The sequence below is a fragment of a genome, unplaced genomic scaffold (genome assembly GCF_019419815.1).
Source record: "Pyrus x bretschneideri cultivar Hongxiangsu unplaced genomic scaffold, Pyrus_bretschneideri_v1 Contig14, whole genome shotgun sequence".
NCBI lineage: Eukaryota > Viridiplantae > Streptophyta > Magnoliopsida > Rosales > Rosaceae > Pyrus > Pyrus x bretschneideri.
Genome location: NW_025999435.1, coordinates 4,786,141 through 4,915,215, shown reverse-complemented (window position 1 = coordinate 4,915,215; position 129,075 = coordinate 4,786,141). Strand labels below are relative to the sequence as shown.

At 36.4% G+C, this 129,075-nt stretch overlaps 9 protein-coding genes and 1 long non-coding RNA gene across 18 annotated transcripts; 6 read left to right on the top strand and 4 right to left on the bottom strand.

Moving 5' to 3' along the window:
* The first annotated feature begins 5,406 nt into the window (after nt 1–5,406).
* LOC103953416 (pentatricopeptide repeat-containing protein At1g71490-like) lies at nt 5,407–11,677 on the top strand. The gene is given in 8 exon segments (XM_009365151.3): nt 5,407–5,623; nt 7,860–8,901; nt 8,903–8,957; nt 8,960–9,646; nt 9,649–10,358; nt 10,890–10,947; nt 11,361–11,419; nt 11,641–11,677. Coding segments are annotated over 4 exon segments (2,178 nt in total). The 5' UTR covers nt 5,407–5,623; nt 7,860–8,028; the 3' UTR covers nt 10,212–10,358; nt 10,890–10,947; nt 11,361–11,419; nt 11,641–11,677.
* An 8,447-nt stretch (nt 11,678–20,124) lies between these two features.
* Nucleotides 20,125–23,378, top strand: LOC103953417. Of its 2 annotated transcripts, none has more exons than XR_007256672.1 (3): nt 20,125–20,289; nt 22,149–22,334; nt 23,017–23,378. It is a non-coding gene; the product is annotated as an uncharacterized LOC103953417 (long non-coding RNA). The 2 variants fall into 2 exon arrangements; XR_007256671.1 differs by having other exon boundaries at nt 20,128–20,289; nt 22,149–22,357.
* A 12,074-nt stretch (nt 23,379–35,452) lies between these two features.
* LOC125475262 (beta-amylase 3, chloroplastic) lies at nt 35,453–38,385 on the top strand. The gene is given in 6 exon segments (XM_048579904.1): nt 35,453–35,723; nt 35,725–36,074; nt 36,543–36,753; nt 37,026–37,136; nt 37,268–37,382; nt 37,385–38,385. Coding segments are annotated over 6 exon segments (1,638 nt in total). The 5' UTR covers nt 35,453–35,546; the 3' UTR covers nt 38,059–38,385.
* A 476-nt stretch (nt 38,386–38,861) lies between these two features.
* LOC125475263 lies at nt 38,862–40,431 on the bottom strand. Its single transcript, XM_048579905.1, has 2 exons — nt 40,014–40,431; nt 38,862–39,128 (listed from the first exon to the last, which is right to left on the bottom strand). The coding sequence occupies exon 1, from the start codon at nt 40,217–40,219 to the stop codon at nt 40,031–40,033; it is 189 nt and encodes a 62-aa protein (XP_048435862.1). The 5' UTR covers nt 40,220–40,431; the 3' UTR covers nt 38,862–39,128; nt 40,014–40,030.
* A 1,518-nt stretch (nt 40,432–41,949) lies between these two features.
* On the bottom strand, nt 41,950–45,470 carry LOC125475326 (putative nucleobase-ascorbate transporter 10). The gene is made up of 14 exons (XM_048580051.1): nt 45,248–45,470; nt 45,022–45,119; nt 44,750–44,926; nt 44,521–44,621; nt 44,312–44,387; nt 44,008–44,067; nt 43,684–43,868; nt 43,483–43,579; nt 43,206–43,292; nt 43,042–43,100; nt 42,861–42,952; nt 42,691–42,768; nt 42,312–42,460; nt 41,950–42,215 (listed from the first exon to the last, which is right to left on the bottom strand). The coding sequence occupies exons 1-14, from the start codon at nt 45,459–45,461 to the stop codon at nt 41,997–41,999; spliced, it is 1,692 nt and encodes a 563-aa protein (XP_048436008.1). The 5' UTR covers nt 45,462–45,470; the 3' UTR covers nt 41,950–41,996.
* Nucleotides 45,471–57,502: 12,032 nt separating this feature from the next.
* Nucleotides 57,503–59,515, top strand: LOC125475261 (light-harvesting complex-like protein 3 isotype 2, chloroplastic). Its single transcript, XM_048579903.1, has 3 exons — nt 57,503–58,015; nt 58,911–59,048; nt 59,146–59,515. The coding sequence occupies exons 1-3, from the start codon at nt 57,625–57,627 to the stop codon at nt 59,397–59,399; spliced, it is 783 nt and encodes a 260-aa protein (XP_048435860.1). The 5' UTR covers nt 57,503–57,624; the 3' UTR covers nt 59,400–59,515.
* A 6,173-nt stretch (nt 59,516–65,688) lies between these two features.
* LOC125475260 lies at nt 65,689–68,362 on the top strand. Of its 2 annotated transcripts, none has more exons than XM_048579902.1 (2): nt 65,689–66,235; nt 66,781–68,362. In XM_048579902.1, the coding sequence occupies exon 2, from the start codon at nt 66,904–66,906 to the stop codon at nt 67,951–67,953; it is 1,050 nt and encodes a 349-aa protein (XP_048435859.1). In that variant the 5' UTR covers nt 65,689–66,235; nt 66,781–66,903; the 3' UTR covers nt 67,954–68,362. The 2 variants fall into 2 exon arrangements, with proteins under 2 accessions (XP_048435859.1, XP_048435858.1); XM_048579901.1 differs by having other exon boundaries at nt 66,366–68,362.
* A 617-nt stretch (nt 68,363–68,979) lies between these two features.
* On the bottom strand, nt 68,980–72,952 carry LOC125475259 (glutamate dehydrogenase 2-like). Its single transcript, XM_048579900.1, has 9 exons — nt 72,778–72,952; nt 72,556–72,669; nt 70,554–70,775; nt 70,364–70,438; nt 70,137–70,253; nt 69,790–70,040; nt 69,580–69,655; nt 69,405–69,491; nt 68,980–69,320 (listed from the first exon to the last, which is right to left on the bottom strand). Exons 1-9 carry the CDS (start codon nt 72,883–72,885, stop codon nt 69,135–69,137), a joined length of 1,236 nt encoding a protein of 411 aa, XP_048435857.1. The 5' UTR covers nt 72,886–72,952; the 3' UTR covers nt 68,980–69,134.
* A 12,206-nt stretch (nt 72,953–85,158) lies between these two features.
* On the bottom strand, nt 85,159–105,014 carry LOC125475258. Of its 7 annotated transcripts, none has more exons than XM_048579893.1 (31): nt 104,723–105,010; nt 104,307–104,636; nt 103,952–104,114; nt 103,681–103,818; nt 103,213–103,294; nt 100,843–101,117; nt 100,610–100,723; nt 99,853–100,112; nt 99,396–99,644; nt 99,133–99,294; nt 98,364–98,501; nt 98,001–98,240; nt 97,384–97,511; nt 96,827–96,950; nt 94,845–95,006; nt 93,688–93,835; nt 93,493–93,593; nt 92,810–92,971; nt 92,453–92,500; nt 92,008–92,115; nt 91,805–91,879; nt 91,204–91,254; nt 89,815–89,958; nt 89,585–89,715; nt 88,982–89,069; nt 87,938–87,997; nt 87,605–87,857; nt 87,155–87,306; nt 86,979–87,049; nt 85,927–86,083; nt 85,159–85,815 (listed from the first exon to the last, which is right to left on the bottom strand). In XM_048579893.1, exons 1-31 carry the CDS (start codon nt 104,792–104,794, stop codon nt 85,648–85,650), a joined length of 4,554 nt encoding a protein of 1,517 aa, XP_048435850.1. In that variant the 5' UTR covers nt 104,795–105,010; the 3' UTR covers nt 85,159–85,647. The 7 variants fall into 7 exon arrangements, with proteins under 7 accessions (XP_048435850.1, XP_048435851.1, XP_048435852.1 ...); XM_048579894.1 differs by having other exon boundaries at nt 98,001–98,237; XM_048579895.1 differs by lacking the exons at nt 103,952–104,114; nt 104,307–104,636; nt 104,723–105,010 and adding an exon at nt 102,356–102,480 and having other exon boundaries at nt 103,681–103,740.
* Nucleotides 105,015–108,611: 3,597 nt separating this feature from the next.
* On the top strand, nt 108,612–113,372 carry LOC103937908 ((S)-ureidoglycine aminohydrolase). The gene is made up of 13 exons (XM_048579892.1): nt 108,612–108,800; nt 109,046–109,174; nt 109,620–109,707; nt 109,781–109,857; nt 109,944–109,983; nt 110,116–110,182; nt 110,791–110,876; nt 111,147–111,228; nt 111,460–111,516; nt 111,600–111,638; nt 112,346–112,416; nt 112,941–112,994; nt 113,121–113,372. The coding sequence occupies exons 1-13, from the start codon at nt 108,764–108,766 to the stop codon at nt 113,188–113,190; spliced, it is 897 nt and encodes a 298-aa protein (XP_048435849.1). The 5' UTR covers nt 108,612–108,763; the 3' UTR covers nt 113,191–113,372.
* The last annotated feature ends 15,703 nt before the right edge of the window (nt 113,373–129,075 follow it).

Here is a 129,075-nt window from a genome sequence, read left to right as displayed (position 1 = left end):
GAGATATGCACAGAATCTAAATATGCAAGACACTCATATAAATCAGTGGAAAAATCCAACGAAATACTTGGTTTAATCCATAGTGATCTTTGTGATTTCAAATCCACACCAACTCGTGGAGGAAAGAACTATTATATTTCCTTCATTGATGATTGCAGCAAGTATTGTTATGTCTATTTGATTCATAGTAAAGATGAAGCTTTAAACATGTTTAAGACATTTAAAGCCGAAGTCGAAAATCAACTAGACAAAAGAATAAAGGTCTTAAGATCGGATAGAGGTGGTGAATACGAATCTAATGACTTTGCAGAATTTTGTTCAACACATGGAATAATACATCAAACAACAGCACCATATACTCCTCAACAAAATGGAGTGGCAGAACGGAAAAATCGTACATTGAAGGATATGATTAATTCCATGTTGAACAGTTCTGGTGCACCACATAATTTATGGGGTGAGGCACTCCTTGCTGCAAATACGATTTTGAACCGAATTCCACATAAGAAGACTAATCAATCTCCTTATGAAATCTGGAAAGGTAGGTTACCTACATATAAAACCTTGAAAGTGTGGGGTTGTCTTGCAAAAGTTCAAGTGCCTCTTCCGAAGAGACAAAAACTTGGACCAAAAACAGTGGATTGTATTTTTATTGGTCATGCCTATAATAGTTCAGCATATAGATTTTTGGTTCATAAATCTGAAATTGCAGACATTCATATAAACACTATACTTGAATCTGCAGAAGTTGAGTTCTTTAAGGAAATTTTTCCTTACAAAGATAGGTCATATGTTTTGAACAAAAGAGTACATGAGGTTACTACAAGAAATGATGACAATAATCATGCCTCAACTTCGAGAGTTCAAATCCAAGATTTGGAACCACGAAAGAGTAAAAGAGCAAAAATTGCAAAGGATTTTGGTCCTGATTTCCTCACTTTTGTGACTGAAGAAGAGCCTCAAACTTATAAGGCTGCATTAGAATCATCTGAAGCACCTTATTGGAAAGAAGCTATTCAAAGTGAAATAGAATCCATCATGCAAAATAATACATGGGAATTGGTTAATTTGCCTCCTGGAAATAAACCAATAGGACACAAATGGATTTTCAAGAGGAAATTGAGACCGGATGGTACCATAGACAAGTATAAGGCTCGTTTAGTTGCCAAAGGGTATCGTCAAAAAGAAGGACTTGACTATTTTGACACTTATTCACCAGTAGCTAGAATAACATCTATAAGGTTATTAATGGCTATAGCGTCTGTGTACAATCTTGAGATACATCAAATGGATGTCAAGACTGCATTTCTAAATGGTGAATTAGACGAAGAAATATATATGGATCAACCTGAAGGTTTCATTGTCAAAGGTCAAGAAAAGAAAGTTTGCAAGTTGATTAAGTCATTATATGGACTCAAACAAGCGCCTAAGCAATGGCATGAAAAATTCGATCATAATATGATTACAAATGGATTTGTAATCAATGAAAGTGATAAATGCATTTATGTTAAGAAAACGAAAAATGCTTGTGTTATTGTATGTCTATATGTTGATGACATGCTTATAATGGGAACAAAAAGATGTGATTAACTCCACAAAGAAAATGCTAAATTCTAGTTTTGACATGAAAGATATGGGATTAGCTGATGTGATTCTTGGAGTTCGAATTCTAAGGAATTCAGATGGATATGTCCTAACTCAATCACATTATGTGGAAAAGGTTCTAAAAAGGTTTGGACATTATGATTGTAAACCTGCAGTAACTCCTTTTGATCCCATTCATAAACTTACTAAAAACGAAGAAGAGAGCGTATCTCAATTGGAGTATACCCAAGTTATAGGTTGCTTGATGTACATTATGAATTGTACAAGACCTGATCTTGCTTATTCAATAAGCCGACTAAGTAGGTATTCAAGTAATCCTGGAAGAGATCATTGGAATGCTTTAATAAGGGTATTAAGATATTTAAAGCATACACTAAACTATGGTTTGCATTACACTCAATATCCCCCAGTATTAGAAGGATATAGTGATGCAAATTGGATTTCAGGGAGCACAGACAGTAAATCCACAAGTGGATATGTATTTACACTTGGTGGAGCAGCTGTGTCATGGAAATCATCCAAGCAAACATGTATAGCACGTTCGACAATGGAATCAGAGTTTATAGCCTTAGATACAGCTGCTGATGAAGCTGAATGGCTTAAACATTTTCTGGAAGATATTCCATTCTGGCCCAAGCCTGTGACTGCAATATGTACACATTGTGACAGCATGGCTGCACAAGGTCGAGCCAAAAATGCTGAATATAATAGGAAGTCGAGACATATAAGGCGACGACATAAAACCATTAGACAACTACTCAAGAATGGAACTATTTCCATTGATTATATTAAATCTAAAGAGAATATTGCCGATCCTTTGACAAAAGGCCTATCCAAGGATCAAGTGGCATTTACATCGAAGGGAATGGGTTTAAAGCCAACTCAATGAGTTATAACTTGACGGAAACCTAACCTAGCTAATTGGAGATCCCATGGTCTAGGTTCAATAGGCAAACTAGTTGAGGAAAACTCAAAGGAAACAACACAATCTTTACTCATTCTTATGATGGAACATAGTGTGTTGCCTGTTAGACGGAAAGGGTGAATAACTATTCTTAATAATGCTAATATCTTATGATTAAGATGAATAGAACAGGATATTCCTTATTAGCATTACCTATATGAGATTGATGTGGGGTCGCATCTTTGAGAATTGGTATGGCTACAATTCTCTAAAGGTCTCATGAAACCAGGATATGTTCAGGACCAAAATGAACACAACCGTATGAATTGACGTGTGTCAAGATGTGATATGTGTGATACTTATTGTTTCGATTTTACTACAAGAATGATCAGTTCAAGATAGTAAATTCACTGCTTCATTAGGTAAAACCGGTAAGTACTCACTAGAGAAGGTTCAAGTCCAAAAGACACCTATCCCGATGCGTATCATATCTAAGTTCTCTGGAAGTACATTACTAAGGTAGCTAGTATCTTATTTTCAATTCAAATGTGGGGTATTGCTAAAGTTTGAATAGAAAATGTGGGGTATTGTTGGAACTTGTATTTTCTGTGGGATTTGGAGTCCCACATCGCCCAAACATCATTCTTGTTAAGTCTTTATAAGTGAGTTCACTCACTTATAGTTTGAAAAGAATTGGGCCAAAGCCATGGACCTTGGGCCTTAGAATTAGAGAGTTTGGGTGTATATATTAAATGTCAAAGATGGGCCTTGGGCCTTGGGGCTCTTGGGCTCGGATGGACGAAAAACACAAGTTACGTTTTTGATTTTTTGGACTCAGTTTTTTAACAGTTACGATCAGTTTTATTGAAAAGTTGCATTCGGTTTTCTTTTTACAAAAACTGATAAGGATGAACGGTTGGAGAAGTTCAACTGATGCCATTATATATATGGCAATAAAAATCAGAAACGGAAGTCAAGTTTTTCCAGATTCATTCCTTCATATTTCGCTGAGAACCACACAACCAATTCGCCAAGAATCCAAGTTCGAGTGCAAGAACTTGGATTAGATAGTTGTATCCTGCAAGATAGACGTCCATACGAACTACTGCACTGGTGTAGAGGCGTATTTCTGTCTTAGGAGATTGCTACTGCAAGCCTCTATCTTCCTAATCAAGTCAGTGTTTTGTGATTCATTAATTCAGTTTTGTAATTGTTTATATTGTGAGATATATAGATATATATATATATATATATATTGTTTCCTTATGAAATTACTATTCGAAATAAACTGTGCAATTGTTGTATAATATATAATACTTAACGTTTGATTGATTATAACAGGATTTTAGTGTGTATATATATATGTAAATAATAGTATGTGATATGTGAGAAGGAAAATTTAATTCAAACGAGAATCAAAATCTCAATTCTCGATAGAAATCCATTTTAGCAAATTTAAACATGACAAGTCCTAAATTGTAGGAATTTAAAACTCTAATTATGGGATCAGTTTGATAATAATACTACTACTAAAGATATTGAGAGAAAAGCAAAGATCAAATGCTAGAAAGCAAATATATCAACATTACTACAGATCTATAATTCGAAAATAAGCAAAGTTATAATACAAAGCTATATTAAAACTTCTCCCTCAATCTCTCTTAACCACAAGTCCATTCATTCGTCCATATATGCTTATCCTTGTATTCCTCCTTATTAGTTGTTGCATTTTGGTACAGCTGGTACTTAGAAACCGTGCAATAGACAACTACGTCGAATTCGAAGCTTGATCTTGAAATCCCGGATTTGTATAGATGAAAACGCAAAAATAATTCATGTTCAAGAGAGAACAAAAGACATTTGTCATTCATCTTGTGTCTTCCTAGAAAATGTGACCACTAATCTGCAAATTGTCTGCAAACAATGAATATTTCTTGGAAATATTGAAATATCGAAAATATCGAGAAAATTGACTCATTTTCGAAAATATCACGGATATGAGGTGAAGTTTAGACTTCACCCCCTTTCCATATCGTTCCTTGAATTTTTGAATATTTCAGTGGAAATATCGAGCATATCCATGATATTTCAAACACTGTGTTGGATGAGAAATTTAAGATTAGTAAAGAATTTCTATTTTTAAATTTTGTTTTAATTTTCTTATTTGGTTAACTTAAAATAACAATAAAATTTGAATACGAAATTTAATATGTGTATATATATAGTCATTAATATATACTAGCATATGAGCACACACAAAGTGTGAGAAAATTTTTTATTTTTGTTTTTGAAATATAAGGAGAAACGAAGAGAGTGATAGAGAGTGTGAGAGTGAGAAGTTTTTTTTTTTTTTTTTTTTTCAATTAGAAATATGTTAGGATTACATGTAGGTGATACTTTCAAAAAAAAAAAGCAAAATTTGGTTGTGTGAAATTACATTTATGCCCCATATTTCTTATTCATGTTCTGTTTTAATTAGAGGGTTAAACTGGTAATTTCATATAGTTTTGGTTGACAATGAGTGTTTTATTAAGCCGTAGAGATGAGAGATACTAGTTAGAAAATGTAACAGTAGTGGTGGTAGTGACGATGGTGATGATAGTGTGTAGTGGTTGCGGGTTGTGATATCAGTGGTGGCTATAACAGGGGCCACAACCGTATATAGTGGTGCCGGCAACCATGATGGTGATGATGATTGTGAGTGGTGGTGGTAGATGACGGTGACATGTGACGGTCAAAATGACACTTATTTATATAGAATTTAAATTTAAAAATTAGAGATTTCAAATTCTAAATTTTCTTTTTCCACTAAAAATTTTAAATTACTAGGTTTATGAATCTTTGGAAGTAGTGGACGTCAATTTATAAATTTTTTTTTCTAATTAAAATTATTTTCTTCTTCCAAAAGTTAATTTCCAGAAGCGATACGTGTTTATCCATTTGCGTGGCACGTCATGGTTAATGGGGTACTGGTACATAGTATCTAAGAGACGAACGGCGGGGTAAGCGAAGGAGAGATCGGAATGGACGGCCCTCCAGGCGGCGATCTGTGTTCGGTTTGCCATGGCAACTTCGACACTCCTTGTCCAGCCAATTGCTCTCACTGGTTTTGCGGTACCTTTCTTCCTCCCTCACGCTCATTCCTATTTCCTCGCTTACATTTCAGTCAGTCAACCAATGTTGTTATTGGTTTTGTGCAATCTAAAAGAACCCTAAACCCAATTTGTCTTCGATTTCTCCGTTCAACTGTATTTTATGCATTTTCGAGAAATCGCTGTAGATATCCGTTAATAGTCATTATCATTTGATATCATGGAAACCGGTCATATTCATTATGGACTGTTAGTCTCTTGATCTTATTGAAGTCAAAACAGGATGTCATTTTGTACATGTAATTATACTCTGCAGAGTTCTGTAAGGAAGAACACGTTTGTGTAGGTTTCCAAGACTTGCATCTTAAAAATGTTGAAAAGGAAACGCGTATATGTAAAAAAATATTCCCCTCTCCGCTCCCAATGTCTGTTATTCCAAGTAGAATGGACTTGATATTCTTGGTCCGCCTATCATTTAACGTCTGATATAGCCAGTTTTTCCAAGCACAATTCCAAGTCTGGTTATAAATCCCGCGGATGCCCGTGGTGCCTATATATATATATATATATAATGATCATTTGAACTTGATGATACAGCTCCTTAACTCATTCATCATTCATAGAGGCCCAATGCTGTTTTGAGCTTGACTCTAGTTATAGAACATCTCTCGCTTAGGCTTTAACCTTATGTTTGGATGAGAGATTTTCGAGTACCAAGGAAATTTAAGCTCTATTGTTAAAATGCATCACAAGAACACTACCAGTGAACTACTCAAGCACTGTTAAGCTACTACTAAAACAACTTTAAATGACACCTTCAAGGAGTTATTTGAAGTTGATTTCAAGTCCCTTTATCAATTTTTTGTAGTGCATTCTTAACAAATTTATCATACGTTACATGGAACTTAAAAATACCCTCTCCAAGCGCACCATAAGGACTTTTGATGTTTGACAAGTTTACTGCTTCTAATGGGTAGTCTTAGTTTCTGGTTCCTTACTGGAATACGTGATGCAGGACATTAGGAATAAATACGAACAGGGTAGATATCTGGACTCACCCCGGCCTTTGGTATCACACCAAAAGAGTATTTAGATAAATTCCAGCATCACACCGACCTTCTGCATCACAACTGATTTTAAATACAGATTGAAGGGAAACAATGCAAAATTTCCTTCTTGAAAAGAAGGAAAACTTAAATAGGACCACAATTGCCAATTTTATTAGTTCAATTCAATGAATTACTTTCTCTCTCAGAGACCTTTTTTTGTTACAAGAGATTAGTACAGATTCTAGATTCCTAGTTAAGAGCTAAGCCCTATACCCTAAGCTTTTAAACGGTGACTGCATCCTAAAGTAATCAACCATAAATTCTACTCCCTAAGCCTGTAAAAGATTAAAGAAAAAAGAAAACTAATGAAAGGGCTTGAAAACTTTGAGTTTTAACGATAAGGACAAAATAAAGGTAAAGTGAATAGTACCAGTATTAATTTTTAGTGTAAAAATGTGATTTTTCGTTAAAGTGAACAATACTGGGAGCTTTTCGTTAAAGTTCCCTACAGAAAATGGTCGTTGTGCCAATGGGTGTGGAAAAGTAGAAAAGCAGCTGGGCGCTGTGAAGGAATAGGACTCTACTTGTGTGTTCCCAAAAATTCAGAATTTGTTACTGTGCCAGTGGCCACATCAGAAACTGTGTAACTTGCCATGGTACTTTTTGTTTTCGCAAAGTACTTAACCAAAACCTGTTATGTGTTGTCTTGTCATTTAGCAGTTTGAGGCACTCCCTCATGCACACACACAAGCACACGCATAAATTTAAACACACCCTACTTTCAAGTTATTGTATATGAACCATTTAAGATTTAAACATATGGTGACTGGTCTCACATTTCATGACTGTATAAACGCCTTTAGCCAAAATGATTCTTGAAATTTGCATAACTCCTTACTTTGATGACAGAAGTGGTCTCTGAGATTGTCCATTGTCAATCATTTTGGTCCTTTCGTGAAAATCTCCATTAAATTGAGGGTATTTTTGTCATATCAACCCCTCCACTTGAACTTGTGGTTTCTTAAATTTAACGAAGATTTTTCACAGAAGAACCAAAATGATTTATGGTGGACAATTTCATGGAGCACTTCTATCAATTTTAAATCTTAAGGACTAAAATGAGTAGTTATGACAATCTCAGGACCATTTTGGCTAAAAAGCCTTGTATAAAATATGCCCTTTCTAACACTTTCTCTAATTATTTTTCAGGAGAGATATGGTTTTCTTTTTAATCTGATCAGTTGTCCTTGATCTTAATAATCAAAAGTGGATCTCCTATTAGCCAGTTTTCTCGAGACCCCTGCTGCAAATTCGGGCAAAGTCATGCAATCAGTTCTTGCTTACCATGTTATTATGTGCAGAAGATACTTTATAGTGTATGCCACCATCTTATTCTCGTTTCATCCCAAGAGGCCTTTCTATATCTCAAATCCAAAGATTCATACCTAAAAGCTGGAAGGAAGGAACGAAACAGTTTGGGAAATCATCTGCTTTATGTATTTTGGAAACAGATTCAGCTGTTGATTATTCTATGATAGATTCTCTTCTTACATCCATCAAGCATTATGCAAGCCAAGGAAATTTATCAAAAGCATTCAAAACTATCTCCCTTGTCCAGCTCCATGCCGCTTCTCCTACTTGTGACCTTATCTTACATTCCATCTCTTCTGTTATCTTATCTTGTGCCAACCATAAAGCATTACCACAGGGTGAACAACTTCATGCACATATTGTTAGATTGGGGTTTGAACAACACCCCATTTTGGTTCCCAAGCTGGTTACATTTTACTCAAGCTTTAATCTCCATGCTGAGGCTCGTATCATTCTTGAGAATTCAAATATATTGCATCCTCTACCTTGGAATGTGCTCATCTCTTCATATGTTAAAAATGAACTTTTGGATGAGGCTCTCTCTACGTATAAACAAATGGTCGACAAGGGGATTAGGCCAGATTGTTTCACTTACCCATCTGTTCTCAAGGCTTGTGGTGAAAAATTGGATATAAGTTTTGGCAGGGAGGTGCATAAGTCCATTGATGCTCATTGTCAGGAGTGGAATTTATTTGTGCATAATTCATTGGTCTCCATGTATGGGAAATTTGGGCTTCTCGACATTGCTCGTCACTTATTCGACAAAATGCCCACAAGGGATGCAATTTCTTGGAATGCAATGATCTCTGGTTATGCCTCCAAGGGCATGTGGACGGATGCATTCGAGCTGTTTGGAAACATGCAGATGGAGGGTATTGGTGATTAATATCTTACTTTGGAATACCATTGCTGGTGGGTGCTTGAGGACAGGTAATTTCAGGGTGCTCTTGAGTTGCTTTCTCAAATGATAAGTTATGGTATTTTATTGGACTCAGTAGCATTGACAATTGGTTTGAGTGCTTGTTCCCACAATGGAGCCATTAAATTAGGGAAGGAAATTCATGGTTTTGCGATTCGTAGTGGTTGTGATGGTTATGATAATGTTAATAATGCATTGATTACATTGTATTCTAGGTGCAAAGACCTTAGGAAAGCCTATACTTTGTTTAAATTGATAGAAGATAGGAGTATAATTACTTGGAACTCCATGCTTTCTGGTTATTCTCACATGGATCGAGCTGAGGAAGCTTCATTCTTATTTAGGGAGATGTTGTGTTCAGGAATTGAACCTAACTATGTTACTATTGCCAGCATCCTCCCTCTCTGTGCTCGGGTAGCAAACCTTCAACATGGGAAGGAGTTCCACTGCTACATTACAAAGCGTGTAGTGTTTGATGATTGTTTATTGCTACGGAATGCGCTTGTGGACATGTATGCCAGATCGGGCAAGGTTTTACAGGCGAAAAGAGTATTTGATTCAATGTCGAAGAGGGATGAAGTAACTTATACTTGCATGATTGCGGGATATGGAGTCCAGGGTGAAGGAAAAGCTGCACTGAAGTTATTCGAAGAGATGAACTTGTTACACATAAAACCAGATCATGTAACTATGGTTTCAATTTTATCAGCTGTAGCCATTCTGGTCTAGTAATCCAAGGCCAAATGATATTTGAAAAGATGCTGAGTGTTTACGGTATAACTCCTGATTTGGAGCACTATGCCTGCATGGTTGATCTCTTTGGGAGGGCCGGTCTACTAAACAAAGCAAAGGAGATTATCACAAGGATGCCTTACAAGCCAACTTCTGCTATGTGGGCTACACTTATTGGAGCATGTCAGATCCATGGAAATATGGAGATAGGGGAATGGGCAGCCGGGAAGCTGTTAGAAATGAGACCAGAAAATTCTGGTTACTATGTGTTAATTGCTAACATGTATGCTGCTGCTGGTTGTTGGAACAACCTAGCGAGAGTGAGGACTTTCATGAGGGACTTGGGTGTGAGGAAGGATCCTGGCTGTGCTTGGGTTGATGTGGGCAATGGATTTTCACCCTTTTTGGTGGGGGACACAACAAATCGGCTGAGAGATGAAATTTACCTTTTGTTGGATGGCTTAACGGAGTTGATGAAAGATACTGATTCCGTTGTCAATGGGGATATAAGTTCAGGTTATGATGTTTTTGAGGATTAGAATAGAAGGAAGCTGATTATACAAAAAGGATTGCTAACACAATGCCATGTAAATTGATTTCAATTCTGTAATCTTGAGACACTTGCAGATCCATGGGTTTACCAATTTTGAAGTGGAAATTACTCTCTTCTAAAACCCCGTGGATAGGTACTGTTCATTAACAGTGCCCACCTGGTTTTACCCCTTTCTCTTCATGTTTTTTCGGCTTTAGTGGGTTTGTATGGTGATTTGGCCATTTTGCCCCTCTAATTTTTTCGTGTTGTGCTTTCTAGGGAAGAAGCATCTTTCACTATTCACTTTCCTTTTCAATTCTTCCGTCTTTCTGTTTTTTTCTATTTCTCTGTCTGTCTTTCTGTTTCGATTCCGATCGGATCGTGTGGAAGGGTGTTTAGCCTGTTTTTCTCGCTGTTTTCCGCGGTTTAGGTGTGTTTGTTCATGGATTGCTTTATATTCTGTTTGGTTAGCAAGAAAATTTTTGAATTGATTGCTGTAAAAATTTGACTTTACACCTTTTTGGCTAAGCGTTTTCTTTATTTTTCTGTGCTTTGTGTGCCGTTGTGTCGTCTGTTTTCGTTTTTTTCGTGTAGGAAACATTCATCTTCCAATTTTAGGGTTTTATTGTGCGAGCTTGCAAGCCCTTTCTGGGTCATATATGATTTGGTTCTTTTTTATTTCCAGGAAGAAGTGGTCATCATTTTTTTTGCCACTTTTGTGTGTAGGGTTCGAGGTGCTTGAGGTATTTACTTCCAAGTTGTTTAATTTTTTTTTTTTGCCCTTGAGTTTTTACTGAAATTTGTGACTTTTTTGTGCATAGGTTAATTTGTGAATTTCAAGGGGATTAAATTACCCAGATTACCCAAACATACATATATATATTCTTTGAGAATGCAATTGAGAATTCACTGATTTCTGGAATTCAAACAATTTATAGGTTACTGCATTCACATCTTCATAAGGAGATATTGACATAGATAAATGCAGTAGAGTAATATCACCATCTAAAAATCTGCACTGCATTCTATTACCACTCATTTTAATAACATTTATAATCTCATCTGTCTTGCTAAAATGATGGGCCTGTTTCTTTTAAATTTTTCTGCTGATAACGTTAATAATGTTGTTGATAATGTTTTTGTTTACAATCCACAGTCAATGGACTGAACCTAGGGAAAGAGTGAAAGAGTATGCAGGTATTTCCTTTGTTTTGGGTGAGTCACAATTGCCCAGTGCATATAGTCTGCTTCAATTTTCATCTTCTTCCGGATTTCTGTGCAATTTTTTTGAATCCCAATTGATTCAAATTCAAATTTGTATAAGTTGACAAGTGTGGTTGTCGACACCCAATCAGTTACAAGCTTTCAGCTTCTTAAAAAGCTAAAACGTCTTTCTTTTTTACTATCTAATTTGCCTATTTTCACCAAATTTACAGATCTTCTCTCTCTGTCTCCCCTCAGCTGGATCGATGACAAAAAAAGTACATAGGGATGCATTTGACTCCCACTTTTGAAGTTCCTTCCATGAGCAGGCACCTAAGAACTAGCGATTGGTGAGTTCCAAAAAGTTGATTCTTCTTGTTATTCAAGCAGTGGTGTTATGACGTCGAGCGGAATGGAGAACCATCGAACTAGTAGTTTTAAATTTATGTTTTTAAGACTAATTAAATTTAAGGTTTTTTATAAGTTATGTATTTGGACTTAATTAAACTTTAATTCCTGTTTGGTTTTTTAAATAATTGAATGAAATATAATATTAATTTATTTAAGGTTTTAATTATTTTTAGAATAAATATTATAACTGAAAATTTGTTTGTAATTATGAAGTTTACATAATATAGACATCTATGTATACATAAACTTCATAATTACAATCAATCACGTTTGTCACTAGAATGTTTGCGTGACAAAGCTTGTCACTGTGCAAATCCTTGCATGACAAAGGTTGTTGTTGTGCAAAACCTTGCATGACAAAGCCTTCGTCGTGCAAATTATATTTAGTGCATCTGAATCAAAGAAATCAATATTATATTTAATGCAGATGTTTGCGCGACAGAGTCTTCGTCGTGCAAAGTTCCTAACCTTCCTATAAATTTGCACTTCTGCTCTCTTTATTCTTCACAATTCATTTTGAAAATGCTTACCAAGTTTGCAAATTATAATTAGTTCGTTATTTGATTGTTGGTACGATGGGTGATAGTGGTGCGTGTTCGTTAAAGACAACGGATAGCGAAGGTTCCGGACAAGGTTTGCGTTGTAAATTTTGCATTTTGTATAAAAAATTTACTTAGCTTCAGTATTATGAAAATATATTTTGTGGATAGACAAGAAGAAATTTGTTGTGGGTACGGGTTCGACACAATTATGATCGCAATCGTTACCAAATCACTGCTAACCAAGTAATAGGGGTTGTGAAGTCAGAACAACATGCCAGCTTATGGTCCTACGTTGGAGCATTGTTGCGTACCAAATGTGATGCGGATTGGGAGTCTTAGAGAGCCATCCATGAGGAGCTAAAGATGCACATGATTGATGAGTTAGTTGTATGTGTTAATTTTATTAGTTAAATAATAATGTTTGTTAAATATAATATAATAGTGAGCTTTTAATTTATTAATTTTGCATGATAGCCCAATTAGGACATTGACAAAAGTGACCCAAATCTGAAGAAGGCTATTGACAACATGTTCAAGTTGCGTTTCCGGGAGTGGAAGTTTGATAATCAACGCGGGATAAAACTACAACAAGAATCAGAACTACCAGCAGATGAGTAGAATAGGGTTTTTTATTTTTATTTTATTGCTTATTTAATAATTAGATCTGAATTTTAAGTTTTTTTAGTATGAAGAGTTTAATTAAATATGTACTTAATGTTTATTATAAATAAAATTAATGCATTTTAATAAATATGTATATTAATTAATTATGCACAAATGGTATAATGAAATAAATTCTTGATTTATTAAGTATGTATGTGGCTTGAAAAAATTTGAAGAGTGAATGGAAAAATAATTTTTTTTTTCTTTCGAAAAACGAATGCTAAAAAATAAAAAAAATAAAAAAAATAAAGTAATGCGCAATGAATTATGGTTCGTCGCGCAATGTGTTATAAAAACGCAACAAAGCATAGTTGGATGGCTAGTTCGTCGCGCAATGTGTTATAAAATCGCAGCAAAGTGTAGTTGGATGGCGGCAAAAAGTTGAAGAACAAGGTTTTGCACGACGATGCTTTCATCGTGGAAAGTCTTTCACTTTGTTGAACTTAACCAGAGTGCAGGAAGGCAAAAGCTGCAAAACAATTGCAACAGCTGTCTTTTCCTGCTGGAGTTTCCAATAGTTGGAGGTATAAATTTTTCTTAACTACCTTATTTAATTTTCATTTATTTAAATTATGTTGTATGTAGTTTATAAGTGTTGTGAGTTTATGTATTTGTATGCAAACATTTTTGTATGGATGTACAAAAAATGGTTTGCAATGTTCATATGAGCTTAGTTTCTCGTTTAAGAATTAGTTGGATTTCGCGAATGGATGCGAAAGTATGATTGGAATCCAATTAATTCTTGAATTGTCCCAAAATTTTGGACAGTTTGAGAATGCATAGTTACATATTGTATTTTGTGGTTCATGCATTAGAGTTTGAACTTGGGAAATGTGGTACCATCTCTTTGTGTTCTTCGGGTGCATCGTAGTTTTTTGTATCTACATCGTGCACTTCAAGAATTGCAAGGAGAAGCTGCCGAAATTTTCCCACAATCGAGCTCTAATGTGTTGGAACCGTAAATTACAACACGTTACTGTGCATTCTCCAAGAAGATAGGATCCATACCAGAGGCATAAGGTAGCATGTCATAGTTGAAGTTGTTGTAACCCTTGGAATTTTTTTTTTTTTTTTTTTTTTTTTGCAGGTGAAATGGACAAACAGTGGATACATAGTCCTAACAGATGTGCTGATGATTATTTGGATGGAATAAATGAGTTCATTGATTTTGCAATTGCAAAAAACCGTTGTTCAACTTAAATTCGGTGTCCTTGTAGAAAGTATAACAACTTGATGATTGAATATTTTGAAACTGTTCGATACCATTTAGTCATAAATGGGATGATGGAAACCTATACTACGTGGAATCATCATGGAGAACAAATATAATATGCTTATCCTCCCACATTACCCGAGCAGTGGTTACAGTTGGATTTGTTGTGGAGCCAAATGATCAAATTACGAACACTATCAATTGTAATACCCTAAAAATTTAAATATATGAAAATGCAGAGAAAAATCGAAAATAAATCGATTTATGGGTATGAAAAATAAACGGAGTTATAATGAATGAAATAGAAAGGAACGAAGATAGAGGCAAAATAGTCATTTTGTTATGAATTCTAGAAGGCTCCATAATTATGGGAGCCTTGTCTTGAGAAAAAACAAAAAAAGAAAGAAAGAAATGAGGGAAGCCATAGGAGTGGCTAAGAGAAGGGGAGGAACAATGAGAGAGGAAGGAAGAAAATGGGTGACCAATGGGGGAAAGAGAGAAGAAGAGTGAATCAATGGGGATGAGAAACAAGGAGAGGAAAAGGGGGAGGTGAGATGAAGGGGAAACTAGTCCCTTCCCTTCCACCCGTTTGTCCTTCGTGACCTGGTTAGGACCCGGCGTCCCCATGTGATTTTTTGACGATGTTGCGTCATTTCTCCGACGAATTAGTACACCCCATCGCCTACATCCATCATCATGACTCTTCTTCTTCGTTGTCCACCCATGGAGCGAAGGAAATTGGCCTTGAAACTACAAAAACCCGCATAGTGGGTGCAACGGGTTCATGGTGGTAATACACCAAATTTGAAGGTAACTCCGACCACTACCACTACCAATGGACTTCTAGTGGACCCAGGAACATGTCCCAAGCCTTGGTTGGAGCGGCGGAGCACCGATGGCGACGGATTGAACCACCCAAATTCTATGGTTTTCGACAGGTTTTTTGTGAAATTGGGGCTTTTCTTGGCCAAGTTGGACTTCGACTCAGGTATAAAAGTTGTCCCCTTAACTTGCTCTACATTTCTATAAAATTTGGAAATTTTTAGAAATTGTGAAATTTTCTAGTGAGTCGGGGCGGCTGACTGCCACCTACGACGGCGCATGGTTAGTGAGCTAACATTGCATTTTTATGCGAATTTTGTTATTCCAATTATGTTTTTGATATCTATTTGATGCGTTTTGATTATTAACACAAATGTTGGATATTTTGTTTAATTGAATATTTTTCAGTATTGGTTTGGTTATTGAATTGTGAACTACGAAAGGCTTGATCCCACTCAAGGGTACCTAGGCAGTCTAACAGAGTTAGATGCAGCCTTAAATACTCGAAAATTAATCTTTTGTTGAGAAGTGGTTTTAATAGAAGAAATTGAGGATAAAATTGATAATTGAATTGTATGTTTTAGAAGTTTTAAAATATGGTTATAGAAATGTGAGGAATTAAGGAATTTAGATAAAGAATCATGATTAATGGTAGCTAAAGATAAAAGTTTAATTTGGCCTATCACCGAAATTATTTACCAAAAAGGTAAATTTTCAAGGAGAGACGTTACAAATGGTATCAGAGCAAATGATCCAACTTTACAAAGTGTTGTCAGAATAAAATATGATATTTGATACTTTTTATTTTTTTTTGTTTTCCCACAAGTCTCAATTTGTATTTAAAACAATATGTAATAAACTTACCAGGTCTTCATTGCTATCATACTTTTACAGGTTTTGTTTTAAGGTTCTGATTGATAAAGCAAAAGCTCCTTCAAATTTAGCGGAGTGGACTAAGAATTCGGGGCTTTTATTAATGATATATCATAGGCCACTTTCAAGGTAAATTCAGATGTCAATTGCTATGCAATTTAGTTTTTACTTTTAGTATGTTCCGAGTGACCTTTGAATTTACATGATTAGTTGTTTTCGTTGTGCGTATAACTATTCTATTTATCCCCATCCTCTGATGGTGTTTGCTGCATTGTAGCTACACAATCTCGTATGGTTCCATTGCTGGGCATAAAAGAAATTTCGACTTTTTTATTTTTTATTTATAAATTTATTTATCTGCATATTATTTTGGTTTGTTGAAATTTCGACTATTGTTTGCTTTGTGCTGGACGTAAAAGGTTTTTCTTCAATGATTATATATATGTTTAGTGGTGGGTTTCTTTGGTTCATGTGTTACATGGTGGTTAACCATGTTTTTCACGGTGGATCACCTTCTCACTAGCTTTACCTTCTTAATATGTGTTTGTGTGTGTGTGTGTGTGTGTGTGTGTGTATGTATGTATGTATGTATTTATGTCTATATATGTATGTATGTATGTATGTGTATATATATGTATGTATGTATGTGTGTGGGTATATATATGTATGTATGTATGTATGGGTTACACAGATGCTTAGACATGCCACCCAAGCCTAAGCATTAGGAAAAGTTTGTTCTCCTCGGTGATAGAATTTGGTATCTTTCAGTACGCGATGGAGGTATATTGTCAGTAACAAAGTTGGGATTGTTTTTTTTTTTTTTTTTTTTTTAAACAAACGATTTTATCTATACTAAAGAAACGGGAAGTAGCCTAAACATTAAAAGTTAGAAAAAGTTTGTCTGCTTTAATTGGTGAAAGAGTTTATATGAGTTTATATTCTTTCGGTCTACAATGGATGTACATTCCATTAGCAAGTCCCGTTCTTACTACTTAATTTCCATGTAATTTTGTTTTTTTCGATTTAATTGGGTTCGCAAAATTTGGAATTTTTGTGTTGATTTTGGTGTTTATGCCAATCTGGGTTTGAAATTTGAGTTCTTGGCAATCGGAATTTTAGCAAATTTTGTAGAATCTGTAAAATTGAACCTTGAGCTAGATTTATTAATAATTAATGAAATCCCAACATAATTTCGATTTGGGAAATCAGAATTTTGCTAGAAGTTGTGGATTCAGTCACAAATTTGTAATTTGGCTCCTTTTTTCATATGATTTTCCCTCTGTTTGCAGCTTTGTTTTGATTTTCTTGGATTGCCCTTTTGATTGTTTGGTAGGCAAGACTATGATGCGGAAGACGGCGAATGAAGTGAAACTGATGAGTTTTGGCAAGATTTTGGAGAAAAAGAAGACAGTGGATCACTGTAAATTACCTTTGGTTGATATTGGTGGGGGAATTATCATGATGCGTGTTGTTGGACAGCCAGCTATGGAAAAAGCTAAAACAGGTAATGTTTCAGTTAGGAACTTAATCTCAGATTTTGTATAAGAATCTGCTGGGGTTGGGTGGCCAAAGGCAGGACATATTAAATTTGGCCTTTAGTGTGCTTAAACTGGCAGGGATGATCAGAATTGATGTTTTTAGTTATTAAAACGTGCCATTTATGCTGTAAACTACACCAAGAGGACGGGGGATGGTTAGAACTTTGAACCCGGGATGCAGTGGGGCTAAGAGAATTATCCTCCCCACCGGGCCAATCAACCACTTGTAGAATTGTTGTTAAAATACCTCTGCTGAAAATATGAGCTTTACTTTCTGCACTTTATTTTTACTGTAATGTGGAAATAGTCTTTACAATGGCTTATTTGTGATAATTGATAAAGAGGTTTGTGTTTAAGACGAGAGTAGTGCGGTACCTTTCTTGCAGTGGAATATGTATTTGTGAATGTCGTTTTGTGCGATTTTTTTGAGCATCAATTTATTGCCAGTTGCTGTTATCCAGATTGTATCTTTTTTTTTTTGGTGGAAATGATTTATAGCTCATCCGGCTTATGGTTTGAAAATCTGCAGCGGAGTGCGGGCACTTTTGCTGGTTTGATCTAAATTAATAGGTGAATATTTTTGTCCCGCAACTTTTCCTTGCAGTTCGATTGAACAATTAGTTCGCAACATGCTGTTGTGCTTTGTCTATCCTTTGGTATGAAGCTGAAAATTGTAGTGTCTTTGAGCTTGTTTGGATGTGCTTTTAAAATGACTAAAAGTATATTTAGAGAAAAGGTTTTTTTGGTTCCAAATGCACTTAAAATGCTTTCTGCAAGAAGCACCAGTTATGAGCTTCTTCCAAGAAGCATTGTAAGTGCTTTTCCAGAATTTACTTGCATTTTTACTAAGAATTGGTTCCAAAAACATTTTCATCAAAAACGCTTTCAATCGTTTTAAAAGCACATCCAAACGAGCTCTTTATCCCTTTGATTCACCCACTGTAAGTCTACTTAGCTCCAGGTGAAGCCATTCAAGTCAAACTGTCTGTAGCTTGAAGTTTACTTATATTTTTAGAAATGTTTATTAATTTTTTAAAATTTCAGCAGAAATCAATTGAAATGAAGTACAATTTGATGATTGAATGCAGGGAAGATGCAGTTGAGATCCTTTTCTCGCTCTCAAATCCAGCGAATCGAGCTGGACCACCAGTCCATCCGCACCACCAACGTTTCTCCACTTTACTAAAGGTAAGCGATCCATCCTACTCTAAATTTAAAAAATTTGGGGGGTTTTGTTTCCTTTTCAATACCAATCAGGTAATCGGTCTGCATGAACGGATTTGATAGATTAAAGCCCCGTGGACCTGATTGGAGTGGTCTATGCCAGCATGGAGATTGCTTCTTTGCTCATTAGAGGCTGGCCATTATTGACCCTGCTTCTAGTGATCAATCTCTGGAGATTGTTTCTTTGCTCATTAGAGGCTAGCCATTATTGATCCTGCTTCTGGTGATCAACCTTTATACAATGAAGATAAATCAATTGTTGTCGCGGTAGGGTCACGTCATATATTTTTAAATTTTGTGTGGTTTAATTTATTGAGTATTTGAAAAAATAGATAAATTTTCAATTTTCGATTACTGATACGATGCGTATCTTGATTGGTGATTTTGTTGGATTCACTCTACTCAAGTATATGATATCTGAATTGCTACATTTGAAAATGTGATTCTGTTCCTACCACCATCTTCCCCACCTTCTGGGGAAATTATTCATGCTCACAATAGATGCATTCAACCCCACATTTTCTAGTGAAAACTAAAGCTCAATCAAGATTGAACACAATATTTGGGTCGAACAAAAATAAAAAGTAGTTTGATTAGTGATCAGGTATGCTTTACAACAGAAAAACAACAAAACTAAGAATCATAATTTGCGAAGATCAATCCCAGCTTTCTTCACAACAACATCGATAGTAGGGTAAGGTTGAGAATAGATTGGACAAGAGGGAAAGGTTGCCCAATCAATCATTGACAGGAAAATTTAGTATCGAGTTACACAAACCTACTTTGTATTAAGATTAAATGAATTGCAGAACATTTATGGATGAAATGACATTGGAGAGAGAGACTACAATATGTGAGTGATGAATTAGTCAAATAAGCAGATGAGCCAGTTACCCCGTTTGAATGATCACTCACATACTGTTGTAAACCTCATTGACTTGATTGCTAAGCCTTGAATGAATTGCAATACATGATCTTAGGTTTTTATTTTCTAAATGAGTAAAAAAAGATAAATTTACATATTAAATTGGATTTGTGAGGGTAGTTTAGGTAATAAATTTGGATTTAAAGAGATATTAATAGTTTAATTGAAAAAAAATATGGCTCTAGAAAGTAAGTTAGATATAAAAAGAAATTATACGGGTTTAAATAAAATTTTCCTAGATCAATTTTCCGTTGCTACCCCTAAACGATAGCCCTTGTCCATGCGACGGAAAACACACCTCTCACTCATCAGGTCACCATGGACAGTGCATTGGCCAAAAATACTTAACCAAAAATATTTTCATCATTTTAAAAACATTTTGAAATGATCCATCAATTTCTATTATTAACCGGAAAAGCCTTTTTTTTTTCCTTGAAATTCAATTTTATGGTGAAATTGGAAATATTTGGTGAAGTGGGAAGAATAGTTGGGAGGTGGGTACAGGAAATTGCGGGGCAAAATAGAATTTTACCACGATACAAATCCCAGGATCTAGAGACTAGAGCGAGCCTACATACACACTCCCTCTCGCCATCTCTAGTCATCTGCCCTCCGCACCCCTCCTCTCAATCACCACCGCCACCACGGTTTCATCTTCTCCTTCTTACTTGGTAATCATATACTCTATTTTTCACTACTATTGTATTTATAAATTTCGTTAATAATTAAACTTTGTTTCTCTGGAAAGGGGAAAGAATAAATTGAAAAAACATTTCAAATGAATTTTGAAATCGAGCAAAGCATTTTTTTTTTTTGTCAGTATTAGTATTAACTGAATTTAACATGCTTTAAAATTCAGATCGAGCTCGAGCGTTAAAATTTACTAGTATTATTTGGGTTCAAAATGATTTTGTATCTGGTTTATTTGCTTTTTTGTTCTTGTTTTCGGTTTCGGTTTCGGTTTGTATGCTTTTGTTTAATTGTTTGATTGGTTTCTTACTTCGAATTTATGGATTCATTTTTAAGGTGTTTAGGTTGATGATTAGTGTAAATTTCTAATTGTTTGTTTGTAGCCTAAATTGTTTGAAGATTTAAGAACATATATAAAACAGTGGGCTCAGGCCTCAACCGATCAAACCAGCCAAGTAAAGCTGATCACTTTGCCAATGGGATTGGTTCGGTTAGTTTGTAAAGAACAGAACATAACCTACTTAATTGGGAGTACCAAAACTGTTTCAGTTGGCAGCAGTGAGAAACAAACAAACGAACGATCATCGTTGTGATGATTGCATTACCAGTTTAGTTCTATTCTAGTGCTCAATTATAGTCTCGTATTGAAATTTACATTTTCAAGGTTTATCTGCTTATGAAAAAAGTGCAATGTGCCTTAAGAGGTCCTGGACAGAAGGCATTATTCATAGACATCACCCTTATGTCCTCTCCCAAATAACATTGGCACTGTGACTGTATTTCTAAGTCCTCGAGTTTTTATGTGCAAACTAATGTCCCACAGAAATGATATCTGATTCGTATCGTGAGACTCGGGTATCAGCTATTCTTCAATTAAAAAAAGCATTTGGTGTGCATTTAATTATTAAGGTTGCTCAGTTTACCTATCATTGCCATTGTAGCAGCAAAATGTTCTGGATACCTAGCTACATAGAAATCAACCTTCTTTCCATTTCGTAAACTGGTGAGATGATCCTTTCCGGCAGAGAGTAACATACAGTTTGAGATTGGATTGCAAGTTTCACCATTAATTACATAAAAGTGACAAAAAGGAAAGAATGCTTGAAGTTAGTAAGTTATGATGTTAGATTATACATGTATTCACACTATATTCTCGTTTTAGAAGGTTGAAACTTTTTTAAGATTTAATGGGATTCTGTAGCTGCCCCCTTATTGTTTGGTCCGTTACTGGATATGGTTTTGATTTTAAACTTCTTTTTGGTGGTGGTCTGCTGTTGGGTCAAGATTACCAACTTATGTTATGTGTAGGACCTATTTACCATGTATTTGAAATGAATATTGTGGTTCAATGTATCCTTCTGTTCAACATGGGTGTTCCAAGATATTTCAATGAGAACTCAGTGTCCTCTTCTGTTCTAAGATGGCACTAGAACTGGATTAAAAGAATTGATATTACATTTTATGATATGGTAGGCTATTACATAGGATTATTGTTTGAGTTTGTATACACTTTCACATGATTGACTTCAGATATGAACACTGAAATTACCCCCCTGGAACTCCAAATGGATTGCTGATTTTTCAATGTTTGCAATCACATGTTGTTACTCTTGTTTATTCATTTTATTAGTGTAATATTGGTGTTTTGGTTCACATATTATGCATTTAGTTTTTGAGAAAATAAAACCAGAAAGAAATTTTTACTTCTGGTGTTGCCTAAAGGTTTCTAGAAAGTGGGAATTTTTAGGTTCCAGAAAATATTATGTTTTACCTTTGTTTTATATTTAGTTTTATTGTGTGTCTTTGGAAATTGAGTTTAAGTGCATGCATTTGGTTGAAGGAAGTGTTACAGACTCTGATCTAAGCAGAGGAATGGTATTGATGAGGGGAGAGCCACTAGTGACGAAACTGGCAGCCTTGGCCAAGTACGTGGTTTTTCCTGGAGCCATGGCCGCAGCTGTTATCTATTCCCCTCCTGATTACACTTCCAAGAACGATCCTAAATCCACCAAATAAGACTAGCTCGGTCGGTACTTTTTCTCTGCAAGGGTGTTTTTCATTTCTCTTGTTATGTCAGATTTTTTACCTCTATGATGATTTGGATGATTTGCAAGTTCCGCTTACCACTTTTTGGCTTTACCTTTCACAACCTTCAATCATTATTCTTATAAGATTGTATAGATATTACCCACATATATGCTCTGCTGTATATCTGTAAAGGGCTCCGGACGTGCTGAAGGTATTATAGGTTACATAAAGGAGAACAAAGAAAATAGTAAGTGACTGCTGTGCTTGATCATTTGGGAAAATGACTGTGTCACTGGCAGAGCAAGTGAATAACTTGCAAATTGCAGATTGAATAGAAATAATGCAAAAAAATTTCTTCTCGGAAGGAGAACCTAAATAGGAGGGCCAAATGTCAGTTCTATTGCTTCAATTCACAGTTGAATTATATTATCTTTCAAACCTTTTTTGTTGCAAAGGATTAGTACCGATCCTAGATTCCTGACTAACAAAACAGCCACTCACTAGAAAAATAACTATGCCTTGTGTCACAGAATTCATTGAAACAACCAAGAACAATACCACTACATCTGCCGACGTTAGTGGCACTTGTCCTTTCACTTTCTCTTTATTGCTTGTGGACATTGATGAAGTTTAGAAACTCATGCTATACTGTAATTAATTGTGAATTTCCTTTTGTACAGGGGCATGCTGCATAGAAGTCGATGTTAGAAGAACGATTACTAAATGCGTCTCTCCCTTTGTTCAAATTTGGTATGTAATAATCTGGGCTAAGTAGTTGCTCAATTTCAGGGGTGTTTCCTGCTTTCTTTGAAGAACTTAGACCATGAAGTCTTTGGATGTACTTTCTCAATGTAGTTTCCCCATTTGGAATGTACTTCCAATGAAAAACGCTTTGGAGTACAATAATTGTTGGATAACGGGCGGAGTGTAGTGCTACAAGTAATGATATATGTTGTATTCACAACTCTGCATATGGCTTTATGTTGCTTGTCATGAATGTTACCCTTTAAATAAAATGCAAATGGTTACAATTTTCTTTTAATCTTTTTATTAGTGGGAGAAGGGGATTTGAAATCGGGATAATTTCAACGTTGGAAGAGAAATACTACTGAACCAATATCTAGTTGGCAGTCCATGGGGAATATTGTATTTTGATTCCGAATGCATGGCGTGTGTTTGTGTGTGCTGAATATGGAGGTTGAATTGGACCATTTTGTGGGATAAAAATTGAGAGGGGAGTTTAAGAAGGCTGGTGCAATAGAATTAACTCTGGAATATTAGGTTCGTTTGAAAGTACTTATAAAATAATTGAAAGTGTTTTTGATAAAAATATTTTTAAATCAATTCTTCATAAAAAAAATTAAGTGAATTCTTAAAAAACATATAAAGTACAAGATATGCATTTCTTGCATGAAACCCTTAAAATAATTTGGAAATTCAAAATCAACAAATAACCAGTGTATGAGACTACCAGAGATGCCAAATAGATTTTCTCAAAGTGGGATTCTTCATAAACTTTCTCTCACCTCATGCTTTTAACACAATATTTTATAATGTTGACACAAAAATTATGTAAAAAATAAGAAGTGATAGAAAATTCCTAAAGAATCTCGCTTTAAGAGAATCTCCTCAGCATCTCTGCTAGGACAGTAACTTTAGGCTATCTTCCGGAAGTACAATGTTACCTTTAAGCTATCTTTTGCTGTAAGGGGAAAAGTGCTTAGAAATGAGAGTGTTGTCCTTCTCATGTTTGAAAACCCCAGCCTTTGAGAAATGATTTCCTGCGTTATGGAAAATAGCGGAAAAATACCTGAATCACAAAAGGCAGCAAAAAGCTAACCTAAATCCCACTTAAGCTCAAACACCCAGATGACCAAATCTCCCCAATGTCATCAACTAATGATTCGAATGTTGTGAGACGAGAGAGAAGCAGTGGTTGGTGCAACTGGTCTTTCTGTCTTAGTGGGCGTCTCTAATTATCAGACAGAGAGCGAAGATGAAGAGAGAAAAGAGCTGGCGAGAGAAGAAAACAGGGAGAAGAGAGCCGGCGAGAGAAGGAGACGGGGAGAATGGCGAATGAAGGCGAGAGAGAGGCCAGCTCGCGCGAGAGAGAGCAAAAAGAACCCGACTAATAATCTAGGCCTTTTGGACGGTTTTATTACGCGGGTGTACGGCGTATTAAACAAGCGTATTAAATTAATCTAGTCCAATTTAATACGGGATGACGTCAAACGATTAAGTTCGTATTATTAGTCTTATCGGCTCACTTATATGACCAGCCAAATGAGGCACAAGGTTATGATTAGTATTTTAAAACATTGTTTCTATGTTTTTAGGCTGGACTTTAGTTGTTTTTATGTTTTGATCTCTTCTTGACATGTTTAAAAACTAGTGGAGTTCTTTGAAATATAATGAAACTTGTCACACACTCGCACTTCAGTTTTAGATTGTGCGGTGCAGGGATCTAAATGAGACATATTGGGTATCATCCACGATAATTCGCGTTGTTTTTCAGAAATGTTGATGTTTTTATCTTCCCTTAATGATGAGAAGACTGTCTCATCAAAGTGACAATCCGCGTAATGAGCGGAAAGAGATCCCCTGTCAAAGGTTCTAAGTAACGAATGATTGAAAAAGAATCATAACCGACATAGATTCTCATCCTTCTCTAAGGACCCATTTTTGTACGTAAGGGCGGTGCAATCGGCACATAGATTAAACTACCAATGAAGTATAGATGCAAGATGTCGGGCTCGTATCCAGTTATCAACTGAAACGTAGAATAAGGTTGGGTCACGATGGGCCTTCGATGGACCAACATGATTGCATGACTTTATATGCTGACTAATGATTTAAGCTTATGGGAAAAGAATCACTAGAGTAATAGATAATCTAAAACGAAATTTATCTAGGATTTACACAATCAAAATTCAAAAAATATTTATAACAGATACATGACTTTATATGTTGACTAATGATTAAAAAAAAAAAAAAGATTTTATGAGAAATACTGATGCATGTATATTCATATCTACCAAATTTCTTGCCAATTATCATGGTATTACCTACCTTTTTATTCAATGCTATAATAATTTGGTGTCGAAATCGTCATCGACAAAGATTTACATTAGTTGAATGCTAGTCATAGAACCATTATGTGCAAAATTTCATACCAAGTGTTAAAATATAAAAGCTTTAAGCTTGGTTTATCCAAACACAAAATTTAGTATTAGAGCTTTTCTCACCGATGTGTGAGTGTCCCCAATTTCGTTCCTTTCTCAACGGCCGACCCTAGCTATGGCCAGGGTCGGTGACAATCATTCTCTTCTCCTTTTTTTTTTTTTCCTTCTCCTTCAGTTTCCATTTTCCTCAACTCAGTGGCCTGTTTACCACTTTCCTCCAACCCCTGTGCATCAGCTTTCTTTGATTTTTTTTTTTTTTCCCTTTTTCTGATTCCCCCTTCCTTCCACTTTTTCCCATATTTCCTTCCTTCCACCTTTCCTATGTTTCCTTCCTTCCATCTTTTTCCCTTTCCCGTTTACCATGGAGGTCTATTTTTTTGTTTGTGTGTTTACTGTGTTTGGGCATCTTCTTATATTAATTATGTTATGTTGGTAATAAAGTAACATTTGACAGAAAAAAATAAAAAAAAAAACATAGAAGTTATTGACTTTTGGTGAAAACCCCATGCAGAAATTTAGGTAAAAATTTGGACCTCAGTGTACATTGGATTTTCAATAATTCAATTCATCTCATATTATACAAACTTGTTTATGAACTTTTATATTACGTTAAGTGATGGAAGAATCCTGTTAGTGATAGATTTCAACCATGACAAATATATTCTTATTTTGCTTTAATTTTCTTTCAAAATCTATTATTATGCATTTACTTTATTTACAATTTTGCGGATTATACAAATGAGGATAATGAGATTGACTTTCAAGGTTTATAAGGTATAGCGTTTGATATAAAATTTGGTGGATATGTACAAACATACATATTTAGAAATTAAACATGTCATTAGGAATAAGTATATTAGGTATGAATTAGGTGTTTTCAACATATTAAGGTAGTCACTAAACATGCATAGATATTTCTTTAAATTGATTTACTCGGCACGTAAGCTTTTAGTCATCATATATTAACATGTATCTACCAATATTAAAATAATAATTGACCTTCTATAAATTCGTAGATTGTGATTAAATTTCAAATCTATCCCCCATTGGTTAACTTTAAATAGAGAGCCTTTTGGACCACTATATATACTAGGTTATTGTTGCAAACATTTCAGATGTTCTATGAATATTGTTTTCTTTGGGTTTGATATAGTTGGAGGTAAACTCTAGTCGGTCGATGATTTACCAAGAAGCTAATCAGAGAGTTTGCATCTCCACTTAGCTTCCTGGTAAATCATGGATTCGATTAGAGCTTGATTCCATGTAATAGTTACTTAGTAATGAAGACGAATTCTAGTTGGTTAGTGATTTACCAAAAAATCATTGGAATAATATGCCATAAGTTTTTTGGGTAAATCGTTATTCAACTAGAGCTTGGTTTTTCAAGAAGATGTAACATGCTATCACAAGGTTTCCGCAAATATGTCACCCTTTTTCCCTACGTTTTGTTTGTTTGTTAATATTCCATTTGGTTTTTAATTGACTATCAATTTGCCCTTCTTGTTAGATTGTTGCCTCTTTATCTTCAATGGTTGGGAAAACTTTGCATATGAAGGCCGGTGACGTTGAAATAGACACATTTCATAGGTGTATAATATATGACCGACCATTTCAACATGAACAAACCGGGCAAGTAATTCCACACGCGCCTTGCCAAACAGTTCACAAATTCTCCAAATTGATAAACAATCAAAGATGGAATCGCTCCCAACAAAAGCTCAACCTATCACCAAAAAGACCATATTTGGTTACAAGGTTCTAAATGTGCTAGTCGGGTAGCATGCAAAGACTTAGCGTTTAGAAGCTTAGGCGGTTTTTCTTTTAACTAAATTTATTACCTAATGATAATAACATATATTTAAATGTTTCATTATAATTTAAAAAAAAAAGATTTTCTATTTGAAAACAAAATGTAAAATGAAGGATATATCAATTATATAGAACTAGATGAAGCTCACACACTATGTGTATATGAAATATATAACAATATATATATATATATATATGTATGTGTGTGTGCGCACGCGTGTGCGTGTGTGTATTAATTAATGAAACTCTTTTTGTCAACCAAAAGATGGTGAAAAGACTACTTAGTCTTCTATTACACAAAAAAAAAATGATGGGCAATAATGTAATTTCACAAGTTCAAATTTTACTTTTTTTTATTGAAGCCTTACCTACATGTGATGTTAATATACTTCCAATATTTATAAATAAAAAATAAAAAATAAAAAATAAAAAAAAATAAAAAAAGAAAAACCAAAAACAAAAGGGAGTTTTAACGAAAAACCCCCACTCCTTCCACGTTCTCTCTCTCTCTCTCTCTCTCTTTCTCATTTTTAAAAAAAATATGTTCATACACACAAAGTGTGCGGGCAAATGCTAGTATATATGAAAGAAAGAGAAATGTGAATAAGAAAGGGAGAGGTTTTTATTTCTTATTTTTTAAATTAGAGACATGATTAATGATTTGATGATATGTGGTTAAGGGAAGAAAAAACAACAAGTGCATAACAATTCAGATTACTTTGCAATCGAAAAACAAGAAAATTTAAAGATTGCTGTTGTTATTTCACATCAAGACCTGAAGCAGTATCCTATTGAAAATGGTCGTCTGCAATGTCTTGGTTCGAAATAAAGCATTGTTGACCTCCTCTCCATTATGGTTCGGCCATTTTTATTTTCATTTGTAAAAACAAATCACTTTTATTTTCTTAACCATTCGGTTGTTTCAGTGACCGATACTTAAAAAAATAAGGGGCCTATAAGCAACGAGCTTACATATATAAAAAAGAAAAAATTATAAACCGAGCATTAAATTTGGCATGTATTAAATATTAATCGACATTAAATTTGACTTGTACTGAATTCGGCCCCTATTAAAGCTGAACATTAAATTCGGTCTGCATTTAATTCGGCATGCTTTGAGCAACGCTCCAAAGGTCTAGGATTCATCGCATTTCAGTTTCAGATTGTGCGGTGCGAGAATTTAAATAATGCATAGTGGGAGTCATTCACGATAATTCGTGTTGTTATTCAGGAACGTTAACATTCTTATATCCACCTAACTATGAAAAAACTATCTCATAAAAGTAACAATTTACGTAACGAGTGGTAAAGAGATGACATGTCAAAGGTTCTAAGTAACGAAGGATCGGAGGAGAATCATAACTAACATAGATTCTCATCCTTCTCTGAGGACCCAATTTTGTACGTAAGGGTGGTGCAATCGGTACATAGACCGCACAACAAAAACATGTAAATGCAAGATGTCAGGCTTGTATCCAGTTATCAACTAAAACGCAAAATAAGGTTGGGTTGCGACAGGCCTCAGGCTGTCCAACATGGCTGCATGAAGTATTGCATGGCCCTAGGTAGAGGTCGGGAGCTTAGTACGTATGTACAACGATCGAGCAATCAATTGAAGGTGCTTAATGAACGCTTTTGCCAAGCCATTTTGGGTATGAACATGAGGTATACAATGTTCAACTTCAATCCCAACGAACATGCAATAGTTATCGAAGGTGTAAAAAAAAAAAAAAAACCAAGAGTAGAGGATTAATTTTTCCTTCAAGTAAGTACAATCCTATGGGACAAAAATCACTAGAATAATAGATAATCTAGAAACCAAATCTATCTAAGATTTACATAATAATAATAATTGTATAATGTTGATATTAGATACGTGACTTTATATGCTGACTAATTTTATGAGAAAATACCGATGCATATATGTCCATATCTGCCAAATTCCTTGCCAAATATCATAGGTATTAACTACCTTTTTATTCAATGCTATAAAAACTTGGTATCGAATTCGTCATCAACAAAGATTGACATTAGTTGAATGCTAGTTTTAGAATCATCATGTGCAAAATTTAATACCAAGTGTTAAAAATATAAAAGCTTTAAGCTTGGTTTATCCAAACACAAAATTTATCGTTAGAGCTTTTCCCATCAATGTGTGAGTGTTCCTCGTTTCATTCCTCTCGCAACGGCCAAGCCTAGCTAGGGTTGGTGGCAGTCCTTCTCTTCTCCTTTCTTTTTTTTTTTTTCCTTTTCTTTTCTTCTCCTCTAGTTTCCGTTTACCACCTTCCTCCAACCCCCTATGCATCTGCTTTCTTTGACTTTTTCACTTTTTTCTGATTTCCCCTTCCTTCAACTTTTTCCCCTATTTCTTTCCTTCCACCTTTCCCCCTGTTTCCTTCCTTCCACCTTTCCTCCTTTCCCTCTTCTTTCCACCTTCACATTCCTCAATTCGGATCAGCTTCATCCTTCATCGACTCCACAATCTGGATCGGCTCCCACTTATCTTCACCACGATTTATCGTGCTTCTCTTGGAAGGTGTGTAGAGCTTTGACTTGAGTGTTCAATCAACCCTTTCTTTTGGCTTGCCTTTGTTGGCACTGTTGCTAGTGGGTTGTTTTTTCCCACTAGCTTCCATCGGTTTGTGGCGGCTACCTCTATGATGTTTGGTGGAGGAGTTTAGGGCTCTGTTTTGGGGCTTTGTGTGCTTAGGATGTTTGAGGCAAGCGGGTTTTCCTTTGCGGCGGTAGGAAGTTGCTAGGGTTTGTTTTGGTGTTTTTCTGTTTTGGGCTATTGAGTTAAGATGGAGGTCTGTTTTTTTGTTTGTGTGTTTATTGTGGTTGGACCTCTTCTACAGGTGAAAAAAAAACACACATAATTTACTGATTTTTGGGTAATTCATATCATATTAATTATACAAAATTTTTATGAACTTTTTTATTACGTTAAGTGATGGAAGAATCCTACTAGTGTTAGATTTCTACCATGACAAATATATTCTTATTTTGCTTTAATTTTTTATTTTAAAAATTACTATTATTATGCATTTACATTATTTACAATTTTGCAGATTGTATAAATGAGGATAATGAGATTGACTTTCAAGGTTTATAAGGTATAGCTTTTGAAATAAAATTTGGTGGATATGTACAAACATACATATTTAGAAATTAAACTTGTCATTAGGAATAACTATATTAGTTATGAATTAGGTGTTTTCAACATTTTAAGGTAGTCACTAAACATGCATAGATATCTCTTTTAAATGATTTACTCGGCACATAAGCTTTTAGTCAGCATATATTAACACGTATCTATCCATATTAAATTAATTATTGATCTTCTATAAATTCATAGATTGTGATTAAATTTCAAATCTATCCCCCATTGGTCAACTTTACATAGAGAGCCTTTGGACTACTATATATACTTGGTTATTGGTTCAAAACATTTCAGATGTTCTATGAAAATAAAATTGTTTTCTTTGGTTTGATATAGTTGGAGGTAAACTCTAATCGGTCGGTGATTTACCAACAAGCTGATTAGAGAGTTTGCATCTTGACTTAGCTTTTTGGTAGATCATGGATTTGATTAGAGCTTGATTCCATGTAAAAGTTGCTTAGTATTGAAGATGAATTCTAGTTGGTTAACGATTTACCAAAAACATTGTTGGAATAATATGCCATAAGTGTTTTGGTAAATTGTTGTTCAACTAGAGCTCAATTTTTCATGAAGATGGAACATGACTATCACAAGGTTTCCACCAAATATGTCACCCTTTTTCCCTACCTTTTGTTTGTTTGTTAATATTCCATCTTGTTTTTATTTTTTGGTTTTCTTTTACTATCAATTTGCCCTTCTTGTTAGATTGTTGCCTCTTATGTTGAATGGTGAGAAAAATTGAGCTCCATATGAAGGTTGCCCAATAACGTTGAAATAGACACATTTTCATAGGTGTATAATACATGACCGATCATTTCAACATGAACAAACCGGGCAAGTAATTCCACACATGCACTTGCCAAATAGTTCACAAATTCTCCTAATTGGTGAACGGTCAAAGGTGGAATCGCTTCCAACAAAAGCTCAATCTATCAACAAAATGACTATATTCGTCATTCTTTAAACTAGATTCTAAAATGTGCTAGTCAGGTAGATGTTAAGAGTCTAGTGTTTAGGAGGCCTAAGCGGTTTGTTTCTAATTAAATTTATTATATAATAATAATAAAATATAAATAGGGAATTGTAATTAACACTCCAACAACCTCATTTGGTATTCCAAACTTTCTATAATTAGAAAGAAAAATACACGTGTGAGGAGTATAGAATGAGATTTTTGGAGTACTAATAACCGTTACTATAAATAAATGTCTAATATAATTTGAAAAAACTAGTATTTGCTATTTGAAGACATAAAATGTAGAAGGAAGGATATATCTAAATGAGGCCCACACACAATGTTTATGTAAATATAAAACAAAAAAAACAAAATTTTTATTTGTGGAAAATTATTTTAATGCCCATAATTTTTATTTTCTAATACTTTCTTTCAATTATGCATGGAAGGGTATTATAGTATTTTTATTAGTTTTTCTTTTTGTTGACATATATCCAAAATAAAGTAAAAAAGTTGAGGTTTTAGAAACAAAATAAAACTAAAAGAATAATGTTTTAAAAACAAAATAAAATATAAAAATTGTGGCTCACCACCTTCACCTTAATCTCTCGCCATCTCGCTTTCTCCAACCTTTCCTCTCTGCACTTTCTCCTTCGCCACCATGGCTCACCACCACTATCCATTAATCTAGCTTTTAAACAGTGATTTGTACCAATTTCTGAAAATCAAACACAATCTCAACCAAAAATTTCAATTTTCAACCTAGCACAACGATTTGTTTTACAATTGCACACCTAAACCGCCTAGACATATAGAATTATTACAATATGAGTATGAAAATTTTGGTGTTCACATTATCATATTAAGTCAGTAGAATATTTTGTCATACCGAAATTTGGTATGATAATACTAATAAATTTTGTCATACCAAAAATTTAATACAAAAATGTTGATACGATAACCGTCCCACGTCCCACCCTAATCATCATATCACATTGTCCCATTTCGGAAAGCAATAACTGGATACATAATCTGCGACTTTAATTATTCGACTATTTTGTTTCTTCCTTGTTTTATTTTGTTTGGATGTGAGTTGTTTTGGTTCACGTCTTGAAGAAAGTGGCAATATTTTTGCCACGTCGGCTACACGTCTGCAACACAAGGTTTTCTTGGCACCAGATTTTCCTTTTATAATAATTATTGTTAATTTTAAAAGGAAAAAGAAGAGAACTTTAATAAAAAGTTACCACTACTGTTCACTTTAACAAAAAATCATATTTTTTTATTAAAAAGTCAATCCTAGTACTATTCATTTTACCCTTTATTTTGTCCTTATCGTTAAAATTCAAAATTTTTAAATCATTTTCATTAATTTTTCTAAAGAATAATTACAAAAGAAGATGACTCAGATATGAGAGTGACCGATTAAGTTGAAGAGATAAGGCTTTCGTAACCTCCTCAAGAAAACTTATGGTCCACCTATTAACTACACGCCCGCTCCAAATCATCACTTGCAGGACCACAAAAATCAACATCAAGATCTAAGAGGTTCATTGAATGCTTTTTGTTATTTTAATGAATATCGTACTCTTTTTTTTTTTTTTTTTTTTTGTAACGTACGATCTAATGAATATCTTAATTAGCATTTGTCAATCAGAGTCTATGTAAATTAATATCGCTTTTATACGTACGTTCGAGAGCAATTATTCGTGAAGACGAAGGTTGGATTTTATATACAAGTTATTAAGCATGAAGAAAGCAAGGTGGTGCTCAAAATGTTCGGAGCACTGCAGATTTATTATCAATAGGATGTCGAATTTTTCTCAGCAAAACTTAGGTCGATATATTAAAAAACATGCAACATTTATAGATTAATTTGGTTAATTTCAAACATATCTCCCCCTCACGTTTTCTATTACGGGGTTGCTGGTGGTGCGACTAGGATGGGAATGGCCTTACACCCCTCCTCACATCTACTCATTGCGTGATTAGTACAGACGATGCGATCAAGGTCGAGCTTTATAATTTGGTAGTCCTATGCGAGCCTTAGAAGTGGGGGTCTAGAGTTCTCTGACCTGTGACCCTTTGTACATGGCCGGCTCTAGATGCGATTGTGAGAGGAATGCGTACATGGACTGCCAAAACTATCTCACAAACAATTAAAAAAAAAAGGGAAAAAATGCCAATCTATGGAGAATCAGTCAATTAAACGAATATATAAAAACGAAGAAAACAAATGCCGAGTCATTGAAGCAGTTAGGTTTGAATAGTTCATACTTGGGGGCTTAAAGACTTTGTTAGAACCACATGCTAAATTGGTAATGATATTCCAGCACTACTACCTTCTCTCTTATCCTAAATCAACCAAAGCCAAGAAAATTTGTAATTCTTGAGATATTTTCTGATTCACAAAAATGCAGTGTCGTCTGTGTGCGTGCGTGTGTGTGTGTGTGTGTGTGTGTGTGTGTGTGTGTGTGTGAGTGAGAGAGAGAGAGAGAGAGAGAGAGAGAGAGAGAGAGAGAGAGAGAGAGAGAGAGAGAGCATCCATAGACCAAAGACAACCCCAGCTAGCTTGTTTGTGCACTGTTCAAAACAAAACCACCCAATGCTTATCACAACAAACTACAGATATAGGTCCTACGTTTCGTTTCGTTTCGTTTCGTTTTTCACAGAGAAATTTTTATGGCCTCAGTCAATTGATAAACTACTCCAAGCAAATAAACCAACATTCGAAAATAAAAGGAAGAATAACGTACCTGAAGATATTCTCGTATGCTAGCAATTACAATCTAGATATTTTGCAGAGTGGTACCTAGCTACATTTCATTATTAACGAACATTAAAAGCGTTAAAACATGCACAACCAATGATATACAGCAGTTCATAAACAGTTTGACATGCCCAAGCAACTTTCTTAAACATTTTTGGGATCCCTAATAGCGTCGCCCGATAACTGATCCCTAAGGCCAAGGTTATGGTGAATCGAAAGATAAACCTACTATTGCACTGTACTGGCTAGATACGATGGACTATAACCAAAATAAAGTAAAACTCAAATCACCTGCAAAATTCCTAAAACAAAGATCAAGAGACGATCGAGTGAATCAATTTAAAAACTGAATATAATTCCTCTAGCTAGACCAAGTTTAAATTACAGTAAGTATATACTATCTGGTCACCATTTTATCTGAGCTAAGTAGCCACCGAAACAAAAGCCTCAATTCAGTCACTTCACGCGGGTTTAAGGATAAATGGACAAACTTGGATAAAAACATGGAAAATGACAGGTTAATATGGTATTTGGTCTAAAATATCACAAGGCATGAATCATCAGTTGAAGATATTTTCATCTTTAGAGAAGAGCTCAAGATATTCCAATTTTTCACAAGAGCTAGCTCAAGATATTTTAATCATATAAGAATATCCAACCAAGATGCATGCATGCATGCATGGTTGCTGCTTCAAGTGTGTTGATTGCAGCTTCAAGTCTGTTAAGCATTCTAAATAAACTATCCAAATCTTATGACTAATATACCCCTGAAAATCATTCCTAAGTCCTAAGTCAAGGCAGTCCCAAAAACAATTAATTGGTTTTTTTAATTAATTTTAAAATTTTCACCTGTACTATAATTAAATCCAGAAGTCCTTGTCGTCAATTGCTAGTTGCAGATATAGCTAGAGCCTCGTGACCTCATGATATTCTTATGTAATCTTTCTTTTTCTTTCGGGTTTATGCCTCATTGTCAACCAAAATACAAATTCAAAAGCTCCTTGTAATAAAATAAAAATTCACATTTTCCTGGAAATTGCAAGAATGGAAGAGGTGTAAACACGCAGAGAGAGAAAACGACTTTGAAACAGTGAGCTGAGTCAGACCAACAAAATAAAATAAAAATAAAATATCAGCTGACCTATTTTGATCTTTTGCACTTTTTCCCCTTTCAACTGGAGCCCGCCAAACTGGCCAAAGAAAAAACCTTAAGAGGGAAGTCATTTTTATAAATAAGGAAGCAACCCCTTCATCCATTCTCATCACTTTTTTCTCCTCTCCCTACCCTTCCCTTCCCTTCCCTTCAAAACACAAAACACATTTTCAGTAATTAAATGACGTTAACTCTCCGTTCTTCAACTTCGTTCGTCAATCTTAAAGACCACAAGGGCCTGAAAACCTCCGATGACTCCCCCGGCACGATATACTTTGCGCAAATCAAGCCATCATGCCGTCTCCGGGTAAAGAGTTCAATGCAAGAAACACAGCTCTTGCATGAGAAGAACTTAATGACTATCTCCGATGGAAGGAGAGAGTTGCTCCACGCACTCCCAAACTACTGCTCACGGCAGCACTGACAACAAGGTGCCTGTGTATGTGATGCTCCCGCTCGACACGGTGAGTCACGGAGGGCACTTGAATAAGCCGAGAGCAATGAATGCGAGTTTGATGGCCCTGAAGCAAGCAGGGGTTGAAGGAGTTATGGTGGATGCGTGGTGGGGATTGGTGGAGAAGGACGGACCTTCCCAGTACAATTGGGAAGGGTATGCTGAGCTTGTGCAGATGGTGCAAAAGCATGGCATGAAGATCCAAGTCGTCATGTCTTTTCATCAGTGTGGAGGAAATGTTGGAGACTCATGCAGGTATGTTTGCTGGTTCTAACTGCTGTCTGTTACGTTTAATGCTCCCTAGAGCTTTATACAAGTTACAACACATGCTATAAGATTTAGTAAAAGGTGAAACATGTTTGAAAGTGCATTTAGGATGGCTAATAGAATGACCAAAAGCACTTTCTAGTGCTTTCTAGATAAGTACCTTTCTTTGGAAAAGCACTTCCAATCGCTTTTTCAAGAAGCAATTGGATTTTTAATAGAACCTTTGACATGCTCAAAAAAAGTTGCTTATGGGCAACTTCTTTTTTCTACATTAGAACTCCAAAACATGGTAGTCTTAACCTGCATAATTTTTTTAGATTTAGATCTCCATAATTAGTCATTAATTACTTAGGACTCGAGAAATTCTGTGGATTTATTAGTCATGTTTTTAATCTATCTCCACCTGGTGTGGATTTATGCACTGATCCACTAAACCACAATTATATGAATTTTCAGCATTCCTCTACCTCCATGGGTGCTTGAAGAAATCAGCAAGAATCCTGACCTTGTTTACACAGACAAATCAGGCAGGAGGAATCCTGAGTACATATCCTTGGGATGCGATTCATTGCCTGTTCTCAGAGGACGAACTCCCATTCAGGTCTACACCGATTACATGAGGAGCTTCCGCGACAGATTCATTGACTACTTGGGCGATGTTATTGTGGTAATTATCTGCAACAAAGATGTTATGACTTTAATTTATGCTATTATTCTTGCAGTAGGAATTCAAAAGTTCAAAAAAAAAAAAAAAAAAAAAAAAAAAACTAGACATAAAAGATCTTTGCCAGTGTTTCGCAAGAACAATAAAAAAGATTATCAAACAGAACAAAACTAATTTGGTCTAGGGCAACAAATGTTAACGTAACTTAAGGTCATTTTGAAGTTTACAAGGGGCTTGTTGAAAGGTCAGAAACTCAATTTCAATTACTTCTATAGGAAATTCAAGTAGGCATGGGTCCTTGTGGGGAGCTCAGATATCCAGCTTATCCAGAAAGCAACGGAACTTGGAGGTTTCCTGGAATTGGAGAATTCCAATGCTATGACAAGGTAATTACAGTGAACATAAGCATTTTTCCTTACTTTTGACCAATTAAAATGACCTTAAACGGAACGACATAATAACTCGATACAATTTCTGCCATATTCATTATTCCTAAACATGCTTTTATGACATGCAGTACATGAGAGCTTCCCTGGAAGCATCAGCAGAGGCACTGGGGAAGAGAGATTGGGGAAGAAGTGGACCACATGATTCCGGCCACTACAATCAATTTCCTGAAGACACAGGATTTTTCAAAAGGATGGAACGTGGAACACTGAGTATGGACAGTTCTTCCTTGAATGGTACTCCGGAAAGCTACTAAGACACGGAGATAGAATACTGTCAGCTGCAACAGGGGTATTCCAAGGATCTGGAGCTAAATTATCTGGAAAGATTGCTGGGATTCACTGGCACTACGGATCAAGATCACATGCGGCTGAATTAACTGCGGGCTACTACAACACTAGACACAGAGATGGTTACCTACCAACTGCCAAAATGTTCAGCAAAAACATGGTTGTATTAAACTTCACCTGCATGGAAATGAAAGATAGAGAACAGCCAGAGCATGCAAATTGCTCACCAGAAGGTCTAGTGAGGCAGGTAAAGATGGCAACCAAGAGAGCTGGAATTGACCTAGCAGGAGAGAATGCACTGGAGAGGTATGACACTGGTGCGTTTGCACAAGTTTTAGCAACAAGCAGATCAGATTCCGGTAATGCCTTAAGTGCATTTACATATCTCCGAATGAACAAGAGATTGTTCGAGGGGGATAACTGGAGGAACATGGTTGAATTTGTGAGGAGCATGGCAGAAGGTGGCCGGAACAGACGGCTGGCAGAGTGTGACTCCACCGCAAGCGACCTCTTTGTTCATTTTATCAAAGAGAAGAAAGTTGAGAAAACAAAAGAAACTCTTCTCGTGTAGAGATGTTAGAAATTCTTTATGTGCAGCTTCTAGTACAAACAGAGTATAGTTTAATTACTTTAATATAAAAAGAGAAAACAAAAGTATAATTATATGCAAACACCATAATTTGCATCACTGAGATGTAAGATGGTTAAAGAAAAATTAATTGTATATGTATCTGCTACATGAGTGGCCAGTTGATGTTCATTCAATCCTATGCAGGTATTCATAAGTTTAGTTTAGAGGATGTTTGGCTGACTCTTTTGAAAAGGTTGCAAGTCCGGTATGTTAAATAATAGTATGCAACATCCAAGAACTTCGACATAATGTTCATCAATTTCTCTATTTTTTCTTTGCTTAATGCCTCATATATCTGTATTTCTCCATTCAAATGATTCATTGTACTCTTCTTTTGTTATTTACATATTAGCTGAAAACTATTGATAACACAACCAAACCAAGAGTAACAGGGATGAGAAACATATTACATACCCCAATCACTTAGCCACTCGGTTTGACTGCCAGAACAATATGTGGAAGCCAATTTGTCAGCTAGAGAGGTCGTTGGGAAAACTTGATTTTAGCTTTTGATGAAACTAAAGAAAACACTGCATCAAAAACACAAAGAACAACGTTCATAAGTAAATCATGACGATGGTTAGCCAAAGTCTGATCAAAACCAAGTAACACTGCCTTGTTAATCCAGAGAATGCTTTTCATTAATTCGAATTCGAGGACAAATAGCATGAACCATAACAATTTCTTGCTTTTGACAAGAAAAACAAATTTCATTAATGATAAAGGTAAAAGAAACGGCTTCGAAAACAGAACAATCCAAATTCATTCGTACTTCAACAACTATCTCACAACATACAAAAGGATCAAATGTTATTTGAACTCTACAAAACAGCACATTCCACCATCAAGGATAATGTTAGAAGACTTCAAAACATGGTCAAATATCCCCCCTACAGAAGTGCGTTTTGTGAAAGCCCTGAAGACATATTTCTTTTCTCAGTCCCAAGCCATATGGATGAAAGTGGTTTTTCTCACTGCCCACTTGATGCCATAAACCTTGATCCAAGCACCTGAACATGTCACAACCTAAATTAAGTTCTATAATTGATACATTATTCAATAATTAAACTTGCGTATCGGAAAAAAATCGCAGCTATTCAAGTATTCAACCATATTTATTATATAGATGAACACTGAGAAAACAATATAAGAACCATAAAAGACCAATTAACACATATGACAAGAACAGTTTAGGTTTCAACAGCAATTCTAATAAGGAGTAAGAAGACTATTAAAGCAAGATGTGATTGTCAAAGAAAAGGCACAGAACAGATAAATCATTCCCTTAATAATTTCCAATACTGAAATAAGAACATATGGTTCCGATTTATGTTCATCCTCCAAGATACCATCAGAAACCTTTAACAATGAAGCATATTGATGAGTAACTCTATTGCAATCATACTCCAGTGCTTTGTTCTTGGCATTTTATCAGCATTACTATAAACAAAACTGTTGGAAAATGTACTTTGACAGGAATATCACAAGCATCCTATCCTTTTTTTTCGGTTCAGTCACCACAACGTTAGGTACGTAAAAAGAACGCCATAGTTCAAGGAAAACAGTGAATCATTGCCTGCTGGTCAGAGGATTTTTCATAGTCATATATTAGCTTCTTCTTCTTTTTGATTAAGATATTGTGCAACTGTTAAATTTTGAATTCCAGTACCTTCCTCACGCCAAAATCAATTACAATCTTTAGAAACGAAACGGAAACACAAATTCATGGCATTTTGCAGAATCAGTAACCCACAATTACTTGCAAACAAATACAGATATCCATTCATTGTTAATTAACAGAGCTTGGACTCACTTGCAAGTTGCAACAACAGTTAATTAATCCCAATTAAAAATTGAATACAAGATAAATTTGGAGAGTGGGAGAGTAGAATTACCCCAAATCAATTCAACTTCAAGCATGTGGAGGCGGAGGTGCATGTGGCGGATCGGAGTTGGGATTCTGGCGGCGAAGGTCTTCGATCAAGCTTCCGAGTTCTTTGCGAGCAGATTCTCTTCCGAACATGAATCCGTACCATCCGGAAACAGCAGAGAAGACAGTTGCAGTGACAATTGTATGAAGGAGTGTGAAGGTTTTCTCCATTTTCTTGGAATTGCGGTTTGGGGCGTTTCAAGGGTTTATGAAGGATCTTACACGGGAAATTTGGACAAAAGAGTATTTTGGATCTAAATAGAGTTATATAGCCGGCTTAATATTACGATTTAGTGTTATTACTAGTCTAACGAATTTTCCAACAAAGTTTTCATTGCATTGTCGAGCCAAACGATGGATTCAGATTAGGTGATTAATCATCTTTTCTAGGTAACCGATTTATCTCATGTTTTATCACTTAAAATATTGTTTGCGAAGAGCAACACCACCAGTGGGCAATTGTCCTTGATGGGCAATGAAATCTATTGCCTATCCCCAACCCCAAAATACTTCAGCCCAGTTGGGCAATTAGGCTCAAGGCAAACCCAAGGAAGAAGTCAAGTGAAAGTTTATAGCCCGAACGCTTGAGTGGATGTGACGCAAGGCTAATGTCAGTATGACGTTAACTATGTTATAAAAATATTTTGCGTTGTCTACATGCATGTGGGGGCGCATCTCCAACAATGTTTCAAAAGGTAGGGCTCACATGGCAGCCCTCTTAGTTACCATTGCCCTGGAGCAATGTGGCAAACAGCCGGTTACTATTCATTTAAAGGGATTGAGTTGCCTATTTTCCAGAGAGGCCTTAGGATTGATTTGGGATTGTGTTACTTTAAAAATTTTAAAAAAAAAAAAACATTTTTTTTTTTTCAAACGGTTGTCAATTGATAGTAGAAGAGTATAGAAAAACAGAAGCAGGATTTACCATATTTATGAAAAAAGAGCTTATTTTTTCAAAACATAATAATCATTGATTTAATGAAATGTTTAAATAGCAAATATACCGCCACATATTTTGCAAATTACAATATTTACCCCTCCACGGTACACCTTATCCACCCATGGGAAAGAAGAAGTTAGAGGACCTGGAACCGTCTTATGGATCCCGACTACCATTGGAGAGCTTATCAAAGCAGCAGGGGAGCAACTATAATTTTTACCGTGTGGTTCCGGTATAATCTTAACAGAAGATGCAGATAAAATTGTTGATGCGGACTGGATAAATAATGTTGGGAAGCTGTATTTGGTCAGTGAGACAAATTTTACAAACTCTTGGAGCAGGAACTCATGCACAAACGGATAATAAGGTTGCACTACTTCAAGTTCTAGCTCAATGCCAACAACTGAAGGCGGACACGGAATTCCGACACAGGTTTATGTGAGTACCCCAGGCTGGTGTACTACATGCTACACTTTTCATGGCAATACGATGCCTCAAATCTCTCTCGTCTCTGCGATTCACCATGTTGATGCATTGGATGCTTGTAATCTGTGATTGGTGAGATTAAAGCATCGGTTTCAATATGGAAGGAGGAGGTATACGCCTATACGGTAATGGAGAGGTTGGGAAGGAGAATTCAGAATTCCTGGAGCAGAGGTCGGCTCTCGGGGAAATGTCTAGTTCTGAGAAACAAGTCACGGTTGATTCCGGGAGGAAGAGATGTTGTGGAGGCTAAGATGAGGAAGGAGAATCCAGGATCTGCAGCGGCAAGCTATGCTGCTTTTTTATTTTTCATCCATGTAATGAATTTGTTACTCATCATAGCCTTTGTTCGCGCTGTGTATTTTTTTTAAACAAGGGGATGGAAAATCACTCAATGGATTCTAGCATAAACACAGTGGCCAAAAAAGGGGTGTGTGAATCACAACACGCGTGAAGCGTCCTGTGTCCCTCTTTTCAACCACTTAACCACATAGCACACCACTCGGACAAATTTTATACATGAATTCAAAGGGCCGGGAAAAACTTGTTCAATCTGCATGGTAATGCATAGAACTCGTCATTCCTAATATCTGAACCATACAAGCTAAACTTCTCCCACCAGTACAAACCACTGTCTTTTCGAGATGCATCGTCTTCCCGGGCCAGTGAACAATCCAAGACCATTGCTACCATTGCAGCTACCGTCGTGTGAGACATGAAGATCACAGTAACTACATCGTCGAACTGAAAGTAATTGAACAAGATTTGATAAGGCCAACAGTAACATTCTAATGGAAGCAAGACACAAACATTAATAGACTAGTCGATAAATATTCTCACCCATCCAGAACTGCTTTCGGCGCCTTTGTGATAGTATTCTCTGAAGTATTGTGGGATAGAAATCCCCAAGAAGAAAGAGAACCCCAGAATAAATTTTGTTCTAAAACTGTTCAGGTTACAAAACTGAAGAAAGCCAAGCCCTGCAGCAGCTGCAAAAGGACATTGTAGGCGACGGTTAAATACGAGTCATTGCTAGCGTCTTCTGGTTTTGTTGCAGTTTGTCCAGCAACTATCGCACATAGTTATCTTTTATTCTAGCGATATTTTAATCTTTACTCAGGCCGTGGATTCAAGATCATCATAATGCATGTTCTGTGAAATTATCATGTTGCAAATGTCAATATAAGGAGCAGATGTCTGAGGAAACAGAGATACATACCGACATAGCCATATAAGACGCAGTAAATAGCTGCTATGATTGGTGTTGGAATAGAAGCAAAAAGGGCTCCAAATTTTCCTGGTTAAGAACACCATCTTGGCAACATGAGATACCATTTCAAGTACAATAATCAACACAAAACTACGTTGTAAGTAAAATCGTCTGCATACCGAATACTGAGAAGAAAATCATGAAGCCAGCTGAAATTTGGATGACTCTACGGCTTCCAACTTTTGTCAATGCTAATAGGCCAGCATTCTCACTACACCGAAAGCAGAAGGATGTAATAAGAAGAAAGCGTCTGAAACAAGACATTTTTTTGGCAAACAGAGATTAGTCTGAGTTCATTACACTGATGCTGCAGAACCAGTTAGGGAACCAAACATCCCGTCAAATAGAACTCCTATACCCTGAAAGGCAGAAAAATCATATCAAAGTCGGATACTAAACAACGCATCTATAGTGAAAAGATTCACAATTCTGAAGGAAGAAGGCAACAGGCAACGATGTCTTACCAACCAGCCAACACCCCGGCTAACAACAGAAGGTGGTACAGGTGTGGCACTCCCGTATCTTGCTGTAGTGAAAAACGTACCAGTCGACTGTAAACAATGCAGGTACACAATCAATATAAATATAACTTGTATTGACATGTTCTCTAAACAAACCCTATGCTAATTATGAAATGAAGTTAACGCAACGGTACGAGTGTAGAAGTTTTAACATGAATCTAGTTTGAATTATTACTGCACTACACGCATTTCTAAATGACTTGAGGGAAAAGGAATGGACCTCAAAGGTTGAAACGAAAGAAGCAGCAATCATTGCAAGAGCTTCTCCTACATTAAAAGTAGGGCTCCCCCATTGAAATGGATATGGAATGTATATCCTGCATATTTACATAGAAAAAGGACAAGAAGTTCACTGTTGTCAATGAACTTGAGAGTCAACAGGAATTAATACAGAATTACAGATTTGCACATCGAGACCGACCAGGGAGCTGCACCAACAATGCCAGAACGATCAGTGCGGCAACTCAGTTGAGTTGTTGTAGGTTTGTTATTATATGCACCGCTTGAGGTTAGAAGTTGTGCAAACAACCATACAATTGGGATGGAGAACAACACCGCAAATCTGTCGCATATTTTCTTCTTTGTATTTAAAATATGAGGAAGATACTGCAAAACATTTAATCATGTATAACATTACCTATTGCGATGAGAAAACTAACGGAAACAACTCTCATTCAATATCATACACTGTTCGTTATCTGGGGTAGACAGAGGTAATAACTAATTATAATTGATCAATATTTACCTGTGCAACAAAAACCATGACGATCAACTCTGGAAGCCCGAGTTCAACACATCTGGCCAACTAGAAGAAAAGGAAACGAGAGGTGGATAGTGAATGCACTGCCTATCAAATTTAATGGTGAAGAGTAACCGAAACACGATTGTCATAATACAAAACACCAGATTAGGATGATGAAGCTATTCATGAATCAATGTTTACTTCATGAATTTCCATACTTAAATGTAGTTTTAAGTGGATTGGGAGCAAGGAAGTGGGGAAGCAAAAGTATGAGAAAAGAATGAGGGATCGATCAAGAACTCTTTACCGTAGGGAAACCGAGATGATAAACTCCAAGTCCAGTAAAAGTTATGTATGGGACAACAGAAAGAGGGCTAAGGCACCTGAATCAAGTAAAATAAGAAGTCTTGGCCACAACTCACAAAGTATCAACTATCTCTAGTACTAATAATCTGAGAATTTTAAACAATTTCTTGCCATCCAAGAAACCAGACCTTCAGTTCAAAGTAACTTTACCTTATAGCATTTCTCCACAAGCCTAGGAAGCCGATGATCATCTGGAAACTGGCGGTAATGATTAAGGCACCCTGTATACCTCTCATAGTGTTGAAAAACTTCTGAAAGATTCATTCATAAGGCCAAATAAAAAAAAAAAATTAGATTCGTACAGAAAAAAGAAAAGTGAAATCCCTAGCTAGTAGAAATTATTCTTCAACCAAAAAGAAGAAAATAAATTAAGCCTGACCTCATGAGGATCTGAGTAATCCTTGTATCTACTGGCTAGGAGTATGGATGTTGTGGGGATTACATATGTATATGAAGCCGTTACCACAGTAGGAAGTCGGGTTCCGAATAGAGACTGGAAGAGCGTGTTGAACCCCGAAACAAAGAGCATGGTTTGTATCACCCTAGCCTTCTCAATCTGTGACAAAAGGGGAGTGAAGTTAATCAAAAGAATGCAAGCACAAAAAATAAAAGAGAGTCATAAAAGTTGGCAAGCAAGTATTAAATCCTTACATCTCCTCCACCCATTTTGGGGACAAGCATACTTGGAATTAGGACAGTAATCCCAAGAGTCAATAGGTAGTGCTGGAAACCCAGCATGATTGCTTCAGCTGCACAACGACGGAAGATATATTATACGTTTAGTAATGGTGAACATGGAGTATAACGGAATCAAAAAAATGAACATGAAACATTTGGTAATTTATATTTGAGAAAAAGGGTAAGGGGGAATGCATACGCCATGGTGGCGGGCTGTTAACACAATACTGAACGCCTGGTAATTGCTCTTTCAGTGGGTGTGGTTGTAACTCCTCGGTTTTGTTGTTGTTGTTGTTGCCACCACCATTTCCACCATTGCCACCACCACTCCCACCATGCCCACTACCATTTCCACCACCACCATTGCTACCTCCGTTGTTATTGTTACCACCGCCACAACAGCCTTGAGCCATGTCCTGCTAGTTTAAGCACGTTTACGGAGGAAGGAGAACCCAAGAGTTAAGAGCAAGCAAGAGCTAAATGGGAGTAGAATTCAACCTTAAAACCTGTCACGTAGTAGACCGTTACGAATTCAAATGACCAACATTTACTGAATTGAATGATATGTTTGGCTGTCAATTAATATTTGTAATTTTTCATTGAATAGTGAACATTGTCTAATGTCTACGGTTTTTCATATATAATTAACCACTAATTATTTCTGCTTTTAATCGAATTAAATGGCAGACAATTATAGCTTGCTTACAATTCAAAATCAAACTCATTACATTTTAATTGCATAAATAATAAAGAAAAATAATGTTAGGTAGATTAAATTTGCAAACTAAATTTTATTTTATTTTTTTCAAATTTGGCCTGAAGTCCATTCCACTCCATAATTGCTATCATAGGAAGTGATTTTCAAAACCTCTTTCAGCAAAACCTATAACAATGGACACCGGGGTGATCAAAACCATAATTGGCCAAACAATCAGCAACTTGGTTACCTTCTCTAAAAATATGAGAAATTTGAAACTGTATGGAGGATAAGTAAAACTCGATAGTTATGCCAACAGACTGTGACAACCCGTCCCTAATTTTACGATTTTATAAATTTTAAATATCCGCAGCGCATACGAGTTGGAGTTGCCTATGGTAACCTGTACGAGTCGTTATACCTACGGTCAGTAGAAGTCCCTGAAGTAGTAAGTATTTTTCCCTAGAATCATCTGAAACCGTGGCGCAGCGGACGCTTGGTGGGCCCATAACCCATAGGTCCAGGATAGAAATTTGGCTCTGATACCAAACTGACACACCCTAACCCGAAATGTCCACCTGGACACCGAATCGAGCTGTGTTGGCCGACATCCTGAAGGTGACGAAGCCATAAAGTGTGGTGATGTGGAAAATGTGAATAAATTTAAACCTAAAAGTGCCTAAATACAAGAGTGCGCTGGTGAGCGGGAATGAACCAATTTCACACGTGATGTCAGAGCATAAGTAAAGTACAGTAAAGTAGGATGAGAATTATATCATTGAAGGTGATCTCCAATACCAATATTTGCCAATAATCCTCGTCGATACGAAAGCTCAACCATTAAAACCTGGAGGGGCAAAAAACAAGGGTGAGTGGGCCTAAAAATAAAATTTTGTAAAAATCTTTTCCAAAATATACATTCTACATATAGTAAGAAAATACTTACTGTAACCTGCAATACCTCAAGAATTCATTATGGCACAATATCTCGTAAATAAGCACATGACGACCATAATCACAAAATCTCGCATAAGCAAACATATTATATTGAGTGCTCATCAACATATGCTGATACACGAGTTCATGCAAAGGTATTCTGACATGAACATGACTGGGTGTAACAATGATATACGCTCTAGTACTATAATCATGTGAAGACTGGCGCTATGCACAGCACATACGAGTTAAAGTTGCCTATGGCAACCTGTACGACGGGATTGGCACCTACAATGGATCCAAAGTGAGTGTACGGTGTGATGTGCACATACACGTGAAAGACTGGCCTTGGTCCGGGCGAGTACCAACACTGGTGTAGCAAACGATGAGCAAATAACATCAATATAGTCATGTCATAGTAATTCGATAATTCTAGTCAACATAAGAGTAATAAATAAGATATTACTCATGACCGTAATTAAAACCCCATAACAATACACATACATGTGCATCCCGTAGGATTTCTGATAATTTCGTAACTTTTCGTTATTTTGCAAATTCTTATAAGCATTAGTCTAATCTAGGCATGCGTAGGAAATTCTTTTTTAAATGTATAAATGGAAACTAAATAAATATATATAATATGTAGAAGCAAAGACCCACTCATAGATCATGTCGTTGAGTCGAACCCATTCAAACTAGAATAGCCGAAGTCACCAACAATAATCGCACCTAAGCATAATATTAGGACCCATTAGTAAAACTCACTAAAATGATTAAATTTGAGAAAACGGAGTGCGAATTTGGAATCAGGGCATTGAAATAAGCTAAGGTGGGTCCCTGGCATATTTTGCAAAAAGTCAAAGTTAACCCTAAAAGTCAACCGAGACGCCTCGGTGGTCAACTACGTTAAAACTTTGGAATTTCACTAAATGGATATCAAAAGCAGACTCAAGACGTCAAAATTAGTATAAGAGGGTTTCCGAGACATTTTTGAAAAGCCAACATAAGGAATATCCCAAGAATATTCCAAAGAATAATCTAAGAATATTTCAGAGAATATTCTTAGACTATTCTGAGCCCAATTAGGTAAATGGGCCAACTAGACCATGGGTTAAAGGGTCATGGGTCAATGGCCCAAAAGTTTGCAACAAAGATTTTGGGTCGGGTTTTGGGCTTAAGTAATCGCACCATTGGGTTCCTTGACCATGGCCAAAGTTGGCCAAAAAAGGGCTCGAAAGTTGCCGAAAAATCTGGAAAGTCTTCCCTGCAGCGGTTCCTTGTAGGAAGTTTGCGAACTCCGACGAAAAACATGGCGGTGTTCCTCGTTACGTTTCTGTGCAATATGCATGAAGTCCAGAGAGTGAAAAATCCAAATGAGAGAATGGAGTGAGTTATTTTGTGGTTGAAACTCATTCAAACGACGATGGTGGTGGCTCGATGTTTGCCACTGCACCATCTCAGTGCATCCTAAAGAGACAGGAGAGTAAGAGAGTTTGACGGGGACGAGAGAAAGACTGAGGGAAGAGGGAAGAGAAAGAAAACCTAAGTGGTGGTTTGGTGGAGCTCGCCAAAAAAGATGGCGAGTTGATGGACCCTGGTGTCACCATTGTTGTTGTAGGGTGAGACACGGAGAGAAGGTGAGGGAGAAGTGAGAGTAACAAGAGAGAAGATAGAGAGAAGAAAAAGAGCGTCTAAGAGTGGTGGAAAAGATGAAACGTGACAAAAAGATAGTGGAGAGTTTGTGTGGTTGTGGGCCCCACAGGCCAGAAAAATTATAAATATTTAAAATATCCACTGAGAAAATATTAAAATAATAAAATACCTAATATTCAAATTTCATGGAACACCCTTAAATTTTGTAGTTATGTAAAATCTTTATCGTAGCTCCAAATTCGATTATGTGCCTACACGTTTGTATCGTTGAGTAATTCGAGGTTACGGTAAAATAATAGCTCATATGTGTTCCGAAATGACGGTCAACAAAAGTCAACAATCTCGCCTCTAGGGGCATTTTCGTCCATTCACTCCTTTAAAATTAATAAAATCGTAAAATTAGGGATGGGTTGTCACATGTAAGAAATTGGGCTGACAAAATTTTAGGTCAAAATCTCAAATTTCAGCCCAAAAGCCAAAATTCAATCCCGATCCTTCCTGAAATATCGAAAACATTTCGGGAATTCCAAAATTCGGCAATATCGAAATTTCAATTCAGAATCGGTATTCGGATTCCTATTTTGAAAAGTGTTAGTTCGGGCTTCAAGATCCCACTTTTGGTTTAGGATCCCATACTGAACCAACCCTAATAGAATCTTGTGATCCGATGAATAAGTTTTCATTTGATGTTGAATTGTGTCCATTAGATTAAGATTATTTTTTGTTTGGTTACTCTTCATCACAACTAAAATTAATTTTATGTACATAGTGAATTCTTTTTTCTTTTATACAAGAGATATTGTATCCATAGGCAATTTTGTAATCTAGCTTTAGACGAGTAAAATTTTTTTTATAGGTGAATTGGCCGTTGTGTGGTCTATTTGGTAGTTCACTAGAGGGTTGAAGGTGAGCTGGTTGACTTTGTTGGATCTACTATTAAATGGTGATTTTGGGATCATAAGATGATTCAGAGCTAAGATGTCATTCCATGCAAAGTCCAGATAGAAGCATAATATATTCTTTCATATTAATGTGTAGCACTGTATGCAAATGATTTTTATAGAGTTTCTTGTAGTTTCTTACTGCTTGTGGGATTATTATTTTGCAGTTTTGGATTTTTATTTGCAAGAACCCCGTCGTTGGAATTATGTTCTTCTTTTTTTTTCGTTTTTGATAAACTGAAGTATTATAACTAGGGGAGCCAAGAAAGCCAAAGAAACGGCAAACAGAGCAAAAGATATATGAGGTCAGGGCATACATAGACGCCACCAAACATGGCACAAATGTTGACCCTACCCCATGATGCCAAAAAACTACGGAGGACATGTTAACCCGTCCTTGTTCAAAATTCTTACAAACAAAGATGGGGGTTTTTCAACCCTAGACAGAGTAACACATCTCTGTAGACTAGAACAACACCATGAAGTCCGCCACTTCATTCCCTGATCTTGGGACCCAAGACCAGGTACATGTGGGTAATGAATTACTAGCATCCATTGCCCGAGACAATATGGGGTACACCTCCCAGTGTGCATTGTCCATACTATCCAATAAACAAGAAATTATATGTTTGCAATCATATTCCACAACAACCTGGGATAAATTTTCCTGTTGGGCAAGCAAGCATGCCTCCAGAATCGCAATTGCCTCGGCTGCATGAGCACTTCATGTAACTATCTCCTTTCTTCAAACCGCTAGGCACCTACCCAAATAATCCCTCATCACCACCCCCAATAGCACCACGAAAATTACCTGCCTTCCAGCTAGCATCGATGCACCTGAGGACAAGAGCTAGGGACCGGATAGATATTGACCAAAGCTTTGTTCTTCAAGAACAACTCCACATCACAAACTATGGCATTAATTGTCCAGATAGAGGACAGAGGTTTTCGGTTGAAAATTGTCTTACACTGATTTTTCCAGATATTCCAGCATGTAAATGCCACAACTGTAAGGAGAAACTTCTTGTCATCCAAGTTTCCAGAGCACTCCTTAGAAACCATGAGGATCCAGGCATCAAGAGTTGCCATTGCCATCCGATCCACCCTGTAGTTTAGCGATCTTCCAAACCAAACCCGAATAGTCCACGAGCAAAGAAGAAGAATATGCTCAACTGATTCCTCATGTTCGTTGCATAAATAATAGATGAGGGAGGGGGAACATCTTCTCTTGAATAGATTCAATTGTGTCGCCAATATACCCTTCAAGCCTCTCCACAAGAAATTTCTAATTTTAGGGCGAGCGTTAATGCCCCATATGCACTTCCACACCGAGGGTCAGTTGCTCTAGAGGAATAGGACCACCGAGATCTACGTTGTTGGGCTTTAACATGTAACCACCAGTACCCGAACTTAACGGAGTACACACCTCATTTATCAATCGACCAAATCAACCTATTCATGTGCCTGGGATTTCCCGCCTAAGTCAAGGAGATGGCCGCACACTTCACCTACAAGATAATGCCGCCAATGGAATCCCATTTCCAGCCATAGGAATCCGGCTGAATAATGGAGGAAACCCGTTGATTTGCATCCACAGAAACTTCAGGAATATGAGTGGGATGACCAATAGGGATACTCGGGATCCATCTATCAATGCAGAGTCGTGTTTGATCCCTACTCATAATCTGCCAGTGGGTTACTTTCAATAGCAAATCTTTGCCCTCTAATAAACTGGACCAAGCCTACGAGGCTCTACCGCAATTTTTTGCTTCTAAAAACAATACATTGGAGAAGTAGCAGTCCTTTAAAACCCTAGCCCAAAGAGAGTTGGGATCGTGGATTAGTCTCCAGCATTGTTTCGCAAGAAGGGCGATGTCAAATTCCAAAAACCCAATCCCTCTCAACTTTAGTAGATCCTAACATATCCCAACTGACCTAGTGAATGCGTCGTTCCTTTTCTTTTTGGCCCTACCAGAACCTGGCAATAGCTGCATCAATATCTATGCACAAATTTTCTAAAAGTTTGAACACATTCATAGGGTAAGTTAGCACAGCTTGTGTGACTGCCTGAATCAAGGTATCCTTTCCAGATTATGATAAAAATTATTGCTTCCACCTGACGATTTTCGTCATAATTTGATCCTTTACATATGCAAGAGCATTCCTTTTTTATCTTCCCCATATAGTTGGGATGCCAAGATAACTCTCGGGATCCTCCACCTTCAACATATAAAGGATGTCACAAAGCTCTCATAGATCGTCGATGGAGTATTTGTATTGAAGTAGACATTGGACTTGTGAAGGCTCCTTCTTGCCACGAAGCATGGCAGTAGGCATTTAGAAGCTTAACAATATTGGTGCAGTTTGTCTTTGTAGCCTTTAAAAATATTGGAGTAGTCATCATCAAAAAGAAGGTGGGATAAACATGGTCCATTTCCACTAACATGTATTCCTTCAATAAAGCCCATTTCCGAAGCATTCTGAATGAGCAACGATAAGACCTCGCTAACAATCAAAAATAGATAGGGTGACAATGGGTCTCCCTGCCTGAGTCCTCTAGTCGGCTTGAACTTCTTCCCAGGCCTCCCATTAATTAGCACAGCAAAGTTAACAGTTGTAACACAATTCATCATTACCTGGATCCATATCCCATTGAAACCTATCTTCCCCATAACAGCTTGGAGGAAATCCCACTCCACTTGGCCATAGATTTTGTTCATGTCGAGTTTGATACTCAACTTGAATATCGTCTTGGTTTTTCTCAATTTCAAGAAATGGAGGGCTTCATGAACTATATTGATGTTATCTTGAATTTTTCTTCCTTCCATAAATGCATTTTGGCTTGGAGAAATAATAGTTGGAAGGAATTGCTTCAACCGGTTTGCCAAAATCTTCAAAAGGACCTTGTATGAGTAATTACAAAGGCTTATGATAGTGAAATTGATTGATTGATTCGGGATAAGGAGTTTTCAATATTAATACAATGTGAGTCGAATTAAGATCTCTTGTTCTGTTTCACCAAGAATAAGCCTAGCTGCTAGACCCCGAACTTCTGGCGAAATGATCTCCCAAAAAGATTGGAAAAAAAAACACCCCGAAACCCATCAGGTCTAAGCTCCTTCAGGCTTCCCATCTGAAAAACGACATTCTTTATCTCCTCATCATCATTTGGCATTGTCAGATTTTCGTTCATTTCCATCGTAACAACTAGTTTCACATAGTCCAAGAGGGACCCCCAATCACGGTGACTATTAGTAGTGAATAAGTTCCTGAAATGATCATCCACCGTACATCTGATACCCCGTTCATCCTTCATCCACTGACCATTGGCATTCCTAATTTTTGCAATCATATTTTATCTCCTTCTTTGAACAATAGATTGATGAAAAAAGGAAGTATTGGAGTCATCAGCTTGCAACCACCTGATTCGAGATCTTTGTTGCCAATACAGTTCCTCTTGCACCTCCAGCCTGTCAACATGCGCCAATGTATCCTTTATTTGCTTCATACTTTCCTCCCAATCCATTTGGAGATCCCCGAGTTTTGTTGTGAGATTCGCAATTTCCAACCTTCTAGCCTTAAACTTGTCTCTACTCCACTCCACTAGATTTTTTTACAAGTTTCTAGTTTTCTTCTCCATTTGTATCCCCAGCACCCATCAACTAGAGTCTCCCAACTTATTTCCACCACTTCCTACAGCCCTCTTCTTTAACCCAGAAAGCTTCAAAGCGAAATGAGGGTTTCTCACGTGGCCTAGCATGATTAGTTAAAACAATCAGGGGGCAATGACCAGACCCCTGGACTGTCTCATAGATGAAATTCGTGTGAGGCCAGAGCTCCTGCTAATGGCCATGAACCAAGCCTTTATCCAATGTTTCTTAAACCAATTGGTTATTCTGAATGCCCCTCCACGTGAATCTCAGATTGCTAAATCCTAAATCAATTAGAACCAAATTTGACATGAAGTCCTGCAGATATCGAGGCCTCAAGTGTGATCCCTCACATCCTCCCAATTTCTCAAAATCCCAGAGGTATTCATTTAAGTCTCCCTCACAAAACCAAGGTTGGTCTGAATGTTGTAACACAACCATAACCCACTTCCAAAAGTCCTCATTCTCAGCCCTATAAGGGTTTCCATACATCCACGAAGCCTAAATCCAATCACAAACCCCTATACTTCTTATCTCTGTGTGGATCAAATTTTTTGAAGGGAGTTTCACATTCACCTCCACATGATCATTCTAACCAAAGGCTTAGTCCCCATGCGGCACCATTAGGCGGAACATCAAAGCCCTTATTAAAGCCCATTCGTCGTCTGACTCTTTCTATTCTATGGTTTTTCTTTTTATTTTTAATAGAAAAACCATAAAGGGTTTATGTTTCCTTATGAGCCCATGTAGAACTTGAACCATCGTGTCCGACCTAAGACCACAACAGCTCTACATGAGCTATATCATGGCGATTGTGCAGCTATCATAGGTCAGCCGCCACTTGTCTTGGGGTGCTTTCCCTTTCTTCCTAGTTATAATAGGGTCAGACTCATCTCTTTCATTTCCTTCGGCTGATGTCCACACTTCCTCCTATCAAACAAGTACCTCTTAGAGGTCTTTTTCATCAAATGGCTTACGCTGCCCACCCATTCCGCTAGTCTGATTTCCTGCACTGCTTTTACGCTCTCTCCCGCAACCCTTGGAAATCCTTACCACTCATTCTGTTGTTTTTTTGTTAGTGATTGACATGCATTAGTGATCAGGCCTTCACCTATTCTCTTCAATCCCAACCCCTCGTAGAGTTTCTCGATTTGTTTTTTACCTACAGTGTCCTAGGTGCTTTGTGCCTCAATGGTAAAGGTTGAGCTCTGTTGGGGCAATGGATCACTTTAATTCCTTCCAATCATAAGTGTGTTTTGTCGTCCTACCTAGGTGCCCCTAAATTTCCTGTTATGTCGTATTGGCATGTCTAATGTTTCACCTCCGAACTCTTGGATTACAACCTCATTAGATTGGGCCACATTATCCATTCTGAATATGTGCCATACAGGCCTTTACCTCGACCCATTTCCTTCAATTATTTGTTTAAGCCCATGTGGGGTTGTTTCCCCAACGGGCATGTGGTAGGCTCCACTCTGAGATGTAAACCTACTATTTTCATCTATGGAAGTATGAAGAGCATACCTCGTGCTTTGAACTTGCACATGCATCTGGTGAAGATCGTAAGACCCACTAGGCACTAGGGTACTTTGCCTAGGCCCTTCCTCACGCGTGTGATTTCCTATCTCTTGAGCACTGGTTCTTTGCGTGGGTTTAAACATTCCTAGATGTCGACGTTCGATGGGCTATGTCCTTCTCGGTTATGGTTCCTCTTGTTCCTCCATGATCATTTTTGCTTTAGTCCATTCCCTATACACCAAACCACATCCCTCGCCTTACTCAGAGGAGCATTCCCTGTCCGAGTGACCGATTTTCCCACGTTTATAGCAGAAGTTTTGTAGGCGTTCATAGCTAAATTATATTCATGTGTCTCTATCTCTATCCCTAAGGAGCCAACACTCAGCCACCAACAGGTTTTTAGTATATTTTGACTCGCAAGAATCTTCTTGCTTTAGCCAGATCCTCCATTACAATGAAATCTCCCACCTCCCCAGCAAGTCTCATGGCGTTCTCCTCCGTACTTAAGAACAAAGGTACCTCTTTCATTTGTACCCAAAATGGGACCATCTGTGCTGGAACTTCCTCTACAGCCAAATCATTAGGCCATCTCTTAATCGAGAAGTTTTGTTTCATCATAGCCCATGGAACCTGGTTAAAAATCCGAGAGGCTGTCTCTTCATGTTTGACGATGATGATGAACATGTTATCCTTCACCCAGTTAATCGTGACCTCTCCTAAATCTTTCCGCACACTTCAGAGTAAACCTGTAAACGGGTCGGGTTTATTGGGTTTGGGTCAGGTTCAACCCGACCCGTTAATTTAACGGGTCACCTGAACCCAACCTGTTAAGCTAACGGATCATCCGTTTCAACCATTAACCTTTTTTTTTTTTTTTTTTTTTTTTTTTAACATTTCATCCAAATCAATTATAGCCCCATTTGTCAATATCCTCGAAGATTTCCTTGAGCTTGAAGCGCTCATTGGTCTGTGCATTTGACATAACCGCGGCGGAAACGATGGGGAGCAAACCCGGCATTTTGTTTTGCTTCGATAGGATTGAGGGCTTCGAGAGCCTCAAGGTGGAGAGCGATGAGCATCTTAACTCTTAAACCTGTGAATTGTTAAGCTAGAGACGCCATGGTTGTCTCTCTCTCTCTCTCTCTCTCTCTTTGTTCTTTTGTGTTGCTTTGCTTGCAGTGTGGCTTTTGAGGAAGTCGAAAGCATAATTTGGACAGAGAAAGAATAATTTGCACAACAAAAGTAAAAAATGAAATAAAAGGCGGAATGGAATCAGAGCTTACCAGAGAGAGTGGTGGAGTTCAGTAAAAAAAATTAGGGAATAAGATGAGGGAGATAACCAGAGTTAGAAGGAAAGGAGCACACCTATCTCTTAGAGAGCAACGACGTACGCAAGAGAGAATGGAGAGGGACTGAAGGCTTTCTATTAGGACCATTGAAATTACACATAACGGGTGAAACAGATGGTTAACGAGTTTCACGGGTTCGCCCAAAATGAACCGTTATTTAACGGATAATTAACGAGTTGATCCATTAATCACCCAACCCGTTTATCACTCACCCGGAAACTAATTTTAACGGGTCGAGTTGAGTCGGGTTGAAAATGCCAGGTCTACTTCAGATATATTTCTTACTCCCCATTTGTTGAGCTTTTGGTCCGCCAGTACCGCACCGACCATCTTCACTCCTTGTTCCATGGTCGTTAACTCAAGAGATCCTTCCAACTGTGCCACTAATTCATCCACCGTCGTTTGTGCCATCACTGTAGATTCTCTTCTGATTTTTGCTTCCCACCAACCCAAATCTTCCAAAAGAATTAACTTTTTGTACCCCCAACAACCCAGCTGCAAAGTCTGGATTTTTATCAGATGGTTAAAATTCTTGAATCCTAGACACAAGCATAGCCAGAGAACAGATCTGAAGGCCAGGAACACCAGTAATTTTGGAATATTGGCCCGCTTGTTTTGGGTTCCTTTGTTGTAACCAGATCTGGAATTAAATGCTTCTCTTCCGGTAGTTAGCTATCTTGTCGAAGGGGTTGTGTTTCCTGGTAGTTTTAACTGTCTTTCCCCCAACAAATTCGCCATTAAAGCACTTCTATCCAGACAATAACTCAGTTCGTAGTGATTGAGGTATGTACTAGGTAATCAATTTTCAGATTGGGACGGTGGGTAGGAGCATTCAATGCTCAGATTGGAAATTGATTAGGAAAGTATCTGGTAGAGAGAAAGCTCTCACAGCGGAGAGAATTGATCAACTGGGGTTTTGAATACATGTTGTTTTTGTATTGAAATCTTATATTTGCCCTTCTCATAAATGAAATATGTCGATCTCTTGGTTAAAAAACAAAAACACAGACAACAATCAAGCAAATTCATTTGAAAAGTAAAAAATTTGACCTACCAAATGGAGATATTTTAAGATTGAAAGCGATTTTCTTGTTTGTATATATCATATAAATTCATTTGCAAAATAACAAGAGGAGCTTGGCTCCTTAAGGTTGAGTAGTAGCTGCTCCTCTTCAATTTATTTATTTAGTGTTTGATTTGATTCACAAAAGTTTGTATTTATAATCGTAATCATTTATATTATAAATCATTTAAAAAAATAATTTTTACAAAAAATAATTAAAATCATAGTCGTTTAGCCAACCAACAATAACAAATAGGTAAACAATTTATAATTGTTTTAGCGAATTCGTCCATTTGTTTTTGTATAGTTTAATAGTTAAACGATCTTTTATATATATATATATATATATATATATATATTTTTTTTAAATAATTTTAATAAAATAATTTATAACATTAACGGTCCACCTATAAAGCTAAAGTTTCATAAATCGGTCACGAAATAGAATAAGAAAGAATTCATTCTCAACCACGAGCCAAGTTAATTTCATTAAACAATCCAACAAGGTGAAGGCTCCGATCTCGTTGCATCCACAATTTACAACACTTTTACACTTGTATTAAAAAAAAAAAAAAACAAAACAAAACAAAACAAAAAAAAAAAAAAAACAAAAAAAAACTGCCAAAAGTACAAAACCTGCCCATTTGTATTTTGGGCAATTCTAAGGCTGAGAAGCGAGTGAGGATAGCCCAAAAAGAAAAGCCACCATGTTCTGAGTAGCGGCAACCAAATCCCCCTCTCCTTTTGCCGCAAATCAATCAGAACAATGTCCATTTCCATGACCTTGTTTTCTCCCACAACCCATCTCCCAACCCTCTCTCCTTCCCCCTCATCACACTTCAAACCCCTCCTGACCCACAAGCCTTATCTCTCTCTCAGACCCAAGAACCTCCTCAGAGCCTCAGCTGAGAATGGAGCTGGAAGCTCAGCTGCCACTACCGTCGAGCCCAAAGCAGAGCCCGATGTCCCGGAACCCGGCGCCAAGGCGGTTCCCTTGAAGAGTGAGAGCTCTGCTGGGGCTAACGGGTCAGCTGGACCAGCTGAGGAGGTGACGGTGGGGAATTTGTTTGCAGATGGGAGATGGGTCAATGGGACTTGGGATTTGAAGCAGTTTGAGAAAAGTGGCAAAACTGACTGGGATGCTGTTATTGATGCTGGTATGGCTTCTGGATTTTTTTCCTTTTGTTCTGTAATTGTCTAATTCTTTAATTGTTCCTTGTTTAGCTCTTGCAACTGTTTGATTGAGGGGGAAACATGATTATGCTGGATTTAGAATGTTTGTGTAGACCGGGGGGAATATCTGCTGAATTTGCAAGACACAAGTGGTTTAATCTGATTTCTGAACTTGCACGTTAATTTTAGAGCTAATAAACTCATGAGTTTTCCTCCCCAAATGTAACTTAGATGAAGAAATTTCTATGAAGTTGCCAAGAAACTGAATTGGCTTTGTCTTAGTGCTTCGTCGAAATCCTTTGTCTCAGACTGTTCTATTTACCTTGATCCTCAAACTTGTGCTGCTTCATTTTCTTATGTTGGTTTTGGTGTTCATAGATGGTTGTGTGCTCAGTGTGCACTCGTTCCCTTGTTTCTCAACCAATACATGTTTTCGGGCTTCATTTGGGCATCGGAAACTGTAAGGAAAAGAAATCGTTCACTTCAGAAGTTGGGTGTTATTTCTTCAGGATTTACGCATTCCTCGTTCTAAAGAGTTCTTAGATCCTAAGCATGACCCAAATTTCTATATTAGCTTTATATTATTTGAGAATAAGATCTTCTATCCAAGTCTTTTGTTGATTCTTTTTGCAGTAGAGCATCAATTTCCGCCCAAATAGAATAGGATTTAATGTACATCTTTAGATGCTTGTGCACCCTTGTATTTACCTAAACAATTTTGTGAATTTCCGAGGTTTCAGTTTACAAAGAAGAAAAACAGCCGAGATGAATCTGTGATTCGTTTGAAGTATTCCTTTGACAAATAACCTGTTATCTGAACTTGTTATCTTTCCTGATAATTCAGAAAATACATGTTTTCTAATGCATCACCATTTTCAGAGGCCAGGAGGAGAAAATGGCTCCAGGACAACCCGGAATCATCCAGTAATGAGAACCCTGTGTTTTTTGACACATCCATTGTACCTTGGTGGGCATGGATAAAGAGATACCATTTACCTGAAGCTGAACTACTTAACGGTCTGTTCAGATCCACTTATTTTAACTGAAGTGTAATGAAGGAAGAGGACATACTCTAAACTAACATACTTTCTGTAATTTTATGAGTTTCCTGCAGGACGTGCTGCTATGATAGGTTTTTTCATGGCGTATTTTGTTGATAGCTTGACCGGACTTGGCCTAGTTGACCAAATGGGCAATTTCTTATGCAAAACATTGTTGTTTGTAGCTGTTGGGGGAGTGCTTCTGATCCGCAAGAACGAGGATGTTGAAAACCTAAAGAAACTACTCGAAGAGACGACGTTTTATGATAAGCAATGGCAAGCAACCTGGCAGGACGAGACCCCGGCTAGCAGTAGCAAGAATAAGTAGTTGAATTGTTGATGTTGAGTTTGGACTTTTGAATTAGGTTGTTTTCTTCTTTATTCCTTCGGGATTCTATGTTATATCTATGTGCTAGTGGATAATGAAGATTCTGTGTTCAACCACTGTATTTTGGTCCCCTTTGTTAGTACCTGTGTGTTTACATTGACAAGTTTGAAATTTTCGGTAAATCTGATTTCCTTGTTAAATAGAGTGGCGTTCCACGAGGGGAAAATGAGATTGTATTGTTGGGAATGAACCCTTACCACGACATTGAGTTCACTGTGATAAGCTTGCAATACCATTACCGTCATGTTTTAGTTGTATGTAAAATTCTCTCGACAGTTCGGTTCAGCAAATTTCTGCCTTTGTCGGCAAAGAGTTTTCGGGTCTCAATACAAGATGGTATTACGATTCTCCGAGACCCTTTTAGTTAAGGAACAAATGCCTTTCTGCCTGCCCTTTATATAGGCACAAAAGATGGCTAAAAGTACCCTCCCAATTAAAGCATCCATCAACCATGTTCCTACTAGTCTAGCAAGCGCCCAAGCCAGAGTCCAATCCAAGTTCAATGCAGATGGCATTAGGCATTGGTGCAGGAATGTAATCCTCTGATAAGGAAACAGTCTTTGTCAATTCCAAAAAAGAAGTGTCTTTTGTCAACTAATGTAAGTTTTCAGACCCCAAAAAAAGGGGTTTACTGTGGCAAAACCACCCGCTGGTCCCCTATTTTTTTTAATAAACAACTAGAGTGGGTTTGATATGTTTTACTTTCTAACGTGGCTCATAAAAAATGTCATGTATTTTTTATTTTTATAAGCCGAAGAAAAATTAAATACCATGTTTATCGTTAATTAGTTAAATCAATAAAATATGTTCAAGTATCATTCAGCCACATCACAAAGTATCACTACTTAAGTATTATCCTAAATTACATTAGGTTAGAGAATCTCTAATCATACTTTCTACCAAGTTAAATTTTAACTAAAAAGTTATTTTACGAGCTCTCTTAGAAACTTTTCACGCTAATCACATATTTCTAATTCGTGGAGTCGTAATGAGTGTGAACTAATAGTAGTAGACATTTTATTTTAAATTATTATCAATGCAATAGTAATTACTGCTAGGAGATTATTTCTCTCTCTTTATATTTAGGAGCTCTTAGAGGTGGTGTTATCTCTGAGCATAATAGAAAGTGTGATTGGGGTCTGAAGATGAATTTTTTCGACTTCTCCCTATACTTTAGCTAATCTCATTTACGGAGCACATAAAAGAAGATGTTCACATATGAGTAGTGAAAGTGTGAGAGTAGTCTAAATAAGGAATTTGTGATATCGAAGCCATATAATTTAGATGCTCCTCGTCTAAGAGTCCCATTCATGATGATATATCTTTGATTGTATGTCCACACCACGTTTTTCTTAACTCCCTAAGTATTAATAATATCATCTAAGTTTGTCTAGAATTAGCTCTGCCTTTTCTTAATCCAAATTAGATCTCAACGTATCTGGATTTGTTTGGCTTATGAAATGTGTCACTACGGTATTCTTTTGGATTATGAAGTGTGTTAATTCAGAGCTCTTTTGGTATACATGATTGAATTTAAATGGAATAAATAACTCTCAAATTAAAGGGGATTGAAATTAATAAGCACCGTTTTGCGTTGGCACACTAGTGTTCTTTAATTTGCTTCTTTTATTTGAATAATTTTTTTTTTAGTATTGATTCAATTTGATTCAATTTTGAAAACAGAACCATGTTTTTAGAAGTGGGATTGATGTGGCCTAAAAAACAGAAGCTAAATGAAGACCGAACTAAGTTGCTGGGAAGCTGCAACAACAAAGTCGTGAGCCCAAAATGCTAAGTTTATGCACATATTTTTGGTGTTGGTTATTCAACCCATTTTGTTGTCTCTGCATGGCCTAAATAATCAAGGGCCTAAGGTGGGTCCCAAAAATTGTGATCAAAGGTCCAATCACATTAAACGTTCATTGCTCTGTACTGTCATGCGGATCTCGATTATATTATATAAGATTATTGTTATATGTCATGTCATAACATGTGACGTATGTGCTTTGTCTATAATAATACCTTAATTCTACCATAGCTTATCCACCCAGGACATATATATTCTCTTTTTCTATACCAAAACATACGTTTCCCGTGAACCTATTCATGTTGCAACCCGATCCACCTTTTTAGCCATTGAAAGTAAGTTATTTCAGCTCCTCGTATTATCCATAGGATATAAGAAGGTTCCAATCTGTTTATTTACTTGCTAGAAACAAGTAATTTTTGCACACCTTTTTATCCAGCAAAAATAAAAGAGTCTTTACCCTCTATAAAATTAGAGTAAAAATCAATGGAGAGGGGGAGGGTTTCCTTCAGTTGCAAGCATAGAGAAGTACATCTTCTCCTAGCTGCATGAAATCTCTTTTTAACGGCTGCTGCAATCAATCCTTCGTGCAGCAGCTACAAGGCCAACCCCAAGCTTCTCACTCTCTTGCCTTCGAGTCTTTTCCTACCAAAACTATTGTAAAAATACCAAACACCCAAGCCTTAGCCACAAGCCTACCATATTCCTACACATGAAACCCAACCACTATGGCCAAACTCATCCACTACCAAATCACTTAGAATCCCTTATGCCAAACTTAAGCCTAGTTAACACCAACATTTTTAATAAAAATTTCAATGTGAAAGCACATTTTAAATGTAGTTTCAAACAAGCTTTTTCCACCAAATGACTCGAGAAATAGGTCACAATTGATTACCCAATTAAAAAGAATCCCACAGAGAAAACAAACCATTTCATATTTAATTTGTCCAAAAACTAAGTTCCCATACATGACTACTTAGTAGTATGGTTTAGTGGCACACCTCATTATTTCTAAATCAGATATCTTAAATTTGACTCTCATAAATGCGAGTTTGGCATTATCAACCAGCATGGTTTGCTGGTGGTGCTTAATTAACAATTCGAAACCTTGCTGCTGCTGCATAGATTAGCGACCAATGCCATGCCCTGCAACCTTATCTTCTCCGTAAAATTGATCGCAAAATTCAAGACCTATCTCCCAAACAACAGCACAATATTCTTAAAGAGTGATGTATCATATATACATCCTTCAATTAATTAATAATTCTCAAAATAAACATGCATAACTCAAAATTACAATTCCTCTGATTCTTAGACTCTATTAAGAATTTGGTTTGGACTAATTTGTCACCCATTTTCTGCTCGATTCTTGTAAAACAATAAGAACTCTTATACTGCCAAAATTCTTAAAATATATAGAATATCTTGAAAATAAACTTTATTAAATACACAAGCCATAATTACATCATGTTCCAATACAATCAAATAGAACGCATTTCGTGCCCTCATAGGCAACATGTAATCCCAGATATAAAAATCTTAAATAGTTAGTAAGCGCTATACTTCTGATTGCATCCGCTAGAAAATTTGACTCATGTAAATATGCTTTCAAGAAATAGCAGTGAAAGACTCCGCCAGCACATTAATATATATTAGAAGAATTAATCTGATATTAATTGGCTAGTTTCATTTTGTCAGGAAACCCTAATATTTTGTGAAATTAAGGTACAAAAGGATGCCGGTTTTGCCAAATTGTATTGGACAAAGGTTTACCCTAACCAACATGAACGGTTTTGCCAAATTGTATAGGACAAAGGTTTACCCTAACCAACATGAATTCGTACTAGTTGCGGTTTAGTATCCTTCAAGGATATTAATTAATCCAACATTTATAAATAGATTTAGTCTTCCATCCACAAACCCCCGACGCAAATACAGAAAGAAGATCAATCGTAGCCGAAACGTCATGGCACACCTTCACTTACCTGACCTCGTTACGCAAAAAATCATCCAAGTTCTTCCCACCAAAGCTGCCGTCCGTATGAGTTTTCTTTCCAAGCAATGGGAAGGTGTGTGGTGTTCGAGCTCCGTCTTAGATTTCGACGAGGAAAGCGTTGGTTTTCGTCGAGACAAGCACGGTGATAAACATAGAAAGTTCATCAACAACATCTTGATAAGGTATTTGAGATTTTGTGAGAATGATAAGCAAAAGAAGCTCAAGTTACTTAAACTGAGGCTTCATATGACGGGCTACTTGTTTAGAGAGGACACTAGCGTCGTTGATAAGTTATTAACTTGTTCGTTAGAGAGAAACGTCAAAGAGTTAGATATAAGCCTTCGAAGGGATTGGCATGTCAACGAAAACTACTACGGCTTATCTCGAACCACCTTTCTCGTTGCAAAATCTTTAACTACTCTCCGTCTGGCGTATGTGAAGATAAAGGACATACGCAGTGCCAACGATGGACGTCATATAGATCGTATAAGCCAGCTTCTTCCGTCCTTGAAAATAATGTCCCTCGAAAGAGTTCGGTTTGATGAGCGTGCCCTCAGTTCCTTAATTTGGGAGTGCCCTTGTATTGAATATTTGTCATTAACTTCATGTTCTTATGAAGACAATCAAGAAGACGAACTCTCCATGTTTTATATTTCAAGTTACAGTCTCAAATTCTTGGAAGTTAAGTATTGCAAGGCTCAAGATATTCAAGTTGACGAGACAATAAGTCTTGAATCTTTTACATTTGTTTCATCAAAGTTTCTTCACGTTGAGCGGATAATGTTGCGCGATTCTCATAACTTGAAACATATCAACATTCATGCTCATCACCTGAAAAACTTACGCTTACTTGCATCTCATCGTAGTTTGGAGGCCACGATCAATACTCCGAATCTAAATTCTATATATTTCCTTTGTGGTTACTTAACGTCCAAGATTTCTTTGAAAGCTCCAAATTTAGGGGAGGCCGCCATCTTACTGTTGGACTTCTGGGACATACAATTTCCGACTGCCTTCAACGGGCCATGGAAACATTTATCTGTACTGGCAGATTTTCTTACAGAATTTGGTTGCTCCAAGAGTCTAGACCTCATTGTCGCTGATTCGAAGAATGTCATCTTTCCAACAGAATTCAGAAACACCTGCTCTTCAGCAATATTGCCTGGTCTCAACAACAGTCTTGTGCTCAAGATGTCCAATTATCTTGAAACGGATTCAGATATTGGTGAACTGGAGGACTCTTTGACTTGGATAGCACCTTCTGCAAGGGATATTTCTGTTGAAAAAGTCATTGGAACGCTACTTTTTGAACTTTGAATAGATGGAAATTAAATGAGTTGTCCAAGCCAGCCCCAGACTTGTCTTGATTATTCCAAATTTAACGCTGTGCAGCTTCACCAATTGCACATTTATATATCATATATGCATCTTAACCACTTCGTTAATTAATTGCCTTCGTTTCATGAAAGATATGGGATTTGCAGTTATAAAAGCGATTCAATCTTTTGTATGTGATAATGAGGAAGAAATTCTAAATTATATTTTTTTGTAAATAAAAAGAAAGTTGACATGGAAGTATGTTATTAGTAAAATGCTCAGGTGTTTAAAGTCAAGGGGCTTTGACAAAAAAATTAAAAATAAAAAAATAAAAAAACTGAAAACAAGTGTTGTCGTCAAATATTAGGGATTGGATCCTAATTTTTTTCTTTTAATATTGTGGACTGTAAATGTTATCGTTAAATGTTAGGAGTATGTGGATGGAGATTCATACGCCAAATAAAAAAATATAATCAATTAATGTGAACAAGTGTTACTGGACCTACATCAATGTCTTATTTTCCCACCCACACAATAATCACACCCATCATAAAATGTTATTTTCCCACCCATTATTATTCCCAAACAACCTTAATATATTTTGGGTCAGCTTGGTCTGTCCTTGATGATACCCATCAGCTGATGGATAATATTCCTCAGGGGAAGGTTTCATTTTGCAATCGGGAGGCCAATAATGATGCACATCACTTGGCAAGGTATAGCTTGACCGTAATCAATTGTTTGATGTGGTTTGAGGAACCACCGGATTTGATTTTAGATTCTCCATTTGAGGATAGTAATTTCAGTTTGTAATCTGGTGCGGAACGCTCTTTTTCCCTTAGACCGAGGTTAAATTCCTGACAAGGTTTTTATCGAGGCTCTTAACATGCACCCCAGTCTTAGCATTGTACGTATCCTCTCATTATTGATGAATATCGTACTCTTCTTAAATAATTAACTCTAATATCTCTTTAAATAAATAAAAATTGAAAATAAAAGAAAATGCAAGACTTCGACATTCATTATTTCTTTCAAACCACGCATGTCCTTAAACTCATGACATCCCTTTCATAATATCTCTTCCTACTAACCCCAAATCTGCCACCCCAATTTTTTCTAGATCCCCACCCTCTATTTCACCGAATTCCATATCTATGGCCCAAATTAGAGACCTCGGATCCCAAACCACTCTTCTTCCTCCTTTTCTGTGAAAGTCGCAGACCTCACCCGAAGTCGCTTCTCCTCCGTCTAGCAAACACTTGTTCCTTCTTCAAACCTTTCTGTCGATTGTAGCCCAAATCTTTCCCAGCTTCTTTTTGCTGCACATATCAAATCCTACCCACCATTATTATTAAGAACATTTTTATTAAAAATAGTCGATGGGGAAATAAGACAACGGATGGTAATATTACCCCTCAGAAAGTAGACAGGCTTATTTACACTTCGTCCGTGCATTGATTTGACCGCAAGCCTTTGATTCAGTGAAGCCGAAAATATCCATTTCGACCTCCAATTTGCAATCCTTTTACGAAGCATACCCTCGCTTTCAAGTTTCATCCGTTAAGAAAGAAACCATTCACCGTTTCTACACGAATTTCCCGTTTCAGTTGGGTGCTTTGAAGAAAGAAACTGTTCACACTACAACACTACCAGGTATATATATAGTTCTTGAAATTTCAAATGTGTTTGCTTATTGGGCAAGCGTTACTTTGGTTCTTTGAATTTCCTTTTTTGGTCGAATGTTTCTTTCTCCATCATTATCTAATCTTAGACTGCTTTACAGGTTTTCTTGGGTTTTTTAAAGGGAAAATTAAGCAAAACCCCTCCAAAAACTTGAAAACAGCAATAAAAATCGAGGGCCTGAAGCAGAAACAACAAAAGAATCGAGGGCAATAAGTAGGATTTAAAAGCCCCCTCTTTTATGATGAAATTGGATTCTTGGGTTGATAAAAGGTTGATATATCTTTTGCTTTGTTGATTTTAGAAGTATGGAGGTTCTCCAAGCTTAGATATTTGGTTCGAAATGTTTGCAATTTTTGAATGGTCAATGAGTAGTTTCGATGGCATCTTGGTTTGGGTTTTTGAGTGCTTTAAACAACGTCTTGTTGTACAAGTAATCTTGTGCATTGTGAGATTTGTAGCTTTTATTGTTCGACCACAGCGAATGCGTGCATTTTTAATGATTACTCTTGTTTTAGGCTTTGGAGCATTTCATTCCATTGGGTTGGGAGTTGGAATGGGGATCATAGAGGCGGTTTAACATTTGGAATCATCGAAAATTACTGATTTGCTTAATAGTTGTCATTTTAAGGAAATTGCCCATGGAGTGCTCTTTCCAGACCAAGTTGCCCAAGTTCAACAGGGAGATAATCTTCGCTGTTCGTGATTTTCCCCTGGGGAGTGGACATTTTGCTCAGTTAAACTATTTGAGGCCTGCTCTGGTTACTTCTGTGAGTGTACCAACAGAAAGTTTGGCTAGTGGGGAAAAACATGGTGATGGGCATGCAGTTGAAAAAATGATGAGCTCAAGTGGTCAAGTGGATAAAACTGACTTGTCCAATAACAAGGATGTGGGTACTGCAGGGACAGTTGAATCAGTAACAGCCGTAGAACATGAAGTACCTGAATTCTCGAAGAACCTACATCAGTTAAACAACCTGAGACCTGTTGAAGAGGCAGCTTCTGTTGGTAATGCTGAGCATTTGATTACCCGGGATAATAATGGTGATGGAAAAGGGGTTGAAAATCTGACTGTTTCGACTGATCATGTGGATGAGACTGGCTTGACGAACAGTAAGGCTGTTGGTACCATGGAGATAAATGAATCTGTGACTGCCTTAAAGCGTGAAATACCCGATTTCCCGAAGAATCTGCATGAGCTAAACGATTTGAGACCTGTCAAAGAGGCAGCTTCTGTTGATACTGCTGAGAAGGTGGATCAGACTGTCCTGATGACTGGTATGGCTTCTGGTACTGTGGAGACAGATGATTTTTTAACTACTATGCCGAATGAAATACATAGTTTGTTGAAGAGCCCAGGTCAGCTTGGTGTGGCTACTCCAAAGGAAGATACAGAGACTGTTCTGTCCAATAGAAATCTTTGTTCGCCGCCTGATGGTTCCATTTCTGTTTCTAGTGGAAATGATCTTGAGATAACTGCAGCCAATGAATTTTCTCGAAAAGTAGTATCAGCTATACGCAACTTCCCTCATCTCTGTGGACCAAAAGCTGCTCTGAAGGTTTGGAATTTTGGTCAAGAAAGTTCACGACTTCCATCATCATCGAACTCAGTGAAGACTAATGTGAAATCAACAGGAGAGAAATGCTTAGATAAATCTTCTTCTCGTAAGCATTTGCATGAAAGATTTTGAAAGTTTAGAACTTCCGTCACACAGGACGATTGTGCTGGGATTGATGGCTGGTCCTAATTGTCCATGGAGGAACCGAAAAAGGGTCTTCAAGCAGCAAGAACATGATGTGAAGCAAACATGAGAGGAATGCATAGATAAATCACTTTCTCATAAACAATTGCATGAAGATTTTGAAAGTTCAGAAGTTCCGTCGAATAGGAGAAATGTGCTAGGATTGATGGCTGCTTCAAATTGTCCATGGAGGAAGGGAAAAGGGTCTCCAAGCAGCAAGCATATACCAGATGGTCGTATGAGTGACAAAAGCGAACGAAACTTGATTTTAGATGTCACCTAGAAAGATCTAACTGCATTCAGTACAGATAAGCTGGATAAATTTCAGAATCATTCATCAACAAATCGCAGTTAGTTTGTTTGTGTTCTTGTTTCGGCTTAGAAGTTTAACCCTCGTATTTTGGAGAGATTTGTCAGTGTGATCAGTTACACGGAGTGGTACACCACGGATCATTATATAAATGGTGAGATATGTGTTAAAAAATTAATAACTTAAAAAATAAATTTTTTCACCACTTACATAAAAACAAGTGGTGTACCATTCGTGTTCTTGTCACAATTAAAAATTTCTCCATATTTTGACAGCTGCCCTGTTTCCCAGAAAACTTGGAACAACGATTTATTCATGAAAACTTGGAACAACGATTTATTCGTGAATGACGATTAATTTTGAAGAGTAACCGTTTCTTTTTTCTTCGACAGTGAATTAATCCTACACCTCTGCATACAGCACTGCTATCTAGCATGAAATTGGCTCAATTTTGCACATATCGTCATTATACACATGCTTTCTTTTTCTTTTTTGAGTTTATTGCACTGATTCACAAGGCTTAAACCTGAATTCAGTAAACCAGGGTTACAGGTGTTCCTGCTGCTAAGGCTAGTGACGGTAGCTAAAGCTTGCCGAGCTTATGGACACACTTCACATGAGAAGCTAATAAGAAAATGTGTTAAAAGCACAAAAGAATACTAATGTAAATGAACTAAAGGACTTTTATTTCTTTCTTAGGTTGGTTTCTCCAGTTTGCTTGAGTATCCGGTTTTTCGATTCCCATTACATTGCATGACTGATGTTAAGAAGAAGCATTTGATGGGCACAAAAGGAGAAAATTAAAATGAAAAGACTTCATTCATGCTTCCCAACCCCTCAAGAGTGTAGCACGTGCGACTCGGTTCACCCCGAGAGTGAAAGCTCCCATTCGCAAGCTGCAGTCATGAGTTTGACACAATGCCTTGATGTCAAGGAAGGCCTTGTGCATGTACTTTTTAAGCTCACAGTTAACCTTGTCTTCTTCCCACATAAATCCTTGAATATTCTGCAGACAATAGACAGGAGGATTTCAAGCCATATTGATTTAGATAATAGGCATTTACAGCACACCGCAATTGCTTCTTTTTACCTGAACCCATTCGAAGTAGCTCACCGTCACACCGCCAGCATTTGCATATATGTCAGGGAGAATAACAACTCCCTTCTTGGACAAAATCTGCAGCAGAGGGATTTTATACCTAAGTAGGAGATTTCAGCAACCAGTATGCTTATTTAAGTTGAGAAAATGCAGTTGTCCTTGTTACCTCGTCTGCTTCGGGGTCAGTCGGATGATTTGCAGCTTCTATTATAAATTTTGCCTTCACATCAGCTGCATTTTCCCTTAAATATAAATTTGAATATATCAACATCAAACAGTAGGAAAGAAAGGGAAAACATATAAACAATTTTGACACAAAATTTCCGAGAAAGTCCGGTTATGATGTTCGTAATGAATAAAGAAGCAGGGTACATACTTGTTAATAACTCCTCCTAAGGCACATGGAATCAAAACATCACATTCATGAACAAGCAAATCATTTGGGTCCATAGCATCTCCACCTTGGAATTCCTTCAAACTTCTATTGCTATCTTTGTGCTTGAGAAGATCTGGGATATTGATTCCAGCAGGGTTTTTAATTGCACCTGTGATGTCACTAACAGCAATGACATGACCCCCTCTATCATGGATCAACTTGGCTGCCCATGAGCCCACATTTCCAAAACCCTAAAATGTATCAACAAAGTTAGAAGCCGAACACATATTCATGTCATCACGCATATGGCCTTGGAAAATAAAATTTTATCATTATTTAGGACATACCTGTATAACAAACTTCATACCAGAAATTGACTTTCCGTATTCACCAAGTAAAGACTCGGTTGCAAAAACCACCCCAAGTCCAGTCGCAGACTCCCTTCCAAGTGAACCCCCAAGATCCTGAATTGGAAACACAACGAATATAAGAAATAAAATTCTTTAGAATCATGATGATTTGATTCTATCCAGTTACCATAATTATAAACCGTCTGTGGATGTGCGGTACTTACAATCGGTTTTCCTGTCACAACTGCAGGTGAATGCCCATGAAACTTTGAGTACTCGTCAAGAATCCAAGCCATTGTCTGTACAATTTAAAAAACTAAGCACGTGTAGTTTACACCAAAGACAACAGTATATTTATTATTTTCGACCAACAAAGACTGTACTCTCAATTTACTTTGAAAGGAAACAGGATACCTGGGAATTAGTTCCCATGTCAGGAGCAGGAACATCCCTGTGAATTCCAATGAGATCATGGATCTTCTGAGTAAAAACACGAGTTAAACGTTCTAACTCACTGACGCTCAAGTCCCTCGGGTTGCAGCCAATCCCACCCTTAGCTCCACCATAAGGAATGTTTACTACAGCTGTCTTCCATGTCATTAGCTGGGCTAGAGCATTCACTTCATCTGGGTCAACCTTGCACCATTGAATATTTGCTACTTCAGTATTCGATGCATATTAAGATAGCTTAAATGCATAAATTACAAGAGGATTCACAGGTAGACCGTAAGAGTAGTCTATACGTGAAACCCAGTTAAGATTTATGTGAGGGAATTCTCATAAAACGTAATGCACAAGACAATCCTTATATATTCGAGAAACCTCTCGTATTATTTAAAGAGAGAGGATCATCGCTGGATCCTCTTTGTGAGGATCCCAAGGATCCTCCAATCACATCCGTTCATCATATATCATGCGGCCAGTTTTCATCAGGTACTGTTTATATTCAATTTTAAATAAAAAAATTTACAATGATTTCTAACCGCACAATGTAAGATGAACGGATGTGATTTGAGGATCCGGTGAGGATCCTCACAAAGAGGATCCGGTTAAAAACACAAGAATAAAGGAAACATGTAGCAAGGCATAGAACTGCTGCAGGACAAATGTAGTTCATTGAACGGTAATCTGTATGCATGAAGAATTAACTCTGCAGAAAAATCAATGGTAAATAATTCCACTGTGTTTTAAGGTCATTTGAATACTTTTCTGAAAATAAAACTGTTATGGTGCTCTACATTTGTGGGTTTGTGGTCATACATAGAAAACCATTAAACATATATTATGTTTTGAATTCTTATCGCAGTTACTGCTAACAGCAGTACCTTCTTTGTATGGTGCCCAAGTAGAATTTTATTAACATTGATAGAAGTAGTACTTGTTAAGGACATTTTTACATCTAATTACTCCATTGACTCGCTAGCAATATTGAACATACCAGTTACAAGTACTACGAACAACATGGGTTGCTATAACAAGTGGAACTCACCATGGAGCACAGTCTAGGTAATATATCCCGCACTTGCTATCTCAATCCAGTTTCCCCTTCCAATTGTTGCATAGTCCTAAAAGGTTCTATAAATTTATGGTGTGGGCCAACTCAAAGGGAAACAGATAATCTACGGTTACACAATACAACAATAAGTGTGCTGAAAAGGAAAATACATAACAGAAGAAACTTTACTTATCAACAAGACGACAACCAAAGACATCCAATGATCTCACAATCATGCGCAGATCACAATCGATGTTTGGGCTTTACATTATACATACAATCAATGCCGTTTCATAAGGCGTTTATAACCAGTCAATTATTGGACATAAAAACAATGCTAGGTAACACAATTGTCATTTCTCAAGCAGCATAAAGACATTTTCCTGAAATAGAAACCAATAGTAGTTTGGAGAACACACTATTCACTCGTTAGAAAAAGATCAATTTTGGCAAAAACCAATCAAACACAGACAGAAGTAGCATTACCCATGTATCTCCCCTTCACAGGTTTTCTAAATAATGAAGAAGGAATCTGATCTCATTTCTAAGAAAACCCTCTTTGTTAAATCAAATGTCTTGAAGCACACAGATATAATACTCATCATAAACAGAAACACGGGTTTGACAGACGAACTGTGAAATTGAGGCAAACTATGACAGTGGAACCGCGAATCCAATTTAAATTTTCCCCAATGATTGAGAGCATATAGCCATCAAAGTTATAAATATAACCAAAAGATCAAAACCAGATGAATGAATATAATCTACAATAAAAACCATAAATTGGAATCCTAACATCAACAGATTAAGTCCAACTTTTCGATTAGGCCAGAAACCAAAACCCCAAATCAACAAACTTGGAGGGATACGCACGGAAAATAACAACATTGACATAAAAAGAAAGAAGAAGGAAATATAAACCTCAGGATGATAACGGATTCCCCCTTTCATTGGGCCACGGGCATTGTCATGCTGGATTCTAAATCCAACATAGGATACCAGGGTGCCATCATCTTTCGGAATAGTACACTCAACCTGCAAATCAAACACCATAAAAATCCAAAAAATTATGAACAAAATAAGGGGAAAAAGAAAAAAGAACGAAGAATTTATGGAATGAGCAAGCAAATGGAAATTATTTACTTTGATTTCTCTGAAGGGAATCAAAAGGCTTTTCTCAAGCTTGGAATCCAGCCCAAGAATGCGAGCTGCATGTCGAAAGTTGCGGTTGGTGGCTGCAAGAGCATTCATGGCTGCCTCTCTCTGCCTCTGCTGAAATCAATGAAACAGTAAAACCCCAGAACCTAAAAGCAAGCAAGGACTGAGAACAACGGGACAAAGATGGTGAGATGGGTCAGTCAGATTCAGTCAAGAAAAAGTAGCTAGAAATTTATCGGAAAAGAAATGTAGGCGAAAAGTCTATCAATTTTTATGGAAATAAGTATATAAAAATAAATAAAATTGTCCTTTTTTATTTGACTTATGAGGCCCTCACACTACAGTGCATGAGATGGGTTAGTGTGACAGTGACAGCAAGGGTTGTTCAAAATTGACCACGGTTGTAACGAGCTTGTCTCAGTACCGCGTTTTAAAAATATTTTCTTTCGTTTGTAGGTAAAAGATTTTAAGTTCGATTCTCTTCGAAAGTAAATTTGAATTACATTTTTATTAACTTTAATATAAATAATATTGTTTGCTAAAAAAATACATATATTTAAAATAAAGATATACATGGTAAAATATTTAAGAAGAATATTCTGAAGCACCGAGAAATTTTTTATGAACCTGAAAAGGTGGAAATCCATGATTATGGTGCTTAATTAAAATGAACTAGATTAGTAGACAAATAAATGGGAGTCAACAATGGGCAGTGAGTGAGTAAATCCTTTTACTTTAATTAATCAAGATGCAGAAAGAATAAGAGGGTCTGCATTTTACAACTAAAGGCTTATAAGAGCATCTAAATGGAGAATTGCAAATTTTGAGTTGTAAAACTCATATTTATGTCCCACTTTATATTTTATTTTCGTAAAGATGTAAATATAAGTTCTACCCTAATGAGAAAGATATAAATTTGGGATATTATTTATTTTTCTATCTTCGACTAGCCGAATTCACCTCCAACAGATGTAAACGAAAAGGATGCAAATATACATTTTTGTTTACATATTCTGGAGAAGTTGAATAATTTACATTCCACCATTAAAGAATTCTCTAGATAATTTACTCATCATCATTATCAAATACAGATATGTAGATGAAGGTCATCTGCCAAGTCATAAAAACAAATTTTTTAATTTTATTACTCAAACAAAACCAAGTGAGCATTTGCAAGATGCTTAATTTACAAAATGACTTTCCTGGAGATCACATATGTTAGAAAGCTTTCTAGAGGTATGTTCTGTTGCCGTGAGTGGTATTAAAAAAGGGCATGTAAATATATTGTAAATATTAAAATCCTTTATTAGGAAGGATATGTGTGTGTCCTTTATTGTTTCCTTATAGAATAAGAATTGTATCTTGTATATATTGTCTATTATGCAATACAATGAAAATTAAGCCGTAAATTTAATTTGGCATCAGAGCCAAGCATAACCCTAAAAAGTTCCCACCGTGCCGCTGCTATCGTAAAAGCAGGAAAAACCCTCGCTCGTATATGATCTATGTTGCATCTCTGCAACAAGTCCAGACTGCCGATTTTGCTGTCGTAAGAAACAAGGACCACAACAGACTTCAGTGTTTGTCGCTGCATCCCTGCAGCAAAACTGCGTGCTTGCTGCTCCATACCGTGTGTGTGGTATGTATTGTGATTAATGGCGAGTGACAAAGAAGAGACTGTGCTGAAATTAGAGGGTAGGGCATTTGGCTCTACCCACGAGTCAGTTGTCAATCATGTGGTTATTCAAAGTGATGCTTCAAACGTACCAAATACTATAAAACTCAATGGATCAAATTACCCTCTTTGGTCCAAAGTATTAGAGATGCATATTGATGGGCGTGAAAAGAAAGGGTTCGTGACAGAGAGTATTAAGGAGCCCAATGAAGGCAGTGCCGAATATGATGCTTGGGAGACTGGGAATGCAATTGTGAAATGATGGTTGATTAACTCCATGGATCCTACTATCGCGGGTTTTTTCATTCATCTTCGTACTGCTAAAGAAGTATGGGAAAAAGTTACCAGGACGTATTATGATAGGTTGGATATCTCTCAGATTTATGAATTGAAGTTGAAGTCATTCCAACTTTGCCAAGAAGGGTGGCCTATTGGTGTATACCATGTCGACCTTAAAGCTGTCTGGCAAGAACTCGATCAGAGAAAACCAACGAAGATGGAGTGTGCTCTTGACTTGAAAACACTTCGGGAAGAAGTTCAACTAGACCGTGTGTATGCTATTTTAGCGGGCCTTGATGATATTTGACAAGGTCCATAGTGATATTCTGAGAACTCAACCTCTACTATCTGTGATGGAAGTGTTTTCAGTAGTTAAGCAGGAAGCTCAACGCTATGCTACTATAATGGGAGGTAGTACCGCTGGGAACCAAGGAGCCCGCCCCCCTTCCCCGGCGGGTGGCTATGGTGTCACTGCCTCCTTCTTCTGGCCAGCCCTATGGCCCATCTCCATCAACCAATTCTTGCCCTTTCACTCAAGAGAATAAAGATGATTTGAAATGTACTTGTTGTGGGCAAACCCGTCATACGAAAGATACATGTTTTAAAAAACATGGAGTACCTGAATGGTTTCTGAAATTGAAAAAGAAATTGCGTGCTAAAGAACGTGTTTCTAGCGGGGCTAGTGGAAGGCGTCCATCTATGGCTGCCACAACAACTAGAAACAAAATGTTGTGCCTACTTAGGGGAATCCAAGTCAAGCCTTGTTGACCCGACTCAATCCCATTGAGTCTTCGTCCAATACAGGTACTAATGGGCGTGTTCTTTTAACCTTTGGTACTGAACACCATATAGGTTGAGTCCTAGACTCTAGAGCAACTAATCATGTGACGTTTGATAAAAGGTTATTTAAGTATATGACAACGACACATCAAAAGTGTGTTGCCATAGCAAATGGCACCACTGCCATGGTGACTGGGGCCGGCACAATGGACCTCATGCCATCTCTTTTTCTCCACCACTGTTTGTTTGTTCCATCGTTGTCTCACTATTTATTATCTATTCCCCAAGTTATTAAGCAATTGGATTGTGTTGTACTTATGTATCCATTTTTTTGTTTGCTTCAGGATATTCAAACCAATGAGATAATTGGGCGTGGCACTAATAGAGAGGGCTTGTACTATGTGGATGACGTCGTTCCTGGTAGAGCTAATGCAGTTCGAGCATCCCGTACTAGTAATCTGCAAGAAGTTTTGTTGTTACATCATCGGTTAGGACATGTTTCTTTTGGTTATTTAAGGCGTATGTTGCCTAGTATGTTTCATGAAATAAAAGAATCAAACTTACATTGTGAAGTATGTATTCTTGCTAAGAGCCATCGTGCTTCGTTTCCTTCTAGTATGAATAAAAGATTGCTTCCGTTTAAGCTTGTGCATTCAGATGTTTAGGGGCCTTCACCCGTTAATACAATTGCAGGAGTTAAGTGATTTGTTACGTTTGTTGATGATTGCACTCGTATGACATGGGAGTATTTGTTGAAATATAAAAGTGATGTAAGTACAATTATTCGGTCTTTTTCTCAGATGGTGGCTATTTAATATTCCTCTATTATTAAAGTTCTTCGTACTGATAATAGGGAGAATATATTAACTCTAAGTTTTCTAATTTTTTTTCATGATCAAGGAATTTGCCATGAGACAACTTGTTCGTACACCACACGACAAAACAGGGTTGCGAGGAAAAACCGTCATATTTTGGAAACTGCTCATACACTGCTTATTGGTGGGTCTGTTCCCTAGATGGCATCACTTATACCGTGTATGTTATCAATCGCATACCATCCCAGGTTGTAGAATTTCGTACTCCACTCCAAGTGTTGACGGAGCATGTTCTAGTTGTTTGTACCAATACTCTCACTCCTCGAGTGTTTGGCTGCGTGGTTTATGTTCATATTGACAAGATTCATCAGTAGTAAATTGGATCTTTGTGCTCTTCAGTGTGTCTTTGTGGGTTTTGCATCCCACTAGAAAGGTTACAAGTGTTACCACTCTACCACTCGCCACATGTATATCACCATGGATATGACCTTTTTCTGAGTTTGAATATTTTTGTACTCCCATATCACCACTTTGGATCACAATGGGGAGAGTTCTAGCTGTGATCTTGATGGTGTTCTTGAATGGTTGGATGTACAAGAGGAAAAGTCTTCAGGAAGAGTTCACGGTGTACCGAGTGATGCAAGGTGATGATGCTTGGTCTCCTCCTGCCGAGCCTACTGTTGGGAATAGACAGCAGGTTCTCACTGAACCTGCTCCAAGTATCCCGCAGCTTCTCATCAAAGAAGAAACTGCTAGTCCATGTGTTGGTGCTGCCGAAGAGGACTGCACTGGTGATCAGCCAACTATTGTCGAAGCTTCCCCCCTCTCTGTAGCTCAACAGTGCTGTTGTCCAATGCATCTTCTCTAGATATCCCTGAGGTAAGCACTAGTGATACTTATGTAACTAATGATGTTATAAGTACATATAAATTGCAACCAAGGCAAAATTATGGTGTACCTTCTGACAGGTTCTCTCCAGAAGGAAAAGTGAAGTATCCCATAACCAATTATGTGTCCTATAAAAATCTTTCATCCGAATGTCAAGCGTGGGTAAATAATGTGAATTCAATTCAGGTACCAACCCAGGTAGCAGACGCTTTGAAAAGTCGAGAATGGACTGAAGCAATGGATGAAGAGATGAGGGCATTGCAAAAAAAATAATACTTGGGAAGTAGTTGAGCTACCAAAGGGAAAGAAACCAGGTGGGTGCTAATTGGTTTTTACTGTTAAATACAAGGCTGATGGATCACTTGACAAGTATAAAGCAAGGTTAGTGGCGAAAAGGTATACTCAAATGTATGGAGTTGATTACCAGGAAACTTTATCTCCCGTGGCTAAGATGAATACGGTACGAGTCTTTATCTCAATAGCTGCAAATTTGAATTGGACACTGAAACATTTTGATGTAAAAAATACGTTTCTTCATGGACATCTGGAAAAAGAAGTGTATATGGATTTTCCTCCAGGGTATAGCAACGGAGGAAAAATGGGAGTGTGCCGATTGCGGAAGTCTCTTTAGGGCTCAAGCAGTCACCACGTGCATGGTTTGGGAGGTTCACTCAGGCTATGAGAAAGAATGGGTATTATCAGAGTCATTCTGATCATACTTTATTTATGAAGCAGAGAAACAGTAAAGTAACAACCTTGATTATTTATGTAGATGATATGATAATATCAGGTAATGATTCAGATGAAATTGTCAAACTAGAGAAGAATCTTTCTGCCGAGTTTGAGATGAAGAGTTTAGGTGACTTAAAGTATTTCCTTGGTGTGGAGGTTGCTCATTCGTCCAGAGTTATTTTCTTGTCTCAACGGAAATATGTTTTGGATTTATTAAAGTAAACAAGTATGCATGGGTGTAAACCCGTGGATACTCCCATTGTGGAGAAACATTACTTAGGAATTTATCCGGATCAAGAACCAGTGGATAAGGGCAGATATCAGAGACTAGTAGGAAGACTAATTTATTTAGCTCATACATGTCCGAATATAGCCTATGCAGTAAGTGTGGTGAGTCAGTTATGCACTCGCCGAGTGTGGATCATATGGCAGCTGTTATGCGGATTTTAGCTTATGTGAAGTCGGCTCCAAGAAAAGGAATTTTGTATAAAAATTTTGGTCATCTGAGGATTGAGGGATTTACTGATGCTGATTGGGTAGGTGATGTAACTGATAGACGCTCTACTTCTGGATACTTTACGTTTGGTGGCGGAAATCTGGTTACTTGGAGGAGCAAGAAGCAAAATGTGGTGTCAAGGTCTTCAGCTGAGGCCAAATTTAGAGGTATGGCACATGGAATATGTGAAGTTCTTTGGTTACGTAAGTTACTTGGCGGTCTAGGTTTCAAAGAAAAGAAGGCGACAAGCTTGTATTGTGATAATAAATCCACAAGGGAGATTGCAGAGAACCCAGTACAACTATGACAGAACAAAGCATGTGGAGGTTGATCGTCATTTTATTAAGGAAAAACTGGAGAAGAAAATTGTGTCAATACCGTTTGTAAACTCAGAAGAGCAACTTGCGGATATCCTCACTCATTCCATGTGTAGTAGATCTTTTGGTGACTCACTTGTCAAGTTGGGCATGTGTGATATCTATGCTCCAACTTGAGGGGCCGTGAGTGGTATTAAAAAAGGGCATGTAAATATATTGTAAATATTAAAATCCTTTATTAGGAAGGATATGTGTGTCCCTTATTGTAACCTTATAGAATAAGGATTGTATCTTGTATATATTGTCTATTATGCAATACAATGAAAATTAAGCTGTAACTTCAATTTGTTCATGGGTAATGAAGGCATCAACAACCATGTTGGCAAGAAACTTGCCTACCATTGAGGGTTCTTCCTGTTGTTTTTTCTCAATCAAAACCAAAGGTGCTTATTGCTCATCCAAACACACAACCCTTAAGAATATTGGCAGTCATCGCGCACAACCCAAGATTGGATTTCGTACTAGGAATTGTTATTGGCACTCCAAAATCTCATCCGGCACTCCAAAAATCTCATTCTACACTCCTCACAAGTGTATTTTTCTTTCCTAATAAGTGTAGAATAAGATTTTTGAAGTGCCAATAACACTTCCCTTTTGTACTCTCACTCAAAATACAAAAAAGATTAGAAGTTCTGGATTTTGTTGGATCACCACAACAATCCTTGCGTCTCAATATTGTTAATAATGAGATGATGGTCTTTTGGGACACACCAAAATCAATCAAAGATGGTTGGAGAGTGGAGACAGTCTTTTGTTGAGGAGGGATGCACTGGAAGATTTGCCTGAATCCATCCTTGTCTATTTGATGTTAGGAAAATTTTCTCGCTTTGAGGGAGTTGTATGCATAGAAGATTTTCTTGATTGAGTTGAAGTTGAGAAGCAATTCTTAGAGGAGATAACTACACAAAAGAAGATGGTCAAGTTAGCTACTATAGTTTAATGAGAAATCATGCTATTTGGTGGGATCGGTTACAGAAGACGCAGAAGTAGAAGGAAATTATCTAATCCGAACGTGGCATGAATGAAGAGAATTATTCTAAATACATGGTTTCTGTTTAAGTATGATTTGTAATTATTAAAAACCAGCGAAAACGTCAAAATTAAAAGAAAAAGTGGTGATGCCAACTTAGACCCATACACACATGATAATGTTTAGGTATTTTCAGCCTTCGAGGTCGAGTTCTTTAGAAGTGGAAGAGACAAAAGTAAGCCAGAAACTAAGTTATTTTAAAGGAAATTTTAACGAAAAGCTTCCGGTATTGTTCATTTTAACAAAAAATTACATTTTTACACTAAAAAGTCAATCATGATCCTATTCATTTTATCCTTTATTTTGTCCTTATCGTTAAAACTCAAAGTTTTCAAACTATTTTCATTAGTTTTCTTTATTTTATATGTAATAAAATTAAATTAAAAAAAAATTGAAACTGGCATTTAATCATGAAAGCTAAATTATTTCTAGGTATCATCGATGATTCAGAAGAATGTTGCATTATCTTCTCCTTCGCTTTGGTTTTGTCCCACTAAAATTTTCGAGCAAGAATTTAAAGAGACAACTATATTATTGTATGGTGGACATCCAAAAGAGAGATTATGATAAATGCATGACTTAGTGAATGACCACCATACCTCATACTAACTTCAACCTTTCAATTCCTTGTAACTTATGCACCAAAAATAGGTGTCTCTACTAAAGATGAAATGAACAAGTTAGGGCATCTCTAAAAAAAAGGTCAAAAAGTCTATATTAGTAATAACAGTAAAAAAAGACAGCACTAGTATTTTCAAACCGAAATTCCAATTTGTATGTGACATGACATGGAATGGTAGCAGAGGAAGTTGTCGAATTTGACAGCAGCTTCAAGTCTATTTTTAGTGGGTAATAAATTTACAAAAAATATCAATCTACCACATAAGCCTTCAAATTTAAAACCATCTCCTTTGGATATGGTTTTAGAATGCAAAGTTTTTTCTTTGTCATATCACTTTTCTCGATATTTTTTATTAGTTTAATAACAATGTAATTGTAGTTTTGAATTATCATATGAGTAATGCTAGAGAGACTAAATTTTGTAAACTAAATGACATGGAAGTTAATGATTGGATTATTACCCGAGTATTGATTAACGTGCTTATTTCTTATTGATGACACGTAATTTAGTTTGCAAATTTAGAATACAAATTTAGCCTACCTAACACTACTCTTATCATATTATTAATAACTTTTTGAGATTTTTTTTTATATATATAGACCCAGTCAACGTGCACAACTTAACCCACTAGCGCTATCGTTTGTTAAAAAAAAAAAAAAAAAAGATATAGACCCATGTTAACATTTAAAAGAGGCCAACAAAAACCAGAATGGTCAACCATTGGTGGGCTTAGGATGTAAAGCTAGATTATGAACAAAAGAATTTAGGGAAATTGCAAAATGACCCATTTTCTTAATCTTAGCACCGAAATATGACAAACGGAATATGCATAGAGTATGCACACGCCATGCATAACAATATGATAGAAATATGATTTTTTCTACACCTTGAAATGATCAAATTACCCTCTTATATAAATGGGCTGCCTAGAAATTCAACCCTCATTTCTGCTTGAAGTGGTGGTGGTGCTGCTACTGGTATGAGGATTGCTATAAGAATTACTCCACAACAACAACAACAACCTATGCATCAATTCTTCAATGACATGGGGGGAATGGTTGCTCTCTCTCCCTCCTTCCCTCCCTCCCTCCATCAGTATTCAGATCTTCACAACAACAACAACAACCCATCTTAGCTTTTTTGGATTTTTTTTTTTTCGAAAAATATAAATTATTACCCAATTTGCGGCTCTCTCTCTCTCTCTCTCTCTCTCTCTCTCTCTCTCAATTCTATTACTTTTCTTAGCGCTTCCTATTGATGCAATGGGCCATTTTTTTTGGAACTCGAGGGTCGCGACAATGATTGGAGCTTTCAATTTTTTAATTTGGGAGTTTTGTTTTTACTGTGAGAAATTAGGGTTTTTGATGCAATATTTAGACCGTGTATCGATTTTGTAGTTGACGTGTATATTAACGGCGTTGGGGGATATGTGTGGGCTTAGATTCTGGAAATCCCTTAGGGCGTGTTCGTTTCCCCTCACTAAAGTTCACTGGACTGGACTATACTAATGATTAATCCAGTCCCATGTTTGTTTCCTGTATGGCCTATATTTAATGAGACTAACTCTCACTCGCCTAGACTATTTGATTAGCAGGTCTTAGCTTCCCCTCCCCCCCGTCTCCAAACCTGACGATCGCACGCTCTTAGGAACGCTAAAAGTCTGTTAACATGCTTTTGGGGAACTCTGTTTACCAGCCCATTTCCCAGATCTGAAACCCAGCCCCACCCACTGCCTAAATCTCAACACCGAAATTCGAAAAAAAAAATGCAAAACAAAAACACAACAATCCCTATATAAAAATTATTCCTTATTCCCAAAAATTCACAAAAAAAATTCCTTTCCCAGAAAATTATCGAGAAATGGACAGAGAAAGGGAAAGAGTAGCTTTAGTACGAAGAAAAATGAAGAAATGAGGAGAAAGAAGCTTTAGGGACGAGTTTGCAGGAAAAAATGGAAAAAATGAGTGCTGGGGGACGGCACTTACGGGGAAGAAAATAAAGGAACTCCCAGGGAGAGTCCAGATAGAGGATGAGTGTTCTAGACACTCTAAAAAACACAAAGAAAAAGCTTGAATAAAAAATAAAATATTATTAGATGTGTATTAAATGATATAAAATTATAGTTGTTAACTATTCTTTTTTTTTTTTTTAGTCCGGCATTCTACCAAACGCTTCACTAAATCAGTCCAGCTTAATCTAGTCTAAGCCAATCCAGCTTAATCCAGTCTAAGCCAATTCAGCTTAGTCCTTAAAGTTAGTCCACTTCGAGTTAGTCCGGTGCAACAAACGCACCCTTAAAGATCTGTAGTTTACAAATCTTTGACCTGAACTTAGATTCTCGAAATCCCATTAAAAATCACCTATTTCCAGTAACATGAACATGACATGCACATGACATGCTTACAAATTTGAGCCAACCCAAAAACTTAGAGCTCACATCTCTTTCTTCGAAATCAGAAAAATGACATCATCATCTGTGAGCTTTTACATTTTATATGTGGGTATATCTGTTATTTCTCTTTTGTGCATGGTCCGATTTTATATGTGGGTATTAGGAAAATGGGTTATTTTTTGCCAATTTCCAAGAATTTAAGCAATTCACCTCTAAATATGGGTTATATCCACTATAGTGATCTGAGTTATATTTAATGTGGCTTACTAGAGCATTTTACAATAGTGAAATGTAATTTTCCTCTTGTGAATCCGACTACTTATGAGGGGTACTTGACCCCTTTATATAAACCTTGAGTGAGCTCCTTGACTTTTAATTATCTATTGTCCTATCATTTAATGGGTGAACATGTGGATGTGGCCTATAATCTATTCCTCCATTATCTACTCGACATGTGGATAGGAAGTTACATTTACACAGAGCGCATCTAAGCTATTTACTAGTCGACGCGTAACGAGCATAGTGGTCATTAGAGAATGGTCGAAAGTCACTTTACTTGAGCGCTAGGTCTAATAGAATTATGCCCCTTTATAGACTTCTATTCTTGTCGATGGCTAACACGTAGATCTAAGTTAACATTGGACATACATGTCTATGGAGGTCTACACCATAAAGTTGTATGGTCCGCTAACTAGCTTGAGCTGTCGGAAAGTACTTTAAGTTATGTGCTAATCTTTTTTTTGTTGGTAGACAATCTAGAGCTATGAGTGGTCATTTGATGATAGTCATCTTTCATTCCCGTAGTGTGGTTTTGTCGTTGGGATTCTTTGGGCCGTATTGTAGGTCAAATGTCTTATCCTTTAATTGGATCTCTCGATGCCTATCCATTTGGCTAAAAAGCAGCTATATATTATTTAGATAATGCTAGGGAAACCTAATTTTTAAACCAAATTTACAAATCAAATGATGTGTCACCAATAGGAAATAAGTATGTTAATCAACATTTAAGTAATAATCCAATCATCAACATCCACATCATTTGGTTTAGAAATTTGGTTTCCTTATGATATTATTTTAAGGGTAATGTTAAGGAAACCAAATTTGTAAATCAAAATGATGTGGTGGTTGATAATTGAATATTACTTAAGTGTTGATTAACATGCTTATTTTCTATTGGTTACACATTATTTGGTTTGCAAATTTGATTTAAAATTTTGATATTTCTAGCTTTATCCTTATTTGAAGGGTTCTAAAAGGACTATGGGTTAACAACTCATTCAACATGCAACAACTTCAATAAAAATCATTTTAAATTTCTTTGTCAATTTTACCCTCCATTAACCTATAATTAATTAAAATTCTTAACTATGCATTCTTCTATTCCCTAATTTGAATTTTGAATTGTGAATTATTAACAATGATAATTACGTGTGTCGAAGATATTCAAACTCTTATTTAGATATGAAAAAGATTAAACTAACTACTAATGAAAGATTTAACAACCAGGGAACTCTTGGCTGTTTTGGACCATTTACATTTGAAGCAATGTGGTTGTTGCACCCTAAGTTTAAGGATTTTGTGAAGGAAGCTTGGAAGAGTGTGGATTGTCTCTCCCCTTTGGATAGATTTAGGGCTTGCGCTGGAACCTTTACTTCCTGGTCAAAAAATGGAACCATAACACTTTTGGAATCTAAAGAAGAGAAAAAATGGTATTATGCGGGAGTTAACTGAAATTCAAGATAAAATTATGAAGGATGGGAGTATTGCAACAAATAGAGATTTGGAACTTGAGAACAATCTCACTAAAACTATGCATACAATACTCAAGCAAGAAGAAATCATGTGGGCTCAGAAAGCCGAAGTTAACTGACTTCAATTAGGAGATAGAAATACTACGTTTTTTCGAACGCTGAATTTGGGAAGATGTCAAAGTGGGGGAGGCAGATTCTCTGCCCTCCCACTTCCAGTGCCCTCTCGTACCCTCTTGTTTGTGTGATCACGGTTAAACCACATCAACATTTTATATTACTATTCATTTTTGTCTTATTATCTAGATAAAAAAATAATATAAAATGTTAACGTGACTTAACCGTAATCACACAAAACAGAAGAGCATGGAAAGTGGGAGGGCAGAGAATCTACCTCGATCAAAGGGATAGGTGCGCGTTAAAGGCCCCAGGTCCTGATGCACTGTGCGCTGGATTCTACCATGAATGCTGGGATCTAATCAAGGACTCAATCATACCAATGGTAAAAGATTTCTTCCAGAATGGCTTAAGCTTAAGACTAATTAACCATACAAATATTACATTAATAACTAAAGTGGAAACTCCAGAAGTCGTAAACCACTACAAACCGATAAGTCTTTGCAACGTTAGCCACAAAATTATTACAAAAATTATAATCAAAAGGCTAAAGCCTTTACTGGACTTGTGTATCTCGAGCAACCAAGGTGCCTCTGCACCGGGGCGTTCAATTCAGGATAATATATTAATAGCTCATGAAATATTTTCAAGTTTTAAAGGTAAGAAAGGTTCTATTGGTGCTCGTTAGGAATTTTCGATTCCCAAGAGCTAGAAAACTGGGAAGGCAGGCACACATCTTAATCAAAGTGAAAAGTGATGTTTGAAGATTACATCTAGCATATTTCAGTTAATGGTACAACAGCCTCTGAGTTCCATGTTGCAAAATTGGCTGTTCAGAACTGCCCGTGTCTTGGGTTGAGAACGTTTCTCGTATATAGCCAAGCCAACAGAGCAAGTGAGATGCCTACTGGGATGATCTCTGCTGTCGAGTATATTCCCACAGCGCAATGGCACCGCTGACATGAACATTTAAAGATCTAACAACTCCCAACTGTGGAATCTCAATGCAAGCATCCAGAATATGAATGATATCCACTGGTATACCTTCCTTTTCACGCCCAAGGACCAGTACCTATACAATCGATTGGATGAAAATTGAGTAAAGCTACAATGTCAACTGGACTTTCCCCAATCCGATCACTTGCTAGATTAAGATTAAGACTGGGTTCACATAGTAACGCACCGTCTTTTTAGGAAAGCTATACTGGTCAAGCGGTACACTATTTGCAGTTTGCTCTAGTCCCAAAATTGAAAAGCCTTCTCGTTTCTTTCTCTCAAGGAAGACCTTCAAACTGTCCACTGGGACTTCAATGATAGGAACCCACTTTTCTGCAGTCACACTGGGGAAAAACAGTAACTAATTTACTAAGAGAACATTTGAAAAATCCACCTCAGAACACAAAATATAATAGACAAATAATAAGCCGAAATATGCCATCATTAAAATGAATAGCCTTGTAGTATACGAGAGGCAGATCAGTTTGTCTTGCAACAAAATATGGACATACAAAACCTAATTGGCAATAAAGACATATTTAAATAATTTCTCTAGGGCAGTTACTACATTCTCTTAAAAGGAGGTTACATCGTTTTTACTATAGATATTGTTGATACTTGGACCTTATAACCTTCAATTTGTTGCCGATAATCATATATCCTTCACAAGTCTTCTATGTTTATATTATGTAAATGTACAGTGGATAATTCTTAAAAAAATAGACGGTTTCGATCATTGGACAACATCTCAAGATTGGTCAACAACAATTCTTACTCAAATATAAACCAATGTTCCAAGAAATAAGCAGTTTATTGCTCACCAGAAATCCCTATGTTGTGCAACAAGTGGACCACCAAAGTGACTGGAAATTCTTTTGCGAAGTCACAATGGTGATGTGACGTGCAGTGTGTCACTAGTGTGGGGCACAAATGTACCACATATTGGAAACCTAGAGGCTAGAAGGTCTTTTTAATGAAAGATTAACACCATTTTGGAATTTTTGTTTGATTTTATTTATGTGGGGGTTACTGATGAAGGACCAGGCTCTGCATCCCTAAATTTGGTATGCTCAGGTGTTATAAAACCCTGAGTTTATCAACCTATTTTACTTTTAAAAAGCTATACTATATTTCCAATATTCAGCAAACAAACACAAAACAAAGCACTAGGATTAAGTAAGGACTTAGAGACGCATGTAATCTAAGTAACAAATGGATAGTGCCGAATTAGTAACAAACCTGATGAGCTGGAACTGTTTGTCATGTACTACGTTTGCATCTGCAACAGCCAAACCCGACACCTTAAACACCTGGTAAGAAAAATGAAGCAACAGAAACTCAGCTAAAATACTCTTCATGCATAAAATGAGATCACAAGAGTGGATAAAATGCCCGTTATAATCCCCATCACATACCTCACAAGTCCGTGCCAGGCCAGCAAGGTTAGGTATGCGATCAAGAAGAGATGCCACAAGAATGAGTTGTTGTCTGCTTGCTCTCTCTCTTTCCATTGCCTGACTTCTAGACTGCAGCACCTGAGCAAGAAGCTTATCTTCCTTCTCCATTTCTGTTTTATTTCAAATCAGATTACATTAATTTCATGTCTGTTACAAGCCTGCTTTTAAAATGGAATCTGCTATGGAAGCCAACAGTTTTCCGAACTCTTGTTTTCTCAACCTACTAGGTATCTTCAAATTGAGCACTATAACAATGTCCCTTGCTTAACACAATGATCTGATGTGGTTATATCATGTGCAATGTGAGTTGGGAGAAACATGGAAATAAGTAGGCATTTTCCTTTAAAAGTTTGACTATTTACAAGAAATTTAACACCTAAGAAGCTATTCAACGAAGTTTTTAGATACCTTCAAGTGGTTTGTAAGTGTCTTGGTTGCCAAAGAAGGAATTTACGGCTATGTCATGCTTCTCATGTTTAGAGAGGGTAATCTTTTTTTGAAAATCCAGTGAAATATCTTTGGGCTGCTGGGTATGTGAGTTTCCTTCATTTGCATTAGATGGTATTGCTGTGCAATTTTGATCTTCATCAGATCTTAAGCTTTCATTCTTAATAGCCGCAGCATCTTTTGCCATTGAACTCCGAAGATCTTCCCTGACATCCTACAATGCTAGAATCTGAGAAGCCGATCATAGAAGAAATAGCCAGTAGAAAAAAAATATATATATATATATGTACTTACATTTAAAAAGTTGAGCACTTGCTCCGTAAGTGACACTGGTACACATTCAAACTCGAGTGCCTTTAATACAACAAAAGAAAACTTGATTCAGATATCCCTGATTTACCAAACGCAGAGGTAATCCTGACTATCAAGCACAAAGATTGTACACAACTGGCAGTAACAGGGAGCAAATGGCTTCAGTTGTCTTTGCATGTTAAAGTGATACACAACTTTGTTAGGTTTTTCCAGCCCATGATAAGTTGTCCTAAGTCTATAAGGAATTATAGTCTTAAAGGATTAAATTGTTTTCCCAATTGGAGTTAGTTTCTCAATTGGAGTAGGATTTATAACTAGATTCCAATTAGGATTAATAATCCTTATTGAAGAAGACCTTTATTATGTCTATATAAAGGGGCTATTGTACTAGTTTTGAATTGGAGGGAGCAAAACAATAAATTGTATACCACTCAAGGGATTAGAGTGAGAGAATATTGTAAAGTGTGTGCGAGAGAAAAGAAAAGAGATAAGTGTATTTCTTGTTCTTGTTCTTTCGGGTTTTTTGTCAAGTCCTAGTTCTAGAGATTTGGCAAGATTATTGGTTGTACTCATTATTGATAAGGTGAAAGATTGTTGTTGTCCCGAAGACGTAGGCACATATTGCCGAACCACGTAAATTCTTGGTGTTATTTATCTTGGTTATTTGTTTTTCAATTTCCGGAGTTTGTTTTATTTTTCCCATTCTTAAACGCGATATTCTCACATGATATTCTCAACAAACTTTATATATATTATATATATGTGTGTGTGTGTGTGTGTGTGTGTGGAAATAAGATATGTGTATTATTCTTGCTTTTTATATTCTTTCAATTGTCTCATATTTTGATTATGCTTGAAATCCATCTTTCACTTTCTAGAATATTTTACTGTTACCTTTTCAACAACATATTAACAAGAGGAAAAGATAGAAATGTACAACTTTAAAGAAGGTAAGAACTACAGTGCTAAAAAAATACTTAATGCGAAAGATATTGTAACCTAACTGTAGCCCATCAAAAGTCCCACCTCAACCCGGTTGATGAAAATCCCAGCAGGAGTGACAGAGCTACTGGGACTGTAGGCATCAAGAAATCCTCCCATTGATGCTCGTAGGCTGAAATGTAAACAAATCAAACTGATATCTCAGATCTCATTAAATTCATACGTATATGAGGCATGAACCAAAAGCGCCTTCATTATGCTAAACTTGATTGCAAGCCAAAATACATACATTTGTACATATGTTTCGCATGTAAATTGATTGACTAATCTACCAGTGAACAAACTCATTCCAAGTATATGGTCTGCTAGAAATCCATATATGTTGGATATAAATCTGATTTGATCATCCTACTTAATCAACTTGATTAATAGCCATTTATTTTTATTTATTTAATTTACCATTTTGGTTAACTTATTCTATTCTCGTATATGTACACCCAGGCACATAACAGCCATCCTCACCAGGTTAAGTAATGAAAATGTAGATCTTAACCAATAAAGCACAAACTTAACCCTAAAAACTTTTAGGAATAGATAACTGGTAATAACAGTTTTTGGGCAAAGAATTAATAAAAAATGTACGTGACAGTACAGTTTAGGGAGGAAAACCACATTGGGATATCATACCGCACACAATCAGAGTTCTTTGCCAGGTAGGATTTCAAATCCTCAAAACACCTCTTCTCTAAAGTCATAGTTCCAGGGGCCCTAGAGTCCAATGGAGTAAACAATTTGCAGAGAACTTGATAAACCAATAACTGCAAACCGAATCAACACACAAGAAATGAATAAGCATTACAAAAAAAATTAGAATATAATTAATTAACTAATTATTCACCAACTTTGAAATAGCCAACCTGGGCGAAACCGCGCAAACTGTGGTGATGGGATGTTAGTAGTGGAAATATAGGAGGAAGTAATTCATTCAAATGCTTGTCTTGAACAGCTTGAGATGCATGGAGGATGACATTGGCTGCTATAAATACATATGAAGAGAGTGCCTGCATTTAATGTTTAGTAATTAGTAGAAGAATTAATGTCTACTATACATCAAAGCATATTAACCTCGACTAATTGTACCAATGTATACACAAATAAGAGGAATTAAAGGGAACTTAAATCTCCTTAGTAAGTAATGGATGCGTGCACTTACAACAATCAATTGGAATGGTTAACCAATTCCTCTGACATCAACCAATGAACCTTATATCTCATACCATTCTAAGATGCAATTCTGAAGAAAATGACTAACCAATGAAGAAACAAATAAGGTTTCTTATCGAAGATAAGATGTTTCTAAAATTAGTACGACTAAGTTGTACCCACAACACAGCATGGAACAGCACCATTACATCAAAAGTTCTAGTTACACTGTTAAATGCTTTACAGTCACTTAGTCCATGGAGATTTGTTGATTTGGCATTATTTCTAGAATTTTCATCATATTTGCTGGCCCTTGCGCTGAAACATGGGAAGTAAAATGAAGACAACCGAGAAAGAACTGCACAGGTCCAACTGACACACTCATATCATGTAACCATTCAATAGGCTCATCAATTTGGAGTACAATTTTCTATTCACTTTATTTTTCAACATTCAGTCTGTGGATCGGTCGTTGGGAAAAAATAAGTTTGTGGATCTTCAATAAACCAATGATTTTCAGTATCAGAGTCACCCCACTGTTGAGGAGCACATGACCTATTGGCATTGTGGCATAAGCTATATGCACCTCTTCGTATTGTGGCAATAGCATGCGATTAGAAACACATTAGCAGCAAAGGTTAAATGAAACTGATCAGGAAAGCCCTAATTCAGCAAGTGAATTAAATGGGTTAAGTTCTTTTGAAAAATCAGGGATACAGGTTATAATTTCAGTCTCAAGAAAAGTTCACCAATATTAACAGCTTAGGTGTCTTGTGTCCATGCTTACAACAAATATTCATAAAAGTGACTGTAAATTTCATCAACTTGGATTTGCATGAAAGAGGGTTCTAAATTGCATCTACATGGAACATAACGTTGTCAATAGACAACTGCAATCCCCAGAAGCTCTTCAGTAGGTACCATTTAGAAGTGTGGTTCTGAGCAACAGTGTTCCCTTCTAATATCTCCTGCTCCTAAAATCTAAAGATTCCAAGATGTACTAAATAACCCTTTTCAACCAATAAGAATACGAGAGAACTGCAATAGTCAGAAACCGAGCAGTAAGGCCATAAACTCATAGTGACTCCAAAATAATATTATACCTGAGGCCTCATCTCATAATCTCTTAATACAGGGACTAGTTGCTCCCCAACCTGCAAGTCCACCAATAATGTAGGAATTTATAAGTGTCGATCTCAGTTTTTAAAAGTGAGGATAGCCAAAAGGTAGTTTAAAAATTCATCGAAGACAAAAATTAAGAATCCAAACAGGAACGAAAGATCTCATCCTTCACTTAGGTCTTTGATCCAAACTACACAAACATAGAGCTACTGTCCAAAATATCTACTTTGTAATTATCACTCAAACTCAATTTACTACCCGAGCCGAACAAAATAAGCAGATTTTCTTAATCAAAGTTTGTAAAGTTCAGTTTTAGTTACATGTCAATTAAATGAAAGTTATATTATAATTAGACAAATCACATGCACAAGCCTACTTGTTCCCACATATACACTTAAAAGTAGAGCGAGTGGGAATGTTACAGTTTAGCTACCTCCTCTAAAAACAAGTACCGTGCAAAACATGTCCACTCTCATTGAATGAGGAAATAAATATCCTTAAATGCCATAACTAATCAAATTACACCCGCATGCTCCCCTCACTCTCTCCACAACTATTATGAAATGCAAAAGAAAGCCTTACCAATGATGGGAACTTCAAGTACATATTAATTGCGAATGTTTCCAAGTATTGACGAACTGCAGGTAAATTGTTCATCTGCAATTAATTTTACAAGTAATTAATTAAACTAACAGATGAGTAACATTATATCTCCCAAACAATTACTTGCAGAGGGATATCTGCAGAGGAACGAGACCAATTGTTATGAGGCATTGCTTACTTACATAAAGGCATATGTGCAGGCAACGTGAAACTTCAGAAACTATATCTTGACATATGAAACGTGACAAAATACATATCATTTGCCACGCACGTACCTTACGCCTGTGGATCTGTTAAGATCAACAAAAATAAAAGAAACAAACATAAACAAACAGAGAGGTTGTAATCCCCACCTACCATCTAATTATCCACAACCTATCTGCTTATTGAAAAAGTACAGTGTTAACACGTTTTATTATCAATTCAAGCTTGTTAACATGTCATATTATTGTAAAAAAGTACAGTGTTAACTTGCATTTTATTTTCTTAATAACATCTTTCACTAGTCATTGACAGGAATTTCCATTGTAATTTTGTTTTTAACTTAAAAATTATCATGGTTACAGTATGAGCACTGAAAAAACTGAGGTCCCTATTCTAAAAAATTTAGAGGGAAAGGAGACTCACTGCACTGTATTTCTTATACAGCTCTTTCGAAAGATCCTTGTCGTTTACCTACATTGGCAAATGATGTAATGGACATCAACACACCATGTTCACAATTTGTAGCATTCTATAGACAAAAGTAATATGAACCAGAGCAATTTATGGAGAATGCATTGCAAGGAATTACCATTTTTGGAGATTTGCACATAATAGGATTACCTATTGTATGTTATAACACAATAGAAATTTCAAATGGGCTTATGATATCTAATTAGTTACCAAGTAAATAATGCCTAAGAGCATATGGGGAAGCACATCAAGAAACATGGGAAAGCTATAAATTAGAAGACTCGGAAAACAAATTAACAAAATAAATACCGCAGAATCTAGAAGCTCAAGCAAAAATATTTTTCCAGATTCCAAAGCTGCATGGCAATCTTCATTTTCATTTGGTGATCCCACCATATCGGACAAGTCTGCTAGCTTGTAAAACAGAACAGCAACAGAGGCACGTGCATACAATTCTGTGTTGATAAATTCCTGATAAGAGATTCCAAAAGAATATTTAGATTATAAACTTCAAAAGTACTTAAGAAGTAACCTGGAGAGATTAAACATGCCTACAATTCTGTTCAAGTTGTAACCAGAAAAAAGATGCTATCTAGGTGAACCAAAACAAATATAAAAACAAAAGAAAAAGAAAAGAAACAATTCCCTGCAGAGACTTATTATACTTGTATATGTTTTAAAGGTCCAGGTATTTGACTTGACCAAATTCGAGAAAAACATAATAAAAATAAATGACCTAAGGCAAGCAAGTTGCTTCTAAATGGAAAACCGATACATATAGAAGTTTCCTAGTCATATGAACAAACTAAATTATTCGATACCAAAGGATCCATGTTGAAGGTGCCCAAGGAAACTCTAAAGTATGCATATCAAAGGGAGTCGGGACTATGCCATTGTCAAGGGTAAATTATTTGAAGGTGCCACAAGGCAGCTGTAAAGTACATATTTTCAACAACATTATCAACAGTAATTCAATTACTAATGTAGCCTACTTTGGTAAGCTCAGGATCAGGGCCTTTCGCCAATAAAGAAACTTCAGTCCTTGTATCATGATTATCAGCTAATTCACCTTCAAAGTCCTCATCGAATGCAACTGGGACAGTAAACATTCAGGTTAAAATTATATTCTATGAGAAGGAACTGCTTAAAAATCAACACAGCTCAATCATATAAGTTGTCTAACCCACCAGAACCATGTAGTGACAGCAGCTTCAACTCCTTCACATAGTACTTTATAATCCTAGGATATGATAGAAAGAGGCCCGTTAAGTGTAATGCAGCAAGACGAATTGTGCGGGGACTTTTTGTGCCTTCCTCCAGAATTTTCTCAACAAACTGTCACAAAACAAAAGGAAAAAAAAAAAAAAAAAAAAAAAACATGATCAACAACCTTATACTTGTACATCAGTATTCAACAGAAATTCACAAGTGTGCATACACATGTGAACAAATTGTACATAGAACATCCTTCTATTGAGGGGTCCCTGAAATAACCTTGTGAGGCTCACTTCGTTATTTTTTCCAACGATCCAACCCGTCTATATCTTAATTCAAACATCGTTGCAAAATTCTAGACAAATCTGAATCCAGTTGAAGTGAAGAATACGCAAACATGGTGGATCCAAGAAACATTAATATGACCACCAATTAATCCAATGGTCATATGGTTTCCAATTTGTGTGATTTTTTCCATAGATATGATCTTTGAGGGAAGACCTAAAAACTACACGGTTTAGATCAATGAAATACAATTTGGTGTGGACAGTACAAGGGTGCCACTCAAATAAGCTTATTGAGGGATACCTCAACTAAGCTCACTAGATTATCTTTTAGGTCTTCCTGTAAAGATCATCTCTACCTAAAATAACCTAAATCGGAAATCATTTACTTGTTTGATTAAATGGTGATCATTTTAGTGTTTCATTGAATCACTGTATTCGTCTATTTTCTTCACTACATTTAGATTATCTTTTAGGTCTTCCCATAAAGATCATCTCTACCTAAAATAACCCAAATCGGAAATCATTTAATGGTTTGAATAAATGGTGGTCATTTTAGTATTTCATTGAATCACCGTATTCATCTATTTTCTTCACTACATTTGGATGTTTAATGGTTTTGAATATTTCTAACTTTTTGCAAGGATAACCTATGAATGAGAAATTAAATTTAAATAGTTAGGATCGTTGGAAAAAGTGATTGAGTGGGCCCCACAAGTGTCCCTCAAATAAGGTTATTTGAAAGATCCCTCAATAAAACAGGACTGGACATGTATACATATATATATATATATATATAGAGAGAGAGAGAGAGAGAGAGAGAGAGAGAGAGAGAGACTACACACCCACTTCAGAGGCCCAGGTGCATTGTCATTCATATGCATGCTCTCATCACTAAATAGGGATGAATGCAGAACAGAAGACAAAAGTGCAGCAATAGGTGCAACCTTCCTCTTGTTACAACTGACATGCAAAATCCAAGAAGACTGAACCAACTGCCACATCATCTGAATAAAGCAAAAGTAAAATGAAGGTTTAGCTATTTTACTTGAAAATTTATCTACGAATACTTAAGACATCAATTTTGACAGAGGCGACTTATGCATTAAAATAAAATGGGTATATCAACAAAAATGAAAGCAAGAACACAGGAAAACAATGTAACAATCCTCATTATCTGGGGAGTTGTTCTACCATTTAACACCAATGGAAACAACATATCAGCTTCATACCAGGTTAGCTTATGATGTGGGCTTTTGAAAGCTTAACTTCTTCTCAGGTTAATAGAACTAAATTAACCAGTTAAAAGTTGATCTTTGTTGCCCCTATTCTCATCCAGAATTTCCTTAACCATGGCGTATAGAGTACATATGAGCTCCACCAAAGTTTCTGTATGTTTAAGGAGAACAATTCTATTGGAAGGGGCTTGGGGCCCAAATTGTTAACAGCCTTTACCCCTGCATCCAAGGTCCTAGGTTCGAATCCTCCCTCCCCCACTATAGCATGTGTCAAAGAGGAGAATACTTTAAAAACACAATAGTACAGATAGTAAACAAGATATCCACCAAACAACAGATACTGCAAATAAATTAAAGACTTATAACAGCCACAAACAAAACTTTAACAGTCAAATCATCCCATAGCTACCTTCCAATGTAGCAGAATAGACTAACAAGGAAATCCCTGAATTCTGACAAAACAGAAGGCCAAAGTGAAGACCAAAACCTCACCCTTTCCCACAGCCCTTCTACCCCCACCCCCTTATTTTTGTCAAAAATCCCCCTATACCAATCTATCCAAATCACCCACAAAATAGCCATCCAACAGCATCCCCACAACACTTTAGCCTTCTATCCTCTGCCAAACCCAGCAATACTTTCACCAAGCACTGAGTGGCACCCTTCTTTTATTTTACACATGATACACCAAATAGGAGAAAGACAACTGGGTAAGAGAAATCTCCTGAGCAGATCCCTTCTTTCATTTTCTTGAGTAGATCCTACATATTGGCCCGCTTATTAGCCACAAACCAACCCAGAATCTTCACCTTTGTTGGGACTTTTGCAACCCCCAATCACCTTGGCTAGAATAAAGGCTGGATGATCCGAAGAATCCATCAAAATGAATTAAGATTTGCAAGAGAAATCTCCTGATGTTCCAACTTCCAATGCCTCCTATCCCCTCCCATTTTAACACACAACTCCTTCTAGAAGTGCAAATGGAGCTGATAGTTCATTTATCTCTTTGTCATTCAAATTATTTCTAAACCCAAAACCCCAACTTCGCGGATAAAAGGCAAAGATACAAATTTGGAAACCATATTCTGAAACCTGAATAATCTAAATAGCCTTCGAAAAAGCATGGCCAGTGGCTGGTCCCCCACCCACGAACCTCCAATAATCTAAACCACTGTTGTTAAAAAGGACATTAACTGAAATGCTTATATATGCAATTATACCATTTGAAAGGGGTAATTTTCTGAGTCCAGAAAGCAGTACTCCAAAACCATTTGAAAGCCAAAAAAAATATGCAAAATTCACAGAAAGTTCTTTTCCCCATCAAAAAATCCCAGATAAGTTAATGAGCTCTCACAAGAACCATGTAAGTGAACATTCTGAAGAGTGCAAAACCAATAGCCAAGAACAGTTTTACAGACAACATAGAAGGATTGGCCCCAAATCCAAGATTTCCATAGAGGGGAAATGGTTCAGAATGGGACTGAAAATTTATTTATAATTAAATGGTAGTTAACCAGTGCAATATAACTAAGTTGTCCATAGACACAAAGCATCCACACAGCCACACTTATTGGAGTTTCGGAATGAACCTGGGCATCCACCCCATCACATGAATAGATAAGTGAACCAGACTTTCCCTCGGACAATAGGCCCAAAACTAATCGGACTGATCTGAGCATTGGTAGAACAGAATTTTCTCCAGCATTCTCTAGGCTGCACATTTAGTGGAAGAAAGTTGGTGAGTCAAAAAGGAAAACTAACATCTCCGTCGGCAAAAGCTGTTGTCATGCACTTAGGCATCAGGCAATGGGAAAAGAGAATCTAAAGTATATGTCGCAGCTATTCAGAGAAGCCAAGAAAAGAGATCTTGAGAAAAAGATTGCCTCATTGCATAAATCTGTAAAAAAAGAGTAAGATCTAGGAAACCTATATGTAGTTAACCAAGTAAAAGTAAAACATGAACTAAAAATTATTAAATAAAAAAAAAATGAAATGAGCAAAAATTGCTGAATCTGGGAAAATAATAATGCTGGATAACAGCCTTCTTCCCCAACCCCAAAACGAAAACCCAACAAAAGTTAGATCTCTAATGAGAGCAGAACAAAACAACAAAAGTGGTGGTACCAGTAGGCTTCTTATTTCTTACCTCTCAAGAAGATCAGTAAAAATCAATCTGAGAGTATCACCTGAGAGCAAAAAAATATTGTCCTCTAAATGAAGCCCTTTTTTTAAAGCATAGCAAGGAATTGACAGTAGAGATTCTAGGCAAATCCACTGCACCAGTAACAGGAAACTAGTTAATATAGAAAGATCCATCAATACCATAAGAAATTAAGAAGAAATTAAGGGATCGTTTGGGAAGTGCTTTTAAATGACTGAAAGCGCTTTTAAAGAAAATGTTTTTGGGTTCCAAAAGCACTTGAAGTGCTTCCTGCTAGAAGAAACAGTTGTGCTTCTTGTAGGAAGTATTTCAAGTGCTTTTCCAGGTTTAACTTGCATTTTTACTAAGGATTGGTTCCAAAAACATTTCTCCAAAAGCTCTTTTAGCCATTTAAAAGTACTTCCCAAACAAGCCCTAAGCTTTGTAAAAATGACAAGCACCAGTACAAAAATGCCATAGAATATTAAGGAGAGAGAATAATAGCTGACGTGTTAGTAGTATATAGCAGAGAGACTTCATTTATGAAATTCCAATCTTCAAGATGTAACAAAAAAAAAATTCTCTATTTAAATACATGTAGCCAAGACATTAAGATTCCTCACCTTCCAATTCATTAAAACTGCACGTCGAGTCCGTACAAATACTCCAATTGCTAGGAGATTATTTATGTTCTGAAGAAAAGAAAGAACCAAGGAATCTAACAGAGGTTTTCCATCTGACAAAAACAGATTGCCATTGTTCTTGACAAGATCCAACGATTTAGGAGAAAACATAGACACTAGTGCTGTGAGAGCAGGAGCTAATGCTTCATATGCTGCAAGACTTATTTCCGCCCCAGTCTGCTTTGGAGCACACAGACAAGAGACTAAATTAGCTCATGAAAAGCTAAAATCTTTATAAGTAAGTCTTCATTACAACAGAAATCTGCAATTACTTTGAAAAGATACAATTAACATGTAAATTACCTCTGAATCAGTAACTGGAGATGAAACAGTTTTCCAGTAGAATTCCCACATAAAATTAAAAGCAAGATCAAGTGATGCATCAGCTATAAATTGTGCACACCATGATGAGATAGTTGCAAGAGCCTTCATGGAAATGATCTGTTTTTACCAACAGAAGACAGAAAAAAAAAATATCAACACTAAGATTCTGTAAAAGCACTACCATTACTAAAAGGAAATAATCAATGGTTGCTAAAAGATATTGAAAATGAAAATGCACATAAAACCCTACGTGAATGTCTTAATCATGTAAGTACCACAGTAAAAAGGGCAAACACTAAAAAACAAATCCACTAGATTGAATCCAAAAACAGCTGCTACCGAAGTAAAAAAAATTCTTAAATAACAATCTAAAATATCAAGTTCCCAGCATTGATGTAAATCACAATCACAACAAATAAAAACATAGACAATGGAATAAACAAAAATGAAACATTCTATAAGGAGAGCCACCGGAAGGTGCATGAACAACAAAACATTGTTGACTAAGCTCAACTGTAAACATTTAAAGGTTGCAGTACCAAAATGAAAATGCTAAGGGAAAGTAAAAGGATTACTCTTAGGCTATTAAGTAGTCATATTAACACAGATATCTGCCAACCGAAATTTGCATGAAGTAAAACAGTAATTAGGTATATAAAACAAAAAGATAGTATACACCCAATGTGTTTGCAGATGGTGTTTCAAATTTCAAGCAATCAAAAGGTAACTAGAGGACACATAATCATACCGCTTGCAACACAGCGGTGGTGGTAGAGGATGATAAACGGCGTTGACTAGGGCCTCCAAGTTTTCCTTTCACTGAACCAGGAAGGCTGGCATCTGCCATCTTAGTGGTATTGGCATGTGAGAAAATAGAACAGGACAAGTTTGCTAAAGACACCAACTCCTTCTGCAAGCCAGACAAATAGAAGAGCCATCAATAACAACTCGAAGGGGAACCACATTATAAAGGAAGAAGTTTACAAGCTTAGTCCAATTTGTTCCCCATACCATTATAAGAATAAAAACATTGGTAAACTTCTGGTATAAGTTAAGAGCATCTGGCTGACCAAATTGATCCATTAATTCAAGCGCACGAGATTCTGATTTGGTTCTAACTGTAGATCTATATTCAGCGACTCTGTCTTGCATCATCTGAAGCTCCCGCACCAAGCTCAAAATTACAATGAGAAACTTCACAGGAATTTGATCCAAATTGTTGTTTTCTTGGCAGAGACCAAGAGCATGAGTTTGAATAAACTGAATAAACCAGAAAAAGCAAAGTCAACACCTCCTAGTAGGAAAATCATATAAGTAGTTCCACAGAAAAATATGTAAGAAACAGGCCCCAAAAAGATTTGATTTCTCAGACAGAACATAGTCATGTACTAACCAAAACTGGAAAAATATAAAGGGACAGAAGCAGAAATTAAATTTGAAGACCAAAAAAAAAGGAGAAAAGGTTCACCATCAGTGTAGGTATCAAATGATATTCCTCCTGGCATGTAAGAAAAAGCACTCGTGCCCAACGCTTTGCTTCAAATTCCCAGGATTCCAAGTCTTCATCATCAAAAGTGATGGACCTATCAACTGAATAATGAACTGTAAACCTACTGGGGAATTCATGGAGACCCTTCAGAAGCTTCGTCTCAGTACTGCAGCAGTTGCCATAACAATTCTTCTTACCACACCCCATAAGCCATTCTTGTAATTTCACTCTTAAGCAACCTAGAATTGAGAGAGAGGGAGAGAGAGAGAGAGAGAGAGAGAGAGAGAGAGAAAAACAGAGCAAAACATTGTGAATGTAGCATTTAAGAATAGGAAATACAAGACAAACTCAGGAAACGAAAAACACATAATCAAGATAATCAAGATAAATAACACCAAGAATTTTAGTGGTTCGGCTATGTGCCCACATCCGCAGGGCAGCAACAACAAACTTTCACTATATCAATAATGAGTACAACATAATCTTGCCAAGCCTCTAGAATTAAAATAGTAAAGGTAAGACATGTACTTGAGTACATGGTGTACATTGCCAGAGAGTCCAGCAGGGAACATTTATTTATGTCTTGTATAATAAATGAAAATAAAGACATGTACTCAGTACACATGTGAACAAGTACGTGCCTGACACATGTGGCATACAATGGAGAACTCCCTTTACTATTTCAGAGATCCAAAGGAAATTAAGCTGAATAAAAAATGACAAGGATAAAACATACCACCAAAGTCGGTAAATTCCCAAGGAAATGTTGAAATGAAGTGCATAAGTATGTCAAGAGGGAGATCACATGCACACACCACTGAGGTAGCGGACTCCAGGATTTTCTCACAAACTGGAGATATGAAGACTGATCAGTTATGCTCTGGCCTTTTAACATATAACACTAGCAACACAAGTATTCAATTGTAAGAGACAAAATATTATGATCTAACCGGATTAGTGATTAGAGACCTCGAAGGCGATAATTAGGATTGAAATGTTGTTTGCTGCTCTCGATAAGAAATCTCAGTGCATCAAGTAGAACAACTTTGTCATTGGGAGCACTTTCCGTTTGGATCATGCCAGGAATCACATCTTCAAGCCACTGTCCTTCACTTTCATTATCATCTGTACAAACTTGACAAGCAGCTGAAGAAATGCATTCAGCAAGACACATTAATCCAACTCGACCAAATGATTGCACCTTAGCAGTGCGTGCTAGATTGATCAGAAATGCAATGCACGTCCTGTCACAATAAGTAGGAAAACAGAAACAGATATCAACCTCATCAAGCTCAATAAGTCTGTTAAAAAAATAGCCGGTGAGTTGAACATGAAAACTGCCCTGTAAATTGTAACCATAATTAATGATAACTTATCAATGACACAAGTACTTTCCATCCCTAGCAATAATATGCAATGTAACTTTGATAATAAAAAAACCTAATGAAGGGTGAAAACCAAGTAGATAGATAGTATACGAGAGAACAAGAAAAAATAGAACTGAGTGTACAATCTAGTAGCTGCAGAATAAGGAAGTCATCCAAAACTGACAAATAAAGGCAGCGCAGGATAGATATCTAACAATAGAGAGAACATAAATATTAAATATTTAAAAGGGATCTGTGTTCCAACTAACTAAACTAATTATTCCTTTCTGAGTGCCAAGATTAATCCACTTCAAAGAAAAATAAAATATGACCTAATATAAAAAAGAGTGCAACACCTAACAAAAGGCAGGAACAGTTACAACATATGCATCGAAGCATAACAACAACAACAAAGCCTTATCCCACTAAGTGGGGTCAGCTGTTTGAATCATAGAACGCCATTGCTTTTGGTTTTTGCGCCAAGTCTTCCGTTAGCTCCAAGTACTCCATGTCTTTTCTTAAAGTCTCTTTCCAAGTCTTCCTAGGTCTTCCTCTAACCCTTTTTCCCTAATCCTCTGTCTCATAATCGCATTTTCTAACCAGAGCATCTGGAGGTCTTCATTTCACATGTCCAAACCACAAAACTGAGCGCAGTGGCGTTCTAGGATCCATATAGCTGACCCCACTTAGTGGGATCAACTAACTAAACTAATTATTCCCTTCTGAGTGTGCCAAGTCTTCCTAGGCATCAAAGCATAACAATCCAAAACAAAAAGTAATGCATTCAATCAGCAGTACATGTACTATTATTTTTTTTTTTTTTAAATGTAAAATTTATAGTGCTATACCTAACCAATATGAGCAGAAATCAATTAAAATCAGAACAGAGGGCTTCCACACAAAAGGCACTAGATATAACACACAACATGAATCTTTTTTCATTTTTATCTAAAATAAAATCTTATTGACTTCTGATGAACCGAAGTTACATAAATAATCGTACAAGAAGGCAACTTCATTGTAATATTACAAAATCCCCACCCCCAGTAAAACAAACAGCCCCACTACAGCCCTTAACAAATTGAAACACTCATTACCACAGACCCCAGTCCTACCTTACAGCAGCCTCTGATCTGGCACTATGATAAAGACAGATAAATCCCCAAAGCATGGAAGCCCATAACAATGACCACAATCGAACTTTTTCCCACAACACCTCCATATCATCCCCAATATGACCCTGAATAAAAATAAAAATAAAAAATCTTAAATTTCTCCCCCTCCAAATCGCCCAAAATATTGCCAACCGCCACAGTTCCACAACACATTACGGAGGCCTTACAGTTTTACCACAGAAAAAAAAAAGACATGCTATTATATGTATTTGTGTGACTGTCTGGGTATGCACTATGCAAGCATATATTACATCTGAACATAAGTCCAAGTAACCTGCATTTCATGCTACATACTTTCAACAAACTACAAAATTTTCCATTCATTAGATTGGAAAGCTTCTATTCATTAGGTTGTGCCATGTGGTTATGTTTTAGTGTAAGACCACATCTGTTTCTATATTCCAAGTTTTGTTTATGCTCTCCATGTTGTGGCCATCTTGTCCACTCCATTCGTAATTTAATTGTTTTATGCAATAAAATTTGTATCTTTTGAAACAAATAAAGTCAGTCTAGATAACCAGCATGTCATGCTACATGCATAAAACTAAGAAATATTAGAATATAGAAAGGTAATTTCTATCTAATACTGCCAATTAAAGAAGAGAAAAAGAGACTCACGTACAGATACCCATACAAATTGAGTTCAAGTGAACACATTCTAGACCACTTAAACTGAAATATAATTAGCTTTCATATGAGACAACTCCTTTCTTTCTTTTTTTTTTTTTTTTTTTTTTTTGTAATTCTCTTAACACTATATTCATTGGCGGAAAATCATCAAGCATATCATAGCATACCTCGCATTTAGGCAACTTGTATACTGGCGTAGAAACCTAGCTGCACCTTCAATCGTCACTGAGGAGTATAGTCCTTTTACACCTATGTGAAGCAACAGAGTAATAAGGAAACCTAATGTATTGCGACACGATTAATAAAATCTATGCTCATAGAATTAGCAGAATGAAGACAAAGCATTAGGTCATCTTATTTAAAAGGAATACATGATGGGGACACACAAGAAAGCAAACAAAATGAGATAGTCACATATTCACCATCATGATATAGAAGATAAATAATACTTGCAATGATTATGATAATCGAGACATAGGAGAATGACCTATAAAATTTATAATGAACCAGTAATACCTTGTAAGATTATGATGCAAAAGGGTCAACTATCATGCTGAATTTTATAGCATGTCCCCGAGGGGACGGACAAACATACTGAATTAAGATGTCATATAAAATTCAAAAAGATAACAAACCAAATTCTTTGTGGTGCACAGGGTCATTTAGCCCTTCCATCAGTGGACCCAGAACAAAAGATCTAGGCACTGATTTTGCATGATTTCCATAATTCTTCCAATCAATGCGCAAAAATGACTGCATGATCAAGCATCTAACTGCATTATACACAGAGGGGAATTATGTCATGATAAATCTGTATAAATTAAACCAGAACAAGTTATTCCGAGTAAAATAACACTCCCATGAAATTAAAAATGATGGGATGGTTGACATTCAAGTGACTGTTACCTTGAGGATTATCGTGATGAAAACCCCGTTCCCACAAAATTGCTAACCAACTAAAGATTTCGCCTGGGCTTTCGATCAGGTTTTGATGAAGTACTTCTCCACTGACAGAGCTTGCCACCATACCATTACTTTGTGTGGTAGAATATTGAAGCAACAGGGATATCTGGGAAACAGAATGTTGTTAACATTATTACCTCGCCATCAATGCCAAAGTTCCAAACTTGTCTACTTTACTTGTTCAGCAAATAATCAGTTAAATTTATAACAATACTGACATTTCATATAGCCTAACTATAACGATAACAGCGGCATGAGGAACACATTCAGTTATTAACCAATTTTAAAACACACATACCTGGAAGTTCCAAGCTGCTTCAACCAAATGAGTGCCATACTCTTCTAGCATTTCATACAGCAGTACAAATGCCTCCCACTTCTGCCGGCTGTTCAGAAAAGACTCAACCGGGCTACACATTTTCCCAACACCCAATGACTTGGCTTCCTTATCAGCCCAAAGCTCCCTCTTTGTCATGCCACCACCGCTACCCCCACCGTCACCACGAGAATGAGTTTCAGCCTCCAAAACACCACCGGAGAAGGACTGAGTTTGGCCGGGCTCATTTATGCCCAGTGCTGTCTTGAGCATATGCAACGACTGCTTCCTCACCAAACTCTCCTTATGAACCTGAACAATAAAACCCAAAATTTGAAACTTCAATTCAATGCGTTTAAAGCAATAATCGATGAAGGTGCTAATGATATCGTGCGTACCAAGCCTCTTTTAATTCCGTCCCAGTATTCATTTTCTGCTCTGGTATCAAATCCTTCGAGTTTATCAGCCATGGAGTCAGCTCTTCCACTTGGGTTCGGTCTGGTCTGAATGCAAAGAGTGAAATGGCGACGACTGCCGCGAAAGGGAGGCGGAGAGAATTAGAGTGAAAGCTGTGGAGTTACAGTTAGAACTTAGGCAGCTTGACTTGAGAGGTGACTGAGAGGAAGAGAGACGACGGCGGCTGAGAGAGAGTGAGATAGACAGAGTCGAATTGAAATGGGCCAAAAAACCGAATGGATGTCGGGTTAGGTCCTCCGAATGGGTCCAATGGTTTGAAAAAAAAAACGTATTTCCTGATTTTTGTAAGCTGCATTTTTATTGTTTCAACGGAGTTTCTATCATTGAACTTGTTTCGGCGGCTTTATTCCAATGAATGCTTCCTTTTTCAACTTTGATTTGGTGGTTTTTGAAATGGGAGAATTCGATTTGATAGGAAGACAGAGAGTTATTATAGTGGTTTCGTGCTAGTTTGAGGTCATTTAGGAGTATTTACAGAAGTGTAAATTTGTAGTGGGTTGTGTGGATGCAAATTACCACCTCCTTCTTCTTGGACAAAATTGCACCTACAAAACAATTAGCACGTTAGGGTCAAGGCCAAGAGCCTCATGTGCCCACGATGAATGGGAGGGATCACTTTGCCCGAAAAACCTCCGATGTCAAAGTTATAATTTAGAGATAAAAGTGTTTAGAGAGTTTTTGGAGTATTGCAAGAGTGTGGACTTAGGTTTTTAGAGAAAAATGAGTAGTATTTATAGGGCATGGTTGGTCCCCTTTGGAGAAAAGGTGACCGGCCTTTGAGATGCTTTTTGTGTGCATTTTGTGGTTTAATGTGTGAGTTATTTGGCAATTAATGGATTAATTAGGTAATTAATCCATTCATTAGCCAATTAACACATTTTTGGAATGAATATTTTGGAGGTTATGAAATAATTACCTTGTGGAAAATATAGGATGAGGATGAATGAAATAACTTTGAATTTGTTACCTATTTTGGGCACTTTTGACTTGATTGTGGAATGTTTGTCCACTGCTCGCGCATAGGAATTCCGGTGCTCCTCAAGGGTAATTTTGTGCTTTTTGCCCAAAATCTACGTGTCGCCTCTTGATTATTTTTGGTTCCATAGGTTGGCTTGTAAGTTTGGACCATGGACAATAGTTTTGGATGATTTTTTATTAAACTTTGAGCCCTTTTGGTTAAATAATATTTTGGGATGGTTTTTGGTTAAATATTTGTTGGTCTAAGCCATTTTTATTAAAACTCCTTTTTTTTTTCTTTCAAAAAAAAAAAACATAATACTAGCTGATGATTTCATCGTGCCAATCCATTTTAGAATGATGTTATTCTAACATTATATTTTTTTTAAATGAATCCGAATATTTTTGAAAAATGGTAATTGTAGAATGCATTTTGAGAATTCCAAATTTGCAATTCTGAACAATAACTGACCAAGTTTTCTTGAGACTTGAGAGTTAAAATAAAATAACCAAAATATTAAAACATCAATAAGTAAATGTGTATAAATTGATTATTTTGATTAAATAAAAAAAATTCCGGCCGCAACTCGGCCTAGTGTGATAAAATAATAACTCCGTTAAATGCATAAGATAATAATTCTTCTCAAATTTCTTAAAGCCCATCGAATATATAATATAGTAATTAATGAAATACATAAAAGGAATAGAACATAAAATTCATAACTCATATTAAGGAACTTTTTACTTCAAATATTAAGGCCTAGCATGGCCTTTATATTGAGGGGTCTTTTAACTTGGGTCGAGAGGAACCGTCGTAGTTGTTGCCTATCCTTGTTGCAGATCTTGAAAAGTGGCGCCATAGAAGGAGGTGTGGTCGCACTTAGGGTCATCAAAATTCCTATGAAGAGCGAGGAATTTGCCCTTCTAAACTTGCACGGAAGGTATTCAATGAAATGCCTAAATTAAGGCATGCCAATGATGCTGAATTGTGCTTTTGCGGAAATAACCCTAATATTAGAGCAATGTTGACGGCAAACACTTTGGCAGACAACATGTCGACGGCTGTGGGTGCAAAAGCTGATGAAGGTGTAATTTGCTTATTTTGTGCTGAAGACTTATCACGGATATTTTAATCATGATCATGAGTTTGCGGCTAAGCAAAGTTCCTTGTGGCACAGGCTCTCCATTTCTAACCATCCCTCTCTAATAATCATCCCGATCAACCCAAATCTCTACTAATTAATAAAACACTCATTGTCAACCAAAAGCCTATGAAATTACCAGTTTAATCCTCTAATTAAAACAAAACATGAATAAAAAATATGGAGCAGAAATATAATTTCACACAACCAAAATTTAATGTTTTTTTCTTCAAAGCCTCACCTACATGTAATCCTAACATATCTTTAATTAAAAAAAAACTTCTCGCTCCCACATTCTCTATCATTAGCTTCCTCTCTTTTTCTACTTCAAAAATAAAAATAAAAAAATTTCTCGCACACTTTGTGTGTGCACATATGCTAGTAACTAATTAAATAAAGAGATAATTCTCTAGAGTTTCTGTCCAATGCTTTAACCTTATTTAAGATATTCTTCTAAATTCAACTATATAAATGGAATTTGTTTCTTTTTTAGATATCATTTTTATTTTTTAGTCAAATTTGATGCTTTTGAACCTCGAATAACATAGATTGAGTAATTTTTTTTTTTTTTTTTTGAGAAAACTTAGCTCATTCACGAAGAAGTAGGCAAGCTAGATTACACTTAGGCCTCGAACTGCTAATGCAACTTACTCTTTCCTCATATTCGGAGCAATTGGAAAGTCCCGATGAAACATACACTATCTAAAACTAAAATCTTTTTGGGCGTTTCTCATTCATCTGTTCTTATGCTTGTATTCATATTTGTTCATGATGTTTGAATGAATTGACCAAGTTGAAAAACCAAAAAGACTACAAACAACTGAATGATTAAGGGTTAAAGACTGACACAATTACTAACAATATGTCACCCTAAACCACTCTAACAATACCTCAGCTTAGTATGGACACGGTAGACCGTACTTATTTAGAATATGAATGATTTCCCATAAAAAATGAATAAAATTAAGGAACATTTTCGGTAATAAATGCTAAAGAGATTTTTACATAGAAATTATATTCTATGTACACGAAATATCTTGAAATACTTTATCTTCTAAATTAGTAAATTTTAAAAACATTGGATCTTTTAGGTTTTTTTTTTTTTTTGAACAAACAATATTTTCTACAACGGGCTAGCAATAAGGTGGTTCAAATTTGTCGTTGGCGAAAATCGAACCTAAGATGTTTGAAGAGGAATACTATTAAACTGTAGTATTAAATGACATATTTTAGGTCTTATATTATTATGAAATTTTTTGCAAATAAATTATGGGGTGTGATATACACATTCCCTTTTTACTTTTCATACATCTCTTATTAATTTCTATCATTTGTTTTTTTTTCAATTCATTTAATCCAACAACCAAAAAATAAACAAAAAAAATATAAGAAGTAAAAAATAATGTTTGGATAGCACGTCCTAAATTATATCCACACAAATGTTTCAAAATGTTTGGTTTTCGTCCAACTTCGCACCACTTCCTAAGTCACCAATTTACCAACTTTCCAAGAGATACACACAGTGGAGAAAGTTTTAATTGTGACAGAAATATGGATGATATACTAATTATTTTTATGCAAGTCGTGAAAAATTTTAATTTTTAAATTATTAACCTTTTAATATACATGACCACTATTTATATAGGAATATATAATATATCATCTTGTATGAGGGCCACATTAAAAATCTCTCTGCACGGTGGATTCCGTGTCAGCCTTTGTTCTCTTCACAAAGTCCAAATTTTGGTGCAGCCCAAAAACTCCCCACTTCACATTCCCACTCACTCACGGAGGAACACTGAACAAACGTAACTCAGATATATCCAGATCTCTCTCACTTCCTCGCAGTCACACAGACTCACAATGAATCACGCTTCGCTCATCTTTTTCATCACTCTACGTACTAACCCCAACCCAGCTTCTGTTTCTTTATCTGCTTCATTCTGTTTGGTTACCGGGAAAATGATGAGAAAATGAGAAGGAAAATCGATATGAGTTGGATTGATCATTGTGTCTTAGATGTACAACTAATTTTCTGACTTGGGTTTTCACTATTTGATCAATATAATATAACTTAAATGAATGATTAAGTTTTCGAACTCTCTAGTGATGGAGCCTCTCAATCTTCAACCTTTTCTTTTTCAGGGTTGCTCAAAATGGCAGTGGCTGATGAGGGTTTTTGCCCTTCTACTTCAATGGTCGACTCGGGTTCGGACTTGAAGCATTTGTATTGGAAGGTCACCAATCCCACACTCTCTCCTTCCCATCTTCAAGGTTGGTATATAAAGATTCTGCATTTTGGTTGGAATTGTATTTGGGTAGTTGTGAAGGTAGATTTTATAAGTGATGATTGTTTCAGATAGTGAAATTTTTAAGAAACAAATTGAACAACAAACTGAAATATGAAAAAAATGACTTGAATAAAAACATACAGTGCTTCGGATATCCAAAGCTTTACGAGAATCTTGCTTTGCATTTTCCCATTGGGATTATAGGCAATTTTTACAATTGCAGTTCATGGGATGCTTTGAGACTATGTAAGTGGCATTAGGTTTGCTGGATACCGGTTAAGAACTAGAAAATTAGCAATCAAACAGCTGGAGTTGTCGTGCTATTTATTCTTCTTGTGTTTTTGCTTCAGTTGGAAATATAAAAGCACGTTGCAGCTAATTGAAACTTAAAAATTAGCTGAGATTTATATGTGTTCTTTTCTTCTCAGACTTGCCAGGGTTCACACGCAGTGTTTACAAACAAGACCATGCTTTAATAACACCAGAGAGTCATGTCTTTAGTCCTTTACCTGACTGGTACTTCTAACTCTGCATTATACTAGTTAGAAGGGTTCTCCACTGCTGCTGTAATTTAGATTTACTCTTACAGGACTCTGACATTAGGAGCGTATTTGATAACACCGGCCATGGGTTCACACTTCGTAATGTATCTGGCAAAGATGCAAGGTTAGATAATTGATACACTGTGCTATGGTCACTTGTTTTCATCAATTGCTGATATATATATACATACACACTTTACCAATGCGCAGAAAAATCACGATCTGGACTCCCCCCAAATGATGTTGAAAGGTGTGGGCATCTTCTTTTCCTCAATTTTCCGTTTGTACTATACGATAGCGAATTTCTTGTACTTTATAATGATTTATTAGCTTCAGGCATTTGATTTTCGTCATAAGCCTTTTGCTCTCTTTTTCCTACTAGGTTCATATTTGTGGTCCAGGGTGCTGTCACTCTCACCAATGTTTCTGGTACTAGCGACAAATTAACGGTAAGAATAGCTCGATATATTTCAGTGTGAGATTTCTAGTTTTGGTGGATAATAAATTGATACTCATTATTAGTTGGTACATATGTCGTCTACACACACACCCAAATACACACAAACACATATTATGCACTCATGCGTTTTTTTTAATTTCCTTAGTTTTTAGAAGTAGATTATGTTTTGATATGACCATCTTATTATCTCAACTTGAGCAATTCGTTTTTTGTGTTGGGATTTTTAAGTGCAATGAAGGCTGCTAGAAGTCTGAATTCTGAAAATATAATTGAATTGAGTGACAGAGAGCACAGAAGTGTCATTTATCTGTTTATGTAGGACACATTATAATTTCAAGAGTGCTATTAGGAAACATATAACATACTTTTATAGGTACGATGAACAATTTACAAGTATGCATCCTTTGCATTGAGCAAGGACTCCAGACTATCTGATAGAAATGCTGCTTTGCTTCCAGTGCTTTTAGTAATGATGTTCGTAGTATTTTTCATCTGTGGTAGAACAATTACAAATCTAATTATCCCGTGATGTGGTGGTGTTCTTGTGAACTTAAGTAAAGGTGAAAAGAAGTCTGATTCCGATTATATGAAACACAGGTGGACTCATATGCTTATCTACCTCCGAATGTTGATCATTCCCTCAGGTGTGATGCATCTGCCACTCTTGTGGTATTCGAGAGAAGGTTATCTCCCTAATACATTATGATTGCTTGGATTTCCTGTTTTCTCATTCTTTTAACTCTTTTGTTATCATTGTGGAATGCTGAGCACTGGAGTGCACTCAAAATCACCATTACATGGCACTAATGCTTTCAAATGGAGCGATAAACTTTGTTTGTCAAAGACAGTTTTCTTGATAATGATATACTGCTGAAACCAATGGTGTTTTTCTTAGGAGTTCATCGTTATAGTACTCTTCAAATGGCTAAATGCTCTACAATGTTTCCATATAGGCATGTTTCTCTGGAAAATCAATCTACTGACCAGATTATAGGTTCAACAGACGAGCAGCCACTCCTGGAAACTCCAGGCGAGGTAAATAGTGACTTTTTTCAAGGTTTATTTTTATTTGGTATCCATAACTACCTACGAAATTGTTTGTGATGCTTAAGAGTCAATCCTTGAATCATATTGATGAGGAACATCTCTCCACGAGATGTATCTTTCTTTGTTCTTCCTTATTGTTTAACTATTAGTTGAGTTTGTCTTGATGATAGATTGAAGATTTTGTAGCCTGTGTTTCACTTTTTCATTATTCATTATCAGGTCTTCCAATTAAGGAAGCTTATTCCAACATCTATATCCTATGACTTCAACATCCATGTAAGCCATTGGTTACTATCTGTGTTCAATCTTTGTATTCATGCTCGTTGCTGTCTCTGATAGTGTTCATCATTTTTGGACAGATAATGGACTTCCAGCCTGGGGAGTATCTTAATGTGAAGGTATTAGTCTTTTCCTTGCTGTTTGAGTCTATCTTTTTGAGTTCCATGATTCACATTCTGAAACTTTAATTTCGGTGTTTTAGTTGATGAAATGAGTTTAAGTTGAGGTCTGGAGACCCTTGTCACTTTGGTTTGGTCACTGATAGAAATGAACAGAAAACTTGATGAAGCTTAAGGCCATATTAGTATATGACTAGAAATTATCTGTTAAGGCTTGGTTGTTGTTGTAACTGTTGTTTAGTATATGACTTGAAATTATCTGTTAAGGCTACCCATAATTTTCAATGAATTCTTTTCAATGACGTATCCATGGTCCATTACTGTTGGATATTTTTCTTTTTTGATTTATTATTTTTAAGGGAAGGGGGGAGTTCGAAACTATTACAATAATGTAGGGGAGGGGGGAGTTTCAAACCCAAGACGCATGGGTGGAGACTCAACACCCTATCCACTAGGATATTGGACCGCATGCCCGTTACTGTTGGATTTTTTTAGCCAATAAGCAATGATATCATTCATGTTGCTTGCCTCAACCAATCAAGAGCTCCAGTTACCCAGTAGGGGCAGTATCTACAGTTGATCTGTATATCACTACTTCATCTTTGAAAGCTTTACTTGTGAGATTTACCTTGGTCCCCAGCTTGAAAGGCTTTCTCGCAAACATGGGTCGTCCGTGATACCATGTGTTTGGTTTATTTCTTATGCAGGAGGTGCATTATAATCAGCATGGCTTGTTGCTCCTGGAGGGACAGGGTATTTACCGATTGGGTGATAGCTGGTAAGAGATGCATTCACTATCGATACTGCAGGAGATTGACAGTCCATTACTTGCTTGGGATTATATAGGACATGGTTATTGAATTTTATTATTCATATGCTAGTTATGCATTAGAGTTTCTTATCACGCTGGCCAATGGAATCATCAAATAGACTATGAAAGTATAAATCATCCCAGCAATTGCTCTATTTTTTCTCTTCCCTGAAAATGGTGTGTGCGGCTTAACTAACAGAACGCTCTCATCACAGCGACACACCCTTAAAATCATACCCCTCAATTCTCAAGGTAGATTACTATTTGCATACACTTGATCTAAAAAGTTCCCATAATATCAGTTCCTCAAGACAAGATGATGATGCTTAAGTTTTGTACCCGTTACCAATCACAAAATTTATGAGTCGTTTCTTTTTCAGCTTGTGAGTCTGGAAACTAAATGATCGCATTCTACCTGCAGTTCCGCTATTTTCTGCTACTTTAATAAATTCCAGTTTCATTGAATCTTTTGTTGATGATTCTGCAAATAGGTACCCTGTTCAAGCAGGCGATGTCATTTGGATGGCACCATTTGTGCCTCAATGGTAAGTGATGAAAGGAATGCATAATTTTAGCTTTCCATTTGGTATACAAGGATTTTGTTTTCCTATCTCCATATTGTATTGTTGCCATTTCAAATTAATTTCTCTTGCAATTTGCAACTGTTACAGGTATGCGGCATTGGGTAAAACCCGGACGCGATATCTACTGTACAAAGATGTAAACCGGAATCCACTTTAGTCAATGTATCGTTAGGATGTCTGTGACAGTTTATCAATACAGATATGTGTGTGTAATGCAAACGGAAATCTTACAGTTGGAACGCCAATCGAACTACTGTTTCTCGAAGGTGAATGTTCTTACTCAACTAAACTAACTTTGATATACATAAGTTATGAAAGAACCAGAAATTTTTGGGGGCACGGTCGCATTATTCTTTCATGAAACAAATTTCCATGTTACATATACTCTCTAGACTCTAGTCGTATCGTGAGACAATAGAAGGTTATCATACACTCCCTTAATGAAAAAAAAAGGTCTATGTAGCATATTGTGTACCCATCTCTATTTCACCACGACTTATGCGACGAGAGAGAGAGAGAGAGAGAGAGCACAAGGGTTACAACATGAGATATACAAATTCCTCTCATCTTGCACAACTAACCTAGAGGTTGGTATGATCCGGTTTGGATTGGTTTCACCACTCAAAACCGCAGCCAAATCAGTTAATATATGACAAATTGGTTTGTTTTGGTTTCAACTAAAATTCTGGGTGAAACCAAAAGATCGAGGAAGACCAAATAAAAAACTCGAGGACTGAGTTATTGTGCAGTGGAACCGTATGACACCGAATCTGAACTCGTCTAATTAGTAAATAGTGCATTCATCATATTTAATTTAAAGATGGTTCTTGTTGTCATTTAAGTTCATGAATAGTATTACATTAAGTTCATGCATAATAACCTATTCATGGAAGGTTGAAGGTTCCATGCCTAGACTATTTAAAACCCGTACTCAGGTATGGAAATGTTTCATTCAGAAATTAAGAATTACTTTTAAACTTGGTTTAGTGAAGAGTGTTTTCTTCCTATCCTTAAAACTCTTATCTCTTTGGTAAATTCCTTAGGACTGTTTTGGCATTGTTGAAATTATTTTGAAAGCAACTTTTTAAAGAAACTGGGACTAAAATTGTGTTTGGTAATGAAAAAAATAGTGTTTTTTGTCAAAATTATGGATCCAAAACACTAGAAAGCAAAAGCAGCTTTGCCCCGGCTTCTAAAAACATCGTTTTTTTTTCTTCACAGTACAACAACTCCAAACTAGCCTTAGAGTGGTGAGTTGTTTATCTTTTAGTGTTCACTTGTGGTTTCTCATTCATCTCCATTACCCGGTGTCACAAACTAAACCATTGTTGTGTGGTTTGGTTCGGTTTTGGTTTTGATCGGTTTTTGCCTAAGACCAAATTATACTTTTCTTTTGCGTTTTGTTTTCGAATTAGTTAACCCCAATTCCAAAGCATACTGTCATTATAATTTGTAAATCTCAAACATTCTAAAATTCATCATTTCATCAAATAGCAAATTTCCAAGGAAATAAAATGAAAGATGATAAGCGTAAAAAATAATATATAAGAACGGAATGGTTCCGTTAGGTTTGAAGCGGTTTATAAAAGTGTAAAACCACGGTTGGACAGGACCAGCTGTTTGGTTATGTTTTGAGATTCCTTGGTTTATTGATGATCCAAGCGAAATCAAACAGTCCACAGTTCGGATTGGCCGTTTCGTACGGTTCGACTAGTTTGATTTTCCTTGTCATGTTTAATACAATAATATATTTACATTAAGAAGTGAGAAAAAATCTTGAAGGCGTTTCAGTTGGAAGGTTTGACCGGTTCGAATCTTGAGGACGTACAACACTGAAGATTTGATTATTTTCTTGTGCTTCTTGTCATTAGTTTGAAATGCTTGACTTCAAATCTAAGGATTACAATAAGTATAATTAACTGTTTGAGAAGAAAATAAGTACATGAATATCAAATGACTACTGTATACAAATCATTTTAGATTCAACATATTACATTGTTTGTAGTCTTTTCAAATTTATTACATTTTTTGTCACTGAGGCTAACTCGTAAGTGGAAAGTTTTCAGTTTGATTTTCGTAAATACCTAAATCGATATCAACTTATTCCTCATCCTCTTAGTGTACATGTTGTTGTATATATAAGATGTAGAAAAAACTATTGCATTTTGAATTATAAGTGCTGCCACCCCATGAATATGGTTTCGGTTTCTTTTAAAAAAATTATCTAAATCATCTAAAACCCTAGTAGCTGACCGTAGCAACTGGTGGACTACTTAGGAATGAATAAAATCTGGTCCCGCGCGCATATAGTGATGATTGAGAGAGAGCACCAAGACGACCACCACCAGCAAAACCACCATCGCCATCACCACTGCCGCCGGCTTTTACCCTCCACCACTACTTTCTCCAAATTTCCATTAATTTTCTGTGTGATAACATCCAAATCAGCGTTTTCCAAATTAGAATATTGTGGCAGAATACATTATCTGCCTTTTACAAAAGAAAATGATTTTTCTTAATATAACAATATATTTACACTACGGAGTGTAGGAATAAACCGGTGGCGAATTCGTCATTCACGAAATTCGAACTTAAAACTTTTCACTTACAAATGAAGAAAGAAAAAAGCTATCAGACCGAAATACTAAGTGGCCCGAAAAATGATTTTACGATCTTTCTTTCTTCTAAAGAGCAACTTCGTCTAAAGTTGTTATTATGGTGAGATTATATTGTTACAATTCCCTCCTACAGGTTTGCTCTTGCACTACTAGAAAATGGGGCAATAGCCACCTGTTTTCGCTGCTACATCAACTTCTCTAGCATTCATTTTCCTCTTCATCAAATTTTTTTCGATCGGTAAGAAAACGAATTCATGGAACAACCAGTTATATCTGATTCCTGCAGGGTGCTTTCCTCAAGAAGAAAGTCAGCATTCATTCCTGCTAAATCGTATTCCTTTCCTTAAGGCCTCGTTTGGTGTTTAGACATATTGATTGATAATCTCATAATAAACACACCAATTAATAGTTTAAAGCACACGCGGACAACTGATGCTAGATAAAATAGATGAGTTTGAAGAGGGGATGAAATATAGGAAAAGCTCTCTTTGTAAACCCTTCATCATGTAAGAATTGGGGCTAAACCTATTCTATCTTTTAGCCTCATAATTCATGTCTTAAATGAAGTTTTGCAAAAGTTAATATATACATATATCCATGATACCACTTTTTTGACACTACTTTGTGGAGCTCACTCCATAATCTATTTTAACGATCCGAACTGTCTATCTTTTAGAACATCATTTATAGATCATTTTTGAAAAAATTTAGACAAATCCAAGACAATTATGACATTCATTTGTAGCAAGGTTCTAAAATATACTAAGCGATAGTCGGGCGGTAGGCTGGTGCCTAGCGCTTAGGTGGGGTCTAGGCAGACTATGCGAGTTTAAGTATATTTATTATGTATCATATAAATAAGTGTCTAATATACTTAAAAAATACATAATTGCATTGTGATACATAAATTGTAAAACAAAATGTCATACATATTATAAAGTATTAGAATAGATTGAAAACATAGGAAACAAGCATATAATGTGTGCATCCAAGTATTTAACAAGTCTCTTATATTTTATTGAAAAAAATAAAATGCAAAATGAAAGTTATTGGTTTTCTGTTTAAGTGAGAGTTGTGACCTAGGCGGACACCTAAGTAGGTCTATGTGCCATTTCTTAATTTTCAAATGCCTGGGTTTAATTAGGGAAGGCGCTAGGCTAAGATTTTTAGGATAATAATTTGTAGTGAAGAAAATGGACAGACATGGTTCTACAAAGATACCCAAACACTTAATTTGACAATCATGATTTCAGATTTGGGTGATTTTTGATAGACATTGATCTTTGAGGTAAGACCTAAACGATAGACGGTTTAAATTGTTGAAATATATTACAAAGTTGGCTCCACAAAAACTTGTATAAAAAAGTTGTGTCACAGATTTATCTCCATATATATATATATATATATATATATTACATATATAAAATGCATGTCTGGCTAGGCAGGGTTATCGTATGTTGCATTAAAATCTTGAAAAAGCAGAAGATTGATTGCTAGTTTATGTCACGAAACACACCCAAAACCCTACTTTCTGCTAAATATTAAAAAAATACACATGCAAATAAGGCAAGTAGAACACTTTCGATGGGTGATACGCATGGGATTAAGAAAATATTAGATTTGGTATAGCGTGAATCATGACAACACTATTTTAACAATGCTCTTTAGCTGTTTTACCTTCCTTTGTTTTGATGTCGAAAGTAATGCTCTTTTGTTTCGTAAGTAGAAATGGACGGGCTCTTTTTGTTATGGCAGACCATATTGATAAATCTGCAGAATATTGTTCTTTGCATGTTACGAAATTAAAGCAATATTTTGATAGGTTTTTTTTTTTTGGTGTTTTCATATTTGGCAGAGAACTGTTTTCTTTTGTTTTCATATGACAAATCCTTAGTACCGTTAATAATCCATCATTTTCGTGACAGAATTATTGTTACTTAAATATTCTTTCTTGCTTTCTTGTGATGATGAGTCAGTGCACTGCTTAATCTAGAACCTAATTAATATCTTAGAACCAATAACAAACCTTAAACCCTGCGCAAAATACAAGAATTGCATGTACAAAAAGGTAAAAGTGACGTGTACTATATGTTAGTTTTGCTGACTATGCTAACAAGCTGGATGAAACAACCATGTTGAGAAATTCTAAACAATTACAGGTCAATATTAATAGGGAGGTGATTTTCAGACATATTTTTCAGTTTTTCGCAAAGCTCTTTTTATATATTTCTAGCTATCAGATTGAATAACTTTAACGGAAACAAATAACAAGATTAAGCATTGATGTGTGAGAAACTAAAAATGATGTGTTTATTATTTTCCTATTAATATTCATGGCCTCTCCTATTTGACAACCATTGAGGTTGCGTTTGGTATGCATATAAAGCGAATTTATAGGGGAACTCTAACGAAAAGCTTCCGGTACTATTTATTTTAACGAAAAACCATATTTTTACACTAGAAAGTCAATCCTAATACTATTTACTTTACTCTTTATTTTGATGTTTTCATTAAAACTTAAAGTTTTCAAGTCATTTTCATTAGTTTTCGTAATTTATAGGAAATGGTTTCCTATTTCTTTTTCTAACAACAACAACAATAGCAAATTCATTTTCCCATTAAGTGGGGTCGGCTGTATGAATCCTAAAACGCAATTGCGCTCCATTCTATGCTACGTCTTCCGTTAGATCCAAGTACTCTAAGTCTTTTCTTATAGTCTTTTCCAAAGTCTTCCTAGGTCTTCCTCTACCTCTTGGACCTTGGACCCTTAACCTCTGTCATGTAATCGTATCTTCTAACCGAAGCGTTAGTAAGCCTTCGTTTCACATGTTCAAACCACCATAACTGATTTTCTCTCATCTTTCCTACAATTTCGGCTACTCCTACTTTACCTTGAATATCTTCATTCTTAATCTTATCATTTCTCGTGTGCCCACACATTTAACGAAGCATTCTCATCTCCGCTACATCCATTTCCATTTCTTTTTCTAAGGGAAGGAAAATGCAAAATTCGTTTTCCATGTTTGGTAATATTGGGAAAGTAAGTAGGAAATATCAATTTTTGGAGATATATGATGGATATTTTTAATTGTCAATGAGGACATATTTGCCAAAAGAGATATCAAATAATGGTTTTTTTTTTTCCCTGGGAGAAGGAAAGTGAATACCACAGAGGTGGACGGATTCACATTTTCTCCTATTTTCCCATGAGTTAGGAAATCATTTCTCAAGTCCGGACTTACATATTGAAAGGCAGTACTTCATCATTTCCCAGCTCTTTTTTCCTCATACCAAACGCAGTCTGAAGATGGTGTTGTGGTGTGTTGAGAAATTAGTGAAACAAAACTATCTCGTCACTAACTGACACACTTCAACGTAGAATATCCACGTGGACATCCGAATTATGATGTGCTAGCCAACACCCGAAAGATGAAGCTAATAAGTATGATTGATGTGTAAAAGTGAGAATAAATTTAAACTTTAAACAAATAAACTAGAGTGCACAACATGATTGGGTGGTAATCCTTATTACAAAACGTGAAGTTCAGAGCATAGAGCTGAAAGATAAAAGTAATCTCATTTCATATGTGTTTTAAATTCATTCAAATTATAACATATGTTGTATTTGGAGTTTACTGTTAATTCTAAAAATTGCATTATAAATTTGGTAAATTCGTAACACTACTTTGCCAGATCGTGTTATGTACTGAATGGAGAATTTTAGCAAGCTTAGTATTGCCAATTAAATTTCAGTTAAATGCTTAAGTCTATATAGCAATGTCTTCTTATCCGAAATAGGAAACTATGTAGCCAACTCCTACTAATGCGAAGATCTTCATGTGAACTAGGTCTGTAAACATCGAGCCGAACTGACTATCATTGTTCTTAAGTTTGGCTTGTTCAATTTTTTAGGCTTGCTTCTTATACAAGCGGAACTCGAGCGGGCTTGATAAAATTCGAGCCCAATACCAAGTTCAAGCCGTGTCGAGCTATTTCTTATAGTGGGTTGGTTTGATTGTGTAAAGGTTTTTGCAACTTTGACGATGAATATCAATAATAGAAATCATCATATATATTTTTCAAACACACTACTTTAAAATAAGAAACACTAACTTTTTTTTACAAGTAAAAGTCAGTGAGAGGCTAGACCATCATCATGTCTATAGTTTCTTTAGATGCAAAGATCCTTAAAAAAATGAAACAAAAGATTATCAAGGTAAATTTAAATATATATGTATAATGCCTTAAAGAAAATCACACACGTAATTTTCATTCCAAATAAACTTCTTGCATAAAATCTTCATACATGTGGAAGAAAAATTTGTAGCAATATCTTATCTCTAAAACCTTTGAAGTTGACACTAGCACTAGGAAGAGGGAGCAATTTAGGCAATAGGTTATTGACTTTTAAATTTTGTAGTACAGTAAAATCTCTATAAAGCCATAAAGTTAGTATCAATTTTTTTTTTTGTTTAAACAAACGATATTATTTATGCTACATTAAGGGGGTGAGGGAATAGGCTAAGTTTCCCAATGGGCTAGCAATAATATGGTTCAAATTCGTATTTGGTGAGAATCGAACCTAAGACCTCTCACTTACAAGTGAAAAGGAATATCAGTAGACCGTAGTACTAAACAACAATCAATTTTATAACCTTAAGGAGGTTATTACTTAATAGAGGCGTAATTAAAAAAAAAATAGTTATAGACTTATTTAACATTAATGAATGTTGTATTTCCTAAATATGATTGATTGGGCTCTAAGTATTTATTTCTTGTTCATACATACCTGCAAAGAAAAGACGTGGCATCAGCTCTAAAAACGAAAGCATGATATCCCTAAATAAGATTGCTTGGGCTCAAGGTATTTTATTTCTTGTTCATACGTACCCGCAATCAATCCTATTTAGGAAATACAACATTCATTAATGATAAATAAGTCAATAACTATTATTATTTTTAACTAGGCCTCTATTAAGTAATAACCTCCCTAAGTTATAAAATTGATTGCCACTTAGTACTATGGTCAAGTGGTATTCCTCTTCACTTGTAAGTGAGAGGTCTTAGGTTTGATTTTCACCAAAGGCGAATTTGAATCACATTATTGCTAACCCATTGTAATGCTTACCCATTCTCCTACCCTCTTAGTATAGATAATATCGTTTGTTCAAAAATAAATAAATAAAGATAAAAATAAAAATTAGATTCAAGAAGGATACCAAACAAAGAAAAAATGTAATTTTTCGCATTTGGTTAATCCAAGGCCTCTATAGATCAACTATTTAATCCCTTTTTACTATAGTAGAAAATGAATATAGCTATCTAGGTAATGCTTTTTTAATTATATCTCAAACTTTGACTTATCAATATAGTGAAAATTAAGTCCATGGACTTTTTTTTTCTTCAGAAAAATCAGTCCTTAAACTCATAAAAATCTGTCAATTACAACCCTCGAAGCTATTTTATTCAATTTTTCGTCAATTTAAGTTACATGATTTGTATGTGATACACTTTGAAGAGTAAATTGGTGGTTTTCATATATAAGAAAAAAAGTATGAAATTAACTTTGGAAGGTACAGATTCACAACCTAGATTCACAACCTATATATATGCATCTTTAAGGGCTTATAGGCAAAAAATGACGGTATTACCATCTATAATGTGTCATGTGACTTAAGTTGACAAAGAAATGGACAAAAATAACTTTGAGTATAATATTAGGTGACACACCCCGACCGAGGTCAGGGAATGCTGGCCGTCACGTGAAGGTGACGTAACCATGTGCACAGTGCGGAAGCTAATAAAACAATAATAGAAGAAGTACAAATAATTAAAAACTAGCATACAAGGTAATAGTAATAAGTGCTAGCGTAAGTGAGACACAAGTTCAGAGTAGAAAGCCTAAAGCAATCCAAATTAAATGACACGACAACAGTACACCCGAAGGTGGCCTTACGCTGGTGATCGTCTGTCAGAAATGCCGGGAAAGCCCTCTGGGAAAACCACCAAACCAACTGAACAGCTAGAACCTGGAGGGGCGCAAAACAAAAGCGTGAGTGGGCAAAAACAAAGCTTTTCTAAAACCATTTTAACAAATAAGTTCTAACCCCTCGCCGTAAAACCCGTATACTTCCCAGAAAGTAAACATATGTACGTATATATATATATATGTATATATATATATATATATATATATATATATATATGCCAACCATGCTCGAGAATATGCCATGTCGGAATCTCAGAATGAAATCCAAGTGCTCAGGTATAAGTCACATCAATAACATATAATCTGGCAGCCGGAGTCACCTAACGTGACCTGTACGGCTGCATCTAGAGCTCAGGTCTCAATCACAATAACTAAACCTGCCCACGAGTCGGAACCACCTAAAGTGGTCTGTACGACAGTCCTGGGTGTAATACATATAAACGCTCTAGTGCTACGATCACGTGAAGGCTGTGCGAATAATCGCGGGTCACCTACGAGTCGGAACCACCTAAAGTGGTCTGTACGACAGGACTGTGCACCTAACTTGGATCCAAGCTGAGCGTGTGGTGCGGGAGGTGAACAACACGTGAAAGACTGTGCCCTACTCTGGGCGGGAGCACTAACATCGGGGGTGCAGGTTATGAGCTCTCTAAGCATCTCGAATCACTACTGAATGTAAACATGAATAACACTTACCTGACACTTACCTGTGCGTCCACAACACCAATACATACGAACATATATATGTATAGGTAAATGCAACTAATCATGCATAATAACCAACAATATCAAAATGGCACATAACTAATAAACATTTAAATCAATTCCTGGGAAATATAAGTATATAGGTATATACAGAAAACCAAAAGCTCACTCACTGGTAAGTGGAAGGGTCGTAACCCCCCTGCCTCGAGTGACCACGCTCGTCCTCGGGATACGTCTCACCTATATGCGAAATAACTATAAAAACGTTAATTTTTAAGCACATAACCCAACTTTAGAAATAACTTCTCATACAATGCTCAAATGGGGTGTATGAATACACCAACGTGATCTACTCAACCTCAGGAACATCCCCATATTTTTAAAATAATTTTTCACCACCGCACGCGCCCTCACGATCCGGCCACGCGCAGGCACATGCCTGGCACGCTGACGGCGTCAACTGACGCCGTAGGGAATATTCCGTTAACCCTAATGGTTTCTGTCAACGGCATCAGGAATATTCCGTCAGACTTGACGGAATATTCCGTCTTCTTCCCCGGCGAGCCTCTGCGCCGTCGCCGGCGCCGGAAAACTGGAAAATTTTCAAACTTCGATATCTTCTTCGTTTTTCATCCAAATTTCACAAAATTGGTACCAAAATGAAGCTTAGAACTAGAAGAACACAATCATACTACTTTCAAGGGTTAAAAACCAAGAAATCTCACCTGAAAATTCAACCCAACTCCGGCCAACTTCGAAACTAGTGATCCCGACGTCCAAATCCTTCAAACGAACCACTCCGAGCCTCCTTGGGACCTCACCAAGCTACCTACAAGCTTGAAATTCCCTAAAACGTGAGAAATCACGTGTGCATGAACAATACTCGAATTCGGACATTGTGGATTTGACGTGAAAACGATGGTGTTCTTACCTAGAAATGGTATGGTTGGACTCCTACAAGCCTCACGAGCTCGAATATGGTCTTGGTTTCCTTGATCTGTGGAGGTTTAATGGGTTTTGGGTGTGTGTCCGTACGTATATGGTGAATGGGAAGGGAAATGGGGCTCGGGACAATCACAGGGAAAGGGACAGAACGGTATGGGGTGTGGGAGTGTGAGTGTGTGGCCCAAAACATGCCAACACAACACAAAAACAACCAATAACGTAACGAAATCGAACTAGGGGCAAAATAGTCTTTTCACGCGTACGTTTTTGATATTTCAGGGACGGGCTATCACATTAGGGATGAAATTAGCAATTTTGATGAATTTAGGGACTTATTTATCCAAAAAAATAATTTAGACACCTAATTTTCACTTAGATAATAAATTAGGGACCTAATTTCACTAAGATGATAATTCAGAGACTAAATCGACAATTCACCCAACAAATCAATGCTTTAAGTTTTCTTTCACTAGCTAACTTTGCTTGAATAATACAAAAACGCGTGTAAAAGAAGTAATATCATGTTTTTGTAGGATCCACTTCATAATGTATTTTAACGATCCGAACTATCTTTCTTTTTGGATTATTAAATACATTACAAAGTAAATCCCACAAAAATACGTGATACAAATGAAGTGAAAAAAGTAATAACATGGATCCGTCCCATATATATATATATATGTATGTATGTATGTATATGTATGTCCATATGTGGATCCTAGCAACATCTAATTATCGAAAAGAGGAATGCTTTTATGTTCAAGGGCAACCTAGTATAGGAAACCGCACTTTCTTCTTAGTCACTAATGATATATGTTAAGCTACCTAATGATTTCATGGAGACGAAAAACATGAGAGACAAGTTGGGTTTAATTAAATAACTATGATATACATATAAAGTCAAATCAACACTATATTTAGTGGCAATGCATTGCAAGTGCAGTTAGTCCTCATTAAAAAAAGTACAAGGTCATGTTACTTCGTTCCTTCCTCCTTATAAAAGGACTGGTTGCTACGATCCTTTCTCTCTCTCTTTACGCAACAAATTTGCTCTTTCGTTCATTTTTCTCATGTAATGATTATTGTGAACCAACGGGCTAAAGATGTCTAGCTAGGGTTGGCATGTTGAAAGCAACCAAATAATAATGAGACTCACCTTCCTCACCTTCTCTATCATATTCCACATCTAGTAGCCAACTGGTCTCTATAGAAAATGCGGATCTATCTCCTTCTCTCCCTCTGCCAGTGTAGAGTCCAGTTATGATTGTGTTGGTCTAAGTTTCGTAAATCTTAGTGTACTTAGGTTTACTTGTACTATAAATCGCTTGACTATATTTGTCCTATTGTGATATAAATCAAATCAATACAATTATTGTTGTATGGTATCACTCATTTAGGTTTCGCTTCCGGATCAAACCCTAGCCTCCCACTTTTCCCTTTCCTACCCCTAGTTTTCCCTCCTACTTTCCCTTTCCCAAAAATTCCCTTGCCGTGACCCTCTCCTGTCTCTCATCCCCGTGGCCACTCAATCTTCATCTTCTTCCTCCACCTCTATACCCTCTCTCTGCAGTCCTAATGTTGCCTAATTTTTGAAACTCACATATAGGTCACAATTTATTTGGGTACATGGATGACACTATTCAGGCCCCTGCTTCCACCCTTCCTGCTGTTGACAAGGAGCATGCTAAATTGAATCAGGCTTTTGCTACGTGGTTTCAGATGGATCAATTGGTTGTCAATTAATTGACGTCCACCCTCTTCGAGCCTATATTTCCTAGAAATTGACGGATTTTCTACTTGTTTGGCAGTAGTTGGTGCTTTTATACTTATCATAGTTAACTGAAATAGGCTCACTATTATTATCTATGGATTAGTACTAATTAACACTCACATATTCCAAACCGAACATTTGACAAATCACCACCAAAATATTCAAGTTCTTTTTTTTTTTTTGTGACAAATCAGATAATTATTAAAAAAATCCTATTTTCACTATCATTTTTCATACTTCTTTTGAGTATTTAGTATTCCATTCTAACCAAATTTATTCGACTAAAAGGAATACATGAGAGTGAAGGAGAATAAAGTAATAAAGGAGGCACTTTATAAATTAAGGGGTGTTGTTGTAGTATTTGTGCACAGTTAATATAATAATTCTGAAAAGGAAAACATTGAAGGGCTGTGTGTGGGGTGCCCCTTCGACATACCCAAGCTCCAACTTTGATTGTGGATGCAAATTTTCATTAAAGATAGCCTGACGAAAATCACACTTGCAAGACAATTAATATTGTTAGGCTAATTGATGAACACTAAAAAAAAAGGGTTAGGGTGTGCCAAAGGGTCTTCCATTCCTAGAGCCAGAATAAGTTGTGAGAGAAACAGAAAACTTGAGAGAGTTCTAAGTAGTAAGTTGTGACTACCATCTCTTTGTTTAGCTTTGCTATATTTAAAGTAGGGACTCTGCTTAGGCAGCCTATGTGTTTTGCTAAGATGGTGTAGACCTTACTAAGCACACCACTTGAGCAGATCTCTAGTGGTAGGCGCGGTATGAGACCCGCCAGAGCAGGAGACACCCAAGGAAGACTCCAAAGAGTCAATCTCTGCCTCCTTAATCCGGGGTAGGGCACAATGGTAGCTGTAGGGATATCTGGTTCTGAAAGGGACACCTTGCTATGTCCTTGAACCCAAAGAGTTGACTCTTCCCATTAGGATTTTGTGTCTGGTCTACTCAAAACGTCAAGGGTAAATTTATCATGTTGAGCTAATACTTCACATGCTGCTCTCCTATTGATAATTAATGAGCCTTTTATGCGATGTCTTCATGACAAGAAACATCGCCAACAATATTGTAACTTGTTTGTATTGATAAATTATGAACGACATTAGTATTATCTACTATCTAAAAGGATTTGGTTGTCTAAATTTTTTTGGGACCTTTTACAATTTTAAATTCGCCCTTCCCCTGATGATTATTGGCTTCGCCACTAACTATAAGTACATATTGTGCATTCAAGAATTTACCTTAAAATCTGCAAGCAGTACTAACAGTACCCAAAAGTAGGCCTGGCAATTCTTGACATGACCCAATAATCAGACACGACACGACACAAAATTAACAGGTATTCGGGTTGACACGATAATGAATCGGGTCATTATCGGGTAACCCGATAAGCACCTGTTAAGATAACGGGTTGGTTCGGGTATACACGTGGGTAACACGATACACGATAAGCAAAATATTACTTTTATATTTTTATAACCCTAAAAAAATATTATAATAATTATATATATATATATTAATTTAACAATTTTATACTCCTAAAAACCACAATAATTATATATATTAAATTAAATATTGAAAATTGGTGACCACTGTATCGGCTTAAATATACATACCATTCAATTTCTTAAGTGTTATGCATACAAAATAAATAAATTTAAATCTACTTAATGTATATATAGACACCATTGAACTTGATGGGATACAAATTCTACGAAACTAATTTGAACGATCCAACCGTCAAACTTGTTTGTATATGCATCGAGATCGCATCAGCAAAAAATTGCAAAAAACAAACATTCAGAGATCAAGTAATTGGACAAAACATTTCGATGGCTATCAACAAAAAATCACGATTTAACTGTTATTTTAACTCCGATCTTGATGATTTTTTACAGCTACACTCCTTGACCCTATATGAATACAATGAATGAACTCGATCTTCAATTTAAAATATTTACACTAGTGGATACCACAAAATCTTATGTTATACTTTATGAAAGTATGAATAAACTCTTAAGTGTTAGTGAATCTATTATTTTGATGGGACACGCATTCTAAGAAACTAGTTTCAACGATCCAACCATCAAACTTGTTTGAATATACTTCGAGATCGTATACGCCCAAAATTGCAAAAAATAAACATTTAGATATCAAGTAACGAGACAAAACTTTTCAACATTTATCAATGAAAAATCACGATTTAACGGTTATTTTAACTCCGATTTTGATGATTTTTTATAGCTACACTCCTTGACCCTGTATGAATACAATGAATGTACTTGATCTTCAATTTAAAATATTTACACTAGTGGATACCACAAAATCTTATGCTATACTTAATAAAAGTATGAATAAACTCGTAAGTGTTAGTAAATCTATTGTTTTGATGGATATGCATTCTACGAAACTAGTTTCAATGATCCAACCGTCAAACATGTTTGTATATGCTTCGAGATCGCATATGCCAAAAATTGCAGAAAACAAACATTCAGAGATCAAGTAACGGGACAAAACTTTTCGACGGTTATCAACAAAAAATCACGATTTAACGGTTATTTTAACTCCGATTTTGATGATTTTTTATAGCTACACTCCTTGACCCTATATGAATACAATGAATGAACTTGAGCTTCAATTTAAAATATTTACACTAGTGGATACCACAAAATCTTATGTTATACTTAATGAAAGTATGAATAAATTCTTAAGTGTTAGTGAATCATTTTGATGGGATAAGCATTCTACGAAACTAGTTTCAACAATCCAACCGTCAAACTTATTTGAATATACTTCGAGATCATATACGCCAAAAATTACAAAAAATAAACATTCAAATATCAAGTAACAGGACAAAACTTTTCAACAGTTATCAACTAAAAATCACGATTTAATGGTTATTTTAACTCCAATTTTGATGATTTTTTATAGCTACACTCCTTGACCCTATATGAATACAATGAATGAACTCGATCTTCAATTTAAAATATTTACACTAGTGAATACCACAAAATCTTATGTTATACTTAATGAAGTATGAATAAACTCTTAAGTGTTAGTGGATCTATTATTTTGATGGGATACGCATTCTACGAAACTAGTTTCAACGATCAAACCGTCAAACTTGTTTGAATATACTTCGAGATCGTATACGTCAAAAATTGCAAAAAATAAACATTCAAATATCAAGTAACAGAACAAAATGTTTCGAGGGTTATCAACGAAAATCACGGTTTAACTGTTATTTTACCTTTGATTTTGATGATTTTTATAGCTACACTCATTGACCCTATATGAATACAATGAATGAACTCGATCTTCAATTTAAAATATTTACACTAGTGGATATACAAAATCTTATGCTATACTTAATGAAAGTATGAATAAACTCTTAAGTGTTAGTGAATCTATTGTTTTGATGGGATACACATTTTACGAAACTAGTTTCAATGATCCATCCGTCAAACATGTTTGTGTATACTTCGAGATCGCATACGCCAAAAATTGAAAAAAACAAACATTCAGAGATCAAGTAATGGGACAAAACGTTTCGACGGTTATTAACGAAAAATCACGATTTAACGGTTATTTTAACTCCAATTTGGATGATTTTTTACAGCTATACTCCTTAACCTTATTTGAATACAATGAATGAATTCGATCTTCAATTTAAAATATTTACCCTAGTGGATACCACAAAATCTTATGTTATACTTGATGAAAGTATAAATGAACTCTAGGTGTTAGTGAATTTATCGTTTTGATGTGATACGCATTCTATGAAAATAATTTCAACGATCCAATCGTCAAACTTGTTTGTATATGCTTCAAGATCGCATATGCCAAAAATCGCAAAAAAACAAACATTCAGAGATCAAGTAAAGGGACAAAACATTTCAACGGTTATCAACGAAAGATCATGATTTAACGGTTATTTTAACTTTGATTTTGTTGATATTTTACAGCTACACTCCTTGACCCCATATGAATACAATGAATGAATTC

Coding starts and splice junctions, on each gene's coding strand:
- LOC125475261 (XM_048579903.1), top strand. CDS start 57,625: ATGTCCATTTCCATGACCTTGTTTTCTCCCACAACCCATCTCCCAACC. Junction 58,016..58,910: donor GGATGCTGTTATTGATGCTG/GTATGGCTTCTG, acceptor CACCATTTTCAG/AGGCCAGGAGGAGAAAATGG. Junction 59,049..59,145: donor TGAAGCTGAACTACTTAACG/GTCTGTTCAGAT, acceptor AGTTTCCTGCAG/GACGTGCTGCTATGATAGGT.
- LOC125475258 (XM_048579893.1), bottom strand. CDS start 104,794: ATGGCTGATAAACTCGAAGGATTTGATACCAGAGCAGAAAATGAATAC. Junction 99,645..99,852: donor ATTTGATACCTACACTGATG/GTGAACCTTTTC, acceptor TGGTTTATTCAG/TTTATTCAAACTCATGCTCT. Junction 98,502..99,132: donor CCACCGCTGTGTTGCAAGCG/GTATGATTATGT, acceptor TGGTAAAAACAG/ATCATTTCCATGAAGGCTCT.
- LOC103937908 (XM_048579892.1), top strand. CDS start 108,764: ATGAATCACGCTTCGCTCATCTTTTTCATCACTCTAC. Junction 109,175..109,619: donor CTCTCCTTCCCATCTTCAAG/GTTGGTATATAA, acceptor TTTTCTTCTCAG/ACTTGCCAGGGTTCACACGC. Junction 111,639..112,345: donor GGGAGTATCTTAATGTGAAG/GTATTAGTCTTT, acceptor TTTCTTATGCAG/GAGGTGCATTATAATCAGCA.
- LOC125475326 (XM_048580051.1), bottom strand. CDS start 45,461: ATGGCTCAAGGCTGTTGTGGCGGTGGTAACAATAACAACGGAGGTAGC. Junction 45,120..45,247: donor TAACAGCCCGCCACCATGGC/GTATGCATTCCC, acceptor GTCGTTGTGCAG/CTGAAGCAATCATGCTGGGT. Junction 42,461..42,690: donor CGTCTTATATGGCTATGTCG/GTATGTATCTCT, acceptor GTCCTTTTGCAG/CTGCTGCAGGGCTTGGCTTT.
- LOC125475260 (XM_048579902.1), top strand. CDS start 66,904: ATGGAGTGCTCTTTCCAGACCAAGTTGCCCAAGTTCAACAGGGAGATA.
- LOC125475259 (XM_048579900.1), bottom strand. CDS start 72,885: ATGAATGCTCTTGCAGCCACCAACCGCAACTTTCGACATGCAGCTCGC. Junction 70,776..72,555: donor GAATCCGTTATCATCCTGAG/GTTTATATTTCC, acceptor CAATGGTGCAAG/GTTGACCCAGATGAAGTGAA. Junction 70,439..70,553: donor ACATGGGAACTAATTCCCAG/GTATCCTGTTTC, acceptor TAAATTGTACAG/ACAATGGCTTGGATTCTTGA.
- LOC125475263 (XM_048579905.1), bottom strand. CDS start 40,219: ATGGAGAAAACCTTCACACTCCTTCATACAATTGTCACTGCAACTGTC.